The sequence below is a fragment of the Vulpes lagopus genome, chromosome 6, assembly GCF_018345385.1.
Source record: "Vulpes lagopus strain Blue_001 chromosome 6, ASM1834538v1, whole genome shotgun sequence".
NCBI classification, from domain to species: domain Eukaryota; kingdom Metazoa; phylum Chordata; class Mammalia; order Carnivora; family Canidae; genus Vulpes; species Vulpes lagopus.
The window spans coordinates 14,586,086-14,730,264 of NC_054829.1; the positions used below are offsets into that span (position 1 = coordinate 14,586,086).

The 144,179-nt window shown below is 37.5% G+C and overlaps 1 long non-coding RNA gene across 1 annotated transcript; it reads left to right on the forward strand.

The window, feature by feature from the left end:
* Positions 1–26,322: 26,322 nt before the first annotated feature.
* Positions 26,323–82,175, forward strand: LOC121493689. The gene is made up of 3 exons (XR_005988529.1): positions 26,323–26,464; positions 75,308–75,389; positions 81,442–82,175. It is a non-coding gene; the product is annotated as an uncharacterized LOC121493689 (long non-coding RNA).
* The last annotated feature ends 62,004 nt before the right edge of the window (positions 82,176–144,179 follow it).

Sequence of the window (144,179 nt, forward strand, 5' to 3'; positions counted from 1 at the left end):
TTCCATTCCTGACCTGGTTTGACATATTATAGAGAAATGTCAAAAATTCCCCAGCAAAGTCCCTAAAACACCTGCAGCCTGTTTGAGCTTGATTGCACAACAGCTGATGCTGATTGCATTGGGAGCAATGGTGGTTTTTCTCAGGCTTTCTAACTAACTCATTGAAATGAGAGCAGAAGATGACAATTGGGGCATTCTTCAATTGTCTCATGTTGTTCCCACAAATACATTTACAGGTTACACAATTCTAAAGATGAAACATTAATATTTGTGGGACAGGATGCATATCTAATGCAAGAGGTTTCCAAACAAAGGAGATTCTCTTTAATTACACTTTTCCATACCTTAAAAATGTATTCCAGCCATTGAAATGATTTTGTGACTCACTCAAAGCTTGAAATAAGTATTGAGTCAGAAAAATTGGGACTATTTTGAAGCCCTTTAGAAACTGTAGAGTGAAGGCTATATATGGGTGGACAGTTTCATGCCCAAATGACTTTAATTTTTTATCTTCTTTCCTGGGAGGGACCTTCCTCCTGTGTTACATGGCATGGATAATGTAGGAGTATGTGATTCTTCTGACAAAGTCATGACATTAGTCATTTTTCTGTTTGACTATTCCATTGATTTTACACTGATACTTTTCAGATTAATGAGACCTCTGTTATGAATAATGAAACGTTTTGAGGATGCCTTCAAATGTCTGTGAATTATATCTGTGGCTTAATTTTTGTCTTGTCTGAAGTGATCAGGGACTTTTTGGCTTCTCAACAAACTCAGCATGGAAACCTTTCTGAAAGCTCTGTGTGGAGGTGTTAAGCTGCCCTGAAATAGACTTCTTAGAGGAAGAAACCAGAACAGAATGTTCACATAAAAGTGCTAGGTTGGATAATAATCATATTTAGCACTTATACAGTGGTTTTCATTTCCCAAACACTTTACAAACAGCAACTAAATAAACCTTTCAACATCCCCATTAAATAGATAAATAAGGATTATTATCTTAGCATTCTGTTTGGTGGAGAAAAAAAATCTTTACTGGTTTGTAACTGCAGGAGGAGACTATTTCAGAATAATGATTCCAACTCCTGCATCTGGAAGCCAGTCTCCAGCTCTACCTGTTCCAATTTTCTTTTTGAGGGAACTGATTAATCGGTGCTAGAGTTAACCATTGTGAAAGTTCAGTCAATGCCATTTCTCTCCGGTGTTGTAAGTTCAAAGAGATACTAAGAGATGAGTGCCTGGGAAGGTTCCATTATAGTCTCAACTTGATAAAGAAAAAATGAAAAAAAAAATCTGAAATCTGTGAAGGAAGTGAACTGCCTGGGTCTCTCTCAGTTAGCGAGTTCCCCTGGTTAGCATTAATGATGCTTTGCAAGCCACATAATTAAACCCTCACCAAGACCTGGTTGAAGACAGCATACTGCTTATATTTAGCAAGCTTCTGAGATTGCAACTCTTTCAACAGCTGGGAGTACATTTATTTCCTCTCCTATTATTTTCTCAAGGGCACAGAGAGTCATTACCTACCTATTCCAGCCTCAGGGAAGATCTTTCACATATATTTTCTGTTTGTTCCACTTTCTGCTGAAACTTTTTTTTTTCCTCTGAAAAAAGAAATTAATAGCCTCTTTGTGTTTATAGAAGGCATGTGGACATACTTTTCTGCAACTGAAGTACAATTGGTTTACAAATGTCGGTGTGACACAGATAAGCCCTTATGTACCATCTTGTGTCATTTGATGGCTTTGTTCTTAAAAACTTCAAAGTGCAAAATCAATTCTCATTTATGTTCTTCTGTTCCAACTGAAAGACTCCTTAAGATTATGGAACAGTAGTTGATAGTGCAGGTACTGGCATAAGTTTGCCTCATCAACTTATTTAATCACACCAAGACTCAGTTTCTTAATGGTAAAATAGTATCATTGACAATATTTGCCTGAGTAGATTGTTTTGAGGATTAATGATACAATGTATTTAAAGTAAGAGCACAGGGAGGGACCTATGGAAGGGCTCAATAGATGCTAGAAATCACCTTTACCATCATCATCATCACCATCATCCTCACTGTCATCAGACAATGTTATAATTTAAGAACAGAAAAAGATTTGTGCTTAGAGAGCCAGTAACTATAACCTGATATTAACTGGAGTCTATACAATTCATCTTTGTTTTACTTGATCCCTGGAGAACTGATTCAGCCATAGTGACAATAGAATCATGGATTTCTAGAGTTTAGAAGGAACTCAAAGACACAAGGTCAAGTTAAGTAAGCTTATAGCTAGAAAACTCAAAGAAAGCTTAGATTCATTCATATCAATAGTCGAGTAGAAGAAGGGAATGATTTCCTGAATGTCTGGAAAGTTGTAAAGCCCAGAAGCAGGGAGTGAGAAATTTCAAACAGTGGCAGCCGAGAAAACAGATGACTTACGCCCCTTAAATTTCAGAAGGTCAGGAGCCATCTGCAAGTACGAGATACTAGAAACCCAGAGGAAGATGGTCAAGAAGCCAAGGGCACAAGCAGCCTGTGGGTGGGGCATGAGGTAGCAGTATGAAGCCTTCATCTAGATGGCTGCCCAGGAGGGACCCTGGCTCTGTGGAGAAGCCACCACACACAGCATGAACAGGAACAGCCCATAGCTGTGCTGATTAAATGAGTGATGCCCCTCTTCTCCCTTGTGGTCTACCAGAGAGCCACAAATAGGGGAAGTGGTTCACACTCAGTGATACTTAGTGAGGTAACACAAAGCAAAGGAGCTGGGGGCCATTCAGGTTGTCCAAAGTATTCTCTTAGTAATTTTAAGAATTTTGGAATTTGAGGTTATGGATGAAATTTATTAGGATGTAAATTTCTTAGTAAGCTAGTAGACACTTGGAAGTACAGATATTTAGGATTTTTTAAAAATATATTTATTTCTTCATTTGAGAGAAAGAGAGGGTGCACATGCACATGAGCCATGAGCAGGGGTGGGGGCAGAGGGAGAGAGAGAGAGATAGAGAGAAGCAGACTCTCCACTGACCATGGAACCTGATGAGGGGCTTGATTCCACAACCCCAAGATCATGACCTCAGCCAAAACCAAAAGTCAGACACTCAACCGACTGAGCTACCCAGACACCCCAGATATTTAGGTTTTATCCACTTCTTTCTTTATTTGGATGTTCCCTTCAAAAATATCTATTGAATGAAACAAATATGAGCATAACTGAGACATTTACATTACAATTCTATGAACAAAGAGTTATATATTCTGTATTATGTATTCATGGACTCAAATAAACCAAAATACATATAAGAAATGAGATAGAGGAATTTAAAATATTCTTAATATTTTGTTTTCCTTCCTTGTCATATTCCAGAGTGGTGAAACACTTATTTTTAAAATATATTACATATGTAATATAGGCATACTTTCTCATTATACATGATAAAAAATGTAGAGAAGTGATTAGAATGTAGCATAAAAATTCCCTTTGAATTTTCCCATCCTCCTACCCCATGGCTGTCAATGATTCTGTGTACTCTCAATTTTCCAATGTATGCATGCGCACATAAATATATAGCTTAATTAAGATCATATTATGCAATTATTAAGGGACATACTTTGATAACAGTATGTCTTGAAGATTTTTTCATGTCAGTTTTTTTAGGTCTCCAGAGTGTTCCATAAAATGTGTGTGCAATAACTTATTTATTGGTGAGCATGCATTTTCTCCTTTCCTTCTGCTACTGAAACAAATTATACAAAGAGCATTTCCATGCACACATCTTTGGGCACATGTAAAGTAGCATTGCTGGATCATAAGCTAAATATAGTTATAATTTTGATATATATTGCCAAATTAGCTCCTAAAAGACTTCACCAATTTATAATTCCACTCGCAGTGTTTGAGACCAGGGAGGGAGTGAATATTATTGGTATTCTGTGAAAATGTGTTTGTGTACTTGTTACCGAAAGATATTGTAATTGGAATGCCAATTTTCTGAGCTGAAAAAATATTGTAAAGACTTACTAATGATGTTTCCCCAAAGTACTTTCAAGGTTGGTTTAGGATCTGCATTGCTATTGATGAAAGGATTTTTTGTGGAATCAATGTTATATAGGCTCCTACAATGCTTTCCTCTGTCTCTTTTAAATAAAATTTTATTATTTTATAAACATAGTTCGAATATCTTTTCATTTTCATTTTCCACCTCCTTTGAAGGGAAAACTGAGAGGGAATAGGTGAGAGTACCCATGTCATTATGGAAGCCAGAAGTAATCCTACCAAATTCCAGCAAGGGTCCGACAATTTAAAGCCATGCTTGTGATTGAGCATGCCCTTCCTTTTGTGGTTTGAGGATTCTACGTAAAATGTTCAAATCAGGGATGACAACTGAGGCAGAGTGAAAGGGATATTGAAATAAGAATAGGCCATTGAAATATAGCAAATAGAAAGAAGGAGTATAGCTTATCAGTTGGATAAGGGACTCCAAGATATGTGAAATAGACTCAAGAAAATGAAATTAAATATAGTTCTTCAACAATTGAAATGCAGTCTACAAGTACCACATGGCATAATTCACCTTGATATGGACTTAAAACAGTGATGGGGTAGGAGTCATAATGCCAGAATCTGTGCCGGCTCATTAAGATTCCCAAAGCACCAGGAGCAATTCTCTTGTTTCCAAGAAACTGAGAGGACGAATGGAAACTGATAAAGACGATCACCCATGTAAAATCCATAATAAATACAGTAATAAGAAATCCACAATGCTGATAATAACATAAGGTCTGTTACCTACATTTTTTTTTCCCTCTTTAGCATTACAGGAACTCTGTAATGTGCATAAGCAGTAGTTAAAGGTATATTCCGTTGACAGCTGAGAGAGTTGAGATACAGAAGAGATCATCACTTAGACCAATCTTTAATCAGCAGAAGACACAACCACCTAAGTTTAGGAGTTCTGATTTCATATGCTGTGTTCTTTCCAATAGTAATACCCTACCTACTAGCCCAAAGCTAGAGTTTTGAGTCCATCAATCAGTTTAAATATTCCATAACCCTATGGCATGACCCTATTTCTTATAGAGTTGAGTAGAATATAACGTGGGTCATCTATGCTCCTCATCCATCTGGTTATTGAAGTTCAAACAGGACTTTGTCAACGAGTAGTGTGCCTGGGAGATGATCTAACAGTATAGGTCATGGGAGACCTCATGGAGAAAGGGCTCCTGGAGAGAGAAAAGGCCCCATGGTGCCTGAAAACAGATGGCATGTCTCCTTTACCTCAATGGGTCGTGCTGACAGATGTGCTAAATTGTTTGATTCTGTATTTTGTCCTTGAGACTTGCCCAAATATTTTCTTTCCAGAGGCAATGATATATTGGTTTTTCTTCGGGAAGAACGGGTATTTTATGTACCTCATCTTGTTTGTTCTGAGATTTTTAAGGATTTTTTTTATCAGGTTTTTTGAAATTCATGGTGTGTAATCTCTGACCACTTATTCTCAACCTTTTGAGATAGACAATTTCACAGAATCCTCTTGGAAAGGAGGAGTGAATTTCTGCCTTTCTAAGTGTGATTTGTTTTAGAAATGTTGGGAACAAGGGACGCCTGGTTGCTCAGCAGTTGAATGTCTGCCTTTGGCTCAGGGTGTGATCTTGGAGTCCCTGGATTGAGTCCCACATCGGGTTTCCCGCATGGAGCCTGCTTCTCCCTCTGCCTATGTCTCTGCCTCTCTCTCTCTCTCTCTCTCTCTCTCAGGAATAGATAAATACAAAATCTTAAAAAAAAGAAAAGAAAAGAAAAAGAAATGTTGAGGATGCAAAGGGATGCCATCACTCCCTATCTATGAATACACTAATTCCTCTATGCTGTGGAAAGATGCTGAGATGACCCTATAACCTTATAGTGTGTCAGTAGAAAACTAAATCCCTAAGTGCCCTCTGCTATAAAATTGAGATTTCACTGGGTACTGTTTATGGTTCTTTTGATTCCCTTCTTCCATGTGTCCTTTTTAATCATAGTACCAAGCACTGTGTACAGCAAAGAGAACAGCTCAATAACTCTTGATGGATGAGTCTTTGTTAAAAAAATAAAAAAAAAATTAATGTTTTAAAATAGTTTCCTTATTTTCTCCTTCCCTACCTCCTTCCCTCTCTTCCTTCCTTCCTTCCTTCCTTCCTTCCTTCCTTCCTTCCTTCCTTCTTCCCTCCCTCCCTCCCTGCCTCCTTCCCTCCCTCCCTTACTCCCTGCCTCCCTCCTTCGGTCCTTCTCCCTCCCTCTCTCACTTCCCCCTCTCTCTTGCTTCCTTTTTCTTGCATCATTCTTGCTATATGCTTTCAATAAATATTTATCGAGCCCTTGCACTATACCATTTGTTTCTCCAGTTGCTGAAATTCCAGGAACTGGTGAAATATCCTAAAAGATAGCCATAATAATTGCTACTAAAATTTTACAGCTTACAAAACTCCTTTAATCATACTCTTTTATTTAATCCCCATAGGAAATATTTACATAGATATTATTAATTTCATCCAGCAAATTAAAAAAAAAAGTGAAAATTAAGTGACATGCTCAGGGCCTCCAGGGAGTAGGAGCAAAGCCAAAGCCATATTTAGAATGCCGGCAGTCTAAATCCAGGACTCTTCTATGTCACATTGTCTCTTCAAAGATGAAAATAGCCTGAGTTATCATCAAATCAATGTTGCCAGCAATTTTCTAGAGAAGACCACACAAGCTGTGGCTTATCAAGAAATGCATGTTGTGTCTTCTCCGTTAAACTTTTATTGAAAAGAGGACTGTATATTGTTCTCATGTGTAGAGTAGTTTAGTCATTTCAAGATCAAAGTGGTTGGTTTTCACTGTCCTTGCTGGCAGATGCCAGTTTTCCTTTCCTTTCTTGGACCACATTTACCTGGTGATCCCATCCTCTGTCCAACCACATGCCTCAGATTGACCATTTAGCTCAGAGTTCCCCCTCCAAGTTTTTAGTTTTTAATAACTTTCCTACTCATCATGCTACAATTGTTCCTATAAACCACTCTTTAAAGAGTTTTCGTTTCCAGACATGCTATTCCTCTAAACTTAACTCATCCTGCAAGGGCTGCAGAGTGACTCTGGCTTTGTATTGTCTTCACTGCTGAGCACACATGTACACATCCCTGCAGGGGTGAAGACAATCCACACCATCTTCGTGTGTGAAAAGAAGAGGTACTATTGGTACTAATTAATTCTATATCAATAGTATTGCAAAATCAAATGAACTTTTAATCTTTTCCTCTTATTTCCTCAATATTCTAGTAACTAACATCTGTAAAAAAAAAATCTTTCTGGGTTTTCCTTTATAAATCAAAGAAGGCATTCGTTTTAAAATGTGAGGCACTCTTGTTGGAATGATATAACTAGGATAACTCTATGAATTCCCATTAAAATTCAAGGTCAGCTCTTTTATCATATGAATATATCCATCATAACCCTGCATTTTAAAGACCTTTTAGCTGGTCCTCAACCCTAACCACACATTAGGATCACTCAAGGAGTTTTTTTTTCTTGAAACATCAATGCCCAGTTGTCTTTTCCAGAGACTCAGATTTAACTGGTATAAAGGGCCCAGCCATTAATGTATTTTGAATGTCCCATGATTGCTTCCAGCAGGAGGAGGACTGTGGTGAATGAACAGCTCAGTAGGTCTTCTGCTGATGGTCACCTGTCTCTACCATGAGCACCAGAATCCCACAAAACCTCTTATGTGGACCTGGGAATCTGTGTGAGAAATAGCCAGGAGAGCACTTGTTTGAAACTTAAATATACCTTCCAGTTTCTATCAAAGTGGAGGCTAAAGGCACACTGTCTCACTATCAATTCCATCGGTTGTTACTGAATCAGAGTACATCAGAGTGGTGGTGTTCTTAACATGTTATACATTTTACTTATTTGTTTGACTCTTTGTGATGTCAATGAGGGCTAGGATTTTCATCAGTTTGGCTTATAGATTTATTCCTAGAATCTAGAAGAATTCCTGGTACATAGGATCAATAACTATTTGCTGAATGAATGATTGAAGTGAATAGTGATATCCAGAGGGGCTGAATAGCATTACCAGCATTGCCCATCAAATTAATAATGAGAAGGAGAAGCACAGCCTTGACAGCTGTCAGTGGGAACTGGCTTGCATGAGCATCTAGGTCTTGGTGTTCTGTTGCATATAAACAATTTCACAGAACACGATTATCAGGCAAGTTCACTCTGAGACCATGATGGAGTGAGACAAAGACCAGACCCTTCCATAATCACATTTAAGCACAGACAAAACATATACACTATGCAAAGCATAAAAGTGTCCAAACATGTCCTCTCCTAGCTAGCAGTTGTCACTGCTGTGCTGAACTTTGCAGTGTTAGTTATGCTCCTCAAGATACCTGTACCATAAGAGTTCTATGGCTGTGATAACAAATTGCCACAAACTGGGTGGCTGAAACAAAAGAAATTTATTCTTTCACATTTCTCAAGACCAGAAGTTTGAAATCAAGGTGTTGGCAGAGCCATGTTCTGAAGTCCACAAAGAACACTTCCTTGTTTCTTCCAGCTTCTGGGTACTAATGACACTCCCTGTCTTCTGACTGACTTACTCAAGTCTCTGCCTCCATATTCATATTGCCTTCTCCTATTGCATTTGTGGTCAAATCCCCCTCTGCTTTACTCTTTCTAGCATATTCAGGATAGCATTAGGCCTCAGCCGTATAACGCAGAATATTGTTTGGATCTTAAGATCCTTAACTTAATCACATCTGCAAAGATTTTGTTTATTTACTTATTTTTAAATAAAAGGTAACATTCCCAGGCTCCAGGGATTGGTATCTTGTGGCCTTTGGGGAAGGACATTGTTTAACTAATATCTACTAAATGTTCTACTAAACTTCTATGTCTGACCCAAATTGAGCAAAGCACTTCTTCCTTGAACCCTTCACCCCACCCAAAGCTACCTACCCCAAACCAAAATTCTGCAACAAACTCCTCTTAGCTTATCTTTAATGACATATCTCATGGTTTCCCTGGTGATTTGAACTCCCTTGTTATAACAAGTAATAAAACCAGTTTTATGTGACACAGATGGGCTCCTCCTGGTTGTCCCTGGCTCATGGGTATGACCACAACTTGTCTTGCTTATACCTATCTGATACTAGACTTCAGGATTTCAATTGTCCCAAGGTATCCTTTTTCCCTAAAATATCTTGTTATCAGTGAGAGATCTAAATCAGTGATTTCTATAAGGCACAGGAGGTTATCAGTTCTTTAAAAATCTTTGAAATTTATGTACAATTACAAAATATTTTAAGGCATTTTATTCTCTTAAAGAAGTGTAAAGAATCACCCTGATTTTTTGCTATTAGATATAATTTAAGTTGTCACTACACCCTTAGCTCAGAAGTATAAAATATTAAACTATTTTTAAACTTATTCTGGAAGTTAAATATATTTTTAAATGTATTGCGTTGGATAAGGGACAGAGGTTATCATTGTAAATGACACTTTGTATGAAGTTACATATTATTTCTGGTACCTGTGGTTTTTTCTTTCAAAATTTTGTCACCTGAAGTGACCTCTCAGTAAAGGTTTTTGCAAACTAGAAATCTCTGATGTGTGTATGTTAAATTCGATTATAGAAATATACCTTAAAGAAAAGGCACAGGTACAAATATTTAAAAACAGTGCATCAGTATGGAAGTGGAGATAATGGTACATGAAAAGAACAGCTTTGACAAAAATTATGTTCAGTCAACTATACAGTTGTATAGTGTATGAAAATGAGAGCAGCAACAGATTACAGCAGGGACTAGACTCAGAAGTCCCCTTTTCTCAGTCATTACATATTAGAAGTAAACAACAATTTTGGGATAGTGTAGGTAGCTTCTTTGCTTTTCTCCATGATGGAGTGGTGGTGTGCTTTACCAGCTTTCTCTTGCCATATCGTTTGTGGAGTCCTTGCCTTAAAAGTAATTAGAGATAACCAGTGTCATGAATATATGCTGTAGACACCTGAATCTATGCCTTAAGTCATTAGCATTTAGAGAACATTAAACCAAAGTCCGTGCTACCAAGAATGATTAAATTCTTTAAATTTGTTATCAAAATCTACACCAAAGTGTTTGTCCATTAGGACATGAACTATGAAAGATAAGAAGCATGTGTGCTTGTGGTTGGCTAGAAATCGTGCTAGACTCATAGCAGAGATATGAGTGCACACAAAACCTAGCATTCACTGAACTCTTCAAGTATCAAAGTCCTCCATTCAGACTTCCAGGTAGAACTACCTACGGGATTTTTAAACCGTATGAATGGTTAGGCATTTTCCAGAACAGTTTACTCTGAGTCACCAGTGAGGAGGACTAGATATTGAGGTTAGGATATTGCGCTTCTCATCACATCTCTGCCTAAAAGTGTGTGCTGTATAAGAGGAAATATTGAGCTGTTTAAACCCAGATCCATTGTACTTTATGGTAGACAAACTAAAAGAATAATGGGAACCAGCCAGCTGGTCTGACATTTAGGGGGAACTGATCACCTTGACTGCTAAATATACACTTTTGCTTCAATGTGAGATAAAAAGAGTAAAAAGAAAGTGCTGCCATGTTTTCAAATACAGTAAGGGAGGAAAAAAAGGTATGAGGAGAAAAGAGGGTCTCTAAAAATGCTGATGATAAGCAGCTAGAAGGATGATATCCTTTTAATACTCAGCTAGCAGATCCATTGCCCAGGGTTTTTGACAGTGCCAGCTGTCCAAGAGAACACTTCCTATGGAGAATACAGAAATTAGTTGGGAGATGCCACATGATTCAGAGAAGTGAAACTTCAGAGTGGGGAAGAAAAGTCTCAGACCAGACTACAGCACCAAACCACAGGGAAAGAATGCAGTCAGGGGGAAAAGGAAAGGAAACACATTCCTTGTTCAGAATGGACAGTAAAGATGATGGTAAACTAACACATCACCTAGGCTCCACGATGAGAGAGAAGGATGAGAACTGACAACTTAGGGATCCCTGGGTGGCGCAGTGGTTTGGCGCCTGCCTTTGGCCCAGGGTACGATCCTGGAGACCCAGGATCGAATCCCACGTCAGGCTTCCGGTTCATGGAGCCTGCTTCTCCCTCTGCCTGTGTCTCTGCCTCTCTCTCTCTCTGTGTGTGACTATCATAAATAAAAATAAATAAATAAATAAATCTTAAAAAAAAAAAAAAAGAACTGACAACTTATTTATGGAGCTCGCTAGCAAGCTAGAAACCATACTACTGAAGTGGATACTTGTGGTGGACCAAAAGGGCTTTCCCATAGTTAAACCAGTGCTTCAACAGGCAAGTGGTGGGGAAATATTGTAGAAGTCAAGGAAATGTAAAGAAGCAAGTCAGAATTGCAGAGGCATATCAAGGGGTGGAGACTCTTCTTAAAATTTGAATAATGGGACACTATTTGGGAAATCACGTGTGTGTATGTGTGTGTGTGTGTGAGAGAGAGAGAGAGAGAGAGAGAGAGAGAGAAATTAAACTTACATTGCTTCTAGCAGTGTCTCAGTTTGAGATGAGGCCCCAGTGAACATATTAAGGGGCACAGATATAATCCAGGCTGTGATAGAAACCATGTAATTAGATTGCTTGGGGAAATCAGGTTAGCCTGAGCCATCCATAGGGTTGACTCCGTCAGGAAGAATTAGAAAACAAGGTATTGAAAAATACATGAAGAGCAGAAAGTAATCCTAGATTCAGAGAGAAAATTTCTTGAGCAGGATACCTCAGAGATAGCAATATTATACATAAGCCCAGGAACCTCTACCACCCATATATCAAAACCAAGATTAGCACAAGATACCTCAGGACACAAGCTCCTGGAATGTACTGATTTGCTGAATTTTACTTAGGGAGCTGAAGCCCTTTAAATTAGTAAGAACATACCCAGAAAATTGCCCATACAAAATCCAAAAGATGCACTGAGATTCAAAATATAGGCAGTCAGAAATAGCATTTAGTGATACTGGGACCCATGGGATGATTTTTCTGGTAGGTACAAAGTTCTTTAAAGTTGTGTAAAGGAGTGGAAAAATAAAACCAGATATTTTGGTAAAAAAGCAGGGACTAGCATGGTACATGAAACCTAAGAGAACTAAGGTTAAATTGGAAAGAACTAGTAGTTGGTTAGGGATTTTGAAGTGGCATCCCATAAGCTGATTCGTAATCAAGTGAATATTTTTTTGGAGGGGGGATACTTTTTGAATTGGATAAAAACAAATTGATTACCTATATGATCATGCAAGAGGCTAAAGAGAAGGGTTTCTTCAAAGCCTGGAACTAACATCCTGAAGCTCATACACAAAAGAGAAGTGGAAATCTCCAAAAACATAAATAGGAAGTATGTAAGTTTAAGAAAATAGGTGCAAAACTTGTACACTGCAAACTACACAACTTTGCTGTGAGAAATTAAATAATTTTTTTTTTAAGATTCTACTCATTTACTTGACACAGAGATAGAGAGAAAAGAGAACACAATCAGGGGAAACTGCAGGCAAAGGGAGAGGAAGAAGCCGGCTCCCAGCTCAGCGAGGCTTGACTGCAGGACCCTGAGCTCATGACTTGAGCTGAAGGCAGACTCCATACCCACTGCACTGAGAAATTAAAGATCTAAATAAATGGAGATACATACCATGTGCATGATTGGAAGACTATGTTAAGATGTCAGTTTTTCTCTAATTGATCCATAAAAAAGTTGAAATTCCAGGAGTTTTTCTTTTTTTAGTAGAAATTAATGAAGTGATTCTCAATTTGATGTGGAGATGCAAAGAACCTACATTAGCAAAACAAATTTTTTTTAAACTTCTACAAAAATGGAATGGCTTTTTCTATCTAATTTGAAGATCTATCTTAAAGCAACAATTTTTTTAAAAAGCAACAATTTAAAAACCTTTGAGTAAACAGAGATATAAGAATTCCCAACAAGCAGGTGGAAAGATATTTGACATTGTTAATCATCCAGGAAATGCAAATTAAATACCAATTAGCATGACAGAAATTAAAAAAGACTAACAATACCCAGAGTTGGCAGGGATATGGAGCAACTGGAACAACATTGCTTGTAGGAATGTAAAATAAGACAACCTCTTTGGAAAACATTCTGGAAGTTTCTTATAAATTTAAACACACACCTTTCATATAACTCAGCAATTCCATTCCTGAGTATTTACGTAAGAGAAATAAAAACTTAAAATTACACAACTCCATGACCAAGAGTTTTTATAGCATATAAACTATTCCCAGACTAGAAGTGACTTGAGTGTCCATGGTGAATGGATAAACAAATCAGATATATCCATACAATGGATGCCAATTGCTAATAAATTGGAAATGCACTACTGATAACAGCAGCCACATAGATGAATCTGGAAAACATAAAGTTCAGCAAAAGATAAAATAGTATATACTGTTGTATACCATTTGTATGAAATCTTAAAACAGATAAAACGGATCTACATTGGCACAAATCAAATGAGTGAGGAGCGTATGAAGTAATTGCAAAGGGAAGCAAGGTAACTCTTGGAGTTTACAAAAATGTTCTATGTTTTCATTGTGGTGGTGCTTAATTGTCTAAATTCATCAACCTTTGCACCTAAGATGGATGCACTCTGTATAAACTCTGCCTCTGTGGGTTTCATAGAGATAATGTTGAATCTACAGATTAATTTGGGGAGTATTCCCATGTCAATAATATTAAATCTTTCAATTTATGGGGCACTTGACTGGCTCAGTCAGTTAAGGGTCCGCCTTTGGCTCAGGTTATGACCCCTGAGTCCTGGGATGGAGCCTCACATTGGGCTTCCTGCTCAGTGGGCAGCCTGTTTCTCCCTCTCAACTGCTTGTGTTCTCTGGCACATTATCTCTCTCTCTCTTTCTCTCTCTCTCATTTCAATCTTTCTCTCTCTCTCAAATAAACAAATGACCACAATAGCCAAACTGTGGAAGGAGCCTCGGTGTCCATCGAAAGATGAATGGATAAAGAAGATGTGGTTTATGTATACAATGGAATATTACTCAGCAATTAGAAACGACAAATACCCACCATTTGCTTCAACGTGGATGGAACTGGAGGGTATTATGCTGAGTGAAATAAGTCAATCAGAGAAGGACAAACAGTGTATGTTCTCATTCATCTGGGGAATATGAATAATAGTGAAAGGGAATATAAAGGAAGGGAAAAGAAATGTTGGGAAATATCAGGAAGGGAGACAGAACATAAAGACTCCTAACTCGGGGAAACGAACTAGGGGTGGTGGAAGGGGAGGAGGGCGGGTGTTGGAGGGGAATGGGTGACGGGCACTGAGGTGGACACTTGACGGGATGAGCACTGGGTGTTTTTCTGTATGTTGGTAAATTAAACACCAATAAAAGTTAAAAAAAAAAATAAACAAATGAAATATTAAAAAAATATTTCAGTTATGAGCCTGAGATATCTTTCCATTTATTTAGACCTTTAATTTTTTTCAACAAACTTTTACAGTTTTAGATGTACAAGTCTTGGACTTCTATTATTAAATGTATTCCTAAGTATTTTATATTTTTTACAAAAACAACTATAAAAACCCAGTAAAATTGATTTGAAAAGAAAAAAAAAGATGATCTCAATTTATGAGATGAAAATATTTCTAAGATAGACATTAACTAAAGGTGTAGGGGTATAGGAAGATTATATCTGTGTGTGCCTACTTATGAGTGTGTGTGAGTGTATGTGAATATATTTGCAAAGGGGACACACAAATTCTGGCTTACAAAAGGCAGTGTCCTTACTACCAGTCAGGAGTTAATTGGGAGGTCACACTTTTAGCTATAACATTAAAAAGTCCTAAGTAAGAAAAAGACCAGTCAACCAGTACAATATAAATGTTTTATATAATCATAAAATAAACAAAACCCAAGTTGAAGAAAAATCTTCCTCTAAAAATTGAATGCAGAGGAAAAAAAAAAAGAAAAAGGGGAATCTAATTATGTATTCAATTGGTTCTTCAACCAGAAACAAAGAATTCTTTCCATGAACAGATGCAGTTTATTCTAATTTTTAAAATATCACAAATTGGCATTGAGTACCATCCAGCATTTCACTGTTTTAGCAGCTGTAACATTTTTGAAGATTTTTAAAAGAGTCATGAGTTGATTTTTTTAACTGTCATGGCTTGCTGAATCAAGGAAGGTGAATTTGATTTTTTTTTTTTTTTTTTTTTTTGTCCTTCAAGAATTAACTAAATTTTCTGGGACAGGGATAATGAAAAAAGCAACACCTGGCTTTGTTTGAACTCTGTAGATATATTTTCCACATAAGATACTTTGGCTTTTACAGTGTTTCTTTCTCTCCAGAATAGTGATATTAATGGGAAACTGAGAGCACACCTATCTCATCTTGCAATAGAAGCCCTATATAATATCCTTGATCATGTTCTGTACATAACTACAGATCATGCAAACTGTAGATAGTTCTTTTTTATTCCCCTTAACATTTGCCAACCCAGAGCTTCATCTTTTTATTTCCAAAGAGACTTAGCTCTCCATTGAGTGATTGAATTCTCTCCACAGGTTTTCTAGGGACCATCACAATAACTGTATGCCCATTTAGACTTGTTTAAGAATTGTTTTTGTTCTCACAGTAGGTATGGCAGAGAGAGAAGAACCATTATAAGTGACTTTATAGAGAGTTTTATGTATCTAGTGGGATATAGTTTAAGGAAAACAGAGCTGAAAACAAAGCTTAAAATATCCTTGGGAATGATTGTGTTAATAATAATGATTGTGGTGTTGCTTTGAAAATATTATTTATGTAGAATGATGAAAATTATCAACTTAAATATTTTGTATAAAAGGAAATAGATGTGAACATAAGATTCATAATTGGAACCTCATTGTCTTTTTCATCTGTTTCTGTTTGTATTTTCTGCTGTTTCTTTTGTTGTTGTTGCTTTGGTTACATTATTTGATCTCCTTGTATGTCCAGCTATTTTTGATTGACTGTAAAGCATTTAATATAATATAAAATCTTATAGATGTAAGCTAAGCTTCATATGTATGTGTGCATATATATGTGTGTGTGTACTTATATATCATATATATTTACATATTTATAGGTTTTATATTTTATTTTATTTACAGGTTTTCTATTTGTTCTCTGTGGATGGGTTGGTCAAGTTTACATAATCTATTTCCAGAAGACAAATTCCACCTTTGTAATGTTTTTCACTGGAACACTGATAAGGAACTTAGAGATAATCTTCTTTCACTCAGCAAGAAATACAATATACTTTTGCCTGAATACTCTGTGTTACATCCACAGTCTGATTATGTTGATAAGATGAAAGACTCACTATGATCTTCCAGGACATTCATGACATTTTATATTGATGACATTCTGGCTAAAGGGAAGAAGTATGAGAAGGCGTGGTAGCCAGCCTCCAAAATGACCCTTAACGAACTCCTTATGTTGAGGCTCCTGTCTGGTCCCCTTCCATACTGAATCAGTTCTCACCTATGTGACCAATACAATGCAGTAGAAGAACAGTGGTGTGACTTCCAAGAACAAGTCATAAAGGTGTTGATCTCTGGGTTTGTTTGCTTTGAGGGAAGCAGCTGCTGTGTTATGAAGATACTCAAGGAACACTGAGAGGTGTATATGATATGGAACAAACTTGCCGACATTCATATTCCCCCTATGTGAGTGACACTTTGGAAGTCCTCTAGTCCCAGTAAGTCTTAGTGGCTGCAAACCAGAGCTGCCCAACCAAGCCATTCCTGAGTTCCTGATGTACAGAGATGGTAGGAAATAATAAGTGACTATAATTCCTTTTAGTCATTAAGTTTTGCAGTAAGAAGGAGGAAGTGGAGGTAAGGGAAGAAGAAGGGGGGAAAGAAAGCCAAAATAAGTGCCTGGTTTGCAGGAATTTTCAGTTATGGGAAAAAAACACATTCCCCATTTGGGGATATCACTTGTACCAATTTACAAGGTAATATAAAAAAAAGGCAAGTATTTTTTTTTAAGGTGGCCAAATGAGTCCAACTAAATAAGAATAACAATATAACAGACCATACTTTTGGTATCAGTTTCAGCAGAACTTTAATTCACTTTAGAAGTATTAGTCATTAGAGACTTTGCATTGGTTTTATAGGTGGCCTCTACATGATCAAGTATGGCAATCAATGGGATTTAGATACAAATTCCAGGTGAAACAAACCAATTAAACACTCCTAACCAAACAACTGTTTCCAAAATAATTGGGCATCATTGAAACGAAGGCCTAATACAACATGTACCTATGGTCACATGAATAGAACTTCCAATAGCAAAATGGGAATAGCAGAGTTAAAATTCTGAACTATTTAAAGAGGTTGCTCAGACTTTGCCTCAATCAAATGAAATAAAATTGTACCTCCAGAAAGGACACAAACTCAGGATGGGTCAACATTACTCTAACGGACAAACCACGGTTCCTCTCCTGTTTAAGCAGCATAGTTTACAGCATAAAGTAAAGCTTTAAGGAGATCCTCTGGTTAATTCAGACATCCCTGAGATAATTTACAAAAAGAACACAAAAACTCTGGCTTACAGAATGCAGCATTCTTACAACAGTAAGGAGGTGAATTAGGAAGCCCCTGCTTTTAGCCTAATCCTGGAAAATCCTACGTAAAGACAGAACTAGGTCAGTTAGTACAATATCCTTGAATTCCAGGCACTCTGGATGGTAGTAGCAAGCAGAGATATTTAATTTCTCATAAGTTTATAGTTTTCCAGATTTTGCATGATGGCTAATAGATTGTCTATATGGTCAAGTATTTGGAAAACGTTTCTAATTAATAGAAAAAACAGTCTTGGAGAAAGCATTAAGGTGCTAAGTAATTCATCAATATCAATTTAAATATGTGATCTATCAAAATTGTGGAAAAACTTCCAAAAGAACAAATGGAGCAGGTGCATTTGCTGGAGGCATAAAACCTACTTAAAATTGCCTGGGATAATTTGAGATAGTGTCCAATAAGGCCCTTTTTCAGATGTGTGAGGAAGAAAACAGGATATGTCTGGTTTTTCAGGAATTGTTTCAAAGTGAGTGAAGGTCAAGAAAGAGGATGTCACTTGTGAATGTGAAAATTTAAAAATACAGTTGTAAAGAGTCCAGATTGATAATTGAATAAATCTGAAGATTAAGTTCCTAGATGGTTGATTCTTGGGAAACAGTGATGGGTGGCTTATTTAGGATCTTTATCAAAAGCAGGAAAATCTGTTTTCTCACTGTCACTGTCAGCGAGAGAAGGGAGCTGCACTTGTTCCTCAACTGTGGCTGATCAAAATACAATCAGCAGAGCTGGAAAAAATTGTGTACAAGATACAAAACATCTGACATTGGAATTCAGGTATGCAAAATTACTGTAGGGCAAAAATTATGCTGGAATGGGCAAGTGACATGGGTAGTCTGTGGGTTTTTCACATCCCATAAGAAGTAGCCTGGATGTCAGAAAAGTAGAATAACCTATTAAAAAGGAGTTAAAAAAATACCTAGATCCAGAATTTAACAGGAAGTGGGCAACATTCTTCAATTCCATGTTAGAGATTCAAATAAAAAAGCCATCAAAAGGGTACCATCTGCTGCCACAAATAATGATGCCCATAGCAGTGGTCAAAGAACATTAACCACACATGTATAGAATAAAAATTTCACTAAAGGCCAAAAGACCTATAAAGTTGCAAAGAAAAATGATTTTGTCTCCAGCCAATATATCCCAATAGAATTTCTCCAAGCTACAGATAAAGTATTTTGAAGAATTAATCTTCCAACAATAAAATTAACTGGCCCGGGAAAGTAAGACTTTTTGAGATATCTTCAATACTGTCCATTAGAGCAAGAACAACCAGAGGAACTCTCTAACTCTGTTGGCACATGGCGTGCAAACTCAATCTTTTTTCCAAGGAAATTGAAGTTGGAGGTGGAAACAGGACTAATATGTACAACTAGACTAGACAATTTTCACATGATGAAGATTAACAAGCCAAGGATAAATGGATGTTAAGATTGAATGGATGAAATTGACATTGCCTTTTGGAATAATTTGGGTGCTACCTTGGAGCATGGTTGTGATATTAATAGTTACATTAATATATGTTGTATATTAATATAGTGATATTAATTGCTGACAACCTTCATGACCCATTGGGAGATTCTCCTTTATTTGTGATGAATGAGTCTAAGGAAAGAATGACTGTGTGGGCTCTATTCCTGTGTTTGTGGGTACTTCAGGATGGTTGCTTTTCCTGTGGCTGCTTATGTAACAGGTGGTCTTTTTTTTTTTTTTTTAATGTAACAGGTGTTGAAGTTGTGCACAGAAATATCTCCTGTGTGCTATGGTGACCCAGATCCACTTTAATGACATCGGAACCCTATTTCTTCCCATCTTCATCAACAAATAAACCACACACAGCATCAATAACCCAGGTATTTGTATACGTACAAGAGCTAGTTGTCTTTTTATCCCGGACAAAATCCAGTATGTTAGAGAAGTACAGAAGAGGTTGTGTTCTGAAGGGTGTCAAAGACACTCTACTAATTAGTTCCTTATGAAAAACAAGTCTCATCTCATAACACAGTGTAATCATTTGATGCTTTTTTCAGGAAGCAAAATATCATTTGCTTCTGACATTAATTGGTCAGCCAATTTCATACATTTTGCAATCCTAAGGTTTGCTCTGTTTGAGATGTTAGCCCTGTTTCAAAACAATCAAACAATCAAGAGGTCACTTTTTTATTGTAATTGGAATGACCAGGACCTTTAACAATTCAGAAGTGAAAATTACCTCATGATTTAAGAGAAATGCTAAAGAAAACTCACAGCTCCATCACTGTTTTTAAAACTGTCTTTATTATGTAAATAGACAATAAAATGGAAACTACCTTGTGTTTGTATTAAGGGGATTTCAGAAGCAGATATGTTAAAACCCCACCTCATTTTAGTAAAAATGTGATATTACATACTCAGTTTATTTATTCATTTTTATTTATCTAACAAATAATCCCTTCTGAACTAGACTAGCACCCTTCTAGTCACTAGGAATGATGTAAGGCAGAAAAAGACAAGAGTCCTTGACCTCAAGGAAGTTACTTTCTAGTAAGTAGGAAAGACAGACAATACACATATATATAGTCATGTGAAATGCATGATCCTTAAGTGTTAAGTGCTAGAGATGATGAATTGGGGATGGAAATTTGAGATATACTGGCCCCAGAAGGCCTCCTTGAGGAAAAAATTGAACAAAGATAGGAAGAAAATAGTTTTTTTTTATATATATATAGCAGAATCAGATTCAGAAACATGTCCTCTAGGTACTCCTAGTAGAATCCTGAAAGACAATAGTCCCTTTTAACCCCAGTCCCTACTCTGATACTGCCACTTGTAATGAGAATAAATTCAAAAGACAAAAGTAAAACACTACCATTTTGATGTCACTCAACATGGATGTGAAAGTCATTCTGGAAAGTAGAAGGGAATGTTAATCCCTAGGCATACCTGTTTGTTCACCAGACAAAAATTTTACTGGACTACATTAAGGATATATGATCTTGGGGACTGACTCAGCATAAAGGCCTCATTCTGCATTAAAACACATACGTGGATGGGATTGCTTCAGCTAAGATTTGCAGTTATATAATTTTAGTTCAGGAACAAAGTAATGGCTCTTTCATTTCATTTACAGGTCTCTGAGTCTCCTAGCAATCAAAGACACAATCATACATCTAATCCACATTTTATAGGTGGTGTTTAATGGCATCATGACACGTGCATAGTGGGGTGGACTATGATGTTCTCGAGACTTCCTAGAACTCCCAGTGCCCTGGGAAGTTCCATACTTGGTATCCAGGGTACCAGCAATAGAGATTTGTTGACTTATAGAGAATTTGTAATAATTTTCTTACACTCACTTCCGGCCTATCACATCACAGTCTGTCTCAAGCGTTATGTTAGTTTAAGAGGGGGGATCATATTATTTAGGTTTTCAACAACAACAGCAAAATGACAAGAGCCCCCCAAAAAGAGAGAAATTATCAATTTTAGGGCAATTTTATAACAGATCATCCTACAGTTTTATGGGGATTGTTTCTTGGCAGGTATGCTGTATCACTGGTGCTCATACTTTAAGGAATATTGGTGTCTTAATTATTTTTGAGGCCATACAGAAGAGGATGAATTGGTTGGTTCAGATGTTCAGGGAAGACACTATGAGTGATAGAACAAATTGGAGCTGCATATTAGGATTAGACTGTTATAAATATGTGGGAATTAAAAAAATATGTGGGAATTGATCCAATATCCAATAAATGATATAATTGAAAGTTTGAAGACACAGCTTGGGGATACAATTGCAGAAAGGTGGCATTAAATGAGCTGAGTACATTGTTACACTGGGCCATATGGGATTTGGTAAGAAAAGTGACTGGAGAATATAGATATTAGGAGGATTTCAATAACAACATGAGACAAATAAGAGAAGTGATCAAACATAATTGTTTTCTCAGAGAGTTATCACAAAACAGACACAGTAAGGATTTTAAATGAGACAGAGTTGATTAGAGATGTGCAGTCAGACTTTAGGAAACTGAATATTGAAATCTAAGTTTTGAGTTAATTTAAAAAAAATATGAACTGGAAAATTTTCCTGCCTTTCTTATGGGTGCTACATTTTTCGGTAACTGAGTAGCCCTTGTCAAGAAGGGAAGCTCACATTCTGGTTGAAGGGGGGAAACATCATGTTACCATAAAAAAATCAGGCTGCCGTTACTTTTATCCAGCAATCAATCTTACCTCCGGTACTAGTGGGATGATTATATATTTATTCCAGGTATTGTGCAACATAAGATATAGAACGTCACCCTTCACATGTTCATATTAAAATTATTTATCATCTATCTAAGTAAGTTTCTATATTTTTCTATCATTTCTAGGAATAACAGAGGATACAGGAACAAGCTCTCAATATCCCCACTTCCCTGGTATTCATATCTTGTTTCATATCCCTTTGAATGTGGCCTGGGCTTAGTGACTCACTTCTAATGAATAGAAATCAACAGTGGTGATGGGCTGTCACTTCTGAGGCTAGGCTGCAGAAACAGCCTAGCTTCGTTATTTCTTGCCCTTGATTGTTCCTCTTTCACTCTCTCTGATGGAAATAGCTGCTATGTGGTGAAATAGCTTGCCCTGGAAAGAAACCTACACAAGGAATTGAGGGCAATCCCCTGCCAGTAGTCACCCAGGATCTGAGCCCAACATGGGAGTGAACTTGGAAGAAGATCTTTCCTCAGACCAGCCTTGACTTAACTGAAGTCCCTGCTGATAATTTTATTGATTACTCTGATAATGCTGAATCGCAAGCAAAACAACTGCAAGGTAATAAATATTTTTTGTTTGTTTCAGGTGCTAAGTTTTAGGATAATTTGTTACACAGCAACAGATAACTATCACATAAAGCAAATAGCACCATGAGGACGCATTTAGGCCGATTAGGAAGGTGGGTATTCTTCATCAAAGCAGAGTGTTGTCATCACAGGGACTGTTGAATATTGGAAGAAACATGAATTGTAATTTCTATTTGTGTCTTGTTTTGCACACAGTAGAGGCAAAAGACATTCCTGGGACTCTCAGAAAAATCTGACTATTGATTGGGTATTGAAGTATATTAAGGAATCATTAATCATGTTAGGATACTATTATTTTGGCTCTATAAGAAGATATTATTAGAAATACATATAAGTATTTAAAGGTGAAATATTTCTGTATAGGACTTTATACATCAGTATAACAGGTGGAATGCATGTGGTTGCATTTCCGTTTATTTGATTCTCCTTCTTGGAGGTGATCTGTTAGCATTTAAAGCATCCTAATTATGAATCTTCATTTATGTGGGAGCCACAAATATTCTTATAGAATTCTACAGAAGAAGGCTTATATTTAACTAAGGGGGTACTTAAAAATAATTTTATTCATGGAGTATAAGTGATGTGAAAGATGGGGCTTTGACTAGGACATCGTTGCAGTTCACAGTCCCTGCATGAAAATGAAGTACAGGTATGCAAGTGGCTCAGCTGCAATGTATTCTCAGAACAGCACTAGGATCCAGACCCCCATGGTTCGAATGGCCTTCTGTTCAGCTGGACCCAACAACAGAGGGTCTGTTGGTTACTTTTCTAGTGGACACATCATAGCATCTGTCTTGGAGTGCAATTTTCATTCCAGGCGCTTGCTTTTCAGAATGTCTGAAGCTGGAGAACGGGAATTTCTCAAACTTATAATGAAAAGTCTTTTTGACAGTTTTGAGGGCCTGTTTTCTAATAAGTGTCATTTGGCAGAATCTGGTCAAAAACCTCTTTTGACTGAAATATACCCCCTGGTAGCCAGGGTCTGGAAGAGGAGATATGTGATTTTCGCCTTGCTGTAATTGCTAGAAGATAACCAATTGTGAAAAGCAACGTGTGTCACTATCTGCCCCATATTGGGCTCTCTCTTCTGCTGGGAAAAGTCTACTTGCCCAGCTTGCAGAACGTGGCAGGGCCATATCACTTGCTATAGCACATGAAATGAATGGAAATTGAAGTGCCACTTCCATGCAGAAGCTTTCAGAGCCAGTGAGATTCACATGACATCTTTTTCCTCCTCATCTTCAAACTTGGAAGCATGTGATACAGCAGATGTTTCTATCTGTCTTGGGTCAGTACCCAGCATTTGGTACTCAATAAACATGTGATGAATGAATAAATGGATTTAGAAATGCATAGACTTAGTTAACTTCAACTATTTTCCCACCAACAGGTTATGTTTTAGGCCACCCGACCAGAAAGAATAATCAATAATTTAAAATAGGATGAAATAATATGGCACTCTCTAGGAAGGGAAGCAAAGCATAGAGCACCTCTGTGGTCTGTGCTAGCATTTTTCTAGGAAGAATTAAAGGGGCAATTTTAAGCGCCCCACATGATTGAGTTACCTCTGAGATACAAAATGTCACCACTTGCTCTAGTAGTTCCTGGAGAATAGTTTCTAGAAGTAATAGTTTTTGTAGTCATCCTGGAGTTTCAGTTCATGGCCTGTTTCCTACTTGGTAAACTTCTGGTTAGAGGACTTGTTCCCCAATCTTTGTTCCTAGGCCCTTTTTTGCGAGTTACATGAAACCCACCATGACACTCTGGAATGAACCAGCAGTAAACTGGTCTGTGATGCAGCACCTCCTGGCGGTGGTCTGGAGGACAGCTGATCCCACTGACCCGCGGGCAGAAATGGAAAGGCTTCCTCCTGCCTAGTAGACTTCTGTGAGTGCACACAGCAGGTTCTGGCCACCTCCTGCTCCCTCTTTAGCTGACAGTAGAATGAAAGCAGGCCAACTGCATGACCACTTGAAATTTATTTTTGCCCTTACATTCCAAACACATTCCCAGCCTGTGTCAGAAGAAGGTAGCTATCCAATAAAAATTTATGCTCCTTTGCACTGTGTAAAGTTGTTGCCAGACAGAACTCTATATTTTCCAGACTCCTGTTCAGCCAAGGTATGGTTATATGACTGGTCCATGCCAGTAGAGGATGAATGAAAGTGATGTGTATCCCTTCTGGGCTGAAGAGAGTAATAAGGAGTCAATTGATGATTTGCAGATACTGGGATGTTCTAGGAAGCCATGTGTTTGAGATGACAGTGTCTTCTTCAGCCTGGGTCTTTGAACAACTCCTCAACTGCATGGAGTATACAAAGCCAACACTACGCTTATCAATTATGAATATTCATGTTTGCCTGTGACAGCAGAAATTAGCCATCATGCTGGCTAAATGGGATTGGGAGGGGGATTGTCTGTTCTAGCAACTGTTCCCTTTACTTTAATACAGCCCACTCTACCACTTATGTCACCAGCATAAAATACTCAATCTCAAAGAGTCCTTTAAACCAGCGACATGATTGTTCACATAGCCAGCCTTGGGTTGACTAGTAGACAAAATGTTTTGTTGGAGTCATTTGGACTAGTATTTGAATTTGACATTTCCTAATTCTTTACTCTGAAGCTGTGCTAGTTAGGGTAGGTAATTCTAGTTTCTATGATAAATGACCCCCAAATCTCAGTGATTTAACTCCAAAAAAAAAAAAAAAGAAGAGAGGGGAATTTTCTCAGGAAAGTATAACTAACTTTAAGCTAAAGCCAATAACTATCATTTCCCCTAAATCTTTAAAAATGATAAAAACTAATTTTCAAAATCTCTTAAAATTCTAATCTTATTAGATTAATAATAAACTACACAATAGAATGGCATCAGATTGCCCCCATGGATCTTAGCCTGACAGTTTGTTTCCTCTTAGAACGTTTTGGCAAAGGCTGTTTGCAGTTACCATTATCTTGAACATCTGAAACACAGTTTATTTACTTGTTTCTTTGTTTTCTTGCTTATTTTATGACTTCTGCCTGTCTCAGAGGGGCACCTTGTAGTCTTTTCTGTCAATGTGGAAGAAAGGAACAGAGAAGGAGATAGAAGTCTTGAAAAGATTCTACAGTCACATGCGAGACAAGTCCTAAAACGACACATACTAAACATGAGCAGGGCTTTTGCTGGTACTACCTGGGTAGAACAAACTCCAAAAGCAGATATCCAAAAATTACATTAGCCTATTTTACCAATGAGAAGGGACCACACGAAAGGGGTAACGTTAACAACAGTCATCATCGATTGTTTTTGCTACCCATTTTGTGCATTTCCTTACTTACCCCCTCCCCCCACTAACTGTTTCGTATGACTCCAATATCTCATGTAAATGGCAAGCAAACTAAGCAGTTAACTCTTTTGCTTGGATCATATCACTAGTAAGTAGCAAAGGTTGATTGTATCTTCAGTTCTTTCTCCAGAGCCCATGCCCTTGACTGCCAATATTGTTAGAAATTAGCTGATCTGGGCAAGAAGGGTAAAGGACAGTTAATTAGGAATTGCATCTTTTACCCACTATGCCATCTGCAGCTGCATCCTTGGTGTCAAACCTAGGTTAAACTAAGATGGACAAATCCCTAAGCTTCAAACATTCCCTCAACCCTATTTAAAAAATGGCAGATATGGAATGAATGGCAAAGCCTATCTTATCTCAAAAACTCTTCTTTAACATGTATAGCATGAAAATACATAAAATAGCTCTGTTTCTACTTGGAGCAGTTTACACTATGTTTCTTTTCTTTTCTTTCTTTCTTTTTATTTTTAAGATTCTATTTATTTATTCATGAGAGACACAGAGAAAGAGAGAGAGGCAGAGATACAGGCAGAAGGAGAAGCAGGCTCTATGCAGGGAGCCCAACGTGGGACTCGATCCTGGGTCTCCAGGGTCAGGCCCTGGGCTGAAGGCAGCGCTAAACCACCAAGCCACCCGGGGTTCCCCTACACCATGTTTCAAGTATTGTCTGCTCCAGGTAATTTATGGAATCTCCAAAACTGAGCTCATCGGCTCTTGAAGAAATGGTGGGTTTTGAAAGTGTTCATACTTAGGAGTTTTGTTGTTGTTTAGACACTAAGCTAATGGTGCTAGGTAGGGTTAAGTCACACAAAAAATCAACTAAATAAGTTTAAGATCTGATTGGCTTTATTAAATGATTCATGAATCTGACAGTATCCCATCTAGCAAATAGAAAGGAGCTGCATAGAGCTGTGGAAAAGGAAAGGGTTTTTTATAGGCAAAGAGGGAGTGAAAAAAAAAAAGAAAATTATTAGCACAGAATGCATTGTTTTAGGAAAGGCCACCTTTCCAAGGGGAATGGAAGAGGTCTATCAGCAAATTTTCTAGTGCTGACCAGGAAATGCCATGTTGACTGGTTAAATTCCTTGGTGGTGGTGGTGGTGGTGGTGGTGGTGAAGGAGGTTGAAACTGAAGTTAGGTTAGATATTAAGTCTTGGTTTGCTAATGTGGGGCCATAACATTAGTGACTCCATTTTAAGTCTATGGTCTTTTTTTTTTTTTTTTTTAACGGTAGTGTATCATTTTAACGGTAGTGTATCATTTCATTTGCAATATGCTGCACATGTTACTTCTTTTATATTCCAACAACCGACTATTCTTCATTTTAAGGTTAAAAAAAAATCTGCTCATCTGTCTATAATCACATTTAACCCCTTTGCTAGCCTACATAAAAAAATAAGCATTATAATATAGAAATAATATATTGCTTTTAAAAAGGTAGACTTTCATGGACCTATAACTTTTTGTTCCTTTTAAAGCCTATCGTAGTACACATAATCATCTAGTTTAAGAAAGTGAGGAAAATCTCCTCTCATGATGAGGTAACCCTTGGGAACTTGTGAAGTATGTTAAACTAGGAACATACAAATTTTTTCAAAGAACTAGATGGGAATGGATAGAAAACAATTTTATTCTATGAAAAAGTATATAATTGGTTCAAATTTTGTCAGAGAGAAGGAGAATCTTCTGACTTTAGAGCCTTTAGACAAAATTGATAATTCATTGAGAATTCTTGAAAAATAGTTTTCAAGAGTGGCTGTACCATTTCACATTCCCACCAACAGTGTAAGAGGGTTCCCTTTTCTCCACATCCTCTCCAACATTTGTGGTTTCCTGCCTTGTTAATTTTCCCCATTCTCACTGGTGTGAGGTGGTATCTCATTGTGGTTTTGATTTGATTTTTTATAATTGAGGAACCCAAAGTAAGTGGAATTAAGAAATACGTCAAATTGCCTATAAGAAGCAGAATTGGAATTGAACTTTATGTCTCTTTGTCTCCAAGCCCAGCCATTGAAGTGCTGTTCTATACAAAGTAGCTTCATCTTTTAGGTTCAAAGTGTATCTGGAACTGTTTTGGTTTATTTGTTTTTTGTTCTTCGCTTTTTTCTGTATGAGAAATATTTCCAAGGACCTTTCTTTCTTTCTTTTTAAAAACTATTTTATTTATTTATTCATGATAGACACACAGTGAGAGGCAGAAACACAGGCAGAGGGAGAAGCAGGCTCCTCACAGGGAGCCTGATGTGGGACTCGATCTCAGGATCCTGGGATCACGACCTGAGCGAAAGACAGACGATCAGCTGCTGAGCCACCCAGGCTTTCATCTCCTTTCTGCTCTTTGTTTCTCTCCACCCTCCCAAAAATAATTTTCAAAGAGAATGAGAGAGGAAAAGTATAACTTACATTTGATCACGATGAAGTTTCTTTTCATTTATTCAGTTTGATTTCTTGGGTCATGCTGTATCAATCATTTGCATTTTATTTTCAAGTAAGGAAAACCAAGTTTGTAACTACAAGTTTGTATTCATCCGATGACCTGGAAGAGGGCTTGCCCCAGACTGTTGGTGAATTTCTTCTACCAAGGTTTTTCTCACTTTGATGAGAAGAATATTTGTAAATTCAACTCTATGAGTCTCTGCAATTAAGTGGTTGTCTTAATGTCTACACAATACTGCTAAGCCTATAACTGAAAACTAGTCATATAAAATATGGGGAAAAATTTTAAAAGTTCATTGAACACAATTCCTCAGGACATGAAATTATAATTATAAATAAATGGAATTAAAACATTAAAATGTATTTTCCCCTGAGAAAGGAAACTTGATAAATGAGAGTTTTACATATCAGTGGGTTTTGTTAGAAAATTTGAATTGCTGGAATGACATTCAGCTTTTTCTCCCCCCAAATATGAAATGAAAACTGATATATTGAAATTTCTCTATTACTCTAGCCACTGACCTGTCAAAAATATTATGGGTTGGTTTACCTTGGAAATTGGCATTAATAGGAAAATGACATGAAACTTGCTGCCCAAATGCTACTATTTCCAGAATTGTAAAAGTTGCATAGGCGTTTATTTCAATTTCTCATTTAGAGTGGCATGGGAGAGTGGATCGAAATCAAATGCAACCTCTGAAATGGAAATGCACTCATGCTGATTGGTTCTGGGAGAGGTGTGTGAATACGGGAGTGCCCATTTCAAGCCTAAATTATTTCCGTGGCTTAATTCTGGTTTGAGCTTCAGGTCTGATTGGAGATATACTCTTAATAAGGGAATGCTCAGGTGACCTTCAGACTTTCTCAAATAACCATCACAATAAAAGTCAGAATTGCACAATTATTACATCTTCTAGTTTCCTAGCCCTTCTGCAGCCTCATATGCAATTAGTAAAGGCCAGTGGGCACTCAAAAGCGATAGCATTTTTCTTTTAGCAAATGAAAGAACAGAGAAGAAGAAAAAGGAGGAGAAAGAGAAAGAAAGAAAGGAAGGTAGGAAGAAAGGAAGGAAGAAAAAGAAGAAAGAATGATCAAAAGAAAAGAGTATGAAAAAAAGGTCAATTTTCATTTTACAGATAAACAAAGAGCACTTTCCCTTTTATGAAGGACTCTTGTGTCTTTTATTCCAGTTTTCACATGAATTCTCCCAATATCCTCATGAAGTTGATGATAGCATTAATATTTATAGAGGGTCCTTTTTTTTACAACTAAAAATATTATGATGTACATTGTTGTTTGTTTTTTAATGAGAGAAAAAGAGAGAGAGAATGCAAGGGGAGAGGGGCAGAGGGGGAGAGAGAGAAAGAGAGAGAATCGTAAGCTGGTTCCACACTCAGCATGGAAGCCAGTCTCCGGGCTTGATCCCATGACCCTCAGATCATGACCATCGCTGAAACTGAGAGTCAGATGCTCAACAGATTGAGCCACCCAGGTGCCCCAATGTACATTGTTTTTTTCAATGAGTTTTAATGAGTAGTGGTAATAAGCCAATTTTCCAGGAAAGAAAACAGTTCTTCAGAAGAAACAAGACTTACATAAGTAAGTTTCCCCCGTTGTGCAATGGGGAAAAGACAGTGATGGGATTGAATGAAGGTCTTCTGATTCCTCATGTCCTGGGGGATGAGAAGGTGTTTCCGTGTTACATGCAAATCATGCCTCTTGGTGTATAAAATACTCCTGTGGGCACTGCCTGGTGATTTTCATGTCTTCAGGTGTTCTTGAAATACTGCCCTTTAGTCCTCAATTCTGAATGTCCATGCCACCTTCAGTCCACACCTCACAGGTTCTATATCATTATTTGAGATACTTACTCAGATTCATCCTTCCCCAGAATGGCTCCTCTGGCTTTGTCATGTCCCTTCTAGTAGGCTGCATGCTGTCAGACATCCAAAGTGTATCTCACACCTCTGCCTTCTCCCCTAGTAGAGAGGAAAGGGGGAGCAACATAATCCGTACAAAAATATGTGTGCTTTAGTCCACAGGCCAACAATGTGGCATGTTAGCTTACTGAAATCAAGTCACTTTATCTTAGGACAAAAGCTTTAAATATTTTCAAAGGAAGAAAAATTGTGAGGGTTTCCCCACTATTATTCCAGAGGTACTAGTAGGGTTCATAGCATCATGTCCTAATTATTTTAAATGCCATTACTGAAAATACCTACTAAAGGGTAATCCAGGCTAATGAAAATGCAACATAAATGTCTAACAGAAATAGAGGCTGTTCTAAAATGCAAACAATGCCATTTCCAGCACAATTTAATCAGATTATAATTTATATTAGTATTTGCGTGAAATGCTGGATTTTAGTATCTCTTTGTTGTCACTGCTCAATCTCTAGGAGCATAGGAACATGTGTCTACCCATGTGTTTAAATAGCATCTTAATATATTTTAAGTGAAAAAATTAAGATTAAAGAAAATAACATCTTACGTGGATTTCTTTAATCCACCCTGTTTACCTCTGAGCAAACACAGATTGCTGTTGATGTTCATCAGACTCTACCCAGCAGACAGGTTCACTCAAGAGGCACCCCTTTGAAGGCTTCCCATCCATGCCCCCCTTTTCTCTTGAATTTTGGGTTCCTCTTCATCACACAAAGGGTACATTCTTAGAGGGCAACACTCTCATTTCTCACTTCCACATTTTTATTATCTATCTCTTTTTGAACACTACCTTCAGTCATGCCTCTCCCAATAACAAGCAGACAAGATTGCAGATTCCCCTCAGCCCACCTCTATCTCAGGGGTACAGAAAGGAGCAAAGGGTTTATATGTCTTTATGACCTTTATGAACAACACAAATTCAAGGAAAAAAATTGTAAGATCCGCTCATTGAGATGACCCAGCCCTGAGCTGCTAAGTAATACCAGAGACTCTCTAGGTTAAAGTGGGCTGATACACATGCATGTAAGTAGCTGTGCGTGTGGGTGTGCATGTGTGCAAGCATGTAGACGTGCATATATGCATTATATGCATATTTAAATTTTCAGGATTGATAAAACCAAGTAATAGCCTGACCTTTCATGATGTCACAAAATTGATATTAGATCGATGTGTTAATAACAAAACATACTAACACTCTGTACCACAGCTAGAAGGACACAGACAAACATTTTATCTGACATGGGATCAAAGAAACTCCCAAAAGTAACAGATGAAATCACACGTGGCCTATTTGTCAATATAATTTTTTTCAGCACAGAAGGGATATTATAAACAATTACCAACTAGAAACTTGGACAATGATTTGGGCTAAAGAATATGTCTAAAATGAATAAATGGGCCCATTTTTACAAGAAGGGCCATTATAGGAGGCAGGAGTGGGACACAAAAGTTGGACAACCATGATCCTCCCAGGAAGAAGGCAGTGGATTCTGTTCCCAAAATAAAATAGGGAACTATACATATTAGCCGCCTTCTGTTTTTAAAGGTCATTTACAATCTTCCGGCAGGTATGACTTTCATTTGCAGACGAGGAAAACTAAGGATCAGAGAGGCCAGCCGCATCCCCTGAGTAGAAGACCCCACAGCCCTCATTCTTTCTGTCACCTGGTCCTGCCTAGGTCCTGCCATCCATCACTGCCTCAATTGTACCTGTGGCATTTTATTTGTAATAAATCTAACCGTGCTCCAGCAAACATTTTATTGCTTTTAGAAGGTCTGTCTCTTCAGTTATTTTTGTCGATAGAAGTGTAGGCAGGATAGACTCCCAACTGCTATTTTCCATCAACTTTTTGGGTCCTTTTGGTGAACAAATCAGTTCAACAAGCCAGCTGGCAGAATGGAGCCCCTACCAGGTTCATTCCTGTCTGTGAGCATGAGCCGCCCAGATGCATGCATGGAGTTATTTTTAACAGCTCAGATTTGGGGGCAGTAGAAAGAAGGGTCAGAGTGGTCTTCCCTCAGGTGAGGTCACCTCACTGCTGACCCATTCCACAAAACCCAGACTTTCTGCTCCTTCTAGGAAATGTAACCAGGGTTACAAAAGCCCCTGGCCTAAGAGATGAGAAACTCGAGGTTTTTGTATTTCTACAAGACTCTCATTTTACAGATAAGGATCTGAGGCCATGATTACGAGGAAACCACAGGAACAGGATTTATTTGGAGGTAGGACGCTATGCAGCAACTGCCTGGGGGAGTCGAACTTCCCTGACGGCTGGACAGTCTTCTGGGGGCCTCAGAATCTCCTGAAAGCTTGAAAAAGTGCAGATTTCTACAAGTCTTAACTCCTAGAGAGTTTAAGCCCATATGATTGTCTAAGTTTCTGGTTGATATTTGTTTATAATATCCTTTATGTGCTGAAAAAAATATACCAACCAATAGGCCACGTGTGATTTCATCTGTTGCTTTTTGGGGTTTCTTTGATCCCGTGTCAGATAAAATGTTTATCTGTGTCCTCCTAGCTGTGGTTCAGAGCATTAGTTTTCCTTTTTTCTTTTTTTTTTTTTTTAAGATTTTATTTATTTATCCATGAAAGGCACAGAGAGAGAGAGAGAGAGAGGCAGAGACACAGGCAGAGGGAGAAGCAGGCTCCATGCAGGGAGCCCGATGTGGGATTTGATCCCTGGTCTCCAGGATTATGCCCTGGGCTGAAGGTGGCGCTAAACCGCTGAGCCACCCCGGCTGCTCAGTTTTTTGTTTTTGTTTGTTTGTTTGTTTTCATTAACACATCATCTAATATCAATTTTGTGACATCATGAAAGGTCGGGCAATTCCTTTTTTTTTTTTTTAAGATTTAAAAAAAAATTATTCATGAGAGACACAGAGAAAGAGAGGCAGAGACATAGGCAGAGGGAGAAGTGGGTTCTCTGTGGAAGCCTGATGTGGGACTCTACCCCAGGACACTGGGATCATGACCTGAGCCGAAGGCAGATGCTCAAACATTGAGCCACCCAGGTGCCCCATTACTTGGTTTTATCAATCCTGAAAATTTAAATATGCATATAATGCATATATGCACGTTTGCATGCCTGCACACATATGCACACCCACACGCACAGCTACTTACATGCATGTGTATCAGCCCGCTTTAACCTGGAGAGTCTCTGGTATTACTTAGCAGCCCAGAGCTGGGTCATCTCAATGAGCGGATCTTACAATTTTTTCCTTGAATTTGTGTTTTTTATAAAGGTCACAAAGACATATAAACCTTTTGCTTCTTTCTGTACCCCTGAGATAGAGGTGGGCTAAGGGGAATCTTCAGTCTTGTCTGCTTGTTATTGGGAGAGGCATGACTGAAGGTAGTGTTCAGAAAGAAACAGACAATAAAAACGTGGAAGTGAAAAATGAGAATGTTTCCCTCCAGGAATTTACCCTTTGTGTGATGAGGAGGAACCCCAAATTCAAAAGCAAAGTGGGGCACAGACAGGGAGGCTTCAAAAGGGTACCGTTTGAGTAAGGCTGTCTGCTGGGTAGAGTCTGATGAACATCAACAGCAGCCTGTGTTTGCTCAGAGGTGTGAACAGAATGGATTAAAGAAATCCATGTAAAATATTATTTTTTAATTTTAATTTTTTAAATTCAAAACTATTAAGATGTTAAACACTTGGATCTATGCTCCTATGCTCCTAGAGGTTGACTATTTCAAGCACAATTTAATCAGAACATAATTTAGATTAGTATTTGCAGTGAAAAGCTGGATTTTAGCATCTCTTTGTTGGCACTGCTCAATCTCTAGGTGTCTTGGGATCTGTTTTGAAAATATCCTAAACAAAACCAAAACAACCTCCACGTGATTGATTGCTCGCACATGATGAACTGTGTTCTCTGGATAACAGCTCCTTTGCCTAAAAATCGTGACCAGAACCAGCATTTGCCCACTTGGGCCCTTACCTTGAAGTCCTCCAGGAGGAAATGATGCATTGGACTCTGGTCCACCTAAGGCAGCCCAAGGGGTGAGAAACAGGTCTACATCAAGGTTAGGGACCTAGAAGCTGAGAGCTTGGAGCCTCCTGCTGGCTGCATGGCTTTGTGTGCTCAAAAACGTTGCACCCGGGTCTCCTCATCTGTAATATACTGCAGGCAATAATAGTACCTTGATCAGATTATTGTTACGAGGTTTAGCTTTTTTTTTTTTTTATAAACTACAACACTGCTTAGCATATTGTAAGTACTACAGGAGTACAAAGAATTCCAGATTGTTCAAGCCTCAACTGTCCTAATACAAGTCTCCTTTCTCTGCATTTCACTTAAAACATTTTTCTCTGTATCTGACACCAAGAATGTGTAGTGGCTAACTAAAGGCTTCATTCTTTCTCAAAAGGAATAAGACTCTGCTTTCTCCTTCTTTATTTCTGTGGATCTTGGTCCAGACAGGTTTGTGACCTGCTTTGTCTCATCTCCATTAAGCAGATGAACACGGAGGTATAGCAACACTTGCTTCATCCTATTACATTGCATCCATTAAGCCAAGGCCACATTAGTGCCCAGATGTCCTCACTCACCGGTTGGAGACTTTCTGCTGTCTTATTAAGGCCAGCTTCATGATGCACTGGGAGCCTGAATCAACCGAATGCAACCACATCAGAAGTTCTGAACACAGGAGGTCCTTAATACCCTTGTCCCAATTTAATAAGACACTAAGGCTCAGAGAGGATTTGGCTGCATTTTTGAAGAGCCCCAAATGTTTTCTCATTGATTCTCCATCAGTGACACACATAAAGCCTCCCAAAAACGTGAGCTGGTAGGCTGAGCCCACCCCGCGGGCAGACAGCTGTGTGCATCTTGCATTGTACTTCACTGAGCTGTGAGGGTTGTTTGGATGCAATCCACTCACATAGATTCAATGAGAAGAAATTAAAACTCAAAAATAAAATCAATACTTATCTCTTTGTGCCTACTCAGTGACTGTAGACTCTTGCTTTCATGGGTAATAGATTCAGGCACCACTGCTACAGAATGCTAAAATGTATGGACTTCTCCATAGTCACTAATTAATAGTGTGCACACACAGAAAAATAACCAGGCGGAACACTTAGAAATGAAATTATTGCCAAAGCACTGACTACATAGTTTTTAAGTGGTCAGTCAAGTGAATAAAATGAATAATTGAATACGCTTTACAAGCAGGCAGTAAGGACAAGCAACCCAACAGGTTTTTATTTCTCTCTGAAGAACCCACATCTTATAGGGGCGTCTGGATTGATTTCACTCTTCGTTACTCTCCACAGCCTTTTTGCAGTTGTGTTTTCTCTGTGAGGGTTCAGAACAGCCCTTGCATCATTGAGCACAATCTCAAGGATGTTTTGGGGAGTCCTTTGCAATAGCTGAAGACTTCATTTTGGTCTGGGAACCTGCATACAAGGCAAAAAGAATATGGGTTTAACCTTAATCGAGGTTGCAACTTATCTCAGCCCTCCCTCTGCATGATGCCAAATAATATCCATGGAGAAATTTTCTTAGAAAATGCATGTAAGTTGGACCCTTGTTGATGTCGGAGTCTAATTCTTGAGAGTATTTTGCTCCACATCTGCAAATCCGGGAAAAAAATGATTCTGACTGGATGAACGGGAACTGAAATTATATTGCATCTTGACACCAGATTTATCTTTGATTTTCTTTTGTCTTTCTATTTCCTCTCTTGGCAAACTTTTCCTGTAAAGATCTAGGTAATAAGTATTTTAGGCTTTACAAACTATCCAGTCTCAGTTTCAACTACTCAACTGTGCCACTCGGTGGTTGGAAAGGAAGGGAGCCATAGAAGATCCATAAACAAATGGGGGAGACTGTGCTCGAGAAACTTCATTTACAAAAACATGTTGTGGGCTGCATTGGGCCCCTGGACTACAGTGTGCTGACCCCTGACCTACCTGCACCACAGCCTTGGTGGTGCATCAGCAAAGGCTTGGAACAGTTGACATCCCAGGGTTAGCACCTACGTGAGGACCTGGGGAGGAAGATGGAGAGTGAGCCAACTTTCCTTTTTTCCTTGTCGGACTCACTTTTCTTCAATGGCGGGGAATTCAGCTTCAGTGCTGTTGGCCTTGCGGTGCCCAAGGGGAGGCACTAGAGAGTTATTTTGCAAGCCTTTCATCTGAAATGTGAAGTGTTTTCCCAGTTGAAGGTCTAGAGAGGAACCCCCAGGGGAGAGAATTGAGACCAGAGCTCACAAACCCCATTGTTTCAATGGTGTTGTTTCTCTTTTACTTCCCTTAAAGTTCGCAATCATTAGCCTCAAGACCCTACACTTGGGGAGAAAAAGACTTAGTTGGCTAACTGATTTTTGTCCCTACTCAAAGGAGAGAGACGGAAGAGGAGGAGAAGGATTGATATTCCCCAGGCAGAACAAGAACAGAAGAAAATATTTTCTTCAGATGATGATCCAAGGATGTGGTGAGCCCAGATGTGAGGGTAGTTGAGAAAGCGTGCCAGGGGCCTCGGCTGAATGCCTTTGGACTGTGCAGGTTTGCCAGACCCCAGGGCTAATTAGGACCAGGCAGAAAGAAGCTCAGCATTCCACAGCCTGGCTAGGCCCCTTAAGGTAATGCTTCTTTGAAGTCTGAGAATATCTCATTGTTTATTCAAGCTTCAGCTCTCAGCTTTCTCCAAAGGGATTTGAAGGAGCTTAAACATTAATCAAAATACAAACTGAGACTATTAGTAATGAATTTAAAGCCAAACCTATCCAGATAAGTAAAATTGGAGTCGATGTGGCTAGAGGTGGGAGATAAGCTGATTGCTTCATTAAGTACCAAATTTGGCACAAGTGTAAGACTCTTACCTGGGATGTCTCTAGGGAAGGACAGAACGCAGCAATGCATCCACTGCAAGATGCCCAGCCAAATCATAGGCTTGACTACCCCCTCCCTGGGGAGTGTTATTTTAGGGAGGATTTGACTTCAATAATCATCACTTTCAGGGGCTGGTGATGATGGGAAAACCAGACATGACCCCTGATGGTGATTATGGAAGAGGAGGGGCAATCTTAATTCACTTGCATTAATGCTAGCAATTTGGGACAGATGGATATGTGCCTGCGTGAGCCTTAGCACCTCCTTTTTCACCCAGAACCAGCAATTGAAGCAGACTATCTTGTCTCCTGAGGGCTGTCTCCCTTAATCAGTGACTGCCCAAATGGCCACATATCCGTTCTACCTCCTTTCTTCCTCTACTCCACTTTGACCCTGTATAATAGATGAGGCACTTAGCTTTTCCCACTCCATTGCAGGGATAGGTAAGCAGATCCTAGAGCAGCATTATGTAAGACAGAAGAAAAACTGTGCTAAAATTGTGTGTGTGTGTGTGTGTGTGTGTGTGCGTGTGCGCGTGTGAATGAGTGTGTTGTGTTGAATGTCTGCAGATATTTCTAAACTGTGGGGCTAGGTTCGGGTAATTTCTCACAACAGTTTTTCCTGTATTGTAGCCTCCAGTGGAAATTTGATGGGTCTGGCAAATATATTCAAGAATGCTATATCTGAGTTAGGAGGGAGCTCATTCTTCGATGCTGGCCAGATCACAAGAGTGAGCCAGGTTTTTAGATTGTTATAAATGGCAACTCTGACTTGTTTGTTACCAAATCAGAAAAGAAGAGAATAGTCACAGGATCAAGGATACATGTGAGGGATTGAACTCTGAAATGTCTCAGAAGACTTTAGAAAAAGTCAGCTCTGTGGTCTTCTGTGTGGCCACTCCCTCCATCCCTAACTCTCCAACCGGATGGCTTAAATTTAGTTTGACTGGTGTGTCTCTGAGCCCACTGGGGTGTTTGGCTGATGTGGCCTGGGTTCCACCTACCTTGGATTCTAGGCTGCAGATTAAGGTCCGGTTCTCTTGTTCTTTAGTAACTAAGTGGTGACATGGGAAGTTTCTCCCATGGTGAAAGCAAAAGGGCAAGAAAATAAAGCTGATCCAGCACATACATTTCACACCTCTATCCATTTCAGTTTTACTGACTTCTTATTATCGAAAACAGTCACGTGGCCAATCCAAGGTTGGGGCCAGGAGAACACTTTCTGTCATGGCAACAATATGGATGAATTATAAAAGGATGGATAAACAAGGAAGTAAAAGACTGGAACCAATGATTCAGGCCATCACAGAGGCATACCTGCAAGGCTGGGTTCTGTAGCCCAGGTGGTGTGAGCAAACTGCTTGGTCAGAAAAGCCCCAAACTAGAGACCAATAGTTCTCTATAAAGTTTTAGGCCAGTAGATGAAGTAAGGTAAGAAATTGGGTCACCATGTAAGGATCTACCCTACTGTCATATAAAAATGGTCTTATTATAGTACATTTACATCCTTTCACTTAAAAAAAAAGCCTTATTTATCTATTTCAGAGACAGAGAAAGAATGAGTGGGAGGAGCAGAGGGAGAGGGAGAGAGAATCTTAAGTAGACTCAGCACTCAGTGCAGAGCCACACACAAAGCTCTGTCCCATGACCCTGAGATCAGGACCTGAGACAAAAGAATCAGACACTTAACCAACTGCACCATTCAGGTGCCCCCATCCTTCCACGTTGTATTTTTAATTGAGTCTTTGGGGTTACCTGAGGTTTCAGTATAAAAGGGTTTTTTTTAATTTTTTTTTATTTATGATAGTCACACAGAGAGAGAGAGAGGCAGAGACACAGGCAGAGGGAGAAGCAGGCTCCATGCACCGGGAGCCTGATGTGGGATTCGATCCTGGGTCTCCAGGATTGCGCCCTGGGCCAAAGACAGGCGCTAAACCGCTGCGCCACCCAGGGATCCTGAGGTTTCAGTATATTAGTGAGTGCTGAGGTCTTCCACATGCATGTATTTATTCAAAATCTTTATTTCTCTCCAGCATGTTTTGCTCCACAAAGCTAAGGACCAGGGATTTTTTTTCATAATAATGAAATAAACATGTATCTTTTTATATATATATATATTTGCTGTGTCAATATCTTATTCACCTCTTTGTTTGGACTTTCCGGGTGCTCATGGATAGATCTGACACTAATTGCTATAGCCTTTCTCAGCCATGTCTATCTTATTAGAATTCCTCTTTTCTCTTTGTGACGTTTGTGTTGGACCAGATGGTTTTTAGTTTTACTATGATAACTTTCTTGGGAGGCTGCCTTGATCTGTTTTTAAAAGTAAATGAGCAAAGAAGGAAGGAAAAGAAGAAAGGAAAGGAAAATGTATTTTAAAAAAGAAAGAAAAAGAAAGAGGAAGGAAAGAGAAAACGGACTCAAACATAATTCTGATACTACCGAGATGGGGCATATTTTTTGGTTCTTATAATATTAATGCGTACTGACACCAAGCAAGAATAACTCAGTTCCTGGAAGATATTTGTTCTTGGAAGGTAATACTATCAACCAACTAAAACACCTTGCTTATCAAGGCTAATACCTAGCTTGTCAAAACTTGCTTCCAGACTTTCACATTCTTAATCCCACCAATCCAAAGGTATGATGCCATAAATTCTCCCTCACCTTAAAATCACCCAGTCTGAGGCTTTTATAAAATCTTCTTTTCTTTTTCCCCTTTCACTTTATCAAGGTGGTGTTTTTTCTTATTGCAACATATCTCTAGTTTTGATTAGTCAACAGCTCTGAGGTCTTTAAGTAAGTCATTTCTCAACAGAAAAAAAATGTCGTTATTTGTAAAACCAGCCAGTGTATTGAATATTTATATACCCATATAAGCAACAGAACACACTCCAGAAAAACTTAAAATTCTACCAGTTTCAAGTCTGTAAAAAACACTTTAGTCATCTCTGGTTTTTGATAAAAACAGGAAAACAAATATAACTACTAAAATTTAATTAAAATATGTGATCATTAAGAAAAGTTATTCTGGGGCAGCCCAGGTGGCTCAGTGGTTTAGCGCTGCCTTCAGCCCAGGGTGTGGTCCTGAAGACCTGGGATCGAGTCCCACGTCAGGCTCCCTGCATGGAATGAAGCCTGCTTCTCCCTCTGCCTGTCTCTCTCTCTCTCTGTCTCTCATGAATAAATAAATTAAATCTTAAAAAAAGAAGGTACTCTGTTATATCTATATAACTAGCTACTCAGTTTGAAATATTTTGACCTACAAAATTATGATTAATAAATCCTAAGTGAAGGTTTCTTCTTTAACACTTTTAGCCAGAGCAAGGAAACAGCTATATATGTGACTCACTTCCTTCTTCCCTCCAAGGGGGAGGATATTCCATAAGCTTACATCCATAAGCTACACTCTTATCTAATGCCTGTTTACACCCATTTGTCCCCATGCACTGAATTCAGCAGTAGAGCCTGTGGCAGGCTACATGACTAATTATCTGAATTCCCTGACCCTGTTTGGGCTAGAAAGGTTACCAATGTATTGATATCTGCATACCATCACTGTATTTGGGAAGAGGGTGACTTTAGGTAGGACTACAGCCAGGTGAGCTAGTGAGCAAGTGACTAGAATATCCAAGGCCTCTCACCCTCTTTTTTCAACTTTACTTTTCAGAGGCATGGCATGGTTGATTCTAACCTTGGTTTTTGGTTTAAAAATGGCTCTACCTTGCTATTTCCTAAATTAATATTCCACATTTATCATTTCAACACGGTGTGCTGTGAGAGATCCTTCCTGCATATGCTCATTATTAATGATGGTTTTGTATGCAGTTTCCATCTTCCCATCAATCTAATGTCCAACTGTCAAGGGTCTGTCATGGCTTCCAAATGTTTAACCCTATTGTGATGTTTGGAACCAACTGACTTGGAAAAATGTCCCTAAAGAAAATTAAGGTGCTCCAATTTTAAAATGGAGAAAGAATTAAAGTCTACAGACCCAAATATATAATAATTTTTGTCATTAATGCATTTAAAAAAAAAGTAGTAGCAAGCCATCACTACTCAAGATAATGCTTGGATACTGAAAGTTCTCTTTAAAAATTAATAATTAGTGAAGAGTGTGAAGGAGAGTGGGAGATAGAGGCATAATTCACAGGGATGAAAGGCAAAGCATAAGGAATAGAGTCAATGATATTGTAATAGTATTGTGTGGTGACAGATGGTAGCTATACTTGTCTAGAGCATACCATAATGTATAAACTTGTTAAATCATTAAGTGACACACCCAAAACTAATGGACCATTGTGTGTCAACTATACTAAAAAAAAAAATTAAAATTCAGTGGGCAGCAGAGGGAAAGGTTTACCACTTGATCTTAAGGGAAAAACAACACAGATTCCTCTTTTATAATAAAAGCCCATTATTCCATAAGGAGACATTTATGAGGAAGTCTCTGTGCCTAGCACTGGGAAGGTTATTAGGATGTTTCATTCTCTCAATGTTCCTGCCATTTCTATAACAGAAAAAATATCAGAAGCAACTTGATGGAGAACATGGGTTGAATGATTTTATGGTCAAGACAGAGTTCGCCATCCACCCTCCAAACAAATATGAAGAGTGGAAATGGGGGTGCCTCAGTGGTTCAGTTAGTTAAGTGTCTCTTTTTTTTTAAGACTTTATTTGTTAACGAGAGAAATGGAGAGAGAGATAGAGAGAGGCAGAGACATAGGCTGAGAGAGAAACAGGCTCCATGCAGGGAGCCTGATGTGGGACTCGATCCTGGGACCCCAGGATCATGCCCAGAGCCAAAGGCAGAAGCTTAACCCCTGAGTCACCCAGACTTCCCAAGTGTCTGACTCTTGATTTCTGCTCAGGTTGTGACCTCAGGGTCATATGGTTGAGCCCCACATAAGGCTCTGTGCTCAGCGGAGAGTCTCTTGTTCCTCCCCCTCCTCCTCCACTCCTCCTGTCACTTACACACTCCTCCTGCACTCAATCTCTCATTCTCTAAAATAAATAAATAAAATCTTAAAAAAGTAAAAAGAGCAGAGATGAATCTAATTGGTTCTATTTCCACCCTCCGCCCTCTGAATGGTTCATATCATAAACACTACTGGATACTCACTGCAAAGCATGGATGAAATTATACACATTATACAAATTATACAAATATGGATAATACGAAATCCTTGCCCTCAAAGTGTAAAAGAGTTAATAGAGGGGAAAAAGCATGGTCTGCAAGATATTGAATAGTTGGCTGTAAAAAATTCCACTAATTTTTAACAGTATAGTGTGCAGAATTAGGCAATGGCCTCGGGGGGATCATCCAAATGGAATAGGGAAGCTGAGAAGTCAGAGGGGAAAAAAAAAAGATCAAGGACTGGGACATTTTATGGATCATTCAAGAACTATGTGTTCATAGATGACTTTATTATCTCATTTTGGGTGGTATCAATCATCAGAACATCCATGTATTTTATTGGTGGTTATATTTGTGTACTGTGGCTACCAGTGCCTTCACTTTTCTTCCATTAGTTCCCTATATCCACTGGTGTCTGTGCATAGAATATTCTGCCTTTAGTAGACCGTGATCTTTTTCATGGCAACAGTAATGTCAGCAATGAGTCTCAGATGCTTTGTGAAGCTAAAAGGGGAGAGTTGGACCACCAAAGAAGCAGAATGGGGGGATCATTAGGAAGTGATTAAGCCAGCAGGGTGGGAAAGTCTTCAAGGAGGGATCTCTGGCCCAAGAGCCAGCTCTCCCCCATAATGAAGTTCTTTCCTCCGTATCATCTCCATCAGCCCTTCAACATATTTCTATATCAAAGTCTGCACAAACAATACAACTTTAAATGTGCACTGATGTGCTTTCCATTTCCCTGATATGATGTGTTTTGTGTGTTCAATTTTTTGGAGTGAATTTAAGTTGAAGCTTCTATTAGCTATTTTATAGAAATCCTTAGTGGACCTTATAGCTGTTATTTCTGTGCAATAAACAGACGAACACATAGAAGACAGCAGAGCTCACAAGTCATTTCAAGGGGAGAATAAAGCAGGAGGCTGGTTCATTCAACAACATCATTTAACTTGCTTGTATTTAATAAAAGTGTGTGTGTGTGTGTGTGTGTGTGTGTGTGAGAGAGAGAGAGAGAGAGAGAGAGAGAGAGAGAGAGGGAGAGAGAGAGAGAGAGAGAGAGAGAGAGAGAGAGAGAGAGAGAGAGAAAGCATGCATACATTTGACCATGAGAAGTGGAGATTGTCAGTGTGTAGTGCGTTGTGGATACCGGCATACTTGCCGTAGTACTTTGCGAGTACTGCCCTAACAAAGTAGTACAGAATGGGTGCTTTAAAAACAACAGAAATTTATGTCAGCTTCCATACTTCCATGAAAAATTCTTAAAAATGTATTTTAAAAAAATCCAAACCCAGAAATTTATTCTCTCACAGTTGTGAGGTCTATAAGTCAGGCATCTAGATGGCAGGAGATCCATGCTGACAGCTCTACGGGATGATCTTTGCTTACCTTTTCCAGCTTTGGGCACTTGCCAGCAAGCTTTAGCATTCCTTGGATTATTCATGCATCACTCCAGCCACATGGCCCATTTTTTCCCTGCATATCTTCACATTGCCCTCCCCCCTGTGTGACTGTGCCTCTGTCCCAATTTTCCTTTTTGTAACAGCAGTCAAATTAGATTGGAGTCCACTCTAATGACCTCATTTCTACTCAGTTGTGTTTCCTAAAGACCATTATTCCAAATAAGGCCACATTCTGAGGTGTTGTTGGTTGGGATTTTAGCATTTCTTCCTTGAGGGATGCAGTTTACCCCATAATGCTTGCATATTGCCCTTTAAACAGAAGTCTAGTCTAGAGATTAACTCCCACGTTCTGCTGGTTTTACCATTCATAGTCATTTCTTTAAAGCCAAGTGGTCTCTACATTCACATTATTTCTGTTTTATTTCTCTGTTGGCTGGCTATAGCAAGTCACATTTTGAGAAAGGTAATATGTGGTGGGATTATAGCCACATTCTTTTCTTGTTTGAATTTTGTAATTTTTCCACAGAAAAAGACAGATTATTTTGAGGAATAAATTAGGATGTCGGTGTGATATCCACCAAAATCACAGCAGAAGAAATTTTTCCTTCCAAACAGAAAACATCCCTGAGGAAGCAGCAATAGAATTTTCTTTCATGTGATGAAATGATTGATTTTCCATTAGGTTAAGTGACGAGACCAAGGTCACATATTTAAAGTCAGGGACAGAAAGAAAACCCAAATGATCAACATAGATGAAGCAAATGCCATTGCTTGAAGCCTACACATTCAGTTCAATGCTAAGATTCATGCTCACTTTTAGAATCTTGTTTGAATACGACACTCAAAAGTCCTGAGTTTAGAAGTCAAGCCCTCCTCCATCCCCACTCTCATTGATCAAAGACTCTTCCACTGTCCTTGCTGATACTGCGTGCTTTCCATGCTAAAAAAACAAAAACAAAAACAGTACAGTCTTCTTATCAGGTTCAAGAAATTGGAGTATCAAAACAGTTTGAGAATATTGCTGCTCTAACATAAAGAATATTTTTTGGCAGATTTTTGCCTGGGGTTTCCATTAAAACTGGGAGAATTGAGTGAATGCATGTGAATTATATTTGGGTGTGACATGGAGATATCAGAAGCAAAATGGAAACCCCTACATTTGGGTCACCCTCAAGCTATTTATCTGATTTTAGAAATGCCATTGAGTGTCAGTTTCTTACTAGGTAAAATCAAGGAAAAAAATAATCATCCTTAATTAATAGTGTTGGTGTCATGACAATAACTTGACATCCAGCAAGCATTCCATAAATGTTTATGTGTTCATTCATGTTTCTGGAAATACCCCAAGAAATAATTATTTCATCTTCATGCTTCACTATGTAGATGGTTTAATATAGCTCTCAGAGAGAGCTATGTTAGATTTCAGTTCTGATAATTATTACCTCTGTGAGTTTTCCTAATCTTTTGGTTCCTTCCTGCCTGAAAAAAAAAAGAAAGGGAATAATTAATAATAATAATAATAATAATAATAATAATCCCTACCTTGCAAGGATATTGTGAGGGTTACATGCAATAATCCATAGAAGGCGCTTCATGTGCAATCTTAGCCTTTACTGAGTCTTTCATTTGTGACAATTACTAATGTCATTATTATTATTTACTAATAGCACTATACTTAAGACTTGACTACTTACATTTTTATTTTATTTAAGGCATTAGTTCTCAAAACTGTAAATGATTCTAGTCATTTTCTCTTAGAAATTATTTCTCTTGGAATCATTAGCAAAAGATGAAAAGTGGTTTCTCAAGAAGTTTTGTGATTAAAACCCCAAATCCCTTCTGATTAGTTTGAGAAAATCTAAATGTGGTTAAACATGACCTTGCTTTCATTATCCACCTTACTTAATTTATATTATTAGGTGTTGAACAGAAGTTGACTGAAGAATGGATTGTCCAACAAATAAACAATGTGGAAGGTTATATGTCCTGTATATTATTACTCTTGATCTGAGGTATATCTTTTTGGATTTCTATACTCAAAATTCTCATCACCTCTATTTTTCATCTTTAAAATGATGATGATAAAAAATAAAATAAAATGATGATGATAATTACTAATATTATTATAAGATATTTAATGCTATTCATGATAATGAAAATGCTTACAAGCTATAAACATGTAACACCTATTTGCCTATAAACTAACTACCAAAAATAGATATCTCCTGGAGTAGAAGGATATCACAAGGGGGATAGAGAAGTAAAAAAAAAAATTAAGAGAAGAAAAAAGGATGTATATTTATACAGGACATTTTATGTTTCAAACACAGTGCTTATATGGAGCTGTAAAATATGTGCTTATTTAGTCTTCATAACAAATTGAGTGTTTAATTACTAACATCCGTGGCCTGGGAAAAGTGTAGCACAAAGAAGGGAAAACCACTGAAGGTTACATGCTGGTCCATAGAGACTTGAGTTCTGACTACCTTTTTCTTTTCTTTTTTTTTTTTTTTCTGACTACCTTTTTCAAGATGGCAGACTGAATGCAAAAGTACATACTTTTTCACTTTCCTGATGTCCCAAATGCAAATTAAAAATACAATAGTTATTGTGTTATTTTTTTTTAAGATTTTATTTATTTATTGATGAGAGACACAGAGAGAAAGAGGCAGGAAGAGGGAAGAGATGCAGGCTCCATGCAGAGAGCCTGATGTGGGACTCAATCCCAGGACTCAGGGATCATGCCCTGGGCCAAAGGCAGACACTCAACCACTAAGCCACCCAGGTGTCCCTAGATATTGTTTTTTTTTTTTCATATATTGCTTAGCAAATATGTATGTTTAGATGGGCAATTTGGCAATCTTTATTAGAATTAAAATATGTAAGCTGTTTGATCCAATAACCTTATCTTTAAGAATATCTATTTTAAAAATAATATTTATGAGTATACATTAATTTATTTTACCATAACAAATTTCAGTTTGTCTGACTCAGTTGTCTCTACTTTTCCTATAGACTATGTTGTTTATCCTTTTGATTATGGTCTCCCCTGTGTCTCTCCATAAGTCCTATGAATGAACTATTTGAGCTTAGTAGTGAACCAATTATAATATAATTTTCTCCATTTTTTTAAAGATTTATTTATTTATTTGAGAGAGAGAGATTGTGGCTGGGAGGAGCAGAGAGAAAAAAGAGAATCTCAAGTTGATTCCCCACTGAGTGTGGAGCCTCACTCAGGGCTCAATTCTATGACCCTGAGATCATGACCTGAGCCAAAACCAAGAGTCAGACACTTAACCAACTGAGCCACCCAGGTGGCCCATAACTTTCTCCATTTTTATCAAAGAAGGGAAATCTTACTGATTATCCAGGGATCTTGCAAATTTAATTATCCCTTCAGGTCCTTTTGTCTACCTGAGGCAATAATATAGTTTGCTCCTAAGTTAACTGCACTTTCTTTGAATCCTTGGACTTGGACTCATGGACTCTCAAATTATGGCTGACAGATTTAGAAAATAAAAACAGAGGATGCCAGTTGAATTTGAATTTCAGATTAATAATAAGTAATTTTTTAGTGCACCTTTCCTGCACTATTTGTGACATATGTTTTAAACATGTATTTAATTCTTTTTATTTGAAATTCCAATTTAACCAGTCATTCTGTATTTTATATGGAAACTTTATCAAATACATATCAGGGTTGGTAGTGTCAGTGATAATGATTACCTCATTCAGAAATGTCAGCAAAAGCAAACTTAGGTATATCATTTCTCTGAAAATCCCTACCTTTACTTAACCAAAAGGTTGTATTACTTCCTAGTTCTTTTAAGACATCACAAACTACAGAATACATCTCAAGTCTCATTGTGTCCTGTCCTTGAAGCCATCCTTGTGGTGGTTGGGAAGGTTGTCTATATTTATCTATAAAGAGACGGAGTGAGCAGTATTATTATTGGGTGCTTCACTCTTTGTTGCATGTGCACTTGATAGGCTAAAAGTCTAAGTCTTGCTTTGGTCTTCTGCCTTCTACATTAAAACTCTATTTTTAAGGAGGAAATGCAAACCCTTGTGGAAAGAAGGACCTTCACACGTCATAAATAAAAGTGTGTTATGAAGGGTTCTGGCTTGCACTCAACCACAATCTCCATCTTAGATACAAGATGATTTCCTGAAAGGTTACTGGGCATTCATGGAACTGAGAGACCAGATTTGGGAATGGAAAGCATCCAGTGACTCTCGAAATGCAAAGAACTGAGGATCAGAAAGTACTGCAAAGTCTTGTATCTAAAATATCCTGATTGGATTCCACAGCCATTCCTACCTCCACCGGCCCTGTGGATGATGCTGAACACTGTGCCTTGCAAGAGAAAGTCAGGATTCAAATGCTCCCATAGGACTGCCCACTTAGCAGGATTAGATCACATTCCCACTCCCAACCTGTACAAGGAAGAGGAGTGAAAGGTTCTGAACTTGTCAGCTTCCTAAACTGGAATTGTCATCTCTCGTGTTAGTAGAGGATACGGTGAGAGTATTCTGTGATAGAAATCAGACCAGGAAAATGGATGTTCAGTGGCAAAAAACTCAACTTTTGTCCACCAAATATTGAAGCATATAAGTTCCCTCAATTGATTTCCAATTTTCTTATCAATCAGAGGTAACCCCCTGCAGACGGAGGAAGAAATCACAGCCTTGAGAAATAAGCACTATTTCTAGCCTGGAGAAGTCATCCTTAATATTAGAATTTGCTCTCTTTGGTTTATTCGTTGCCTTAAAAAACTTAACCTCCCTTCCATCTCCTCGCTAAAAGCACCGTTTCAATCAATTGGGGGCTGAAACTATTCAAAGCTTGTGTGTGTTATCTCAGTCTGAGCTTTTCTGAGTAACGGCTTTCTGCCTTTTTTTTCTATAAATTTATAATCATGATCACTTAGATGAGGAATTTGTAACTTGGAATGCATGAGTTATAAGGAGTCAGAAAAATCCCTATAATTTATCACATTTTATTTCAACAAGATTGTGGCTGCATATTCCTATAGAAAGGATTCACAGTTCCAAAAATGTATATTCTCAAAGGGGTCTGTCTATTAAGGAAAACAGGGTTCAATGATATAAGTGAAACCAGGAATATTAAATGACTTCACTAGTTTTGAAGAACTTGTTAGTAGAAGTATCAAGGCACCCAGTTCCCAATTATTTCATTTTTGTGCCAGTTATGCATGTGTTTTTAAAGGCAAAAGACAAGCTACATCTTTTACCAAATATGTGCTTCATTCTGGCCATCCCAGAATGACACTTTTAGTTTAACCTCACTCTCCATGTTCTGGTGATCCTGACAGAGAACCACCTGGCCCAGCAGATAACTGGGGCCAACCATTCCCCAAATGCACTCTATATGGCAGAGAATCTCACACATCTCCTTTCTAATGGGTTCATAGCAGGTTGCCTGAAATGCTTCAAGGATTTAATGACTTTTATCTTTTGAAAAACTTCTAGATTTAAAACATTACTCAAAATATACCTTGAAGTATAATTAGCAGTGACTTTAACAGGGATTCTCTACAAAATAAAACCTGAGGCAAGGCCTAATGGGATAATGCTTTATTAAGGAAATGAAAATAGAGGGCAGTGAGGTTTAAAAGGAAAAGAAGGGAGCAAAATAAAGATGTCAGGTAATGCAAAGTGATGGGTTATCAAGTTGGCTACTACTTGGTGACAAGCCATGATGAAACATAGCAGGTCACTTCAGCAGATGCACTTGCTGTCAGATGGAATGTCTCCAACTAGACTGCATGTACAAACCATGGGATAGTCTATGGGAGAGAGGAAATGAGGTACTGTATTTGCCCAGATCTGTCCTATCTCCTGCATCTCATGGATCAAAGGATACCCTAGAGGAGTTACTGCCCCTCACTGCCATCTGGCCCCCTCAGCAGCTGTTCTCAGATGCCATACCTATGCCCTATAATGAAACTTTCTTTTAGGTGTAAAGGTGATAGGAAGGAACCAAATATGTGGTGTTGGCTGAGTCTTGGCCATGCAACAGGCCAATAGGAGGTCAGAGCACTCTTATGGCAAGGCTAGAAGACTCATCCAGGCAGAGAAGTGGCTGAGTAAGTCCAGAAGGTGGTCAGGGCCAAGGGAATCTAAGGAGGCGTACACAGTTTTTTGTTGAATACGAGCAGAGTTTGAAGGTTTGTTTCAGCCGTGAACTGCCTGTAGGATGTTGGGAAAAGTATTTATTCCCTCTGGGTCTCAGAATCTTCTCAGAATGATTGAAGTCTAAATTTTTAAGATTGCATACACCAACAGTGAAACACTTTGAATTTTGGATTTATTCTCCACAATAAACAAGTTCCAGGGTGGCTCTGGGGGCAATATCTACTCAAATCTCTGCCGGATTAGACATTTATCTTTAATCCTGAATATCTTCCAGCTTATTATTAATGGGATGTTTTCACAACTCCAATATATTGTAAAGCAGAGAAAAGCACTAACAGAACTACAACAGTTGAAAACAATATGAATACAGCAATTTCAGTTCATCAAAATATCCTGATTCAGTTAAATAATTAAAATTATTAATTTTTAGAGTACGTACATAGCAATCAGGTACTGTTGGATGGATTTTGATGTGCTAGCAGAAATTGACCTCCCTGTGACTTGACATAATACATTCATACCAAAGAGGATTGGGGCATGACATGGCTGATTTTTACAAATGTGATTGTTCTTACCTTTTGGTTTTGTTAAATACACATATTTATTGCAAATTCAAACTGGGGAAGTCACTTAGAGGAAGGGTCTTCTACGTTAAATTGTCTCCATTCCTCTCATGGAGGAAACAGTTTAAAATGAAACATAGGTGAAAAGGGAGTGCCTCCTTCCTTCCTTCCTTCCTTCCTTCCTTCCTTCCTTCCTTCCTTCCTTCCTTCCTTCTTTCTCTCTTTCTTTCTTTCTTTCTTCTTCTTTTTTTTTTTAAGATTTATTTATTTGAGAGAGAGGGAGAGAGAGAATTCCAAGCAGGCCCTCGCTGAGTGTGGAGCTTGATGTGGGGCCAGATCCCAATATCCTGAGATCATGACCTGAGCCAAAACCAAGAGTCATATGCTTGACCACTGCACAACCCAAGAGCCCCAGGAATGCCTGTTTGCAATAGATTCTTGCACATAACTGATTTCTCATGAGTTTGGGGGAACACAGCCTGCAAAACTGTGTTACTTCTGTTTTTCACTTTCCCATTGCTAGCCTCTTTCACAGACGTATTTCCCTTTAATTGGGCTTTGTCTGTTGCTATATACCTGTCAGGTCTCAAATGTTGTCCCATAATTCTTGGATACCGATTAAATGGTCACCAATTCATCATTATCTCAGGGGCAATTTAAAGCCTTACAAGTTGGATTTTCACTCACATAGATCTGGGGGAAGGGGATTGTTTATAATGAAGGGTCTCCCTCAGAGAGGCTGTACAATATTATGGTAAAGGGCATAGGCTCTGGAGTCAGGGGAAGTCTAATCCATTCATTCACTCATTTATTCAACAAATATTTATTGAGTTGCTACTATATTCTAGGCACTATTCTAGGTACTGGTATGTAGCAAAAAAAATTGCCCTATTTATTTACCTTTGCAATGGAGGAGTTAGCAAAAACAAGGTAAATGAATAAATTATATACTATATTAGATTGTGTTAAGTGCTAAGGAGGAAAAAAGTGTAAAGGAGAGGTAGGTTGAAATTTTAGAGAAGCTTAGGGATATCTCACAGAGAAGATATTTGATCAGGAGGAGACATATATACTATGTTGCCTAAAGTTTATATAGTATTTTTGCAAAATTTACAATTATGTATTTCCATGGGATCTCTTTGCTGAGGCCTCAGCCAACTTTCGTGGGGAGCCTTATTAAAGAGGGGGATCCTAAGCTTTATTGACTTCATGGTAAATGCACACCTGCATCTAACACTTACGCCCTGGATGATTTTTGTCAAGCAGCTTAATCTAGGAGGTTTTCCCAACTGCGAAATGGAGATGATAAAAGAATTGGTCTATTTTATTGGACTATTAAAAGTTCAGACAAGATAACGAACTTAAAACATTTATTATTGTGTTAAGCACATGATCAATGCCAAATTCCTAAAATTTTAAACATACTATTACATGTTCTGTTGGTTTTGCTCACTTGCTTATTTTATTTGCATGTCAAGGTTGAGTTCTCCATCATTTTTTTTTTTTTAAAGCAACATTCTGGTTAGATTAAAACATCTTGGTTTAACTTAACTTTTTAATATGCTCAAAGCTGGGAAGGAAGAAAGAGATGACATCAATTGGACACCTACCTTTCCTAAGTATTTTGTATGTATGTATTTATTTAAACTCCTAACGAGCTGTAAGTCTATACATTATTAGACTCATCTTTTATATAGAGACATAGAAGAAACTTAGAAAGATTAAGCAAATTATCCAGTCACTCAGTTTATAGGGAAAAGTGGGATACAGTCACAGATATGTGTATTCAAAACTTTTTACATCCATGAAGTCTGAATGAATAAAGATCTTCTTCAGAAATGAATTATTCATAAAGTGAAGGTAGCATTCTTATCGCTCAGTCTTGACCTTAAGGAAATTAATTACCAACACAAGGCATGATATTTACATATTTGTACCTGGCCCATTAAGGACTCCAGAGCCAGAGGAAATTGGCAAAGATAAGGCAGGAGCTGAATTTGATTTTCGGCCTGAATTATTGTTAGTAGTTTTAATAAGTACAAATAAGCTAAGAGCACTTGCTGAAGAACACTTAGGAAAGAAAGCCATATAATGCCACCCAGGGCCCTTTACAAAATCACTATGCTTCCTGAGTCAACTCATCAGTCTGACAGATTTCCCCCAAGGGCAGGTGCCTGCAAACCTGGTGACAAGACTCTACTCACAAGATCAGCCTGCCCATTGCAAAAAGAGCCTCCTATAGCAGCTGGTCCAATTCTCTTAATTCCCACTGGGGATCCATCTGTTTTCTAATCACTAATGCCAGCCTTGTCCTGTGGGAGCCACTAGAGCTGGCAGTGACCTTGCTGAATATACCTGGCCCTGATCTTACTAATGTAGTGATTAGGCTTGACGTGGAAAGTTGCTCTACTAGAGTTGAGCTGGAGAGCACAAGTACAAAATAAGCATTTCTGACATGGACACTGTGACCACACTTTTGTCTGTCTGGCAAAGATGTCAGCTCATCTGAATTGGGGCCAAAGTGTAAGAGAGAATTTGGCTGAGTTTTGGGGGGGCACAGGGTGGTAGCTGGCAATTACTAAGATACTGATTTTATAAACTAACAAAAAGATTTTTTTCAAGAAGATTATGAAAAAAAATATTAGCTTTTTAAAACTCAACTCATACCGTAATTTGCCTTTATGACTTCCTATCTCTCAAACCCCCACAGCTAACCTAGAACCTGAAATAAATGAATTAAAACAAATTTAACCGTGTTGGAATATAATTATTAGAAAGATCATGAACTCTATCAATAAATGTCCATGTACTTAAGTAGATGGAAGAGGTCACTTACAAAAACTTGTTTTTAAATACGGGGACAAAATTAGAATCATTCAATACATTGCCAGCAGGGAGAAGTGAAAACTGTGATTTCCCTAGTCAAAAGAGGGAGAAACAAAGAAAATCTAAAAGGCAAACTATAGGCTTTGTAAAGTAGACCTACATATATCAAGTTATCTTGATTTATCATCATATTAAAACATAAAATAATTTATGTTAATAATAATCATCGTGAGTCATTAGTAAGAACTTTGAATATAGATTTAGGTTTGTGGGGATAAGAAAGTGATATATTGCATTATAAAAATACTTCAATTAAAAAACAAAGGGAAATATCATTGGCTAATTAGAAAACATGCTGTGGCTACCCAAAGAACCCATTTTTCCTCCAGAAAGTATGGGTCGACTGGTAATGAGCATAAACTGTGGAGTCAGCATGTAGAGACGTGAATCCCAGCTCACAGAGCTATGGAATATTGAGTAATGGTGGACATTATTATTATTGTTACTACCTTTGAGGGATCCATGTGTTTATATAAATAGGAACTGCCCATTTATAGAGGTGGAGGCGAGAGGAGTTTACCTAGGGAAAGAGATAATCACACTAAAAAAAAAAAAAGGCAAAGCAATTTGTTTTGGTTTTACCAATTATAAAATGAGAACAAAAATGTCCTTACAATATTGTAATAATCAAACAGGTATTATTTCGTGTATAGTGAAGGCACAGCCTGCTAACTCCTATCTTCTCCCCATTTCCTCTAGTGCTCTGGTTATTGGGATTATTTCGTTCAAATCCTGACTCTTTGGTAGACAATGGCAGTGCCCTCTCCCTTTCAGTCTGGTGATCACAAGCTGGCATACCCTGACCTGTTTTCATGATTCTACTGGAACAGCTTTTTTGATTATCTTTTTCAGGGGGAGGAACGAGAGGTTTGTCTTGTTTGTTTGTTTTCATGCAATATCTCACCACTTGTGTTGGTCCACAGCTGTCAGCTAATCAATTCTAGATTCCACTCCTTTGCCCTGATATGTCTTTTGGGTAAATGACATGCTTAGAACATTAATAATGGACACATAAGTATTTGAGTTGGGGAAAATTAGCCTGCCATTTACCATTTAAAGCAAACCCGATCTGGCAGTAGTGCCTGGTGGTTGAGAGGTTGGGATACTGGCCAGTCAACTAAAATTTAATTCAGAAAATGATCAATTTATAAAGTGACCAATTAACCAAATGAGAGATGTTCTCCAATGTTTGATTTCACTGGGGTTTTGCTGCTGCCAAGGCTTTTTTTCAGACTAGCATGGTTGCCTTTTCCAATGTGCATAATTTTATTTAGGAATGGATGAGCTAACTCTTAATGGCTGTCCACCCTCTTGCAGATTTACACCCAGCCCAAAAGCCGTGTCTCCATACTAGTCCTAAACGTACACCTCCTTTGTTTGTGAGTTTTGGCCAATTTATCATACCTTGAATTAATATTTGCCAAACTGGCTTTCAGTGAATTAGGTTTTGATCCAAGAATTGGAATTTGACACTGACTTCTGGGTTCTGTTCTCTTTTCCCCACTTGCCAGCAGGATAACCTTGGCAAGTCAACATTCCTGACCTTCAATCTTCACATCCATAAAATGGAAATTATGAAAGTATCTTTACATAAGGTTGTGTGGGTCAATGAAATAACCCACACCATGGGTTGAACACAGTGAAATATATACTAAGGGCTAAAACAGTATAAATTATTATCTTGTAAGTTTCAGATCACCATGACTCGCTCTTTGGGAACAAAGGAGGGCATGGGAGTTAGACCCATTTTTGGTGTGTGTGCCTGTTGTGTGCAGGGTATTGTGTTTAGAGTTATAAGTACATTACCTCACATAGTTTTTTATTTTTTTTTACCTCACATAGTTTTTTAAAGAATACTTAGCAACAAAGTAAGAAATCTCAGTCTAAGTCTACAAAATTGGTCAAGCTTTCACAGATAATTCATGTAGAAGCTGAGATTAGAACCCATGTTTATCTGACACCAAAGTTCCATTAATACAATATGCTCTGACTACCATGTATCAGCTCTTATTTATTTGTTTGGTTTTAAATATTAAACCTGCCCCCTGCCTCCTACCAATTATCTTTTTTTTTTAAAGAGTTTATTTATTTATTTGACTGAGAGATAGAAAGAGTCAGAGAGCACAAGCAGAAGAGGGGCAGAGGGAGAGGGAGAAGCAGACTCCCTGCTGAGCAGGGAGCCTAACATACTGACACAGAGCTTGATTCCAGGAACCTGGAGTCATGGCCTACACTGAAGACTGACACTTAACTGACTGAGCCACGCAGATGCCCCTATCTTTGATTTTTAAAACACGGCACCTGAACCAGGTGCCTAGGTGGCTTAGTGGGCTAAATGTCTGCTTTTTGGCTCAGTGGATGATCTCAAGGTGGGCGGGGAGGAGGTCCTGGAGTCGAACCTCAGAAGGTGTCCTGGGATGGAGCCCCATGTTCCAAGCTGGGCTCCCTGCTCAGTAGGGAGTCTGCTTCTCCCTCTGCCCCTCCCCCTGCTCATATGCTCTCTCTCTCTCTCTCTCTCTCACACACACACACACCCAAATAAATAAATAAATAAATAAATAAATAATCTTAAATAAATAAAATAAAATAAATAATAAACACTGATGTCTATTAACCACATAAAGATTTCTTAAATCAGGGTAAGTATAACAAGTGATGTGAATATTTAATGCTTTTATTATTCCTTCCTTATGATTTCTGAAAATCTGTTATTAATATGATAGTACTTTGGGGTTAAATAAATACATGCTTGGATAAAAGTATCATTCATGGATTTGTATGTGCATACTGAAAGGAAGGTGCATAGGTAGGGGATGTACTATGATAACAGAGACAACTGGAAAGATGATGATGGTGGCATCATCCCATAGTTGTAGGGGGTGATCATTGATAGTTTGTGGGGCCCTTTCACATACATTCGTCTAATTAAATCATTTGAGGATGAAAGAGGAGACAATATTAGCCTCATTTTAGTGATGAGCAAACTACATCTCCAAGAGGTTAAGTGATTTAACCAAGGTCATATATTTATTTAGTACATCATAGAGCTGAGAACAGAGCTTAGATCTTCTCAGGGCAATTTTGTAACACTGGAAATAAATGAAATTAAGTGCTAAGGAGAAAGATGGCTCTTATAGGTGTCTCCCAATATCAATCCTCTCCTTTTCTCTTAAAGAGAGAACTTCCTTTGCCAAAGCACATGACCTTTTAGAATAGTGAAAATATCATCCTGCCTCCACTCAGCTGTGATCAATTAGCTTCTGAGAGCCTTCCTTATAATGTAGCTGACCCTCACCCAGCCTTGCTCCTCATTTCCTTGTCCTTTTCTATTCTTTCTGAAACAGAAATGTGATGATGACAGTATCTCCATCTTGGGTCATGCCCTTGAAGGTCACATTCTAGGGGTGGTTAAAGAGAACATCTGAGTTCCAGACAATTGGTGAGGCTCCACACCAGACCCAGACTTCCCAATTCTAAATTTCTCTGTGAGGAAAACAAACAACAACAACAAAAAAGCTCCACAAAAATCTTTGATCAAATTTATGCTGCCATTGTATTGGTGACTCAAATGTAACTAACCGTACTCTAGGCAATTTAGCACCTACTGGAGATTTTGTTCCTGACGTAACAAAATTTGAATCTGAAGATCAGAGTGGCTGGCCAAACAGGATCAAGAACAGATGGCTAACTTGACTTCCTTGGTAAAGAAGCACATTCAGATAATTTACCAAATTCAGGGGTGCCTGAGAGCCATCAAACCTGGCCTGTGTGAAGGCACTGTGGTCAAATGTTGGTCAAGTGTGTATGTTTTTCACTCTGGGGAGATACTTGGAGATTCATAAAGACATACCCGTATTAACCATAGGACCCTTTTTCCATAGGGTGCTATGGCTCTACCTATGTTGGGTAAAAAAGCTATAGAGAAAATTAGAGAGGTTTGGGGAAAATTCATTGTCCATTAGTTTTTGTTTCCTTCTTATTCCCAAGTTGCTTATCTCATTTAAAGAGGGCTTTAATACCAGGCATACTGGTCCTGTGGTTCTACAATGATACTGAGCTTTGATTCTGTGTCATCTCTGAAACAACTTTCTGAAGTGACTTAGTCATAGAGTATGTACTCTCTGTCAGGAAATGTCACCTGTCCCCTACTTATACCAGTCACACAGCCATGCAGATACACAGGAAGTATCTTTTTCTTGTACTTGGTAGTGTGCAAAACCATAACATACATGGTATCTCAGTCATTCCACATCTCCAGTCATTAATTTTTTTTATTTTTATAAATGTTTAAATTTTAGAATAGTTTTAGGTTTATAAACAACTTTTGTAGTTCCCATATACCCCAGACGCAGTTTCTCCTATCATTATCACCATAACTGAGAACATTTACTAAACTTCGTCATAATTAACAAACTACTATTGATTAATTTTGCTTACTGTCCTTTATCTGTTCCAGAACCCCATCTAGAATACCACATTATATTTAGTTATTTAATCTCTTTAGGCTTCTCTTGGCTGTAACAATTTCTCAGACTATCTTTGTTTCTTATGTCCTTAACAGTTTTGAGAGATGCTGATAAAGTATTTTATAGAATGTTCTTCGATTGTGATTTGCCTGATTTTTTTTCGTGATTAGACTGGGATGATGGATTTTGAGAAAGATGACCACAGCAAGATGCCATTCTCTTTACATCATAACAAGGGAACAGGATTTATCACTGATGGTATTACCTTAATCACCTGGCTAGCTAGCCCTTGTCATGTTTCTCCATTGTAAAGTTACTCAGACATTGATTTTTAATGATTAATTTTATAAATTCCTCAAATAAACTGAAGTACACTTACATAAATATGTGCAGTATGTGCAGTACAATAGGACAAAAGTAGGCAAGGCAAGTAGGTGGAATGAGAATATGAGGACAAGGAAGTAAGATGAAGCAGAGGCAAAGTAAGTGTACAGAAATGCCCACCAGAACATGCTGTACCATCACTAGAGATAGATTGCAAATTAGCTCTAAATTTCTTTGGAGCCAGAGCACAGAAATGGAAATACGATGTGTTAGGAGACTTGTTTTTGTTCATAAGTTTTGTCTTTGTGCTTGCCTGCCAAAATTTCTTATATTGGTCCTATAAGAAGGATGATACAATGTAGTGGCCCACATTTTAACATATTTCTATCTCTTATCTATCTATCTATCTATCTATCTATCTCTCTCTCTCTCTCTCTCTCTCTATCATCTATCTATATATTATTTATTTAACTTCCCATCTAGGGATCCCTGGGTGGCGCAGCGGTTTGGCGCCTGCCTTTGGCCCAGGGCGCCGATCCTGGAGACCTGGGATCGAATCCCACGTCGGGCTCCCGGTGCATGGCGCCTGCTTCTCCCTCTGCCTCTCTCTCTCTCTCTCTCTCTCTGTGACTATCATAAATAAATAAAAATTTAAAAAAAACTTCCTATCTAAATTCTTTCCTATAATTTAAATGTATAATAACTAAGCAGAATTCAATATATACAATTGAGTTCACTCCTGTAGCTCTTTAAATTTGGCTTATCAAATGTGAAAATTTATGATGCTTTTATTAGAGAGAGGAAAAAAACAAAACAAGACAAAATAAGAGAAGGAGACAAACCATAAGAAACTCTTAATCATAGGAAACAAACCGAGGGTCACTGAAGAGGAGAGGATTGGGGGGTGGGGTAACTGGGTGATGAACAGCAAGGAAGGTGTGTGATGTAAAGAGCACTGGGTATTATGTAACACTGATGAATCACTGACCTTTACCTTTGAAACCAAGAATACATGACATGTTAATTAATCTAATTTAAATACAATCTAAAAATAAAAATAAAATGAAAAATAAAATGAAAAATGTTAATTAATGATGGTTAGAATTTAGAAATCAATAAATGTTAGCTCTTATTACTATATTTCAATGCAAGGAAGTGTTAGCATTTAAATAAAAAATACAGACACTATTATCTATGCTTTTATTTTTAGCTATTAAAGAGTAATATGTATACATTGAATAAATAGACTGCTTAGGGATCCCTGGGTGGCGCAGCGGTTTGGCGCCTGCCTTTGGCCCAGGGCGCGATCCTGGAGACCAGGGATCGAATCCCACATCGGGCTCCCGGTGCATGGAGCCTGCTTTTCCCTCTGCCTGTGTCTCTGCCTCTCTCTCTCTCTCTCTCTGTGACTATCATAAATAAAATAAAAAAAAATTTAAAAAAAATAAATAGACTGCTTATGTTTCAGAAAATGCACATCAATATCATTCCTTATAATGAAATTTGATAATAATTACTGAAGGTTGTATTTTCTTGTGAAACAAAACCAAAAATATAAAGTCAAGATATTTCTATGGTGCTATGGCATTCTCAAAAGGAAGAGAGAGCTTATACTATCTTATGAAAAATAGTGAACCTCACTTAAACACCTGGCCATGGGAGTATTTTACAGAAGGGGATACAATCTTAGAAAGGTACATTAATATACTCAACGTTTGGTAGTCGATAAAAGGCAAGGTTAGGGGCACGTGGGTGGCTCAGTGGTTGAGCATCAGCCTTTGGCACACGTCGTGATCCCAGGGTCCTGGCAGCCTGCAGGAAGCCTGCTTCTCCCTCTGCCTATGTCTCTGCTCTCTCTCTCTGTGTCTTTCATGAATACATAAATAAAATCTTAAAAAAGGCAAGGTAGGACTCAAAAATAGATTGTCTTCAGAATTCTGATTGGGGGATGTTTGTATATCAGATCAGGTCAGCAGATATTATCCTGCTAATTATTTCAGTGGTGAGTGCTCACTTCGGCAGCACATATACTATTTCAGTGGTGAATATCTCAGCCACAGCAGCTATATACCTTCCTTTTAGGTTGCTTCCTAAAGGTAGCATGGCTTCAGAGCCCACATTTTTAGTCAATTCAATACAATTTGAATCTGTGACCCACATTACTAACCATTCTCTCCATAAAACTCAGTATAGTGGTGGGCCTAGAATGAGTACTCATGACATTTATGTTTTATCATTGTCATTATCATTGCTATTTATATTGCAGGTGCTCAAAACAAGTGTTGACTGACTACATTAAGAAACAAATAGTGAATGAATGAATGAACGAATGAATGAATTCAAACTTTAACATTCCCCAGCACTGTGATATTCAGACAAATGAGAAAAATAGTACCTAATGATCCATTTGTGTGGAAGATTGTTGAGATTGGATATGAAGGCATTTGGTACCTCAGTTAACATGTAATAAGGCTTGTAAGGACTAGAACAAACTAACCATCTCATTACATAAGCTTCCTGTAGTTGAGATACTATCTTTCTTTATCTCTGTGATTAATCCATTAGCTTTTTAAACATACATTTGCAAGGGCTAGAAAAGAAAACTGTAAGGGGCATTCCAATTTCAGAATTATTAAAACATGAAAAAAACCACCCTGGTTCAACACAAACCAGTATGGCATTTTTATTTATGAATTATTAAGTTGAATTTTAAGCCTTGTATGAGCTGAGATGCTACAGAGCAATTTTCTCAGGGACAAATTATCCTTGAACAAACAGACCTTGAGGTTTTATCTCTGAGGTGAAAAACTTAATTTCTGCTCTCCAGAGAAGTAGCAGTGCCCTTAAGACCTTGCACAGTTGTCAGCCCTTCCCTGCCTACAGCATCCAGCACAAGAGGCACAGACATGGAGAGCCTCTGAAGCTTCCTATGACAATCACTCCCAAGGGCATATACCCACAACATGGTCTATTTGTGCTAAGCGTATGCAAAAGTCAGAGCCAAATCTGCAGTTTGCTTAATGATGGAATAAAGACCACTTAAATTAATGGATATTTGAAATCCATTCTTCCAATACAATTATTGGAGCAAGAGATGTTAATTATTCCCATTACTTTGCTCCAAACCTCCCAATAGGCTGCTCCTTTGACTCTTGAATGCAACTCTCTGCTTTGTTCCTGAGTGAACTTAATTCATCAGGTGGGTCTGTTTCCAAGCTCTTAGCGCCTCACATATAACACTTCAATTAAATTGAGAAGAGTAATTACTTAAAGTGACAAACAGAAGAATGCTAATTAACTAAAAAGTTCATTTCAGGGCACTTAAACTAGAGTAGTGCAAAGTAAAGAGGTCATGATTTAATGTATTTGCTTGACTTCCTTTTGTAAAATACTGTTCTTCATTATAATAATGCCAAAAGAGCAAAAGTGTGTTGCATTAACAAAGAATTAATGACTCTTGGTTACTGAGGAGATCTGATTTCTGTGCTTTTTATTCACAAAGTATATAAGATTCATGATAGAGGATAAAGTTAATAATCTCAGATTTTCACCTTGTTATACATATTTCAAGTATATCTTAATGTTACTAATGTTCAGGCTTGAAGATCAAGCTGACCACATTGAAAAATTCCCTCAAATCTAACTGGTTAAAACTGAATTATATAACTATTTAGAAAATTTTCATTAAGGTTTGATATTTGGTGTGAATGTATAGCCTTAGGATTAAAGCTGCTATAAACATCTGTATGTGGGTTTTTGCGTGGACATAAATTCTCAAAGCCTTTGAATAAACACTGAGGAGCGCAATAGCAGGTTGATTTTTGTTAAGAGTATGTTTAGCTTTAGAAAAAACAGAGCATTTTGCCTTCCAAAGAGACTATATATCATTTTGCATTTCCACCAGCAATGTATGATAGCTCCTGTTGCCCCGTGTACTTGCAGGCATTTAATGTTGTCTGCATTCTAGATTTTGGTCATTCTAATGGATGTGTAGTGGTACCTTGTTGTTTTAATTTGCATTTTCCTGATGACATATGACATAGAACATTTTTTTCATATGCTTATTTGGCATTTGTATATCTCCTTTGGTAAAGTGTCTGTTAAGGTCTTTGGTCCATTTTTAAATTGTGTTTCTTTTCTTGTTGAGTTTTAAGCAGTTTTGTTTAACAGTTCTTTATCAGATATGTCTTTTGCAAATATCTTCTCTCAGTCTATGCTTTGTCTTCCCAGTATTTTGTCATTCTATTTCACAGAATGAAATATTTTAAAATTTGTATAACTTAACAATGATTTCTGTCATGGAGTGTGCCTTTGGTATTGTATCTAAAAGTCATCACCATACCGAAGGTCATTTAGGGTTTTTTTTCTCATTTTATTTTCTGGTTTTGTAGTTTTGAACTTTCCATTTAGGTCCATGGTCTTCTTTGAGTTAAGTTTTGTGAAAAGTGTAAGGTCTATGTCTTAATTAAGTTCTTTGTTTTGTTTTGTTTGTTTGTTTGTTTGTTTTGTTTGGTTTGGTTTTGGTTTTTGGGTTTGTGTGTGTGTGTGTGTGTGTGTGTGTGTTTTGGTTTGGTTTGGTTTGTTTTTTTTGTATGTGGATGTTCAGTTGTTCTGGCATCATTTGTGGAAAAGATTGTCATTGTTTCTTGTATTGCCTTTGTTCCTTTGTCAAAGATCAGTTGAATATATTTACATGGCTTTGTTTCTGGGCTCTCCATTCTATTCTATTAGTTTTTCTCTCCTTTTGCCTATAACACACTGTCTTGATTACCCCAACTGAGTGTAAGTCTTGAATCAAATAGTGCTAGAAAGGAACTTTCTTTTCCTTTAATATTATTTTGGTTAATCTGCTCTTTTGTTTCTTCATATAAGTTTTAGAATTATTTTATTGATATTCACAAAAGAATTTTCTGGGATTTTGATTGGGATTGCAAAGAATCTATAGATCAAGTTTGGATGAATTGCAATCTTGACAATAGTCAATCTTCCTATCCATGAACATGGAATATCTCTCCATTTATTTGGTTCTTCTTTAATTTTGTTTATCAGAATTTTGTAATTTGCTTTATGTATGTTGTTGGATTTATATCTAAGTATTTAATCTTTTTTGGGTGCTAATGTAAATGATACTGCTTTTAATTACAAATTCCTCTGGTTCATTGCTGATATAATAAGGAACTGATTGACTTTTGTATATTAACCTTGTACCTTGCAACCTTGCCTTAATTACTTATTAGTTCTAGGAGTTTTTTTGTTGATTATTTTGGATTTTCTATGTAGAAAATCAGTCATCTGTGAAGAAAGACAATTTTATTTCTTCCTTTCCAGTATCTATATCTTTTATTTCCTTTCCCTGTCTTATTTCATTAGCTAGAATTTCCAAGATGAAGTTGAAAAGGAGAGGTAAGAGCAGACATCTTTGCCTATACATGATCTCAATAACAAAGCTTCAAGATTATCTCCATTAAGCATGATGTTAGCTGTAGGATTATTTGGAAGGTATTTGTTATCAGGTTGAAAAAAATCCCAGCCATTAGTTCACTGAGAGTTTTTATAATAAATGGGTGTCCAATCATTTTTCTGCATCTATTGATACGGTTGTGTGATTTTTTTATCCTACTGATAAAATGGATTGAATTAATTGACTTTTTAATGTTGAACCAGCCTTATATACCTGGGATAAATCACACTTGGTCATGGTGTATAATTCTTGTTTTTAAAAGATTATTTATTTATTTATTTCAAGAGGGGAGGGTGGGGAGAAGCAGAGGGAAAAGCAGATTCCCCGCTGAATGGGGAGCTTGATGCAGGGTTTGATCCCAGCACCCTGAAATCATGACCTGAACCAAAGATAGACCCTCAACCTATGGAGCCACCCAGGTGCCCCTATAATTTTTATATATAATTTAAATTCAATTAACCAACATATAGTACATCATTAGTTTCAGGTGTAGAGTTCAGTAATTCATAATTCTTTTTATACATTGTTAGTGTCCATTTGCTGATGTTTTAATGAGGGCTTTTGTATTTATATTCATTCTGGTGTGTAGTTTTCTTTTCTTATAATATCTTTGTCTGGTTTTGTTGTTAAGACAATGCTGGTCACATAGAATGAGTTCTCTTTGCTTCTACCCTCCAATACATATTGAAAAAATTGGTGTAATTCCTTAAAGGTTTGGTATAATTCACTAGAGAATTTACCTACGCCTGCTGCTTTTTGTTTGGGGAGATTATTTATTATTGAATCAATTTCTTAAGAAAGATATAGCCCTATTCATATCAACTATTTCTTTTTGTGTGAGTTTTAGCAGCTTGTGTCTTTCAAAGAATTGGTTCATTTCATCTAGCTTTTAAATTTATGGGTATAGACTTGTTTATAGTATTTTAAAATTTTTTATTTAATGTAGAATACAGAATCTGTAGTGATGTTCCCCATTTCATTTTGGATATTAGCAATATACTTTTGGTTTTGTTTTCTCTATTGATTTCCTGGTTTAAATTTCACTGATTTCTGCTCTAATTCTTACTTCTCTTCTTCTTCTTACACTGAGAAGAATTTTTTCAAAGAATTTACTATTCTAAAAAAAAAAAAAAAAAGAATTTACTATTCTTTTTCTAGTTTCCTACAGTGGAAACTCAGATTATTGATTTTAGATATTTCTTCTTTTGTAATATTTCAATGTTATAATTTTCCCTTGAAGTACTTTTGCTGTACTGCACAAATTTTCATAAGTTTTGTTTTCATTTTATTTTATTTCAAACTATTTTAAAATTCCTCTTGAATTCTATTCTTTTTCTCATGTGTTACAGATGTGTTATTTATCATGTATTTAGAGATTTTTCTGTTTTTCTTTCTGTTACTGATTTCTATATTCATTCTATTGTAACATATACTTTATTTTTCATTTATTTCAGTATTTTCACACTAACATATAAGTATCAAGATGATTAAAGTAGAACAACAGAGTAAATTAGAGGTTGCATCAATTAAAGCCAGAAAGTTTAGTTAAATGACATGCTTTTGATATCAAAAAATAAATCGAGATTCTATTTCCATAAAAAGTATGGTGCTTGGCACTAAGATAGTTGCCCAACAATATTTTTTGACTGAAGTAAAGAATAATTTTTATAGAATCATAGCATAGGAGTGAAAAGACTTTAGAATATGTTACAGAATGGAAAAAAAAAACCCTTTTAGATATATATGTTTGCAGTATTAGATGAAGTATGTTCTGTTGGAATGGTAGGAGGTCCAAGTGATTGTTTCTATTATCGTTACCAGCCATCTATTGTTGACAATATAAGAAGCTAAACCTGAACAGTGCCTCCCTTTCCCCACAACTCCATCCTAGCACTCTCTCCATGAGTATTATAGGTTAATTTGTGTGCCCTCCCCTCAATTCATATGTTGAGATCTTAACCTTTAGTACCTCAAAACGTGACTATATTTGGAGATAGAGCCAACAGGTGATTAAATTAAGATGAAGTTTTGTTTTGTTTGTTTTAGGCTGGGTGCTAATCCAGCAGCCCTAGCAAACTAATACAATCAATTACCCTTCTCTCATTTCTGACTATTCTGCTTTCCTGTCCACTTACGGATTTTCCCCAACTTATACATTTGGTTTTTTACTCTACCCTAAAAATAAAACAATTGTGCATAAATATGTACATATAAAACATGACCCGCTCCTTAACTTTGTACCCTTCCCTATCACCCTATCTTTTTCTGACCCTTCTTAATCAAATGTTTGTCTGGCAGACTACACTTGATGTCCTCAGTTACCCAATCCTGATCTGTCTACAATGCTTTGCAGTCATGATTGTGGCTATACCACTTCCTTAAATCACACAAAGTCAAGTAGTGACTCTCTAAATGACAAATTCAATAAACAATTCTTAGTTTTCATCTTACATGACTTTTATACAAACTTTGGTTTGTTTATTGTTCTCTAGATCCTGAAACTCTCTCTCTTTTGGTTTTCATAATACTATTCTTTTCCAGTTCACTTTTACCTCTTGCCACTTTTTCCTGGTTTCCTTTTTCTGGTGGCCTTATGCCACACTTTAAAATGTTGGTATCACCTAAGGTTTTATCTTGAGTTTTCTTCTCTCCAGACCTTACAATATATCTCTGGGTGATCTTGCCCTTTCCTTTAATTTTGCAACTATTTTTACCTTGAAAAGAACAATCTACATAGCTGTAGGCCAAGACTGTTCCTGAAATTCTCACTGTCTTCTACATTTCATCCTTTCTTTCTGGCCATTTAAAAATCTTTAAGAAAAGCACAGATTCCCTTCCCCAAGCCCATTTTTCTTGAATCTTGTCATACTGCAATGGGCTTATGACCCAGCCTGGATATCTGACCTACTTCTTTTTCTTCAGGCAAATGTAAGTAATATTTTTCTGACCACGAGTGATAAAAAAAATGACAAAAGCAATAATTCTAGTCACCTAACATATAAATAAAGGAACACAAAATAATGCTTTACAAAAAATTACCACTGCTTTGACCAGGGTCAAGGAGTGACATCCCAGTAATTCAACCAACCATATGGGTTTAGCAATCTTCTTCTCTCATGCCTGCATAGTGCCTCTTCAGACTGAAAGTATAGCTTGCAGAAGGGATTAGGGGCTGTGGCCTTGCTGGCCAAATAGTGTGAATAGAATTTCCTGCTTTGATGACTTCAAGAGAAAAAAAAAAACATTGGTCAACTTATTTTTCTAGTTTTTATAGAATTTGGAGCTCTTACGCAAAATGATAGTACACATTTGGACAGGGTTTAGGATAGGTGTTTATGGTCGATTCTTCGGCTGTTAGTGAGTGGAAAGAGTTTGTTATTAGCTAAGGAGTAGATTTCAGATGATCCTAGGAAGTGTGTAAAAATCTAAGACTTACTCCTGGGAATGAGAAAAGTGAGAAAAATTTAGAACACATACATATACACACAATCTCACAAAAGAGGCAGTCATGTCAATCAATCATGTCCCCCAATTTTCTGGGATCATACAGCTATGGAAATGTTGGGAAACCAGACTGCATGTTACTCAGGAGAGAGTTTTGGAGAGAAATCACCTATTCTGGTTCTTAATTTTTCCAATTGACAGTTTCTCATAACAAGGTACTTACTATGAGGTGAAATCAATGAATGTGTGCAAATCAGAACAAAAGATGCATGTGTGAAGACAGAGATTGCTTCATTTACTGTCATTACATTTTTCACAATCAACATAGATGGATCCAACACCTGATCTTTCCCATCAAATTTCTTCTTCCAAATGGATTTCCTTCTTGTGGAAATTTACTTCTCTATTACCTCAGGTACCCATGCTGGAAGCCTAGAATTCAAACTCAACAACTTTCTCTCCTTTATCCCCACATGCTGAGTCTAACTTCTAAATATCTCTTGAATTTGTATTCTTTTATTCATTCTCACTACTTGAGTTATGGTTCTCATCATATCTCTCTAGTGAACTATCTTCCTCCAATCTCTCCCCTTTGATCAGCCCTCCAGGAGCCACCAGAATACTGATTTAAATATTTAATTACTATTATGGAGCTTTTGCTTTATTTAAAAGATTTTCATGGCCAATAAAATAAAATAAAATAAAATAAAATAAAATAAAATAAGGCAAATGATAAAATAGTTGACTGGACAATTTTAAATACTCTTCCATTGTAGTGTTTGAAAATCCACATCCTTGTTGGGAACAAGAAAATGACAACATAACCATAATCATGGGTTCCCTACAGTGCCTTACTTCAGCTCATATAATCACACATATATCCTTCTTTTTGGGTTTTTCATACCTCTACAGAAACCTTGTGGGACATTAGAATGTAATGTTATCATCAAGTTATTAAACAAGAATCTGTAATTCTTATGTGGGAGGCATTGTGCTGGACCCTATTGGGTATATGTGCATCTGTCTAAAATGGTTCCAGTCTAAAAGAGCCATATTCTGGTAGAACTTGAGTCATCTCCATCCCTTATTTGCAATAATAACAGTGTTCTTGTGATATTTCAAAGAGGTATCATAGAGCTATGCATTAACAATGCCTCCCCTGTTTTTAGAATATGTCCATAATGCATTCCTCCTACAAGAGTGGGAGGTTTTGATGTGCTTATTATATAACTGAAAGGATTATGCAAGTTTTCTTTGTTAAATGGACTGTTGTTTTTTTTTTTTTTTAAAGTCAAATACTTTTTAATCCCTTGTTGGGTATCTAAGTATCTATGAGCATTTAAATAATATACTAGGCAATCCCTCATATCTAGCATATAATAGATCTAGAATTGTATAATTAGTTAATAAATACCGCACCTAGATCTTTGGGAGTAACTATCTTTTTCTAGATTTCTAAATATATTTTGTGTGAAGGGAGTACATACCTTGAAGCCCAGCGTTCTACAAACCAATGAAGCTGAAAAAAAAATTAGTTGCAATTAATGATATTCAGTTCTATACAGAAAATCACATGTGTGTGGATACATATTGCGTATGTATGTATATACATATACATGTGTTTGTGTGTGTAAATGTATATATATCATCTTTGGGAGAAATTTTGTATCTTAAAATATGTTTTCATCTGCTCTGCATGGAGCAAATTTGTTAGTGAACCTCTTCTGTAGGAGAATCATTCAGCATGGCTGCATTTTGTGCTTTTTCTAGAAAGGCCACCTCTGTGCTTTCAGATAGGCCAGCTAATAGCATGGTAGTTATTATGTCTGTAATTTACTTTAGAACATTTTAACGTGGAAAGTGTTATAAAATGTGTGTGTACTGGTTTCAATCTACACCCTGAGGTTAGTCAGCTGTCCTTATGCAGCATTCATATCCCACGAAAGGCCCTCTCTCCTGTTAATGAGAATGGATGTACTCAGAAGCAGCTACTCTGATGGAGCTTTTTGGAACTCCTTTTCCTGGATCACTAGAGACTTTAATAATCAGTACAATGAATGTTGAAAGAGGCCACATAATTGAAATTAGCTGTATTAAAAATATGTTGATTGTCAAAAATATCTTAGAGAAATTTCTGCTTTGCATTAACAGGGAAGGTATAAAATCTAGTAGACCTTTTGCCCTTTGTCCTTGAAAATGGTCCCTTGGCCTTAACCCCTGAATAGTCCTGTGTCCTACCAAAGGTGTGGAAGAGTCTTAGTTGCCTGACTCTGAGAATGGTTTAGCTTAATCTTGTATTGTGATTCTTGGGCAATTTTGGGAACTATAGACACAAGAGATCTGGGACTCCGTGGAGTTTACAAAAGTAATAGGTACAGGTTATGTAGAGAGGTAACTAACCTGTAATTATTGGCAGCGACTAAAGTCCACCAAATGGGACCTGATAGATGTGTGTGACCAAATTGGCTTAAAGTAGCTCATGATAAGTTCTTTTCAGGGACAGTTATGTGACATTCTTTCAATAGCATGCTTGGCCCAATTAATATTTGTTAAATACTTAATTAAATCAAATAATAGTTCAAACTAAATTAAAATCATATACAGATATACACAGATGTCAACAATTGAAATAGAATCTTCTTAGTTCATTTTAGCTCAAAAAATGTCAGAGAGATATTCTTTTGGTATGACTAAGTGGAAATCGTACCTCAACGGACATTTGTGAAGTTGACCCCTAAGAGGACTCATGTGAAACAGTGAAGGGAAAGAAAATTGAATTTTGAGTCAGGTCTAATTATGCAGGTTGTATCTCTGAAAAGCTGGGTAGCAATGAGAATGTTATTGAAACTTGCTGGCTTTTAATTTACTCTTCTGTAAAACTAGTCTTACTGATTGACTCATTCATTTTTTTCCTCATTTTTGTTAATTTCATCATTGATTTGATAATTCATAATAATATTAATAATGGTAAACACTATTCACCAGGCACTTGTTTTAAATATCTTCTATTCCTTAACATATTTAATCATTAAAGCAATCTATGAAGCACATACTTTTATTATCCCAAGAGGATACTGAGGAATAGAGACAGAAAGTAGATTTTCTAAGGACTGTGAAATGACTGATGCCAGTTTAGACTTACATATCTCTTAGGTTGTTTTTGGTATATCATAGTAGTGGCCAAAAATTTGGAGTACTGAAAATTACCTATTTTTCGAGCCTCTTGCTACTTTGTAATGAAAATAAGTCATTACAGGCTGAGTTATGTTCCTCAAAACTTTATGTTGATGTTCCAACTCCTAGTATGTCAGTATGTGACTGTATTTTGAGATAGGAACTTTAAAGAGGTACTTTAGTTAAAATGGGGTCAATAGGGTGGGGCCCTAATCCAATCTAACCAGTGTCCTTATGAAAAAGGGAAATTTGGACACAGACTTGCACAAAAGGAAAATGATGTAAGAACACAATAAAAGACAGGCATCTACATACAAGCCAAAGAGAGAAGCTTCAGAAGAATCCAAACCTACCAACACGTGATTTCAGATTTCTGAAATTGTGAGAAAATACATTCCTGTAACCCACTCAGTCTGTGAGTATTTTGTTAGGGCAGCCCTGGCCAATGAAGGCACAAGTCTTAGATCAAATGTTGATACACATGTCACGTATTAATTCAACAATTATTCACATGCACTAAAAAAAGTCAATTCATAGGATCTGTTCTGTTGGCTAAAAGATATCCCAACTCTCTGTCCTTCTGCATGATCCAATTCTGACTTTGCAGGAAAGGTTTCCTGAAGCAGATTCCAAGAGCCCACGCATATAGCTCACAATTCCAGAGTTTGTTGCTGGACACCAGACAGTTGAGGGATTCAGCCTAATGTGCTATTTCTAAGTGTGCAAGTTGCACTAGACTTCAGTATCTTGACAATCAAGAGTAAGGAGTATTCCTAAATTACTTTAGACAGTTCAACTATCTTATATGCATTTAATTCTACCAAGGAATTGTTGATTGACATACCTTTATTTTTAATAATTTTAAAAAGTCATATATTTTGACCATCAGTAGAAAAATCAGCAAATCATCAGGTATAGGGATGTTTGTAGTGGTACCAGGAATGTGTCTTTTCTGAAGGATAGCTGGCTGCCTTCTGGACTGTGCATTCACATATTGGCTGATCATTTCTCAAATGCACTTTTTAGGGTAGCACCTGGGCACTGTACTAACTTAAGTGACATGCACGTGCTATCTCAATGTACAGACTGGTGTATTCTAAAGTAAATGGCAAGTATATGTTCTCAAGTCTCTCTCACAAGCAAGAAACAAATTCGGGACTGGAACTCAAGAAGTCAGGCTGTGCTCCAAACTATTGGCACATTAAGCATTTGTTATGGATGATTATTCACAACCGATGCAGCAAGTTACAAACATTATTCGATTTAACCCTACAAGAAAATTGTGAGAGAAGTCTTATAGACGGAGGCACAGGGAGTATTTTCTCCCTGAGAGTAGACAGTATTGAAAGTGAAGAGGCAAGGCTATCTTGTGTGCAATTAGGACAGTCCCACAGGACCTTCTGCTCTGCAGTTGCCATCTTGAACCCCATAATAATTTTCTATTTGAAGTTCTATTTTGTAAATTTAGTCTGATGGGACAATGCAGGGGGCTTGGAACTTGTGTTCATATGTGATTCCCCATCCTGCCTCCTCATCACCTCTCTAGGATTGGATTTCAGCTTTCTGTTTCCCTTCTCCCCAACCCAATAGTCACTGGAGTCTTGGCCCACAAGCAGGGCTCTGGGAATTGGTACTGGGGAGGGTCAGGATTGGGTGTGTGTCAGTAGTGAACTGTGGAGCTGAGATATCTGTAAGATTCTGCACTCACTCGGGGAGTGGCCTCACATCTGAGGTAGTGCAGCATTAAATAGATCTATCCCATAGATCTATTAGAGAATGAAAAACAGAGAGACCACTGAAAAGAAGGAAAAGCTTTTTTCCCCCTGTGTTTTGATCAAAGAATGAAAAAATTTTCATTTTTATTTTGGATTGGATCCTGAAAATTATGTAGCTGGTTCTGTAAAGAGAATGAAATCAGGTGTTCCAAAAGCAAGGTCAATATTTTTCTCTGGTATCTTATGCTGTAAAATTGTCCAACAAAGAAAAAGTACATATAGTGTTTACTCAGGTCCTGTTGCCCCATTTGGAAAAGGAAAAAAAAAAATAGGGTAGACCAGAGCAGGTTGTAAGGTTAATGCTCAAATACAACATCTAAGCAAGAGAATGAGCTGCAGGACAAAGGAAATGCTTGGTTGTTGTTAACAGAACTAATAAACTTTGAAAGGTTTTAAAATGTGAAAACATAAAATATTTTGAAAGTAGGAGCAGAATAAATTTTTTTTAGAAATTAAATTAAATTGGGAAAGAAAGAAGGTCAGTTGTTTAGAGCCATTTTTATTCATTAATTTATATATAATCATGGAAAATCTATGATACGGAGTTTTTTTTAAGATTTTATTTATTTATTCATGAGAGACACACAGAGAGAGAGGCAGAGACACAGGCAGAGCGAGAAGCAGGCTCCATGCCGGGAGCCCGACGTGGGACTCAATTCCGGGACTTCAGGACCCCGCCCTGGGCCAAAGGCAGGCGCTAAACCACTGAGCCACCCAGGGATCCCCTGATATGGAGTTTTAAAAAGACTTATTTGAGTCTTACTTTGACTTTGAGCATCCAGTGAGAAAAGAGCATGACTGGAATTAAGGTATCATCTTATCTATAGTAACTTCTGGGCACTGTAAGCAGCAGAAGCTAATGGTGGATGGCAGGTCCATTCATTCAACAAACACTAATTATTTTGTGCCAGTCCTTTTCAAACTAATCACACTGACAGAGGGGGGAAATTTTGCCCTGTGACTTTGCATGGAGGGCAGTCTCAGAGATAAAGAATTAAAATTCAAGTGCTGAGATGGAGACACATTGCCTTCTAGAGAAATAAAGGAGACAATGGCTAACTGCTTGAGGGTTATGAGTTAACAGGTTAAGAAGCAACCAGATCTTTAAGCAGCTGGAAGCTGCAGGTGTCTGAGGGGGAAAAATGAGCACAAGATAGAAAAGCAGCTGAGGGCTTTGCTAGGGTTGTCTGGTGCCCAGTGATTAGTTCCTGATCTGTGAGCATGTCATTTACTCCTGATTGATGGAATTTTCATGCTCTCTCTTAGTGTGGGTTCTAAGGTAAGCAGCTGGACCTGGCAATGGGGAATCTTCAGAAGTGTTTTAAGAAAAAGAGTGATGTGACTATAATATCCAGTGACTATAATTTAGAAAGACTTAAATTATTAGAGGATCAGAGAGAGAGAGAACCCAGGAGGGACTATCACAAGAGTCAGTACAAAGGATAATGAGGTCTAATGCTGGTGGTGGCTTTCTACTCAAAGAAGGACTTTATGTGAAAGATCCTTAGCCATCATGGCAACTTTGCTCCTCAATAAAATATTAACTTCATCAATAGTGGCTTTACTCCATAATTGTATAGCACATTATTCTTTCCTAAGTTTCTTAAGTTGACCATTATCATTGTTATTGAATCCAGGGGATGAGTCTGAGGTCACGTAGTCTGTTGTGGGTCAGAACCCTAGACCTCTTGATTGTTATGAGGCTTTCCAACCTAACACTTCACATTTTCTGGATACTCTAACAATCTGTGCACTCTGTACTCTTTCGCATTCTGTGTATATTAAAAGCTTAATATATGTCCATACAACCTTCCCCAATTTCTCCAAAGCCCATGTCTAAGGAAGCATTTGGCAATTCCAGCTTTTAGTTTCAGTAATAAAAGTTCAGAGATACGAAGATGCATTCCAAAGGTCATGGACTGGACACTTAACTGGATTTTAAATCAAGGTTGGAATTTGTCCTCATTGTAGCTGTGGTAACTTTTCCATAGGTGAAACTTTTATTTTATTTCCTTTCTGGCTGAATGGAATTTCTCAAGACCCTATTTTAACTTGATCAGTATTTTGAGCACTCTTAGTCTGTATGAACTCAGAAATAGTGCAAGCCTACAAAGGGAAAATAACATTGCCCAAAGTAGTTCTGTTTGTGAGCAAAACTCAGAGCTGTGTGGAAAGAAGATTGAGATTGAGCCACAAATACTTGTTCAGAATCTAAATTGTCTTCCCTAAAACATCAGCTTAAATGCATTTGGACAAGTTAAATGGTTCTCCATTTTTTTCTTCCTTAAGGAAGTTCATTTCTTTATGTAGTTATCAGAAGGCACTGCACACTGAATTACTGCACTCCTCACTCTGCCAATTGTTGGTGTGTATAATGATGCACCTGTTAGTCAAGAAATCCCCAAGAAAGAAACTGTTCAGCAAAGCAGACATCCTCAGGCAGACGGAGGGCCTTCAGAATACTCTCGCTGAATTATGCAAGATTTTCTGGTTTATGGTCATTAAAGGCAGTGATAAAGCAGCTGTTGCCGAGAAGGATGTTGTCAAATATCAGTGCAAAGAATAGTGATGATTACCCAAAGCCATTCACCCATTGCAGGGAGCTTTGTGCTAGTATTTCTCTTATAAATCCTTCTTTTGATAAGATTACCATTTGCCTGGCTAAATATTTGCTCCAGGCATCACCTTGACGTTCAGGGTCTAAAACAAGATAAATGTGCAATATGTGTCTATGCTACTCTGTTTTTTTTTTTTTTTCTTTTTTTTCCCATGGAGTTTCAGAAGGAAAGGCTGGAAAGAAATGCTGCAATAGCAGGGTTGACTTTTCAATTTGAAAAAAAAAAAATGGAATTGAGCTGCTTCACGGATAGGACTCTATTCCCTTTTTATTTACTCAACTTAACAAACTTAAATGGTTTTGAACTGGTTCACATGAGATGGGAGAAAAAAATGGGAAAAAAAGATTATTGAAAAGATGTCCATCTTTTCTATTTCAATAATGACACTAGCCTCGGATTTCAAAGATTATTTGTGTTGTCCAATGTATGAGTATTGAAAGAAGGAAACAAATAGGATTGCATTGAGAGATACATTGCCCAGCTGTGAGGCATGCCTGGAACTAGGGGACACTGCAGGGACAGGGTGATGTGCTCAATAAATAATGACTAAGGGCGATAATGATGGAGCAAATATTTGAACACCTCTGAGGTGAGAGTCATACAGAGAGGTAAATGTTTATTGATGCAAAAAAAGAAAAATCAAATCCAAAGAATAGGTTTTAGCACCATAGAAAACTTGGTGGAGAGATGGAGAGGAGACTAAATATGATAGCCTCAGAGAGTGGTCATCACCTCTAACAGATGCCAAGTAATGGATTTGACTAATCTTTTTTAGGGGGTCAAATGGAGTTTTAATTTTGCCTTTAAGAACATTCATGAAATATGTCATATAATGAGATAATGCAAAAATATTCTAGAGAGAAATTTGACCATGAACAATTTGTCTTTTCAGATATAAAGGATTTTCCATTGTCAACAGAATCTAACTTCAGATTCATGCTTAGAGAAACACAGATTTTCATGGCAATTGAAAAGTAAGTTTTAGCAAGTAATTTAATAGGTAATATTTTTTATTTGTTAAAATGTAGAACCCTAGAGACATTTTAAAAGGAACCTTGCTTGAATATTTATAGCATTTTAAAAGAAGGAACTGTCTGCAGTTTTGTGACAATTATTTAGTGCCTATTTATAAGTAAGACCATCCCATTTCTCAAATGGCTTAGTCTAATTATATGAGAGTAGAGAAGACATATAAAACACCTACCTATTGGTATCAGAGGATCTCTATAGAATATCTGGATTCTTTCAACATTTTTATATGTTTCTGCTTCCTAGACAATAAACTAGGTCTTATGAAATGATGTTCCTCTTTTGGTTATCATCTACCTGGTATAGGTACTTCATAAATATTTTTATATGGACAAGATGAAGAATATGAGTTAAGAAAATGGGGAATTTCTTGGTGGAGCAGTAGTGCAAATACAGGGCCAGAATCCTACCTCTGGAGCATGATGGGAAATACAGGAAGGAAAGAAAGGGCTTTGGATGAAAATCATGTCCTTCAAAGGTGCTTGTGTCTTGGTGACCATTGAAAATTCAGTTTTGCACTGCCATTTTATGCAATTCAGAAAAACAAAGGGACTGTAAACATATGTCAGGCTTGTTTAGTGGTAAAACCTGATCTGATTCCACTGTTTTTTTAGGTTTTTAGATTTACTCCATCTCCTATACATTTTTCTAAGTTTTTCGGTAAAAATGTTAATGTGTTTGATTACTAGTGCTGTACCAATCTCCAGCAGGGGGTGTTATTAAAATACACTGTAGGTACCTTATTACATTTCTAAAATATGACAGATTTTTAGTGTGTGAACATATCCTAATTCTGAGGGCTTAAGAGAAGGAATTATGGACATAAGGAAGTTCACAAAGGGACTAAGACAACAAGTAGACTTGCAGAGTTAGCCAAGTGACTTACTCAGGTCAAGCAACTCTTCCATTGTAAACCCAAGATTTAAATTCAAGTCTTTCTGACTTTAACTTTGTGATTCTTCCATCCCTCCAAAGAATTACAGTAGCAGAAGAAAAAGAAGTAAACAAATTTATGGTTATATGCTTAATATTTGCCAGGCATTGCTCAAATTAAATTTATTCATTTAATCTTTTGTATAATCTTATGATGTAGGTATTATTTTTATCCTAATTTTATATATGAGCAAAAGTCCAGGTAAATCAAGCAACTTGCAGATGTCCACAAAGTTCCTAAGTCACAGAGCTGGAATTATGAGCCCAGATAGTCTGTCTTTATGCCCATAGCCATAACCACCATATATACCCTTAAGATAAGAATTATGTCCAGGATACCTGAGTATAAAAACAGGTAATGTCAAGCTCCTTGACACAAATGCAGAGAAGAGAACATACGAAAACAACAGGATGAGGAATGGACGGAAATTCTTGTTTAATCACAAGTTGGATGAGACCTCAATTAAATCCCTAAAAAATAAAGTCTTAGTGATTAAAGCCCAGTGAAAACTGTCTGGATTAGAGACATAAAGATATAGCTTTGAAAAGTTTGAAGTTATCTGTTTTGCATAATTGGTTCATACTTTATCAAGAGAATGAATTAGTTATTCTCATTTTCTTTGTTTCCAAAAGCTCATATTAAAAGTTTCGATGAGATATTATTCTGAAAGTGCTTTGGTGAACCATCAAACACTACATAAGCAGAGATAACTATACTAAGATATTCATGGAAATGTCTCTTTTAGTCTAGATTCTCCAGAAAGCAGAGCCTGAGGGCAAGTGTTTTTTTTCTACTGCTTGACTAAGGAGCATAATCTTAGGAAACAATAGTGAGGGACATAGAGAGTGAGGCAAGGAAGAAGAGAGGAGCAATTAGAGAATGTGGATGGTTGCTGATTCTTAAGGATCATTGTCTAAAAAGTCTCTTCTCAGTTTAATGGAACAGGTGAAGCAAAGGCGTAACCTCTTGTTCCTATCTTCCACTGGTCAAAGTTTCATCCCACTGGACATAGTCTGTACCACTTTCAAGTTGAGGTGGTGCGGGTGTCAATAGGGTCTAGCTTGCTGGTACCCACTCTTTGGCATCAGTAGGGAGGTTAGAGGGGTTGGGGTTATTTATGTAGCCTGAACAGGAGGTGATGTGAGGTCAAGTTGTACTTTCCTGACAAGAGTTGGAACTCATATAGAATAGGGCCCATGGCAGTAGTTGGAACAACATGAACAAGAGGGACAAAATCTGAAGTGGTTGGTGCATAAGAAGAGTCTGATTCATGGTCTAATTGGTTACCATTACATTTTAAGTGATGCATTCTAGACTATGACCTACAGAATTACACAGTATAAACTGTTAGGCCATGTGTCTGTATATAATAGAAGAGGAATTTTGAGTAGGAGAATATTATCTGTTCTCTTTCAAATGAGTATCTTTTTATTTAATATGATTGTTGACTTTAGGTAATATTATTTTTTTCTCCTAAAGTAACATGAACTAATAATGCTTTTATTTATAAACTCTATAGATAAATTATTTTCAAAAATGGGTTGCATTGGATAATCTTTTATTCTTTATCTTCGTTTTTTTCTCATAATTTGTCCATTTCCTTGTAATTTATGAAATGACTATAATAAACAAAGAAAAATGTACTTTGAGAGGTAAACAACATGGATGGCTACTTATTGGTACCTTTATATTTTAGTGCCCTGGCATATCAGATGATATCTTAGAGCAGGGATTATTTATTTCCCTTGGGTTTTAATTTCTCTTACTCTGATTTGGCTATTTGTCACCCTACCAAGGGCATTGGATTTGAAGAATGAGGGTCATTGGAGTGCCTGAAAATAAATCTTTAAAATATACTTTCGTTTTCTTCCAACAGAAATCAAGAAGTGTGATGAGCCCTACAGTGTCACATAGAGCATTAACCATGTTGGGAAGCCTCCGTGGGCTCATGTTGCTTGGCTTTCCCCAGAAGTAGTAGTAAATAGACCGATTCATCTAGATAGAATGGACAGAAGCTCATAGGGGAAACCGAATTATGCTTGCAAAGGCCCACGTGACATGCTTGCTACTAGAAAGAGCCAACTAAATTGAATGTTAGAAGGGTGGTAAACCCAGGAGGTGTGTTGTGACCTAATGCATTTCCTCAATGGCTGTTGTGAATTGCTCTGGAAGATTCCAGAGATGAGGTTTGTTTGTTTATTTTCCTTAACTCTGGACAACATGATATACAGCGCAGCATGCCAGGGCAGCAATTGAAAGGCAATTCTTTTTTTTTTTTTTTTAAGATTTTATTTATTTATTTGACGGAGAGAGATAGCAGAAGCAGAGGGAGCAGCAGAAAGAGAGGGAAAAGCAGGTTTCTTACTGAGTAGGGAGCTTGATGTGGGGCTGGATCCCTGGGATCATGGCCTGATCCAAAGGCAGATGCTTCATTAACTGAGCCACCCAGGGACCCGAGAACTCTGATTCTATAACATGAGCCAAAAGCAGACCCTTAACCATCACCCAGGTACCCTCTACTAAAGGTTTTTTTTAAACTAACCAATCCGAAATCTACTTACCTTGCTTCCCCTATTCTAGTTCCTTCCCAGAGAAACCATAATAAAGTCTCTCATGCAATTTTCTTTCTACTCCCTCTGTGTCCCAGCAGACCTCTATGCCTCCCCTCGGGGCCCTGCATGACACAGTATGCCCCTTCTCTTGGGAATCTGTGAGTATAACCAACTATGTTTTCAAGGGCAATTGTCTCTTGATCTGTTGGTCTTTCCATACTTACATAATAATAAAACATATTTTAACATGATAGAGACTGAACCCCTTACTTATTTTGAGTTTCTAGCCCTTACTCTCGTAGAAAATGCCACATATATATATGAAATATGAATCTTGATGGTAATTTAGTAGTATGTTACTGGAATCTGCTTCATTTCTATTAGTTATTAAAGAACAGTGCATAAGATATCAGGTTTGACAATAAAATTTTTGCATTTTTCCCTAAACTATAGTTTTCCAACATTGTATTTTGTAATAATACTTATTCTCTAGGTAAAAACATATTCTCTAGTAAAGAACTAATTTTTCTTAGTTTGAATGCTATTAAGAGCTCCATGCTTTGACAAGAAATGTGGTTGTGAACAAAATGTACTTTATCGCTGACACGTCTTTCTAAATACTGTTCATCATGGTTGTACCTAAATATAATTAAATGTAATTTCAACTGTCTTGGGATCTGACATAGTTATGGGTGATTTACATGTAGAAATATTTTAAGAGACGAGAAGAAGCAAGGACACTCTATTTTGGACTTTTGGATTGGCAACACTCACATCTCTGTTGGTCACACCTGCCATATGTTGGCTTCTCTTTTCTTCCAACTGTTTTCCTCCTGAAGAATGACTTTGAGGCAGGAAACTTCACTTCCCACTTCTGGATCTGAGAAATGCTTGTGTTTGCATATCAAGTAGTTTGCTTTTTCCTGAAGCATCTCAATTCTGTGTTTTGGCCTCACTGTGTTTTCTTAGGGTAGTTGAAATATTCATCATCTGACCCGTTCTCCTAAGTACCAAAAAGCAGGTCTCTTCGTTTGTTCCTGAGGAAGGTTCACATGGGTGAGGAGGAGGATTCAGGTTGCTTTGGAAAGCAAAATGGAACTCCTACGATCATACTGTTGGCAAAACGTGAGCTCTACAGCTCATACCCAACAAAATGAACCTTATTTCTCTAGGGCCAGACTTAGAGTAGAGTTAAGTATTGGGTAAGGCAGCTAGAAATAAGGAAGAGACAGTCATAGTGGAGTTGCTCTTCTTTTGCTTATTTTTTGAGCCCAAACATTGTAGATGACCTAATTTTCCCCAAAGTTAAAGACTAAACTTTAATTACAGATTAAGCTACTGTTTTCTGAGCTCCTCAAAAGGATTCTCCTTGACCTTTTCCATCTTCAGTACACTTCTCATGTTCCCATGCTTCTGGCTTCTTTTTGGACTCTTTCTGCTTCATACTTGTCAACAAGTATAAAGTAATTCCCCTAAAATTTTAGCTACTCTTAGTAAAGATGAAAATTTTGGGGGCCAAAAGCAGTAATAAAAATGCAAGTCATAACTTTTATGTATAATGTTGAAATAATGCATAAAGTTCATAGGAACAAGAGCCTGCAAATGAATTACGGTGTTTTGAGTCTTCCTACCCAAGGGTTCTGTTAGGGGTACTGAATAGTTAATGCTGCCCCTATTTGGGCCTCAGTATACCATCTCTAGATAATATGCATTTGTTGGCTTAGGTAACTACATGTAGTAGGGTTCATTTAATCTAGATCTTAACCAAAATACCTACCAGAGTCCAGGTGGGTGTATTATGGCACAGTGTCCAATCAGATCACTATGTGGAAAGAAAGCAGGAAAACTAGCCAAGAAAAGAAGTTCAAAATAGGAGAAAAAAAGTTTGGTTGAAGACACAAAATGCCCTGGGATATTGAAATTTGGAGTTAGATATTTTTTTTTTTTTTTTAAGAGAGAGAGAGAGAGAGAGAGAGAGACTCTTAAGCAGGCTCCACGCCAAAGCATGGAGCTGGATCTCACAACCCTGAGACCATGACCTGAGTGGAAATCAAGAGTAGGGTGCTTCACTGACTGACCCAGCCAGGTGCCCCTGGAGGCAGAGATTTTTATTTTTTAAAAAAGTTAATTCATCCTCATCATGGGCCAGTATTGACTTATTTGGAACATTTGTCTATCTCATACTGAGTTATTTGTTGTTAGTGGTAGGAAAAGGCAGATAATTAAATCCATAAGAGCAAATATAAACTATATATTAGAAGCTTGAAAACAACCACATTTAAAAAATATGTGGTTAAGAATGAGTCCTGAACCCAAGACAGGCTTGCCAACTGGACTGTCCTGCCTTCTTCTCATTTGCTTCAGTGAGATTCACATTGTTTGGACTTTGCCCTGCTGGCTGAAAACTGTTTTTCATTTTTTTCTTTTTCTCCACCCAGGCCTGGCTTATGACAGAGATTGCTAAACGCTAATAATATTAATTTTCCTCCTTTTACTCTTTTTTCCCTGCAGGCAACCCTCCAGTTTCTTTAAAGGGACAGTGAGCCCAGCTAAAAGAATACATTTCTCAGATTCTCTTTCAACAATTTTGTCCATGTGACTAAGAGTCTTGTTGATGAAATCTAAGTGGAAGCCTCTTGATCCTTCTTGGAAGGCCACCAGACCTAGAAAGAGTACTCCTTTATACTCTCTACCTTCTATTTTCCTGCTGACTGGATTGCAAACGCAATGGCTGGAGTCTCTGCAGCCATTGTGGACTATGAGGTAATTTGGATAACAGAAAGCATGGGTGTAGAAGTGGAAAACTGTAAGAAGTCTAAGCCCTTAAGGGACTCTGTGGAGCCACCAAAACAGCCTTGGACTTCCTCTCTCAGAATGCTCTGACATGAGAGACTAAAGTCTTGCCTGTTTAAAGTATTTCAAAAAGGTATCTTTTGCTACAGGCTGAAAGCGGCATCTAGCTAATATAAACCCTGCCTTCTAATTCCTTTGTCTTTGTTGCCTAGTAGTGTACATTGACTTCAAAAAATAGCCTTAAAGTCATAGCTCCTTTCTTCTCCCTATTATCCATTTCCCACAGGGACTGACCTGTCCCAAACATCTTCTCTGAAGTGACACAAATAGGGTATATAGTTGATGAGGGGATCCCTGGGTGGTTCAGCGGTTTAGCGCCTGCCTTTGACCCAGGGTGTGATCCTGGAGTCCTGGGACCGAGTCCCACGTTTGGCTCCCTGCATGGAGCCTGCTTCTCCCTCTGCCTGTGTCTCTGCCTCTCTCTCTCTCTCTCTGTGTCTCTTATGAATAAATAAATAAAATCTTTAAAAAATGAAAAGGATACATAGTTGATGACTTTTCTTTTTTTTTTTTTTAATTTTTATTTATTTATGATAGTCACACAGAGAGAGAGAGAGGGAGAGGCAGAGGGAGAAGCAGGCTCCATGCACCGGGAGCCCGACGTGGGATTTGATCCTGGGTCTCCAGGATCGCGCCCTGGGCCAAAGGCAGGCGCAAACCACTGCGCCACCCAGGGATCCCAGTTGATGACTTTTCTAGTGCTTGGAAATGCATGCTGTGCCCTCCTTAGAATCTTTGCTTTCTCCCCTATGTGGCAGTATTTTCATATGCTCTTCATACAACTTTCTTTAATCATGCTTCATATTCTAATTGAACTGACAATCTGAAAAAACAAAAGAAAAAAAAAAGAAACAAAAAACCCCAAACAAAACAAAAAGCAATTTTTAAGACTAATCATGAGAAGCAACTAAAAGTACAGTCCTTAAAAGCACAGCTTTTATTCAGATAGACCTGGATTTGATTTTGAGTTTTTCAGGCAGTGTGAAGGAATTATGCTCCATAAATTTTCCAAGTCTCAGATCTTCACCTCTACAATGTGGGCCTCTCTTGTTCCACTTGGAGAGTGGTGATGAAAACTTGACTAAGTTAATGATTGTAGAGCTCCAAGAGAGTACCTGGCACTTCAATGCACTCAGTACATCAGGACTGTTTATTATTATTATTATTATTATTGTTATTATTATGTGTACTGGTGATAATATTGCCAATAAAGAAGTCTGATTAGTGATCCAGCTAAGATCGTCCATTAAATGATGATTCATGGGTAGAAAAGTCTTAAGAAATGGAGCAAACAGAATGTGAACATTTTCTTACAAGCATACCTTTTGAAAAGTTAGAGAAATTGAAATTCAAGTTCAAGTTAGAACCTAAGAGTCATAGACATTCCTCCATTTTGCTTTCCCGATATGCACATTTTCAGATTGATTTATATAAGGTGAGGAGAGAAATGGTCTTGAAAAACTTTTAAAAGGCAACAAAGCAACAAATAGATCAATAGACTTAGAGAGATCGAGGATGATTAAAAGGGCATAGAAATGTAGCTGAAATGATGTGAACCTGAATTACTGAGGAGAAAAGAGAACATTATGGTTTTCTTTGACTTATTAAAATGAAATGAAGCTAGAGGGAGGGGCTCAGCTGCACCACCTCAACCTCCAGCGGATATAACAAAAATCTTAACTCTATCAAAAAGGATGAGTAAATCAAATAGAGATAGGTGGTCTAAGATGGCTTTAAAATCAAATAGCCAACATTCCAAAGGAAAGAAATAGAAAAGATTTCTCAAAATTCCTTTTAAAACCTGCTGAAGTTCAACAAAACTAAAAGACAACCTACAGAATGGGAGAAGATATTTGCAAATGACATATCAGATAAAGGGCTAGTTTCCAAAATCTATAAAGAACTTATTAAACTCAACACCAAAGAAACAAACAATCCAATCATGAAATGGGCAAAAGACATGAAGAGAAATCTCACAGAGGAAGACATGGACATGGCCAACAAGCACATGAGAAAATGCTCTGCATCACTTGCCATCAGGGAAATACAAATCAAAACCACAATGAGATACCACCTCACACCAGTGAGAATGGGGAAAAATTAACAAGGCAGGAAACAACAAATGTTGGAGAGGATGCGGAGAAAAGGGAACCCTCCTACACTGTTGGTGGGAATGTGAACTGGTGCAGCCACTCTGGAAAACTGTGGAGGTTCCTCAAAGAGTTAAAAATAGACCTGCCCTACGACCAGCAATTGCACTGTTGGGGATTTACCCCAAAGATTCAGATGCAGTGAAACGCCGGGACACCTGCACCCCAATGTTTCTAGCAGCACTGTCCACAATAGCCAAACTGTGGAAGGAGCCTCGGTGTCCATCGAAAGATGAATGGATAAAGAAGATGTGGTCTATGTATACAATGGACTATTACTCAGCAATTAGAAACGGCAAATACCCACCATTTGCTTCAACGTGGATGGAACTGGAGGGTATTATGCTGAGTGAAGTAAGTCAATCGGAGAAGGACAAACAGTGTATGTTCTCATTCATTTGGGGAATATAAATAATAGTGAAAGGGAATATAAAGGAAGGGAAAAGAAATGTTGGGAAATATCAGAAAGGGAGACAGAACATAAAGACTCCTAACTCTGGGAAATGAACTAGGGGTGGTGGAAGGGGAGGAGGGCGGGGGGGTGGGGGTGAATGGGTGACGGGCACTGAGGTGGACACTTGACGGGATGAGCACTGGGTGTTTTTCTGTATGTTGGTAAATTGAACATTAATAAAAATTAATTTTAAAAAAATAAAACCTGCTGAAGGGCACTAGGTGGCTCAGTGGGTTAAGTGTCTACTTTCAGCTCAGGTCATGATCATTGTGGAGGGGGGCGGTCCCTGCTCAGTGGGGAGCCTGCTTCTCCTTCTCCCTCTGCTCCTCCCCCTATTTGTGCTCTCTCTCTCTCTCTCAAATAAATAAATAAATAAATAATCTTTAATTAAAAAAGAAACCTATTAAAGATACACTTAAATGAGTACATCTTAAGTATTATAAGCAGAGTAATTTCAGAAAGGAAGGCTTCTATTTCCAAAACTGCTGGGCATTTTGGGTTCCCGGGTCTATCCTGATTTGGGATGTCATTATCATGACATGTCCAATGCTCAACTCATTTCCATCCCTTCTTTATTTTCTCGTGATAATGGATCTGGTGATTCCCAGAGAAAAGGATCACAGTTTGAACATCCGAGATAATAAGGATCTGAGAAGTGCTTTCCAGGGAGGTGTGGCTTCTGTTCAAGCCATTCCAGGTTCTTCTACACTAGTAACCACTGTGATTATGACTGGCAAATACCTTGGCAGAGTTTGGCAGAGAGGTATTTGTTTTGCTTTGCTTTTGTTTTGGAAAGAACATTTCATTGGTAGCATTGTATACTTCTGTTTGAAGACATAGGTTGTCTCATTTCTTTTTTTGTTATGTTAAGATTCCCTGATGCTGGGCAGCTCTGGTGGCTCAGCGGTTTAGCGCCGCCTTAGGCCTGGGGCGTGATCCTGGAGTGCCTGGATCGAGTCCCGCCTGGGGCTCCCTGCATGGAGCCTGCTTCTCCCTCTGCCTGTATCTCTGCCTCTCTCTCTCTGTATGTGTCTCGTTAATAAATAAATAAAATTAAAAAAAAAAAAAGATTACCTGATGCTTAGTGCCTAAATTCATTAGCCCATGACGGTGTACAAAATAGCAATATTCAAAACAAGGCTCCCCCCCCCACCATTGTATCATTTGCCCATTTTTTATTGGCGTACTATCTTTTTCTTCCTGATTTTTAGAAATTTTTGTATATTAAGATATCATCCCTTTGATGTAAGTTGCAAATAATTTTTACTTGCTTTGTCACTTATCTTTCATCATGCACTTAAAAAATATAGTAAAAAGCGTTTATTTTTTCTTTTATTTCTTCTGGAACTGAAGTCATAGTTAGGAAACCTTCCCTCTTCCCAGAGCATAAAGAAATTCACTCACATTTTATTTTAGTGTTTGCATAGCTTTTTTTTTCTTCTTTCTCAATTTAAATCTCTGAGCCATTTGAAATTTATTTGGATATACTTTGTGAGGGAGTATCAAATTTTTTCCTATTTAAATAACAATGTCTCAAGCACATTTATTTTTAAAGTCTATGTGATGGCATTTTACAAAGTCTCAGCAATATTTCGCTAATTATATAAATTGATGAACTGAATCATCCCTATGTTTGCTACCTCAAATTCCCCTCTTATCCTGCTTAAATTGAATTCATATAAATAAAGGATAAATTGGACAAATCAGTTGGAAGAGCATTATCTTGAATCGTTAGCTAAACAAGCTTTCTCTAAAAAAGAATTTAAAAAATTTAAATGCTAGGAAACATCGAACTACACTGTCTTATTTCTTTTTCATAGGATCTCTGTAATTGTTTTTATTTGCTTCACTTTATATATATGAAGAAGCTGGGTCTCATTGAAACTTCCCCAATGTCACACTGCATTAGAGCTGGGCCATTTGAACTCCAATAATGGTACCTTGACAGTTGTTGGGGCAGTGTTTATTTATTCACCATTTTTTGATCTAACATCAACAAGAAACATTGTTCTGAGGATTCTATCCCAATTTTGGATGTCATTAGCGTGAGAAAATAAAGAAGGGATGGAGATAAGTTTAGCATTAGACACTTTGAATTTGAGGTTCTTGTGGAACAACCATGCAAAGGAAACCCACCGGGGCCTAGCACAAAGCTTATGGAACATATGGTTGGCATGGTTTACTTTTCTGAATTTCCATCACGCCACTTACAGTTTTAAAATGTGTCTTTAGATAATGAACATTAGATGAATCGTGGTAACTAAATGTACACAATACTCCAAAAAAGTAATTTTTAGCATTGTCTGTATTATATGCTTCTTATAGTCTAGACTCCCATCAATTGGCAAAGGTTGCCAATGCTTATGAGAGAGGAGGAGGGAGGGAGACACCAATTAAGGGCAAGAGTAATGTTTCAGGTTTAAGTTACTTTTGAGTGAATAGATTAATTGGGTTGTTTATACAACCAGTTTAAAGATTATATTTTCTCTTAAGATTTCTTTAGACTTATAGTTGTGTGCAGAAAGAAATTTCCATTCCTCATTACATAGGTAGTTAGGAGGAACCCCCACTTTACATGCATTCTTTGGGGGTCCCTCTGGTTTCTAGTGTCATGGAGTTGTTCAGGCTTGATTTCTAGTTTTTCTGTACTTTGCCCATTCTGGTACTATTGGTAAAATATTATCATTTGGAGTATCCCCTTGGACAGTAGTGAAATCTTTGGTTTCAACCTTATTTTTAACTTTGGGATGTTCCTGGATATGGCGGTCATGACTGCACATCTCTTAAGGTTACTGGTTCTTTTAGGATCTCTGTGGAGGCCTGGTGAATCTTAGCTGCTTTCTCTGCACCACTGGAGAATATCTAAGACTCTGGGAGGCTTTCCTCTGGGACAGTCATGGGTTCATCTTCTTCAAATAGTTCAGTCTCTTACAGAACCATGCTGAAAAATTCCCAGAGATATAACTGAAAATTACCCTCATCATGTGGATTCCCTCTCAACTTACTTGAGGTTTTTAATCTTCCCAAAGATACCCCCAGTTCCTCACCCACCATACACTCACACCATCTTCCAACCACATCCAGTCTAGAACAGGGCTCAAAGAGATGAGGGAACTAGAGACCAGAAAAACCCTTACAACATCTTGAAACTATTATCTTTCCTCAAGACTCTGGCCTCCACCCCCACCAAAAAAAGCTACTTTCCCTTCCTGAACAGTGAGAACCACTGGTTTGCAGCTTTCTCCCTTCTTCACTGACTCGCTTTGTTTTGGGAGATACAATCCTCCCCTTCCTCATGTTACTAACTTATTACTAAACTCATGGTTTCATAATAGTGATGCCTGCATGCATAAAATAAAACAAAGGAGGAGTGCCTGGCTGGCTCAGTCAGTTAAGCGTCTGATTCCACTTCAAGTCATGATCCCAGGGTCCTAGGATCAAGCCTTGCATTGGGCTCCCTTGTAATGGGGAGTCTATTTCTCCCACTTCCCTGCATATAGTGTCTGTGTCTTGCTCACTCACTCTTTCTCATAAATAAATAAATAAATAAATAAATAAATAAATAAATAAATAAAATCTTTAAAAAATAAAACGCAAAAGAAAGTGATAAATAGGTAATAGCATGAGATATATAATAATTGATAGATACATAGATAAAGATGGATAAATCACAAGATAGATAAATAGGTAAAGATGGATAAATCACTAAGTATTTTAAAGGGTATTATCCCCGCTATATAGCTGAAGTCCTCAAATATTTAGAATAAGGTCAGAAAAAAATCGAAAAACAAATCTAAAGGTCAGGAAGAAAAAGAGGGAGTAATAAAGTAGACAAATAATTGGAGACCAGAGAAATGAGAGGGAAACCAGAAAGCAATGGTGTCCTAGAATACAAGGAATTAAGTATTGGAGAAGAGGGAAATGACAAATACCATTAAATGTTTCAGAAGGACTAGCTCCCTTGCAGCCTTCCGCTTGTGTAGGAAAGTAAAGTGGATTAAATGTGTCTGCTTCCTGGAACATCTGGGCTTAGAAGCCTAATTAAGAGGTATGTTCCAAAAAAATCCCAACTAGACCTCAGGAGATAAGGTTTTAGTTCAAACTTTTTACACTAACTGTGTGGACTTGGGAAACCCCTTGGTCTATTGGTGCTTCCTTTGTCCAAAGAGAGGATTGGTTTGATGGTCTCTCAATGTCTTTTTGGTTCTGAAAACCTGCAAATCTAAAGTGACACATTTCTCAGGGCTCCTGGAAGAAAAATGCTGTTGTCGCAGTACCAGATTGTTTGCTCATCCTTTTCTTCTTTATTTCCTAAATTAAGGACACTTCTATTGCTAGTAAAAGCCAAATGACAAAAGTATTTATAGAATGCCAACTATACACTTGGAAGCACACTAGTTGTTTTATAAAGTCGATTCCATTTGTAGGTCTATGAGTCCTGATATTTTTGCACACAGATTTAATTTAAGAGCAAGAAAATTAATTAGAAAACTCATTGTGACCAAGTTCTCATATGTATGCTCAGGCATACATCAGGTCCAAACACAGGAAGGTAGCGTTTTCTAACAGTTTCTTGTTTGTTTTGTTCCTTTTGGATCTTTTTTTCTCATCTATCTATCACCATCAATATGATGATTTGGACATTTTTTTCTTTAGCCTGGTGGGGTTTATATCCAAATATTTCATTTTGAAAGGAAATCTTCCTTCATGATATTAATATACACCCATCCTACTTTCCATAAGAGCAACAGAGCTGAAACAGGTGAAATACACATATTAACATACAAAATATGCTAGAAATATTATCAAAGTATAGTAATGTAATTAAACTCCAGCTAGATTCTACTCACCTGCCCTCTTTTCATTTGCAAAAAGGTTGAGTGCTGAGCCTAGTTTTAAGGAGAATCCTGGTAAGTCAGTTTAGAGGCAATCCCTCTGACCTTGGTAGCCAGTCAAGCTTCTCTTTCCCCACATCAACTGAGTTCCTCTTAATGATTTTCTACTCTTTCCTTTCACCCTGCCATTGGCTACAAATCCCCAGCTGTCTCAACTATATTCCAATGTGAGTTCAATCTTTTTCCCCTATTGCAATAATCTTGAATAAAATTGTTCTTGCTTGTTTTTTTTTAAAGGTAAGTGTTGGAGAAGTGTTTTAGAATAGCACCAGCTGAGATTTTCTTCCTAATGTAGTGGGAAGGATTACAAAGGTAAAATACACTATGTTGCATGTTACCTGACACCTGGTTCACAGACCACTGAGTACCACCTGTTCTAACAGTGGGACATATCCCACCCGTGTTGGGCTGTTTATGCACCACCCCCTGTCTACTCCTGTGGTGGTGAATTCCCAGCCCCTCCTGACTTGTCTTCAGAGGCTACCAATGGCATAAACCTTGTCTGAGGCTGAAGGCTGAACTAGCTGGACCTGCAGTAGCTGTGCTTTCCTAGTGCCTGCCACGAGGGAGTGGGTCATACTGCTAGGAACTCTGAGAGTTAACACCCATTGGGAAGACTTCGAACATTGAGAGGTAGCTGCCAAGAAAGGCGGAGGAGGAAGGAAGGAAGGAGAGAGAGGAAGAGAGAAGAAGAAGAAGAAGAAGAAGAAGAAGAAGAAGAAGAAGAGAAGAAGAAAAGAAGAAGAAGAAGAAGAAGAAGAAGAAGAAGAAGAAGAAGAAGAGAGGAGAAGAAAGAGGAAGGAAAGAAAGAAGGAAGAAAGGAAGGAAGGAAAAAAGAAAGGAAAGTCACCAGATATATAGAGGAAGTTCTGAGGCACCTCTCTGGAGTCATCTTACAGAACCAAATAACCAGTCATAGTTGTTTTCTATTGGAAGGCTGGGGCCACTTTGATAAGGGGCCACCTGTACTTGCTTTTCCTCTTTCCTGATCTCATCTTACTCTCCTTTCTCTCCACTCTGGCTGTCTTGGGTTTGCATCTCTCAATAAAGGGTTTACTCATTGGCTTTATCTCAGCATTATTTTTCTGGATTATTTCCCATTCTTAGGGGCCCAAAGAGCCATCACATGGTTATGGGAAAATTAATGTACAATTTGTGTTACCAGGATTTCACAAGTCAGTATCACTTGGTCAATACAGTGAAGAGGAAAGTAGTGCAACTTCCACTGCAGGTCATTTATGATCACTATATGCTCCTGCTTCTCTATGTTCCCCAGTGAGTTCTATAAAAGAAAAGGATCTCTCTGTCTTCACATCCATATGACCAAAGGTTGGCACAGCTCCTGGTACACAGAGATATTTGTTGCATGAATGAACCGTCAGAGTTGTCTATCTGCAGGGGTAGATCACTCCATTCTACTCGTACTACCTGTTGATGGGTTCTCTTTACCATGGTGTTGTTTGTCTCTAGGAGGTGATTCCTAGACCACCAGGATGGCTCATGCGCACTTCCCCAGCAGGGCTTTGATTTACTCTCCTCTGTTTTCAATTGGGTTGTTCTTGGAGCTGGAGGATGAGGTTGGAGAGATCTACCCATTTGTGTTTCTCTCTAAGAGACATTGATCTTTTCCTTTTAATCTGAGTCCTGCCCAACTACATCCCTTTAAATTTCTACAAGCAGACTTGGTTCAAGAATCACGTTTGCCTTCCCTACACTTCAAATTTCAGTGTTGAACTTGTTGTAGGACACCAGCCTTACACAACATTTTTACAATATTTCAAATGCAAAACCAAGTTTTCAGATGATTTATAATGCTATTTGTTTGTCAAGGTAATAGAATTCCAAATGCTTAGATAATTTTAACGTTTTAGCAATTTACAGGAACTGTGGCCAGAATTTATATCTTTGTATAGAAATAAAAATTGCAGACATTATAAACCATTATGAAGCTCTGCCAGATTACTTTTTTCTAAAAATATTGTTTGTCCAATGTATGGTCCCAAATGATTTTCCTCCTTGTAAAAGATAACATTCATTCCAAGATATAAAAATGGAGACCTTTTAACTTGCCAGGCATTTTGCTAGAAGCTAGGAATACAAAGGTAGATGAATAAGTCCTTGCCTTCATCTAGCTTTTATTCTAGTAAGGGAAGTAGACTTGAAAGGATACGTTTGATATAATGAAAGCAAGCTTTCTGTCATCAGTTGGGCCTGGGTGTTCTGGGAGTGCATGAATTAAAAAGTTAAATGGTAGAGGAAGATAGAAGTTCCTGGAGGGGGACAAGATTATGAGGTAGCCAGGTGGAAAACAGGATAGGTTGAACATACACAGGGAGAACATGAACAAAGTCCCAGAGGAATGAAATAGCATGGTGATGGAAAAACAGCTCTTATTTGCTATGGCTAAAGTGTAAAGACCAAAGAATGAAAAAAAAAAAAAAAAAAAAAAGACCAAAGAATGGAGAGGTATGAGAAATGCGGAAGTTTGTTTACTATGGAAGAACTTGCATTTGAGGATAAGCAATGTAGGTATTATCTTGAAAGATATGGCTGAGATTGTCTAAGTGTAGGTTATGGTAAAAGATAAAGTAGAAGGGTGAGCAGAGACTATACCATGGGCCTCTTTTTTGGGCCCTAAATATTGAACTTAGTCCTCTCAGAAGTAGTCATCCATTGAAAGTTTTGAAGTACACAAACATGGCAGATGTTTATGTTTTTGGACAGATGACTCTGGCCACCCAAAAGAGGATTGGTTGGAGGAAAAAAAAGAGCCAAAACATAATACCAGTTAGAAGGCTATTTTTAAAAGTCATGTGAAATAATTTGATTATGGTAAGGATTTGAAAAATAAAACATTGTTACATGAAAATCTTCGCATTTATTCTTTATTTGGGAGGTAGAAAAGTGTACTTGTACATAATTCACATTATTCAGTCTTCTGCTTATAAAATAGATCATCATTCCACATTCCTCTGTTCCGATATACCCCATCCCTGATTGTTCCAAAAAATTCTGCAATAAACTATTTGTTTTTTATTAAATAAAATTTAAGATTAGGGTTCTTTTGCATGAGATTAAATTTATGTGTATTTGGGGGATATTTTTGGAGAGAACATTATTTACAGTGTCACTGTTTATACTGATTGTTTTAAGCCATAGCTCCAATCTGTGATTTCTCAGAGTATTTTGGAACCCAACCAGTTTTCTGGTATTATAGAATTTGCAGTGTAATCTATTTTCCAAATATTAAAATTCTCTCTCTTGTTTTGTAATTAAGAACATTTCAGATAGTGTCAAAAATTAACAATCCCTTTTCATAGAATTCAACAAAACATTTCAAATTTTAAATTGCTAAATTTATTTCAGTTTCTATGACTCCTGCCATTTAGAAACAGATACAAGGAAAAGAAAAGGGTTTGTCATTTGAGCTTTGTCCTTGAGATGATTACTTCAATTCCTCATAGTGCTTGCAAGACAAAATCTAACATTCCTGAAATAGCATTGTTTTCAAGTATTACCTTGCCTTCCTGTATAGTTTGTGACCTCAGTATTTGGGGATTGTGTGGCCTCCTTGCAGAGACTAACTTACTGCCCAGCTCAAAACTGTGTATAGCAAGAGTGCCAGGCTTGCCAATACTAATACTTTGGCATCAATGATATTTGGTAAGAAAAGAAAAATCATCTTCTGTGCCTGTTATTGCATTTTCTGGAAAGATCTCTTGCAATTTATATTAAGTCAGAAGTAAAGGTTTCTGAAAATATCCTATTGACCTACTTTGAGTAAAGGGATCTAAAAATATGACAAAATCTTTGTCAGCCAGATGTATGTTCACAGTTGAAATCATGGAGCTTTTGTAAACAATCTAAATTGCTGAAGAATAGATTTTCTCAAGATTTTCCAAGGCATATCATTGCAATTATAACCAGGAAAAAATTGTAAAACTTCTGTATTTAGAAGTTGGCTTTTATTTTTAATTGTTGTAATAGCCAAAATTCTTTTTAAGATAAGGGGCAGTAATTATTGTTTACTTCTTATAGGAATGTCCCAACTCTTTCAAAAGATGGCACATATTTTTATCATGGTGGAGAAACCAGGAACCAAACATGGCAAGTGAAAGGAAATATACTAGAGGAACAGCTCCCCAAATTTGTACATTATGGGAAGGAAAATGAATTTTGTTGTTTAAATTTTCCTTGTTCATAATGAGAATTCCTATGTCAAAAGGAATTGCTAAGCACAAACAAACAAAACAAAACAAAACATAACCTTTCCAAGGGAAATTTTTGCATTAAGTCACAAATCAATGTCTATGATGTTTAATTTGGAATGTTTGCTTTGTTCAGCCAGTATGGCTGATCACTGAAGCATGAGCATAAGATTGATGCCTCATTCGACTTGTGATTCCCATTGCATCCTAGGAGATACTGGTTATGCTATTCTAATTCTGATGAGAGAGCAGATGCTATGTCATGGATATTTCTACAAGTCTGCATAGCTTTATTCTAAATTTGGGAAAGACCATTCCAAGTCATAGATAACAAGTATAATGAAATGAATACAAAAAAAGAATAAATGGGCATTTATTATATTTACAAGTCCAGAAACCATTGTTTCAACATTTTTCTCCACCATGGCATATGTTAAAATTATTTCATGTGATATATTCCTAAGTTTTCATAATTATAAATCTAATTCATAAACTATAAGAGTTCTAGAACATTTCTGACAGTTACCCATGTTCAACCCACTACTATGAAAGCCAGTATTTCCTGACTCATCCGAAAACTGTTTATGCATAAAGCATAGAAAAACAAGACCATCAAAACAGATGCTGAGTCCCTGCTGAGATTCTCCATGGTTGGGCAGTGAGTAGGAAAAATGCAAGGTTTATTATTAGTAATTTGTCACTGAGAATGGTTGCAACAACAACTCACATAATTAGTACATAATTTACCTGAAATGTAACTCTCTTGCTTTTCCATAATGGAGAGAGAGGGAATTGCATACTACCAGGGAAAGGTCAGGGGCAGTTGGGGAATAATTATGAAACAAAAGTCATGAATTTACCTTTATGTAGTGATACCAGAACCCAGACCTTTTCAAGAGAGAAAATAGGGGCATCATGGTGGGACAGTTGGTTAAGCATCCAACTCTTGGTTTCAGGTCAAGTCGGGATTTTAGGGTCATGGGGTCATGCCCCACATCAAGTCCTTATTGGGATTCATGCTCAGTCTGGATTCTACTGTGTATTTTCTCTCCCTCTCTTTCTGCCCCTCCTGTTCAGTCTCTCTCTCTATCTCTATCTATCTCTATCTCTATCTCTATCTCTATCTCTATCTCTATCTCTACCTCTATCTCTATCTATCTCTATCTCTATCTATCTCTCTCTCTCTCTTTCAAATATATAATATATATATATATATATATTTTTTTTTTTTAGAGAGAGAGAGAGAGAGAGAGCAAATAAAGCCCTACCATTACCCTGTGCAGGTCATTGATGAGCCACGTCACCCACAATCATGTGGATATAACTTGAGAATACATTAGATTAAGGTTTTCTTTTTAATCTGCTCATAACTGAACACCTCATATGAGACTAGGCCCTGTGTGAGCTGAATAGCACCTTGAAAAGCTATTCTGTTGCAGCTTTTAAGAAGAGACTAACAAATACAGTAAAATTAAGAGAAAGTATAGTGTGCTTAAAGTATCAAGTGCATCGTCCTGCCAGTAGCAAAAGGCCATCGGAAGTGTGGAAGGATAAATGTAGGTCCAAAGAATTGTAGGCACTGGAATTGTAGTTTTCCTTATTAAGATTTAGAAGGAGGAGTAGGATTTGGTGGATTGAGAGGTTATGATGGAGAACATCACAAGAAAATCTAGAAGTAGCTTTTATAAAAGCAGAGAGGTTGGAATGACACAGAATTTGGGGAATAGTGAGGAACCTGATTACCTGAAGCAATGGCTTTGGGTGGAAGATGGGCCTCCAAACCAGTGCAGCAGATTTAAAAAAATAGTCTTATTTTAGAAAAAAGTATCTTAGAAGCATTCTATCTCTGTATCTCTGTCTTGCTGTCTTCTATCTATCATCTATCTATCTATCCATCTATCATCTACCTATCATCACCCCATCTATCATCTATCTTCTATCTCTCATCTATCTGTATTACCTGTCCTCTATCCATCTATTCCTCTACCTATCATATAACTGACTTTATTAATATTTTAAGTTTAATCACAGAAAGAAAAAATTCAAGATATAAATAAGATAAAAAGGCAACAACCTATGACGTGTCCCCAAGAACAAACATTTGTAATTTTTTCACTTACAAATGCAAAGTCACTCACTTCTGAGATTATGCAGTTAGCCATTCCCAGCCACAGATGTAAAAGCCCAGGAGGAAGCTGGGTGAAAATAAAAGCCCCAATGACATACATGCGTTCCAGTGAGAACCACAGGGTAAAAACCTGCAGAAAAGAAGCCCAAATACAAATCCCATGAGGTTGAAAGGCTTGCAGTCTAAGTTGTGTTCTAAGAAACATCCCAGGAGGGCATACCATGTGAAAACCAATCCCAGGAAATAATCACCAGACATGGAAATTCCTGCAGATTAATTGGGCAAAATCATGACAATGAGTGAAGTTATTGCCTTTGCCAACTTTGAAGCAAATGATTAATGAGGAGTTTCATGTATATTCTTTAAAAGTTCCCATTCTACCATTAACAAGGAAAGAGAAACCGATTGAAGGGCTTTTAACTACAAGCCCAGTAAGAAGAATTCCAGGTGTTAATATGATGTAGAATCTTAACATTGCTTAATTCAGTCCACCAAATCAAAGCCAGAAATAAAGTCCCAAAGAAATATTGACTATGAAGCCTTCATGAGTAAAAGGTGGCATTTCAGAGAGGTTGGGTTTTCAAATAGTGCTCTCTGGCAGATCTGTTGGCACACCAAAATGGTAAAGTGAGGGTCCATGGGAGTAGGGGCTAAAACTCTCCCTTAGTGAATCAGAGAAATAAGCTCTCTGACTCAGGCATCAGGAGGAAAACATTTACCTGCAATATTATCCTTCTCAAGGAGTTCCAACTCGTCAGCAACTCTGAATCAGAACTGGGAGGGGAGGGAACCCCACATTGCGGTCAAATTACCCCATGGGGTAATTTCAGCTCCTCCTGAGGTTGGTATTGATTAGAGAGTTAGGTCACCCCATTCTGTTTATGTTTCCTTTTTTCACCATCCTTTTTTGGTTTAGACAAAAAAAAATATTTCAAACCTTGAATATAACGGCTTGATAAATGAAACATCCTAATCTGTGTGCATGCATGTGTGTGTGTGTGTGTGTGTGTGTGTGTGTGTGTGTGTGTATAATATTAAAAATCATCATGAAAGTCACCATTAGATTTTTTTTCTTTAGTTTCATCTGGTCGTTTTCTGCTGGAGATAAGTGAAGCTATAGAAAGCCTCGTGTTTGAAAGATCACTATCAAGCTGTGAGTCTGGGAGCTCTCTGTCCAGAATCATTTATTCTCTGTAGGCCTTAATGACAAACACAGTCCCCTGAGCATTCTCTGAAGCTACTGCTGTACTGCTGTGCATGATGGTTAATTTTATGTGTCAGCTTGACAGCACCACAGTGCCTAGATTTTTGCTCACAATATAATTTTTGGTCCCTGTGAAGATATTTTTTGGATGAGATTACTGTTTTCATCCGTAGACTTTGAGTAAAGCAGGTTTTCTTCCATGACATAGGTGGACCTCATCTAATCAGTTGAAGGCTCCAAGAGAAAGACTGACTGTCCCTGAGAACAAGGGAATTCTGTCTACAGATGGCCTCTAGATTCAAGCTACAATGTCAATTCTTTCCTGGCTCTCTAGGCTGCTGGCCTGCCCTGCAGATTTCAGACTTGCCAGACTCCACAACTGCATGAGCCAATTTCTTAAAATAAATCTGTTTCTGTCTTTCTCTTTCTTTCTATTTACACACATCCTATTGGTTCCATTTCTCTGGAGAAGCCTGACTTGTGCACTGAGGAAGAACAGACAATAGTATATGCTTGCGGTTGGGGGAGGGAGGGCTGGAGGCCGGGTCAGGTTTTGTTCTTGTCTCTCAATAGTCTAAGTATACCAATTTTCAAACTGTAGTGGGATCATTTCAAACACGTAGAAGCAGGGTAAAAAGTGATTTCCTGGGCCCTACAACTGAAGGTTCTGCTAAATAGGTCTGACATGGGGCCTTGGGAAACCTGTCTTCTGTACCAAACACACTGAAGTCTTTCCAATGCTCTTGTTTCATACAATTTAGTTAGAAACAGTGGCCATGGGAGTTTCACTTAAGAGTGGTGTTATAGTTGGAATGTTTGTATCCTCCCCAGATTCATATATTGAAATCTTAATCCCCAAGATGATGCATTAGGAGATGGGGAGTTTTGGAGGCCATTTGGTTGTGAGGATGGGGCCTTCACGAATGGAATGGGATTAGTGTCTTGTAAAAGAGGCCCTGCCATGCTCCCTATTACCGTCCACTACATGTGAACACAGTGAGAAGTGGGTAATCTGTAATCCAGAACCTGACCCCTCCTGCATTTGGACTTCTAGTGTCTGGAACTGTAAGAAATAAATTTCTGATGTTATAAGCCACCTAGTCTGCCCATGGTATTATGTTATAGCAGCTCAAATGGACTGAGACGATAGTGTAAGAAATTATATATTATTGGAGAAAGGCTTTTGGAACAATAAAGGATTTTTCTGAAGTTTGAGGGTAGTGATGGGACAATAGCATGGATCTTTTTTTCTCTCCTAGATTCTAATTCATACATTTTTAAGGCAAGAAAAAATTTACTGAAGGATACATAAATAAGATTGTGACCTCCTTGGCATTTGTAGAAACAAGTTGCACATTTAATTTGCATGGATTATTTACATCATCATCCAGGACAATTTCTCCCACAATTTAGAAATGCTTTCTAAATCATCCATGGAAGGTGAACCACACAGCTTCAGCCTGAGCACTTCTAATAGGAAAATACTTTTTTTTTTTTAACTCTTTGAGGGACCTCCACACAGTTTTCCAGAGTGGCTGCACCAGTTCACATTCCCACCAACAGTGTAAGAGGGTTCCCTTTTCTCCGCATCCTCTCCAACATTTGTGGGTTCCTGCCTTGTTAATTTTCCCCATTCTCACTGGTGTGAGGTGGTATCTCATTGTGGTTTTGATTTGTATTTCCCTGATGGCAAGTGATGCAGAGCATTTTCTCATGTGCATGTTGGCCATGTCTATGTCTTCCTCTGTGAGATTTCTGTTCATGTCTTTTGCCCATTTCATGATTGGATTGTTTGTTTCTTTGGTGTTGAGTTTAAGAAGTTCTTTATAGGATCCGTGGGTGGCGCAGCGGTTTGGCGCCTGCCGTTGGCCCGGGGCGCGATCCTGGAGACCCGGGATCGAATCCCACGTCGGGCTCCCGGTGCATGGAGCCTGCTTCTCCCTCTGCCTATGTCTCTGCTTCTCTCTCTCTCACTGTGTGCCTATCATAAATAAATAAAATTTTAAAAAAAAAAGAAGTTCTTTATAGATCTTGGAAACTAGCCCTTTATCTGATGCGTCATTTGCAAATATCTTCTCCCATTCTGTAGGTTGTCTTTTAGTTTTGTTGACTGTATCCTTTGCTGTGCAAAAGCTTCTTATCTTGATGAAGTCCCAATAGTTCATTTTTGCTTTTGTTTCTTTTGCCTTCGTGGATGTCTGTCCTACGACCCAGCAATTGCACTGTTGGGGATTTACCCCAAAGATTCAGATGCAATGAAATTCCGGGACACCTGCACCCCGATGTTTCTATCAGCAATGTCCACAATAGCCAATCTGTGGAAGGAGCCTCGGTGTCCATCGAAAGATGAATGGATAAAGAAGATGTGGTTTATGTATACAATGGAATATTACTCAGCAATTAGAAACGACAAATACCCACCATTTGCTTCAACGTGGATGGAACTGGAGGGTATTATGCTGAGTGAAGTAAGTCAATCGGAGAAGGACAAACATTATATGTTCTCATTCATTTGGGGAATATAAATAATAGTGAAAGGGAATATAAGGGAAGGGAGAAGAAATGTGTGGGAAATATCAGAAAGGGAGACAGAACATAAAGACTCCTAACTCTGGGAAACGAACTGGGGGTGGTGGAAGGGGAGGAGTGCGGGGGGGTGGGGGTGAGTGGGTGACGGGCACTGAGGGGGACACGACGGGATGAGCACTGGGTGTTATTCTGTTTGTTGGTAAATTGAACACCAATAAAAATTAATTTATTAATAAATAAATAAATAAACAAAATCTTTAAAAAAAACAACTGATAGTGATGGTTGCACAACTCAGACTATATGAAAAGTCTGCACAACTCAGACTATATGAAAAACTATTAAATTGTACATTTTAAACAGGTGAATTTATGAAATGTGAATTAAATCTCGATAAAGTTGTTATAAAACAAACAAACAAAAAAAAAGGAAAATACTGATCACCCCACAAGCAGAGTTCATGTTATATATTTTCTCTGGAATTATTCACTCACTAACTTGCCATGGAATATATATATATATATATATGTATTTGAAATGTATATATGTATTTGAAATATATATATATTTATATACATATATTTGAAATCTCAGGCATTGTAGAAGACATGAGGAAATAAAAATAAAACAGTTCTCATTTTTATGGAGTTCATCACTAATTAAAAATATAAAGCATTTTACACAAACACGTATGAATCACAATAGAATTCTTAAAAGTAAGGCTTTAAATGTGCCAATTCTTTTGAAGTGGCAAACATATTTAATTAAGGGGTAAGATATCTACTAGCATACATTTTGAGATAAGACAGGCCAGGATTATTTGTTGTGATTGACTTGGTTGAGTGACTTACTTCTTTAACCTGGAAAATGGGGATAATCATAGTCTCTTCCTCACAGAGAGATTAAGGATTAATCAAGGTAATAATGTCTGAAAAGCACTCATGCAATGTCTAAAATATATTGAATGCTTCATAAATAACTATCAAAAATTCATGAACACATTGTAATTTCCAAGTGTTATGGAAAGAAAAGAAATTAACATTTATTGAGAGTTTACTACATTCCATGCACCATATACAAGGCATTTCACATACATTCTATAATCAAAATAGAGGTACAATTTATACTGCCCTTTAAAACCTTTGAAATAGTTGACTTTTTTTCTAGATTGAGAAGGAAGTCAAACACAATAGGTTTGCTAACAGATTTTCACAAATACACTGAAACATACTGAAGGGTTTTTAACCTACCACAATTATTTTATCATACAGAATAAAATGGTGATGCCCTTCAATCCATTCTTAAAGCCTTGATTTCTTGAGTGTCAGTATAGCAAGAAATAGTGAACTGCCCCCAGGCTATTATGAAGCATTGTGAGTTGTCTTTCCCAGAAACAGGCTAACTTTGCCCTGGACCATCTGCCCCTCCAAGTACTACTAGTAGCCAAAATATCACAAATCTGTGCGCACAATGCAAGTAGAGTACAGAGCCATGGAACTGAGTAATGTGATGCTAACCGAGCTAAAAAATTCCAACCTACACTTGCTACATTAGAGAAACCATCTGTTTGTTAATTTAAATTCCCAGCCAGAGACACGATTCCTTACCTAATAAATATTAATTGGAGCCTGCCAGATTCAAAGCAAGAATCGTCCCTGTGTTTGCATTTTGGTTATTTGATTCATAGCCCAAAGAAAATCTCTTGATTCTGTGCATTATTATATCACTCTAATTCTACATTCATTCATGTAATCATCTAATCATTTAAATATCTATGCAATAAATAATACCAATCACTCACTCTGTCTAAAGCAGAGTGCGGTGTAATAGTGAAAAATGGTGCTGCTCCTCGGAGAGCAGCACTCACTGTTACATAAACAGCAATAAACCTCTGATATTCATTTGCATGTGGAATGAGATTCTATTTTCTTAAAAACTGGAACAAAACCAGATTAAGTAGCTCAAGGTCAAATCTCTAAGGTACCTTTGGACCCACTTTTCCTTGCGTGCACAAAATCTACTAACATCTGTTTTGATGCCTAGTGAGTGATACAGAAGAAAACTTGAGGAAATGTTCTGATTCTGCATTCATTTACTTATTCATCAAATAATTACTGTTTTCTAAGGGCCACTTTGCCGGGCACCAAATATGTGGGAGTGAATACAAGACCCAATCACTGGACTTTTAAAGTTAACAGCCTATTAGGACAGATGGAAAATAAGCAAGGAGAGAAGTAAATGCATGTAAGTATTTAATGGGTATTTTGAGGAAATAAGATGCTATGATAGAGAAGAAATAACCTACATTAGCTAGAGACAGGTCAGAGGATTCCTGTCTCGGGAGGTGACATGTAAGCTTAACCTTTAAAAGTAGAAAGAAGTTGGTGTGAGGGGGTGGCCGAGGGAGTTGTGTAAGGGGAGGGATGAAAACTGTGAGTATCTAGGGGTGCAGGGCAGGGGCAGGGGGTGGATATGAGATACAGCAAGAGTGAAGAGCAGGTGTGAAGCCAGGATGGAAATTAACAAGCTCTGAAATGTTTTGCTGTTTATCTTCCTTTCAACATGGTCACATTTGTCTGTGACTGTGCAACTTCCAATAAATGAGTATATTTTATGTTAACTACAAAGTGATGAAGGCTTTCTGGGCAACCATGTCTTAAGTACTCCTGTCAGTATCATTGGTCTCCGTAGAGACTTCCTTTTCCAGGTCACCTGCTCTAAAAAAGGAGTGAATGGTACATCTGTAGGATGCGGCTTTGGCTTAGAGTTTGCTTTATAATTCTTTACTGAAGCATTATTCTTGGCTTCACTTCAGAAGGGAGCATTATTCTTTTTTGCTCCAAGGCCACTGACAATGTTCTCGTAAGGTCAAAGCCAGCGTAATGGAATTCTATCCTGAAGCAACAAAACACAAAGTTTGCATTTGTATTTCAGGCCTCTCACAACTGACTTTGGCCCAAAGCTGTCCATGCTCTTTATTAGCCAGCAACCTGCTCTCTGGGTCTCTAACCTCCTGGAGAGCACATCTTAGCTGTGCTGACTGCTCTTTCTTCCCATTTGTGCCATGCCTGTTTGCTAATCACTGCAGGCCTGGTGTTCAGTACTCTGCCCTTTTCTCCAGAAAATGGATTCCTTCAAACAGGGAGAACTGGCGGTTGCTTCTTGACACCCCACAATCCCGCCCATTATTCTGATGGCTGGAATTTGGTTCATGGTTTCCAGTGGCTATGATGATCAACATTTTTGTTTCCTTAATGACATCATGGACTTAACCCAGAAAGTTCCAGACTACAGTCTGATAGATTCATGCCTACATATATTGTTGCATAAGCAAATCTTCCCTTTCCCGAAACATCATCCCCTGCATAGAGAAATTCTGGCCACCTCTCCTATAAAGTTTTCTGGAATGTCTCAGCTCACAGTGTTTTCTCCTAACATTGAACGCCCATAGCTCTTTTCAGAGCTGACATTCACTTGGTGTGAATAGATATTTTTAAAAAAATGACCCCCAGTTAGACCATAAATGCTAAGAATATAAGACTATCTATCCCCACTCTGTCTTGCACAGCATCCTCTTGCGTAGAGTAGATGCTAAATGGGAGACCTAGCCTCACTACGCTGATGTAAAAATCACGCCACTTTCTAAAACTAAACTTATCTGCAGTATTTATTGCAACTGAATCAGTTGTGTGAAAAGATCATGGTGTTTTTGGTTCCGACAGACCTGACTGGAAAATACTAGCTCTGCTTATTAGCTAGGTCATTTTGAGAAAGGCGTCTGTGTGAATGCCCCTGGGCATCTGGAATCCTTTCTAATTTGGGAAGAATATTCAATTCTGAGAGCCCATGTGAGAATCAGGGAACTGCTTTCTATTGGAAAGCTGAAGGAAAGCAAATACTTTCTTCCTCTCTCCTCCTGTCCAACAGGCAAGACATGGATTATCAGACACTCTCATCTACAACTTTGAGCTTCCTATGAGTGCCACCAAGATGAAGGAAAAGTCAACGATGAATTCATTGCATAATGTCAAATAGCAGCTGTGGTGATTGTCCAGAGCTAAGGGACACAAGAGCTGAGCAAAGTGTTGAGCAGAGGGGAACTCTGTTCTGTGGGAACTCTGGGACCTCTGTCTAGACTCTCTTGAGTTTTGTCCATTTTCTAGTGTAACTTCTCCAACTTTCTTGCCAACTACTTTGCTAGTTAAGTTAATCACAGCTGGCTTCCTGCACTGGCAATTGACAAATATAATCAAGATATCTACTTAGAAAAATGAGATGATATTCTCTACCTACCTCCTTTCTATATAAATTAAAGTTTTTTTTTTTAATAAAATATATAGCAGGCACCTGTAAATAGGAACAAATCAATACTAAATAAATATTTTTAAAAAATACCTTTGGTTTTGTTATTATTTGCCAGTTTCTACGTCCTTACTCAAAATAACTACTCTCCATGCACCAAACTGCTATTTTAGGAGTTCGCAGATCATTTTTTAAATCTGTTGAATCATTTCTTTAAAATGCTTCAATCAGTCTTGCCCACAGTTGGTGGGAGCCAGCTTGATTTATGGGAGCTGCTTGGCTGCACCTGCTGCTGGACCATCTCCACGTACCTCCCCAGCCCTGAGGGGCCAGGGAGCTCCACTTCCATGCCATTGTTGTCACTGTCCTGTCCCTGATTATCCATCATAGCCAAGAAGTGACGCTAATGAAACCATTAAACCTGCACGAGGTGACAATGGCAGGAAATCCATATCCAAAGATTCTCGATGTCTTCCCAACTCCCTCATCTGACAGTAATCCATCTTTCCTCTCAGTGCCCACACTGCTATCTCTATGCCATTCAGGGTTCACGGAGAACCTCCTCTTTTGGATTTTAGTCATTTTAGGTTCGTTTCTTATCTTTTTTTTTCTTTCCAACGGAGCTGTAATCTCCTTAATGTTGGGTATATGGCTGCATCATATTGTAAAGTATACAATACATAATCACAGTGACTAGTAGACATCATTGGCTGAATACGCTAATGACTGCTTATGAATTAATATGATTAGAAATTATAGAGGATTATGCTGAAATATTGCTGAAGTGCTCAGCATATTTTCCATTTTATTCCCCTTAATAATGGATTGTCTAGAAATCTAGATATGTCTTTCCATAAACCAATAAATTAGAAAATTAAATGAAAATTTCAAATCCTTACAAAAATGTAACATGAAAATTGAATTAAGAAGAAAAGAAATATCCGAATATTTCTATAACCGAGAAATATTGATGAATAATCTAATCCTATCCATGAAGAAAACATCATGCCCAGATTAGTTTTAGCAAGAATTCTGATGTCATTGTTTATAGATGATAATATTGTCTATGTAGAAAAATGCCCTATAAAGATGAAAAATAAGACATAGTTTAGAATAATGCCTGAGTACTAGGTCAGTATGAAAAATAAAATGCATCTCTATACACCAGCAACAAATATGTAGAAAATCTTTGAGGAATAGTCTGTCTAATAACAAAAACAATTAAAATATCTAATGAAACTTTTAATAGAAGATGTCTCATTGCAGATAATTAACTGAAAAAGCTTAAAGATGACCTAAACAATTGAGATAAAACCATGATCATGCATAAACATGAACTCACAAAATTCCACTTGTCATCTCCCCCAATTGTTTTATGAATTTCATGAAATCCCAATGACAATACAATGATAGCTTTTGAGGACAAACTGACCCTAAAAGTTATATAAAAAGGCAAACCCCAAGAATAGTCAGGACTCTCTAAAGAATAAGATCACTCAATGTTTAGATAAATGGATTTCCTATGGCTGCATTCATGGGTATAATCCCAAATAAGTAAGTGTGACTTATTCCCTGGGTATGTTGCAGGGAATAAGTGAAGGCACATATAAGAATATAAAAGTAACAATAATAATTAAAAAGCACATAATAATATTTGGTAATGGGAGTGAATCCATAGAGGCTGATTGAATACAGTGAATCAACTAAAACTGTGGTTTCTGTAATAATTTTGGGATTTGGAAGAAAAGAGACTTCTCCTGGGACTCTTGGTGGGACTCTTGGGTGGCTCAGTCTATTGAGCATCTGACTCAGCTCAGGTCACAATCCCGGGGTCTTGGGATGGATCCCCGCATCAGGCTCTGTGCTCAGTGGGGAGTCTGTTGGAGGACTCTCTCCCTCCCCCTGTTTGCATATTTGCACTCTCTCATCTCAAATTAATTAATTAATTAATTAAAAAAAAAAAGAAAGAAGGCTTTTTCTGCAGGCCCTTTCCCATGTTCTGTCTCTCAGTGGTCAAAGATTTCTCTATACAACATTAACTCTACACATATTCGTTGTATTTCCTGGTTCTTCTGGGCAACTTCTGGGGACTCCAGATCCCACAACAACAGTGATAGAAACCACATCATGAGCCACAGTTTGGGATGAAATAACAAGCTAGCATTCATCCCCACCTGTTTGATTAGTGGTCATCACCCAGGCTTGATGAGGCAAGCCAGTGTGTAAGCACGGTTGCAAAGATATCCTGAAGTACTAAGAACTGGCAAAGATGGCAACTTCTACACAATGATGGAGGGATTAAGATATGGTGTAATTACCTTGCAAAATAATTTTTCACTATCTTGCAAAGTTGAACATTTGTATATCTGTTTGTATATCCCTTGACCCCGTATAAGTGTAGAAACATTTGTTCTTGAGCATCTAGAATCATGTCAAAGATTGTGCATAGAAGGGTTTTTTTCATGAAAGGCAAATAATGTAAATAATTCCTGAGGAATGGGGAGAAAGTTCAATATATTAACACAAAAGAAAGAGAGAACAAATGATTTATAGGTTTGTACAGCTTCATAGATAAAAATTATAATTATAATGAAGGAAATTGGCAGTTCTTAGAAGATTGCATATAATATGATAACGATTTGCTAAATCCCAAAGCTTGTCATGGGATGTATATGGAAACACTGTGAATATAGAATAAGTGAATGACAGGTTCTGGATAGTCTTCACTTCTCAAGAAGATAAAAAGAGAAGAGGTGTGGAAATAGCACTTAGGTAGCTACACATGAAGGTGATTGGTAACATTTTAATCCTACAGAAGAGTGTGCTTCTATGGTGTTCAGTTAATCACTGTACCTTAACACTGACAAATATATGTATTTACTTTTCTGGAAGACACTGAAGAGGACCTCTTATGGACAGGCAAATGGGCTGGGTCTCTCCATTCCTCTCTGCCCCCTTCCCAGTGTAGATTGCTAAGGCAGTCTATTAATCTGGGAACCACACTTTGAAAAGCACTGCTGTGATAATAGGTCTCACATAATTTGAGATGGTAACTTAGTCTATGCAATAATGTGATTCCATGCCTTCAGTGTTTCCTATTCCAGGAAAGAGTGCAAACATCATTCAAATTGCATAAGTGAAGAACATGGATCCCATTCATGACTCTAGTCTCACCCTCCCCACCTCTCCTCTAATTTAGAGCTACTTACTATCTATGGAATCTATTTTTCTCCATCCTCAGTCTTACTATTCCAGACAAAATAACCAGTGTATTTAATCCTTTGGATTATTGAAAGATAATTGCTCTCCATCTTTTTCGGGCCCCTAAATACTTTCTCCAAAACAATGTAGCAGGTGTCATTTTCCCAAAACACAAATCTAATCATGTTGCTCTTACTGACAGAGTTCCTCATTGGCCTAAGGATAAAGTGCAAATTCCTCAGAGTGTACCATCCATCCCTGCTCATTTATCTGGCCCTTATGCACTCTCAGGACTCGCTTGGCAATACTACTGTTTTATTACTGCCAGATATCTTAAACTTTGACCATCCCCATGTTTTTTGTTTGCCAGTGCTGCACTTCCTAGAATGCCCTTCTATAATTTCTTGACTGGTTTATCCCTGCTTCTTAGAACAATACAACTTATGTTCACATCATAATGGGGGTCTGTTTAGAATGATGACATATATCTCCTGCTGGTCCCATGCGACTTGCACTTAGTCTTATCATGTACTTACTGCTGGATTTGGATCTTAGAAGCCCCAAACACTAAAAAAATATACATCCACTCACACCCATCACATGTAATTCAAAAACTGAAAATGATGCTGAATCATACGATAAGTGTATGAAAATCAAATAGACTGTTGATACTTCCAGGTATGACTATGTGCTGCTTATGTTCAAACACCAGCTACACAACTTAAAAAAATAATGTGCCTATATTTCTATGACTTTATGAAAACTGGTCTTTTACTGACCAGTTTTTATTCACTGCTATATGTATTTATTTTGATGTTTTGAAATTGCTTTGTTAACTAGACCTTTAGTGTCTGTCCCAGAAAAGCTGACAAATAACACATATTTGTTAATGGGAGGGAGGAATAAATGAGTCAACGAATGGCCAAAAACTGTCATTCTTTTTGCTCTACTGCTAATTATAAAGTGGCCTCTCACATTTTTCGATTTGGCCTTACCCTTCTCAACTATTTACTTTGTTTATCAGAACCCAGCCATTTTATCAGAACACAGACATCAAACTAAATGAGTAGACAATTCTTCCATGACTACTTTTTAAATAGTCTTTTTTTTTTTTTTTTTTTTACTTTTTAAATAGTCTTGTAAGAAGCCTCCTAAGTGGTGTTTATTTCAGCCATTAATTCAAAAGTGACTTCTAGTTCTCCAAAATTAACAAAAAGCCATCAGAGATTAAAACATCAGATGACACAGACACCTCATCTTTTCATTTTATTTTCCAAATAGACAATCTAAAGGTATTATTTTTCAATTTACTATAGAAATTATTTATCTGCTGATGTATAAGATTTTTTTTTGCAAATGTAGCATCTTAAAAAGCTTAAAGGAACATTTTTTAAAAAATCTCACAGTTTCTGTGAGTCAGGAATCAGGGCACCTAATGGTTTCGGATTAAGGTCTGTCATGGGAAAGCAATCAAGGTGTCAACTAAGTTTTTGGTCATCTGGGACCTAACTGGGTTTGGAGGATCCATTTATGAGCCCACTTATATGATTATCAAAAGAAGGCTTTTGGTTCCTTGACATGTGAGCCTCTCCATAAGACTTCTCATGAAATGGCTTCCCCCAGATGAGTAACGTGAAAGAAAATAAGAGGGAAAGGTGAGAAAGAGAGAGAAAGAAGAGACAGGAGTCATAGTGTTCTATAACCTCATTTTAGAAGTGGCATGCCATCAGCCATATTCCATTGGTCACACAGACCTGGCTCCGACACAAAGTGGGAGGAAACCATGAAAAGGTGTGAAGACCAGTATGTGGGGTTGTTGAGGATGATTGTGGAGATGGCACAAGAAGAATTTTGAGCAAGGATTTAGCATGATGTGACTTATGTCCAAAGAGATCATTCTGGTTTCGTTTAGAAAAATAAGATGTAGAAGATCAAGATTGGAAACATGTAGATCAGAAATAGGTAATAAATTGTTGCTTGAACCAGGGTTGTAAAAGTGATAGTATTAATAAATCATCAAGCTTCATGTATATTTTGAAAGTGTGACCTGAAAACTTTGCTGATGACTTCGCATTGACATGTGAAGTGAATAGAGAATTTGGCTGAAGAAGTTAAATAACATTTATTCAACATTTATTAAGAAAGGAAAGACCAGTAGAGGGACCAATCTGGAGCAGGAGGAGGAAAAGAAGAATTCTGGTTGAAATACATTAAGTTTAATATGCCTATTAAATATCCAAGTAGAGACGACAGGCTGTTGACTTTACAAGTTCAGTTTTCAGAGAAGAGGTTGAGGCTATAAATATAAAAATGGGAGTCATTGGACAAAAAAATGGGAGTCATAATATTATAAACACGATCATCACAGTAAACATGGTATGTAAGAACATGAAGTAGATGAGATAATCTAGACAATGATTGTAGAGAGAAAAAAGACAAAGTTTAGATAACTGAGTTCTTGGAAATACCTATATTTGGAGATGAGAAAGAAGAGAAGGATATGATGATGTAGAAGACTATCAGGGGACAGTGATGTCCTGGAATTCGAGAGAAGATACAGTCCCTGGAAGCAGGATGGTAAGTCATTTGCAGCTGATGGGCCATGTAAGATACGAATGAGAATTGACCACTAGATTTGGCAATGTAGAGGCCATTGCTGACAGTGTAGAGCAGTGGGGCACAATCCAAACTGTATGCTTTTCGGAGAGATTGGTAAGAAAGGAAGAGGAAGAAGGCACTTAGTGAAAATAATAAGGAAGAAAAGCATTGGGGTTGTAGCTGAAGAATGATGGGTAGGCAGGGAAGACTATTTAAAGGCTGAAGACAATTGTAGCATATTTGGACCCCAGTTATAACCAACCAGCTAAGGCTGGAGCCAATGAGGATAAGGTACAGTAAAATGTACCTGTAGGGAAAAACAAAATCCAGTCACAAATGTAAAATGAGAGCAGTTAGCAATGTTATCTGTTTTTCCACAACCAAATCCAAATGTTGTTTTTTGACTCCACAAGCTATATACAGGTTTCTATTTCTGTTCCTTTACTGACAACATTCCTTGTATTTGGAATGAATTTCTTCTCTTTTTTTACCTGAAAAAGCATCTGTTCTTCAAGACCCAACTCAAAACATATCCCTTCTGAAAAATGAGCCTTATATGAGGCTGAGTAGTGGCTCCCCAAATAGATTTACATCTTAATCTCCAGAACCCAGAAATGTTATCTGATGTGGCAAAACAAATTTTGCAGAAGTGATTGACTTAGGATCCTACCTTAATCCTTAAATAAAGAATCTGGAGATGGGCAGGTTATTCAAGTGGGCCAAATGTAATCAAAATGGTTCCGGTGAGAGAGTTGCAGAGGGAATCATAGAGAAGAAGGGGATGGAATAATGGAAACAGAGATTGGAGTCACATGATTTGAAGAGTGAGAAAGAGGCCACACACCAAAGAATTTGGGCCAACTTGAGGAGCTGAAAGGCAGGAAAACAGTCCTCTTTTAGAGCCCCTGGAAGGAACCAGCCTGCCAATATCTTGGCTGTAGGTGGTGAAATGGACATCAGATTTCTGAGCATCAGAACCATAAAATAATAAATCTGGGTTGACTTTACTAAATCTGTGGTAATTTGTCCCATCAGCAACAGGAAAATAACGACGACCTCCTCTCAATAGCTCTTCCTTCATCTGGCTTCTTCATCTTCCTCCCTCATGTGGAATTTATGTCACAACAGCTTTACTGACTTGCAATTGATATACCATAAAATTAAGTGTTTAAGTGTAGGATCAATGATTTTTAGTAAATTTACCAAGTTGTGCAGCGATCACTATATATCAGTTTTAGACTGTTCCTGTCACCCCAGCATGATCCTTCATGGCTCTGTTCAAGTAATCCTAACTCTTGGCCTCAGCAACACACAACCATCAATCAACTTTTTGCCTTCATTGGCCTTTTCTGGACATTTCACGTACAAGCAATCATAGAGTATGTGGTCTTTTGTGTCTGGCTTTTTTCAACTACCACGATATTTTTAAGGTTCTTTCATGTGGTAGTACCTATCATGACTTTATTCCTTTTTATCTTTGAATATTATCCCACTGGGTGGATATTCCACATTTAAAGACTGGTAGACATTTGGTTTGCTCATATAATACTTGAATATCCATTCCTTCCTACAATATTTTGTACCTGCCGCTTTGTGACAAATTATACTTGAGAACAGGGAAGGAAGTCTGTCTGATTCACTTTTCTATGCCACAGCCTATACCTACATCTGGAAAATTGTAGGTGTTCAATGAGCATCTCTTGCCACTGTGTATCGTTTCCATGACTCATTCTGCTAGTTCTGTTAGAGCATCATAATGACAGTCCATCTAACTTCTAAATAGGCAGCATTTCTATCTCTAGCTTTCCATTTTTCTAATGCCGCAGGGCAAAGGACAAGAGGCTTTACAGAGTTAAGGTGTAGATAGGAGCTTTGGATAAGAAGCAGTTACTTGAACAAAAAAGTTACCATTGCCATGTCCTTTTGCCAGTCTACATTATGGATCTATGTAAAGAAGAATAACAACGAACACATAAAATAAAGGGAAACCCCTCAACCTCAAGAGCCCCAAGCATCTAAGAAAAGAAAAAGAAAAATCCTCATGAGATAAATTAAATTCCTTTGGATGTTTCCAACATTCAGCTTTGAGTCCCAATGATCATCAGAGAATATTGGCCTTCAGTGAATACATTTTATTTTTTTTAAGATTTTATTTATTTATTTATTCATAAGACACACACACACACACACACACACACACACAGAGGCAGAGACACAGGCAGAGGGAGAAGCAAGCTCCATGCAAGGAGCCTGACGTGGGATTCGATCCTGGGTCTCCAGGATCACACCCTGGGCTGAAGGCGGCGCTAAACTGCTGAGCCACTCGGGCTGCCTGAATACCTCGTTTTAAGGATTTCTCTTTCACAGCATTTTAGCAATCACTCATGCTGCTATGAAAATCGGATAATGGCCTACAATACATTCCGAAATGAAAAAGAATGCAAGGGGAAATAAAGCCAGAAAACCCACAACATGCAGGCATCATCAATTCAGGCTCACTCAGGCTTCGCAGGTGGAATCAGTCTTAATTCAAAGGGCCCTCTCCTCGGAGATTGAGGCAAGTGATACTTTTCTTTGTGGCCTTTCAGGGCTTTTCATTCCACACAATCATAGCATATACCAAGTTTGAAAGCTGAGCTTTCGGAAATATGTAACAGGACATTGAAATGAGAAAAGGGAAAGAGGCCGAAAGACATTTTATTGAAAAGCATTTTGTAGAGCTTAGCTTAAAATTGGACACTTGCCTTTGATGGGTTTGCTTTTAAAATAGGAAATTGATTTTCAGTTAACCAACTGAAAGAAAAATGCACTCCCCACACTCTTGCGCTTAATTCTGCAGGCAGACCTTCCTTCCTTCCTTCCTAGTAAAGGAATTTGAATACTTTGCAAATAGAAAGTGCATAGGGTTTAGGCATGTTGCGTCCTGAACAGTTCAGTCTAAATTTATGTTGCTGAACCTTCTGTTTTCCCCAGGACTAGAAAAAGAAGACTTCCATAGAGGTGGGATGCAGTTCAGAAAAAAAAAAAAAAATTGCAAGGCAGCTCTTTGAAATGTGACAATGTGTAATAAGTGAATTACATTCTAGTATATAAAATATGACACGAGTGAATTAATTACTGATACTAACTTGATTTACATTAAATTGCTAGTGATTTGTCATTTTAAATTATCTATGGAAAAATTATATTGGTTTATGATCCATTTCAAATGAGGAACTTTAAGTAGACGATAGTGTTGTGGAGTAGAATTACCCCAGGGATGTTTGGTTGTTTTCCTTGTTCTGCCACTATCAGCTCTATGATCACAAGGACAGTGTCTTTCTTTTTAATTTTCTCAGTGTTCTAGCATACTGCATAATACACACTAGGCCCTCAAAGAATACTTGCTGGGTGAGTGATGGAATGAACAGTACATGTTAGTGGATATTTTATTTCATAAGGCTTTTGCTTATGAATCAGTAAAATTAAAAAAAAAAATTAAAACAATGTAGGTTCTATGCACTTGAAAGTGCCATCTAACTCCCAAAATCGTAAAATGTAGAAGGGATGTCAATTCATTTAGTGAGCTTCTAATGACATTCAAATAAAGGATCATCTTGTCTCTACTTAAATATCACAAGTTACAGAAGACTCCTAACCCCCTGAGGAAGCCAAAACCATATTTGATTGGCTTTCATTCTTAAAAATACTTCACCTTATATTCAGCTCAAGTTTAGTTGTCTATCATACACAGCTACTGGGGTAATATAGGTGGTAAGGGCATTGAATGCAACTCTTTCTGTTGTGTTGGGATTTTAGCAAAGACTCTAAGAGCCAGGAATGGAAGAGTTGGTGCAAGATAAACCCATATCCTAACATAAGGTTATCTGGACCATGTATTCGGGACTTGCTATGGAGCTGGCCCCAAACAGTTCTTTCCACTCTAGACCACCATCCATAACCTGGCAATATAAGCAAATGCTAGTAATATAAGGGATGAAAAGACTGGATAATTCTTCACTAGCAATTAATGATATATCTCAAAAGTGATTCAAGTAACTTTCTTTTAAAAAAATATTTTGTTTATTTATTCATGAGAGACAGAGAGAGAGAGGCAGAGACACAGGCAGAGGAAGAAGGAGGTTGCATGCAGGAAGCCCAATGTGAGACTCGACCTCGGGATCTCGGGACCACACCCTGAGCCAAAGGCAGATGCTCAACTGCTGAGCCACCTAGGCATCCCTAAGTTACTTTCTTTAACAACCCATTTTCTCAACAAGGCACATGCTCCAGTCAACTGGGGGTTACTAAGACCTATGTGTTTAGACTAGAATTTCTTGAAATAATCCTCAGATCTCTAGGCAGGAAGTGCTGTTTATCTCCAGATGGCATTCAAGGAGCTCAAGAGAGGGTCCTACAAAATGTGTGATCAAGTTTTGAGGGGGCTGCACTATCTGTTTTTTTTTTTCCTGGTATGAGTGAGAAGCACCACAAAGCTGTTTATAACAGCACCGAAAGACACTGGTGGTTAGAGCCAACAGTTACTGGTGACACAACAATAATAGGAACAGTAAAACAAACAAGTAAATGAAAGAAGGAAATCCTATTGTTTCCCCTTTGTCCTAGCTTTTATTTTTCCTCTAATGATTTCACCTTGCAGAATGTAAAAGTCAGCCAATTAGCAAGGATGTCTGGCTTACACAGTTTACAGAAATTTGGCCTTAGTTTTACAAAGGAGAGTCAAGAAAGGTGAATTTGGTCATGAGAGAAGGTAATAAATATGTAAACCAGCACCATCTACTCTTTTGGCTGTTCAGCAAACTTCCACATCATCCCATACGTATTTGACTCTTCTCATGACAAACTAAAAAGTACTTCCTCTGCCTGAGAAGATGCAACTCTCTTTGGACAATTGGAGATGCTCTTGCCTTCTCTCTAAATAGGGTAGGAACAAAAATCACAAAGTGAGGTCCATTTCGCTTTTAATTCAGCTACAAAAATCACTTGAGTGCTCTTTAACCTAAACATTAAATTATATAGATGATTACCACCAACCAATTGTATATAAAATAATAAGCAAAAAAGCTAAAAAAGGGAAAATTAGTGTATTATGTATGTTAATCAACAAGAGCCATCCTCCTCATTTTCTGTGACAATTATAGTGAGCATATGTGTATAGTTAATATAATCTTAATATTTGTATTCTTTTTGTAGCTAATCATGAAACTGTAATTTCCTTTTTTTTTTCATAAGAAAATTCTACTAAACACCCCCACTAACTGCTGACATAAATTACAAGCCCAAATTGTTCCCTGTGCTTCTGATCAACTAGCTGTAGATCGGAAGTTTCCAGGAGCCCCTCTATGTATTTGAATTAATTTGATAAAGCGCCTCACAGAACTCAGAGAAACACTTTATTTACTAGATTACTGGTTATTACTGATTCTTTATAAAGGATGTAATTTAGGAGCAGCCAGATGGAAGACATGCAGAGGACGAAGATGCAGATGGGAAGGGACAAGGAGCTTCATGCCCTCTCTGGGTGAGCCACTCTCACTGCATCTGCACATGTCCAACCACCCAGAAGCTTTCCAAATCTTGTCCTAAGGAATTTTATGGAGGCTTCATTACACAGGCATGACTGATTGAAGAGCTGGCCGTTGGCAACTGATTCAACCTCCAGCCCCTCTTCCATTCCTAGAGGTTAAGGAGATGGGACTGCAAATTCCAACCTTCTAATCACATGGTTAGTTCTCCTGGCAACCAGCCCCATCTTTAAGTGTTTCCAAAAATCACCTCACTTACATAAACTCAGGTGTGGTTGAAAATGATTTTTAATTCATATCAAGACATCTTAGGGGCACCTGGGAAGTTCAGTCAGTTAAGTGTTGGCCCTCTGCTCAGGTCATGATCCCACTGCTGGAATCAAGCCCCAAATCAGGCTCCCTGTTCAGCAGGAGTCTGCTTCTCCCTCTCCTTCTGCCCCCCAACATTCCATCCCACCATGTGCACATGCCCCCCCTTGCTCTCTATCTCAAATAAATCAATAAAATCTTTTTTTTAAAAGACCTTGATAGCTTTTGTCATTTAGGCAATTCCAAGGATTTTAGCCAGGAATAGGGTCCAAGAACAAATATATATTTCTTATTATAAATCTCAAAATCACAATTATTGAGTATGAGAAGGAGAAGCAACTTCTACTTCCACCCTTTGGTTCCTCTACTTACGTACTGAGGCTATGAGAAAAAACCCCACCATTATATCAATAGCTTATTTAGCCTATAACTCACCCTCTAAAATATAATACAAACATTTCAGGGTCTTTTATTTGAGTCTGTTTGTACTGCATTTGAGTCTTCCGTAGGCCATTTTACCATGTGTCAGGTCAGCTGCTTCTGAGTGATGAGGTCTGTACATGATAATATAAGTAAATTCTGTGGGGGTGAGCCCACTGCCATGCTTCCTTATTGATTTGAGTTCCTTTGTCAAAAGTAATATTGTAGGAGATTTTGTGATGATGAGTAAAATGTTCTACAAGTCTACAGGATGGCAGAAAGATTGTGGGCAAGGCAGGCAATGAAAATCCAGAATACATGTCTACTATAGTAAAGGGAAGTTGTTGTGGTCTCCATGATGAAAGAAGCCCGCAGTTAGTTTGCCATATGGGGGCTGGCTTGTCCCACATGAGGAATGACATCATTTGGGAGCCTTCAGTATTGGTGTCGGTTGTGGTCAAGATAGGCATTCACTGCAGCCAGTTGTAAAATTAACCTCTATAAGGAAAAGTCAGAGTTTTGGATCCTGTTACATCCTTATTCATTTACTGGAATATCGTGGGCATGTTTCCCTATGTCTTTCTATGAAAACTAACTCATTGAAAATATTTTTTATGAACATTTAATTTGTTTTCTATGACATGTTTTCTTTGTAACTAAAGTGTGACATCCATTTGATTAAGCTACAAGCTTGAGTCCCCGTCGAATGACTTTTATCTTTGAATTAAATATAAAACAGTCTCTTTTAGAGTCTGGGTTTCTAGAAAAACAATAGTATTGGTAGTTTTAATTATCTGCTGCAGTGTGCCTTTACCTCTGACAATTTTATTCACTTATATTGAATTGGGTTTGCAATTTTTATTCTGTTTTGCCCCTTTCATTAGAAACAACATGACTGAGGTTTAACTAAAGTAGCTTCGGGCTGTACAAGGCAAAGTTGAATTGACTTTGCACAGCTTGGCTTCTTCAAGTCTTTGGATAATTAGCTATGAACAGCTAGTCCCTGGGGCTTGTGGTCCATCAGGCTATTTTTAAAGGTACTCCTGTGTCAAAGGAAAACACCATGGGGCATACCCCATGCATTGCCTTCCACCATTTTGTGTTTCCTCAGGCTTTTAATAACCTCTAAACTCATCTTCTATAGAAATACTTCCTAAAGAAACTTCCATCCACTACCTATGTCGTTGTGTGTTCCTTACATGTAACTAATTTAGGATCTTTGTACAATATTTACTGGATGTATTTTTTCCTCCATTGTTGCTATTTTTATGTTTATTATGCTTCTCTTGCCACTCCTCCTGATGCTGGATTTTTTTTTACCCATTTGGTTTTCACTGTTAGGTGAGCTCTCAAGTTCAGCATTTTGACTAGATAAAAATGATATGAAGCGAAGACCTCTAGCTTCAAAATCAGTCACTTCACAATGTAGGTCCTCGTTTACATTATATCAGATGGTTAAAAACTTGTCAAAAGAAATAATCTTTTAATGATAAAGTGTCATATGTTAGCCTTTTTAATATGGGATGGTATAGTTTTTGAAGTGGGGCCCATCGGGAATTTGTCACAGCCATCTTATAACTATTCATATAATTCATAAGCTTCACTGTTATCACTAATGTTGGACTTTTATATTTCTCTTCTTATCCATTGTCCTCCTCAATGCCTTGCACATTTTTTTCATAATTGGTATTCATTCAACACTTGTCAAATATACAGTAAATTAAACACATTTTTTAAACTCCCACTTAACTAAAAGAAAATAGATTAGTAGACTTTACCTTCTTCTCAACAGATTTTCCAAACTTGCAAAGCAAGCAAGCCAACAAACACAATGTCCTTTGAATGCATACTTCCTACATAAGAACAACAGAACAAGACATTGTCAGGACAATTCCTAGGAGAAATTTTATCTGGAAACAAAGAGGGCATGCTATCTGGTGCTAATTTAGTAGCACAAAAGAAAATCCAAATGGAAGGGAAGAGTCTGCCCAGATTTTGAAATCTTTAGGATATTTGCCTATGAGATATTGATATGATTTAGTGAGAGGATCTCACCTAGGCAGGCTTTGAGGAGCTTTGTCTTCCTGACACAATATGGGAAATAGATATTGGGCTGATGTGGTCTGATAAAGATGTCAAGGAGAAGACTTAGAAGACAACTGACATAAGTTTCCATCTTAGAACTTATGACTGTAATCAAAACTACTTTTGCAATCTAATCCCCACTTCCACTGCCAGCAGCTGGCAGGTGGACTGGGAGTCAGATGAAAGTTTTTCTGATAACAAAAAAATATAAGGCTATACCACGCATTTTCATATTGATTTTATTTAATTGAGCATTTTATCATACCCTGCTGTATTTTCTTTTGCTGTCTTATTTTATCAATAAAACTACAAGTTGATTGAATACACTGAACTTAGTTTATACATCTTTTGATTGCTTCTTCTCTCTCCACTTCCAACTTCTAAATTATTAGGAACTGGTCTGAATTGTTAATAAGGTATAAAAATGCATTTCAGTTCATTTTCTCCCATCTAAGAGCTCCTTAAGGGGAGATGTTATGTTTTATTCATTTTTGTATCTCTAGGGTCTATCATAAGCCTAGTGTACATAAGGTACTCAACACATATTCTTTGAATGAAAGGGAAAATTAAAAAGTGGATAGATGCGTATACACATGGATGAACAAATACATCTAAAATTAGTACTATTTTGGATTGTCAAAGACAGTAACAAAAATACTTTTATGGTAGAGGGCCTGGCCTTCCAGGACCCTGCAATGTCAAATTTGAATCTGGGTCCCCTTTGCTGTCTGCCTTGAATGAAGATGATTGATGATGGGATGTGTCTCTATAAACACATGCTTATACAATTGGCCTTGGTCTGTTGGGATTAGAGAAGAGTAGGAAGGATTCAGGATTTTTTTCTTTAAACAAAAGAGAGACTGGATTTAGATAAATAGAGAAAGACATGTCCATGCATAAATAGAAAGTGTGGGATAAGCTAAGAGCTATCTTTTCTGTGACAGCTGAAATTTGGGCAGCTGAAAAAGTAGTGGGGGGCTTTATAATCAGCATCGGCTGCCATAGCATTGATCTCTGTAGCTTTGTTGCTGTCGTTTGGAATTTTTGTGCTAAATCACAGAGATCCCTTCAACGTATAAGACTGTCTGTAAGACTGGCTACCAATGAATGTCCTGGTCACACCAATGACAGTAACCAAATTCACTGATTTCTATGCCATATTTTAAGACATTGTGCTCATCTTTTCAAGGCTTAAAAAAATTCTGATATTTTGTTACTCCTGGCCAGGTGGCCATGTTAATAAGACCAGAACATCAGCAGGGTTTTGGCTGCTTAGCCATACTAGGTGGAATGCTCAGAGCTGCCCAAGATTTTGGAAAATCTACAACTTCCATTCTAACTTTGGTAGGCCGATATGTAGTGTTCAATGGATACATCCAGAAAAATTTACGCCAGTGGGCAGTGCTATAAAATGCCTGTGACAATAATTTTAGTGCATACCACCTATTTTCAGTTTTTCCTCATTTATTTTCCTTCTATTTATATAGAGTTGTAATCTCCAACATGCAGCACTGGCCTCCCACATTATTTATTGTTTTAATATAGGGGACAATTACATATAATTAGCTGGATGACACTACTTGTTTGTTGGTGAAATTTGCTATGAATGCATTTGCTTCTTTGGGGAGTTGCTTTCTATTTCCTGCACTACTGCTCCTGTGCTGTTTAGAGAGACCTATCTTTTTTTTTCTTCCTTATTTATTGCTTCATTGGTCCGAGGCAGGAAGAAAGCATATGAAAATCAGGACACAGCCTGTGAATAACTATCACAGGAGGCAGAGAAAGAATTGCATACCAATTAGAAAACACGCAAATAGGCACAGGGTAAGCTTTCAACAGCATGTTCATTTGTGGGTGAAGAAATTCAGGTACATTTGTGGGCTCCTTATGACATTTTATGGAAACCATTGTTTCATGCCATGGAAGAGGTGATTGGTTTCGTATCTTATGTCTCCACCTTGGTGTGTTCTGCATAATTTGATTTTCCAGATGGCTAGAGGTCACCACCTTGTTATGAAACCTTAAAATAATTAGCATTTTCCAAAAAGTTGACTTTCTAAATGATATTAGTCTTTCTTCTACCTTTTAAAATAGTTCACAAAACATAACTTAACCTACTGTGAGTTTCCCTGAAGCATGATTTTAAACCAGGTTGTATGCCCATAGGGTAGATTCTTGGACCCATTGGAGCTTGATTAATTGGGATAAATGATCCAATATTTCTGAAGTCCTGTCCAAGTGGCAGGCTCTGCCTATAAGGAAATCTCTTTTAAAAAGTCGGATAGAGTGTGCCTTGGGTTATCTTAAGCCAGTAGACTGTGTTGGGCTATAGCTGTCCATCTCATCATTCTACCTATGCAAGTGTGCGATCTCATTTATGATAATCTCTCTCAAGGGCTTATCTTGGTCCCCTACCTCATTTCCTTCCATCCCATAATTCTACCTCTTTGGCCTCCTTTAACCTATAGCTCCTTTAGATTGTGGTTATATTTATCCTTGGCCTCTTGGACTGACTTCCTGACCAGTATACTTTAGATGAGATTATCCCAATTGCTTATACCAATTGTTCATAATTAGGATATGATGGCTTACTCTTCATTCCATTTAACATTGGAAACCACATAGTTTTTATTTTTTTAAGTTTTTAAAATTTTTAAAAAGATTTATTCATTACTCATGAGAGACACACAGAGAGAGGGAGAGAGAGAGAGAGAGACCGAGACAGAGACATAGGCAGAAGAAGAAGCAGGCTCCTCACAGGAACTGCATGTAGGACTCGATCCCAGATCCCAGAATCACAACCTGAGCCAAAGGCGGACACTCCACTGCTGAGCCATCCAGGTGTCCCGGCAACCACATAGTTTTTAAAAAGATCACAAAGGCTTTCTGTCTAATTAAATTGACTATGCTACTTTCTCCTTTTCCCCTTTAGTGCAAATTGAGTGCTATTGACTGTTGCCACTCTTAGGATCATAGAATATCATATATGAAACGGTTAGAAGAAGTCAAGGAAATGATATAATCTAACACTTTCATTTTAGTCAGAGAAAATGGAGCTCAGGAAAGCAGGGTGGTTGATCCAGAGATTCAACTAGCAACCGGGATAAGATCCCATAGTTCCTAATTCACGTCAATATTCTTTTCACATTCTATTATTTTTAAAGCTTTTGTCCCCTAGTTTCTGTATCCTACTTCTTACTTTTATACCTCTGCTTTGTTTCCTTGTAACTTCTCTTCTGAGACCCACCATTCTTAGTCACTGTTGTCCTCCAAGAATCCAAATAGATAGTCACAATATACTCATGTATCTGAGAACCACTCACAAGCAGAGAATCTACTATGCAGGCTTTGATGTTAACAAATCCCAAATCTGATTTTCCACTTAGCATCATCACAAAATCACTTCTCATAAGCATCTTTTAATTTATTTTTATTTTGTGATCACAGATGGTGCACCTTTCCTTTGGCCAGAAGTCTTAACTCTATGTCTAGGAAGGTACATGGGTGGCAGAGGACATGCCTTCAGTTCTCATGAGAAAACAACTCAAATTTCCTGTACTATTAGTGGGAATCCACACTGTTTCTTAGCACCAGTTATTAAGAACAGCTCTTTTCTCAAAGCTAGGGCATAGAAAAATATTCAATAATGCATTTTCTGTGCCTCTGAATATCAGTCTGAAAACAGAAAGAAGTTAAACACTTTGTTCAATCATTTATTAAAATGAAAGTAGCATCCTGGGGCTATGGGAACATGGGGAGCCATTGCCATGTTCGATTTATTTTTAGCTGTTGTCAATTGTACATGAAAAAGACCCTAGTGTGCAGTCCCTTCCTGCTGACATTTCCACTAGGTAATTTACCTTTTGCTCCACTCTTTCTGGAAAACCCTCCAGTTATTTTGTGAGATAAACAATAGGTGCCTTTGCTTCAGTGAACTTTTGCTTGAGCTTAATGACCTGCTCTGGCTAGATGCAGTCTCTTCACTCCTGTAAAAAAGAAAATGTTATCACTAACACCCCTTTGCTTAGCAATTGCTTCTTAGTGCTCAGTTTATTTTAGCTCTGGGGTAATACTCTACATTGGCTTCTCCAATTTTTCCCTTTCGGTGGATCACAGATTTCCACATCTGAAAGGTTGTAGTAGAAGTCAGCATAGCATCATGGATGAGCTCAAGGGGTACTGAGCAAAACACTCTACATTTCAGTTGAAGCTTCACCTTATGCTAGATTTATGATCATGAACCAGTAACTTATCTGACCTAGCACTCATTTTTCTCTACCTGAAAATCAGGAAAATAATTAATTATTCAACTTATGTTATGTGAATTAGAATGGAAAATTCAATGAGATAATCCAAGTAAAAGAGTTGGTATAGTACTAATATCTAGTAAATACTGAATCTGTTAAAGATATTATTAATAAATATTATTGATTTTAATCATTATTATAAGTAGTACAATGCTCTGGTTTGTGGATTCTGCAGAAATAAGGCTAGCAACCTCAGTCATTTTACAAAGCCTTTACTGTGTGAAATTGAAGAAGAAAAGAGCTGGAATTTGGGCTGGTGTGCATGGATGAATATATAGTGTGTATTTAATTTTTTTCACTTATGTATAATACACACCTGAATATCAAACAAGTCATGAGTATATAGGTCAATTGATTATCACAAAGTAAACATACCTGTATGACAACTATCCATATCAAGGACTAGAATGTTATCAGCATTCGGGAGGTCCTTCATGTCCCCACCTAACAATTAACTACTCTGTCTTCCCTAAAAGTCATCTTTGTCCCAAATTCTCACAGCATGTATTATATTTGTGTTCCTTTGAACTGTATACAAACTGGAACTGTGCATAATACACAATATATTGTTCTAACTTTACTCATAATTGTGAGATTCATCAATGCTGTTGTGTGAGGCAGTAGCTTAATTTCATTGCTTTACGGTATTCCTTTGTGTCATTTATTCAATATAATGCTGATGGACATTTGGGCTTTTCCCAGGATTCAGCTATTTCATATAGCTAGCATCCTTTAACTCACAAGCTAACAAACTAACACCACAGTTTTATGGGAGCAGAGAGAAGACACAAGAATTCTGGGTCAGAGACAAAGGATTTAATGGCCCACAGCACAGCAAGCAGCAAGAACTTCATGCTTGTGTCAGTTTCTCATGTGCCCAGTCTGATGGGGCAACAGAGAGGAACACTAGTGAATGGTGGTCAGCAATGGATTTATCAGAAAATGGAGGAATCTCAAGCTCAGGAAACTCAATTTGTTTGTTTGTTTGTTTGTTTGTTTGTTTATTGTTTATTCATTTATTTATTTATTTAATGAAGCCCAACATGGGGCTTGAACTCATGACCCTGAAGTCAAGACCTGAGATTAGATCAAGAGTTGGGTGCTCAACTGACTGAGCCACCCAGGTGCCCAAGGAAATTCAAAATCTTTTAAAATGGGCTACAAGAAAATCTACTCCTTGTACTAAAGGGAGACATAATACTTATTATATTGGACAGTAAATGAATATTCCCCCTTAATCTTGAGCGAGACAGTGTCTTTCTTTTCCAAGGTTGTTTCCAATATAATCATCCTTAAAAAGATCATCCACAACAAAGGGCTGTTTAGGCTCCTTCTGAAAAACTTACAGAGCTGCAAGACACACATGGAAATTTGTCTCCCCAAAATATCCACACCTCTTCTCTTGACTGCTTTTGCATCCAGCAAACCTTTTCATGAGTATATTACTGTCAACCACTCTAATTATAACCTGGCCAACAGAGGTTGGCAACAAATCCATTCAATTTGTCTCATACAGTGTTTAATTAAGGCTACCATCAACAGCGTTCCAAGCAGCAGGATGAGGCCAATCTACAGTATCCACCTCAACCATGCCACCTGGGGTCTGGGACTGACCCGGGCCGCTAAACAAAGCCCCAAACCCATCAGTCCACCTTATAAAGTCAGAAGACCTCTCCCTTAGATTTTTGTCTTGACTCTTCTGCTTGATCCAAGGCATTAATTAAGGTACAATAGGACGTATTAGCAATTACAATGACTACACCTTGACCTGCAAAGAGGAAGTCTAGGACCATTCTGTCAACTATAGCAACCTTGGCCAGTGACATCAAGCTCATCTAAATACCTTCAAGGGCTGGGGTGGTTTCATGAATGACTTCATATAAAATTAAGAACAGATTCTATACCATCTTTTCTAACTGGAAGGCTCTCATTATAGAAAAAATTACCCAGAGAGTACTTATAAATAAAAAGTCTATTGAAAATTAGATATAGAGCATGTTTTAAAAATCAATTTGTTGAAAGTTATTCCTCCAGCCTTTGTGCATGAACATGATTTTGCTTCTGTCTAACATGAAAAGTACACATTTGTGTAAATGCATTCATATTGATATCATTTTATGTGTATATAATTAACCTGGATAGGTTGAGCTCCTTTTTTGATTTTTCTAGCTCTACTCACATTGTGGGCTTGATGAATAGGACAGCTCTCACAATAATGTGGAGTAAATTAAAAACATGAAAAATGCCAAACATACTCACTTATTTCTAGCTTTCTCATTTTGCAGAGCAAGCAAGCTAATTGTTGGCATTGCCTAGAGGCAGCTTGGGAAGCCCCAAAGATAGGTTGAATGTAAAAGCTATTTTATCACTGTGATTTAGGGGCTTGAGTTTGAAAAAGGCAATATTTAAAATAATTGGCAAAGCAGAAAAGACATAAGCATAAGTCATAGGTATATAAAGACAAAATCTGAGGTAATATTTAAAATAAACATACTTAAGATAAACATCTGAGGGATGCCTGGGTGGCTCCCTTCAGCCCAGAGTGTGATCCTAGAGACCCAGGATTGAGTCCTGCATCGGACTCCCTGATGGGAGCCTGCTTTTCCCTCTGCCTGTGTCTCTGCCTCTCTCTCTGTGTCTCTCATGAATAAATAAATAAAATCTTAAAAAAAAAAAGATAAACATTTGGTTACTTTGCACCAAGTAACAAAGAATTTTAGGGTCTGTGGCATTTTTTCAGAAGTGATTTATTAAAAAATATACAGAGATATGCAAAAAAATCACTAAAATTAAACAGGCTCTCCTGATGTAAAGAATGCTTGTTATCCAGGCAAACTATACTGAAGACACACATTTTTTTTTTAAACAACTGTTTTAACAGAAAGTAAACCAAGTTCCAGTTTTACTCCTTTTTATACAACTGATATAAAACTTTTTTCTGTTTCAGCAAGCCAGTTCTACATCTCATGAATAAAGCCATAAACACTGAGCTAACTTTATAAAATTTTACACATTTTAGTGCTTTTTTCAAACTCATTATTTGCAAGTATTTTAAATCAAGGCAAATAAACATCACTACTCTTCGAGTCTTCTACAATTTAACTATGCTGTTCATTATCTTTTTTTTTTCACCTACTGCCACAAAGAAGCAATTTTACTTTAAGACACAATTATACTCTTTTCCTCAATAAGATATCCGCTTTATGTTCATTCATATATTTTTGGCAACTACTGTACAGAGCAGAGTTCTATTCAGATGGAATAGCTGCAACTTCTAACCAAAATAATTAGCTTCTGTTCCCTCGCAGCACAGAAAAAGCTGGGAGGCAGGTCAATGACCACTCTGTCATATTTGAGCACTGGCTGGAGCAGCAGAGCTCCAGGAGAGACTATTTGTGATTCATGAACACACGTATTTCCATTCAGTCGTGCACATTTGTTTTACATTTCTTAAAATGGCAAATATGAACATGCATACCATTCTGCCCCAGTGTTGTCCATCCACTCTTCCCGAACTTACCTGACAGCCGCTTTAGAGTGTACAAAAACAGGAGGTAACGGTGTATATGGATTAAAACTGCACCAGCAACAAAGTGTTTTTGTCAAAGCTGAGATAATGCAAGGGATTGACTCAATCATTCTAATCTATAGCATTATAAGAATTAATCCACATTATATATATATATATTAAAGATTGTATTTATTCATGTGAGACACAGAGAGAGATGCAGAGACACAGGCAGAGGGAGAAGCAGGCTCCCTGCAGGGAGCCCGATGATGGACTTGATCCCAGGACCCCAGGATTGCGACCTGAGCCAAAGGCAGATGCTCAACCACTGAGTCACCCAGGTGTCCCTAGATTTTATCTATTTATTTGAGAGAGAGAGAGAGAGAGAGAGCATTCATGAACAGGGGGAAGGGAGAGGAGGAGAGGCAGGGGGAGAGGGAGAAGCAGACTCTCCACCAGGCAGTGAGCCTGATTACAGACTCCATCCCAGGACCCTAGGATTATCACCTGAGCAGAAGGCAGGTGCTTAACTGACTGAGCCACCTGGGTGCCCTCTAATCCACTTTTATAAACTATCACTTGTAATTTAATTATTGGAAAATGTAATCATCACATATGATTTTAAAACATCTATTGGAAGCAATGCAACTTAATCTGAACGAAAAATTAACTTACAGTGCATTTAGTTAGTGAAAATGGATTTTCAATTAGAAAAGGAACCCGTCTTAAAAATGTCACGTTACTACATTTTCAAATATTATAAGATATATATATATTAAACATAGTTTAAAAAATAATAAGTATTCAAAAATTTACCTCAGCTAGAAATATCGCATGATTTCTCCCTGAAAAGTCAGGGAGAATACAAAAGATGTCAAAAAATAATTTTTCTTAAAATACTGAAAGTTTTTCCATTCTCACTTCTGTTTCGCTAATCTGATATACCAACTCTATTCCATTGCTTCTTTTTTTTGCTTTATTTTATTTATTTATTTATTTATTTATTTATTTATTTAATCTGGAAATCTGTATTTATTTATTTTTAATAATAAATTTATTTTTTATTGGTGGTCAATTTGCCAACATACAGAATAACACCCAGTGCTCATTCCGTAAAGTGCCCCCCTCAGTGCCCGCCACACATTCACCCCCACCCCCCGCCCTCCTCCCCTTCCACTACCCCTAGTTCGTTTCCCAGAGTTAGGAGTCTTCATGTTCTGTCTCCCTTTCTGATATTTCCCACACATTTCTTCTCCCTTCCCTTATATTCCCTTTCACTATTATTTATATTCCCCAAATGAATGAGAACATATAATGTTTGTCCTTCTCCGATTGACTTATTTCACTCAGCATAATACCCTCCAGTTCCATCCATGTCGAAGAAAATGGTGGGTATTTGTCGTTTCTAATTGCTGAGTAATATTCCATTGTATACATAAACCACATCTTCTTTATCCATTCATCTTTCGAGGGACACCGAGGCTCCTTCCACAGTTTGGCTATTGTGGACATTGCTGCTAGAAACATCGGGGTGCAGGTGTCCATGCGTTTCATTTCATCTGTATCTTTGGGGTAAATCCCCAACAGTGCAATTGCTGGGTCGTAGGGCAGGTCTATTTTTAACTCTTTGAGGAACCTCCACACAGTTTTCCAGAGTGGCTGCACCAGTTCACATTCCCACCAACAGTGTAAGAGGGTTCCCTTTTCTCCGCATCCTCTCCAACATTTGTTGTTCCTGCCTTGTTAATTTTCCCCATTCTCACTGGTGTGAGGTGGTATCTCATTGTGGTTTTGATTTGTATTTTCCTGATGGCAAGTGATGCAGAACATTTTCTCACGTACGTGTTGGCCATGTCTATGTCTTCCTCTGTGAGATTTCTCTTCATGTCTTTTGCCCATTTCATGATTGGATTGTTTGTTTCTTTGGTGTTGAGTTTAATAAGTTCTTTGTAGATCTCGGAAACTAGCCCTTTATCTGATAGGTCATTTGCAAACTTAATTTGGGTCAAAGAAAATCAACACTATACTTGTAAAAAAATGATAGTACAAATAAATCCAATGGTTAGTTTTTAAAACTAAATGAGATAAACTAATAAATCACTTACTAATTTATTCAAGAAACTAAATTACTCTCATTAAAAATAAACAACGATGACAGCTGATTTCACAGGTGGATTCCCCCAAACTGTTAAGGTCAAGAGAACCCCAGTGCCCTTTGCCCTTTTTAACAAAAGAGCTTACTCGAAATATAATGGACATACAACAAACTGCATGCATTTTAAGGCTACAGTTTGGTCATTTTTATATATTTATATAAACTCATTATTTGCAAGTATTTTAATATATATTTTTATATATCTCATATATATATATACACACAAATCACCATGTGATACGTATGATACATATGGTGCATATGCATATATATTCCACTAAACCATCACCAAAATCAAGATAACCATTACTACCAAAAGTGTTCTTGTATCTCTCTATGATCCAGCTTTCCTGGCCCTCCTCCCATCCATGTGTAACCACTCATCTGCTGTCTGGCACTAGAGATTAGTTTGCATTTTCTAAAATTTTATATAAATGGAATCATGTAATGCATATTTTTTTGTTTGGTATCTTTTACATGGGATAATTATTTTCAGATGTCTCCATATTGTTGTATCAATAGCTCATTTACTCATAGTGATGACTAGTATTTCATTGAATGAATACACCATAATTCATTTGTCCATCCTGTTGGTGAACATTAGGGCTGTTTCCAGTTTTAGGCTACTATAGATAAAGCTGCTCTCAAAAGACAGCTTTTATGGGCTTTGGCTTTCATTTCTCTTGGGTAAATAGTTAAGGTTGAATGGGTGAGGAATATGCTTGTTTAACATTGTAAGGAGTTCTCAAGCTGTTTTCCAGAATCATAGTACCATTTTACATTCCCACCAGCAGTGGATGAGGGCTCTAGATTCTCTTCAACCTTATCAACATCCTTGGTCAACATCCAACTCAGCCTTGATGGTGGTCAGACTTCTCAATTTTACTCATTTTAATAAGTTTCCTAGAGTGATAACTCATGGTGTTTTTTCTCCCAGAAGACTGCATAATATTTTATTACTTATTTCTGTGACATACTATTTTAAGGTGTACAATGTGATGGTTTTAATATATGCACATGTTGTGAAATACAATCAAGTTAATGAACATGTCATCTCACGTAATCATCATTTTTTTATGGTGAGAAAAGTTAAGGTCTGCACTTTTAGCAAATTTCAAGTGTATGATACAGTATTAATAACTACAGTCACCATGCTATAACTCCTGGTGCTTTTAATTCATATTTCCCATAGTGTTGAGAATCTTTTCATGTGCTTATTTGTCATTTGCCATTTTTTTCCGAAGAAATATCTGTCCAACTCTTTTGCCTACTTTTAAAGTTGGGTTGTTTCCTTATTATTGAGTTTTGAGAGTTATCATTTTTCAAAATATATTTGAAAGCAAGTCTTAATCAGATATAGGATCTGCAAACATTCTTCTGGTTTATCTTGTCTTTTCATTCTCTAAACAATATCTTTCAGGGGATCCCTGGGTGGCTCAGCAGTTTGGCACCTGTCTTTGGCCCAGCGCGTGATCTTGGGGACCCAAGATCGAGTCCCACATCGGGCTCCCTGCATGGAGCCTGCATCTTCCTCTGCCTCTCTCTCTGTGCCTTTCATGAATAAATAAATAAAATCTTTAAAAAAAAAAACTATCTTTCAGAGACAGAAATTTGTAATTTGGAGGGAGTGTAATTTATCTTTTTTTTCTTTAATAGGTTGTGCTTTTGTTGTAATTAAGAAATCTATCCCAAAATAAAAAAAAAAAGGATTTCTTTCATTTCTTTTGAGAAATTTTATGTATTTAGGATTTTAACGTAGGTCTAGGATAAATTTTGAGTTAATTTTCATGTGGTGTGATTTATAGATCGATTATTTTCCTTTTTCTTTCCTCCTCCTCCTCCTCTTCCTCCTCCTCCTCCTCCTTCTTAGCATAAGGATGTCTGATTGTACAAGCCCCATTTTTTTTTTGCAAAGTATTGTTTTTCCACTGAATTGTTTTTGAATATTTGTGAACATCAAATGACTATAGTTGTGTAAGTCAATTTCTAGACTCTATTCTGTTACATTGTTCTATTTCTCTATGTTGATGCTGGTACCATAATATCCTTGTTACTGCAGCTTTAGAGTAAGACTCAAAATCAAGCAGAGTAAGTTCTCCAATTTAGGTCTTCTTTTACCAGATTGGCTGTATTCTATGTATGCTTTAGACCTGTAGGATGAGCAGGAGGGGGTCTGAGTGAGCACTTACGTGTTTTCTGAAGTGGAATCTATGAAAATCACCAGTCCTAAAGGGTGACAAATTGTTTTATACTTTCAAAACTTCTAATAATGGAATAAAAGACAAGATTATATTATTTATTATAGATACAAACCATCAAGAGTAATTTCATATTTTAAAGAATACTAGTATAGGGATCCCTGGGTGGCGCAGCGGTTTAGCGCCTGCCTTTGGCCCAGGGTGCGATCCTGGAGACCCAGGATCGAATCCTACGTCGTCGGGCTCCCGGTGCATGGAGCCTGCTTCTCCCTCTGCCTGTGTCTCTGCCTCTCTCTCTCTCTCTCTCTCTCTCTCTGTGACTATCATAAATTAAAAAAAAAATTAAAAAAAAGAATACTAGTATAATTATTAGGTTTTGGAAGCTATAAACTTATAGGTGACAGAATCAAGGATTCCACACAAGCTGAGAATCTTTTATTTATTTTTAAATTCTTTTTACACATTTTTTAATTAATTTTTTTTTTTAGAGAGAGAGAGAATGCATGCATATGCTTGCCATTGGGGCTGTTGGGTGGTGGTAAGGGCAGGGAAGGGCAGAGGGAGAGGAAGAAGGAGAGAGAGAATCTTAAGCAGGCTCCCAGCTCAGTGTGTAGCCCCAAGGAGAAGGGTGGAGAAGGGTGCTCCACCTCTCGACCCAGAAACCATGACCTGAGATGAAATTAAGAGTCAGACCATAGGTTTAAGTAACTAAGACCTCCAGGTGCTCCAAGCTGAAAATCTTTAATGTACCATCCCAAGCCCTGCCTCATCAGTTTATAGGTGAGAAAAGTAAGATTCAAAGAACCTCAATTATTTCTCCATGTCCCCTCAGAGTATTAGCGTAATTGGTGATATTTGGGTTTAAACAGGTATGGTTTTAAATTTCAGCCCTGACATTTACTAGCAGTATAATTTTGGACATTTTTTTTTCTTTTAAACTCTTGGAGGCTAAGTTCCCTTATTTTTAAATTAAAATAATAGGTTTCTTTCAGGACCGATTTATAGTTCCTGGCATGATTTAAGAGTTCAATGTATTGTGGCTGTTAACACAAAATGGAAAAAGTAACCTAGGTTTTTTGCCTCAAAGTTCAGGGCTCTTTCTGGAATGCTATTGCTTTTTAGTGGCATGTGTTGATGAAAGCAAAGGGAGAAAGAAAGAAAGAAGAGAGAAATATAATTATTTTAAGTCAATTGCTTCTAGTAATGCCCCATAATTAAACAAACAAATGACGTAGAATATAATGTGAGAGAAGCACAACTAAAACACCTGAAGTGACTAGCAAAATGATGCAACCTGAAGCTTCTTAATCTCACAGCCTCTAGGCTTAAATGGGAATGAAGTGTGATGTCCATCAACCCGATACAGTGTAAAATCAAAATAACACTGCATCCAACAGACCCTTTTGGGATCAGGGTCCATCTCAGAGAAAATGATTGCTCCTCAAATATATTGCTCCCCTGAAGGCCATTGCAAGCTTTCTTTCTTTTCTTCCCCATCAAGCCACAGGCTAATCCTATCCTTGACTCTTCCTTCTTTTTCTACCTTGCAATAAAATTCTCACCTGGGCATCGTTGACCTAGTTCAAGGAATTTGTGGAGTACAGTGACCCAGTTCTTTTCAAATTTTAATGTGCACGAAAAAAAGCTGAACAATTTTTTTTTTTTAACGCAGATTCTGATTTGGCAATCTCTGGGCCAGGCCTGAGATTCTGCATTCTTAACAAGCTGGTGATGCTAATGATGCTGGCCCACAGACCAAACAAGCAAAGGGTAAGACAAGCTGTTATTTACAGGTAGTTATTGATGGATGTCAATACTTTATTAACTAGTTTAACCAGCTTTGTTCTTCCTGGCATATTCTCAATTTCAGGGTTGGGACATTTCAAAAGGAAGCAAATCCAAACTTTTGTTGCATCCTCTTGTCCTAAGGAGCTTGTGTAAAAGGTGGATATTCATAGTCCAGCCCTTAAGATTCCAGTTCAGCTGAGGTGGAGGAGGGTGCAGGAATCTGCACTTTGAATAAACCCCTTAAATGATTATGCTCCATATTGTGCATGACTTAAAACCTTAGGATCCCAAGCATGAACACTGAAGCAGGTTCTTTAGGAAAACAAAAAAAAACTATAGTCAAGTATCTCATGACTGACTTATTTTAGTTTAGTTGGTAAATGTAAAATAATTGAAATCAGTTGAAAAATAATTTCGTGGTGGGGCATCTGGGTGATCAGTTGCTTAAGTATCTGCCTTTGGCTCAGGTCATGCTCACTGGGTTCTAGCATCGAGCTCTGCATCATGCTTCCCAATCAGTGAGGAGTCTGCTTCTCCCTCCGAACCTCATCCTGTTTGTGCTCTCAACTGCTCTCTCTCTCAAATGAATACAGAAAAAAAAATCATAAAAAAATAATAATTTCATGCTCTTTTCTTGTATAATTCCTTACCAGTATCAGTCATCAAGTAACATAACAGAGTGTTTTCCACTATATACAACCCAGGTAAATGGTCCTTTTCCATGTTTGCTTCTCAGCTTCTGTCTTAACACGTGATGGTCTACTTAAGTATTACTTTTGCATTAGGAAGCAAGAAAGACTCCTAATAATCACAATGTTTGAAATGAGCCATAGATAACAACTTTAATTTCTGGAGTGCATTTTTAAAAAATACGAATCTGTCTGGAGCCTTTCAGTAAATCAGTAAATTACTGAATCTCTCTTGCAATCCCTATAGCTGGTACCAGCCAGACCTGGTGGTGTCATTCTAGCTCTTCAACATCCTACTCACCAAACACTCCTGACAAGCATGAAGACAATAGCTATTTAATTAATTAATTAATTAATTAATTTAGCTTTGCTTTTTAAATTTGTATATTATCAAGTTGAAATTGGAGGGGACATTCATAAAATAACTCACTCTACCTCCCACTCCCAAGGAAGTCTTTTTGAAGTAAGTATAACATGAATGGTAGATCTTCCCAAATGCTGAAAAAGACTTGGAATTTATTTCCTTTAAATTGAGCTTAGCACTCCTATAGCTTTATCACTAAACTGGTTCTCTTACCTCAGGCTGGGTCTGCCTTCTGGAATCTCACCAAACAATCACAGGCATTCCTTATGATTGTGCCCTGCCTTGGGAGCTCAGGAAGTAGAGAAGATATTATTTTCCTATGGCCTTCTTGTCATCATTGTCTTCCTCTCTTGAGGTTCCAAACACAAGTTTGACACTACAAATGAAATCTTATTTCCTTAAAGGAAAATATCCCCAACTCTCTCGCCATCCCTGGGCCTACCTGACTTGGTCATGACCTCTTCCTTTGGCTTGATGCATCATGTGTCACCATTCTGTAGCCTCTTATTTTTCTTATTAGTTGTCTGCATCCTGCAGATGATAGCCTATATCTTATGAAGCCCACATCCCAACAAATTTTAATTATTTTAAGCTTTTTTTAATATGAAGTTCTCTGAAATACTATTTTGAAATTGTATTGGCACCACATACCAATCTTGTATTTTTCAGCTTTGCTTTTGTTCCCTTGTATCACTTCCTAATTCCTCTGACTTTCTGGTATCTTGCTTGCCTTGAGCACATTCTACAAAGGAATCAATGGCTTTATGATTAAAATGAAAATGGTTTCAGAACGCCCCAGAATATTCTAAATGTACGCATTTCATCTTACTGCAAGATCTGAGATTTTATCAAATGCTCGTTTACTTATTTAAAGGTCTTTGTGATTTCTTGATGTAGGCTTGTGTTATTTTCACTCCTTATGCTTCCCATTTTCATATCCATAGCCAAGAACAAAGAGACATACTTATTCCCTACCTAAGAGAAGAGGAGGCAGCTTTTATCAGGCTGAGAATTAATTACTCCTGAGTATGACCTGGACCTAGCAAAAGATTCAGAAGTAAATGGTTGTCATAAATTGTTATAATTAAATGATGTTTCCACAAGTTGTTCTGAGACGTGTGACTATAACAACTAAATATTAAGTCTTGGTAAAATCTATATGAAGCCTGGTACAGCAGTTCGTACTTGAAGAAGAGATTTCTGCCTACAAGTCTGTGGATAAACTTAACTTCCCAGAAAATCATTCCTGAAGACCTTTTTTGACATGTAGCAAGAAAAAAAAAATCTACTCTATCCTTGTCCCTGAAAAGCCAAAGAAGTCTGAAGACTAATTCTTGGAAGCTGCCCACAAACAACAAAATGATAACACTGATCTAATCAGCAAACAAAAATGATCTATGATATGGTTTTCCTGTCCTTCTAACTAGAAAGGCAAAAATCTAAATAGTTTTCAGGTAAACTGACCAGTTCTAAAATATAATTTTTCCTCAGGGGGTGGGAGTAGGAGTAGAGGTAGAGAAGCAGAGAATAGTACTTGCTTGCTTTTCTATTTATGTTAAGGTATTTTTAATCATGTGGTGCAGGGTTTATGACATAATATCTTTTCACTTTTTCTTATCTAAAACATACCTAACTGTACTCTGAAAGGGCAGTGTAAGAAATCTTGGAAACAGTTAAATTCCCAGACTGCATTGCCTTTTACTTTTATTTTGAAGGATGAAGAGATCTCAGCTAGGAGGTACCTGGAGACTTCTCGAAGATCCCTCAAGCAGAACAGTGTTTAATATATTACTCCTTTTACACACGAGGTATGCATTAGTGGCATAAGAAAATATTACCTTAGAGAGGTCACCTGAGCCCACTGCTCACCCACAGAACTTTTCAACTGAGCAGTAGCATTTCATGATGTTTGGAACTTACAACCTGCTTCCACATGGTAAAGGGTAGGTTTTGAATATTTAGTGCCAGGCCCAAAGAAGAGAGCAAAGAATAAAGAATGTGCAGGAAGAGGATAGTGGCCACACACAGGCCATTGCTACTCATGGACCTGAGTGCCTTGTTCCCTGCCTGTGCTCTGTCTACCCACATATCTGTCTCCCTACCTTCTCTTTGTTTCCACAGCCACCACCTTTATTAAATTCTGCTCGTATAGTCCACTTAAACTTCCCAGTGTGTCATAATGAAGCCCAGCTTGGATCATGGCACACTTGCCTCTAAAAGCTTTGCAAGTCTTCCATTTACTTGCAATCTGAAACTAAGCCTCAGCTGATTTCCATGCAAAGAAATCCTCCCTGCCTTGCTCTTCTTACACTCACTATTCTTTGGTAAGACTAAATGACTCCATGCGACTGGTAGACCCATGCCATGAGCTGGCTGCCTTTGGGCTTGACCAATTCTGCAATGAGAAATAGAACCCCTCTAATTCTAAATGTGCCCCAATTTGAAAAACAAATCATATGGTCACTATGTATGTATCATCCATACATCATACTATTTTCTTCACGAACTATTTTTTAGAAATAGTCTCTCACCTAAACATCCACAGCAATTTATTTTTTTCTCATATATACATATATATACACACATATAATATATATATAAATATATTATGTATAATGTATATAAGAGTGAGAGCATGCACATGCAAGTGGGGTGGAAAGGGGCAGAGGGAGAGAATCTTAAGCAGGCCCCACACTCAGTGTAGAACCACATGTGAAGCTTAATTTCACGACCCTGAGATTATGACCTGAGCCCAAATCAAGAGTCATATGCTCAACCAACCGAACCACACAGATGTCCCATTTCTTTCTCATATTATTTTTTGGTATTCTTTCATTTTCCCTCTTTTATCCTTATGTGTTTTTTTTCCTAATTGTTTTAGAGAGAATTGACTGCGTTCTCCCCAAATTCATATATTAAACCCTCAACCCCAAAAAAGACTGTATTTGGAAATAGAGTCATTACAGAATTAGTTAAGGTTAAATGAGGTCACAAGGAGAAAGCCCTGATTTTATAGGATTAATGTCCTTATAGAAATACCAGAAAGCATTCTCTCTCTATCACATGAAGATACAAGAAATTCATTTGCAAGCCAGAAAAAGGGCTCTTACCAGAACCTGACCATACTGGCATCCTGATCTAGATACCAGAATCATGAGAAAATAAGTGAATGTTGTTTAAGTTACCCAGTCTATGGTATTTTGTTATGGTAGCCCAAGTTGTCTAACATAGAAGTCTAGATTAAGTTCTTTGTGGGCAATGATTTTTTTTTATAAACATATCTACATACTTAAAATATCAAGGACAATGGCTTGTAGCACATAGTAGGTCTACTATTACACACTTATGTTGATCAGATTACAAATCTTTAGTTAGATTTATTAGAGTTCGTACTTTAATAATCCACTTGGATTCATTGGATTTGTCCACTTTATTTGCGGTCCTGATAAAGGGATGTCCTCCTTTGAAGGCAGTACCAGCTGAAATGTATATCCTTTTAGAAGTATGATCCAAGATACTGAATGAATTATAGTTTCTTAAGATATAAGTGTGAATAGTATGTATCTCTCAGGATCAATTACGTGTATAGAAGGGAAAAATTATTTTTTTCTCCCCAATTACTTTTTTATCTCAACGTTGTAAGCCTTTGAGCAAGAACACCACTAGAGGATGAGGCATGCCCACCTCTTCATTAAATCTCCAATAATTTCTCTTATAAGTGTATTTCAAGGTTGGGACACCTGAGTGGCTCAATAGTTGAACGTCTGCCTTCAGCCCAAGGCATGATCCTGGCGTCCCAGGATCGAGACCCGCATTGGGCTCCCTGCATGGAGCCTGCTTCTCCCTCTGCCTGTGTCTTTGCCCTCTCTCTGTGTGTCTCTCATGAATAAATAAATAAAATAGTTTTTAAAAAGTATATCTCAAAAGTATATCTATAGCCTAGGAGGTTCAAGTCAGAGTCACAGCTTTTGCTGTCTCTGAAATGGCGTATGATTTACCTGCTGCTATATCATATGAATATTCTGTCAAAATCTTACTGTCCCAACGACCACCAGAGAGTTAGTCAACATCAGTGAACATTTCTGGCACATCTTGGAGATGTTAACACCTCGTTTAAAAAACAAAAACAAAACAAAACAAGACACTCAGATGCTCCAGAAACTAATTATTTAGTACCCTGGATTCCCCCATCAAATTCTTTACTGATAGTGATATTCTCAATTCATGGTTTCTTATTCCACAATGAGAAGGTTCAGCGTGTCAAATAATGGCTTTGTGTGTGTTTATGTTTACACTCCAATTTCCAAACTTGTAGTACATTATAATGACTGATCTATTAATAGAAAATAAAAGATATAATTCTAACAATGTTTTAATACAGATCATCTATCAATTACAAATTAGCAATAGATTAATGCTCTGTGAACCTACTGCTAAAACTACAGATTACAATTTTTAAATGTTTTTTGATGATTTGGAAGGCACTTGGGTGGCTTCATTTAGTCTCCAGGTCAGTCTTTTGAGCTTATTTCTTCCTGTGCTATTCACATGAAGCTAAGTTTTTCCCTTAATAAGGAGTTTCTCCTAATGTAGCCTATAGAACTTTATAGACATTAATCAAGATTATGCTAAAGTGGCAGTGCTTTCAAATGTCTACCACTAATGCCAATATATTATCTAATTAATGAGGAGAGGAAAGCTAGTTTCAGTAGAATAAGGACATACCCTCCCCCATCCCCGCAAGTAATTTTATCTAAATCTGGCATAAAATGAACTATATGTCTTTAGGATTACTGCAAAGGACTATAATAACCTTTTCTTTAAAACTGTTCTTTGCGTTTTCATTTGTTTTCACATTGCCAGTTCCTTGAGCCAGATTCAAAATGTCAAACTCTCCCTGCGTTTCCATCCCAGACTCAAAATAAATTTTTTCTTACAGAAACTTTTCTTATAGATCCTAAAATTTTTGTCTAAGCTTCTGAAAAAAAAGTGTGATTTTAAGTGAAATATAAAAACCAAAGCTTATTGACATAAATTCTCCTTTCTTAATGAATCAGGCTGTGGTTAGGATGAGGTTAAATTTAACTGTTTAAATTGTAACACACTAGGATTACTCCAGAAATATATAGGTATTAAAATTGTACTATTGCGAAAGAAAATACTTTTGGAGTTTTTTGGCACACCCTGTTATTTTGGGTAAAATTTTATGATTCCCCAAGAATTCTTAAAATACTCATGTGAATATGAAAAAAAGAAAGGTCAGTGATATTTTAAATTATTCTATTCAGGGAAATAGATGAAACCTCTCTAGAAGAATGGATTGGCCATTTATGAATGGATAGCATGAATGTGGCTCTAGCCATTAGAAACAGCCAAGAAGAAAAGCAAATTTCTTGCATTTAAGGACATTACCACAGATACTCTGAATTGACAAGACTAGACATTTCTAAGGTTGCTGGAGGAGTCCCTTCCCCACAATTGGAGTTGAGAACATGTTTCTCAGGAGACTGCAAAGACTCTCTTCATCCTCATATTTTGAAAGTAAAACAATAATTTATTGAAAAACTGCTAGAGATTTCTTAGATAAATGTAGTATGGCATCAAGAGAAATTATTTCTTTAAATGTCTTAAAGGCAATATGTAAAACATTGGTTACATTATTTTTTTTCAATTTGTGGCAAGTAATTTGTTTCCACAATAAAATTTACATTTTGTGAATATCTCATCGAGATATTTAGGCCAGTCCATTCCTCCAACTCAGTAGTAAGAGAGGAACTACTACAGTATGAACAATTGAATTTAATCTCTTTTGTCAAACCATGCTTCACATTGAAATAATAGCCCCTGAGATTCTTTTCTCTCAATTCTGTAGAGAGATTTCTATTTTCCTAGGTAGTGGTGAGTCTGAAATAATGTTCTCCAGGTAGTCATCTTTTTTTCCCCCCAATAAATGTCTGTTCTCATAGGCTAACTGAGGAAACGCACTTGCAGCAAAACAAGCAACATAGATTACACATTGATTGCTGAGGAATTTGAAAAAAAAATGATGCAGAGAATTCAAGTACCAGAAACACTCCCTTCAAAGGTTTCCATTTACTCTGTCTGTAAAATCAGGTAAGAAGGAAGAAGGGGGGAAATGCCTCAGCACCCAAAAGTAGTGAAAATAATTTAGTATATGCTAGAAACCATTACATTTGTCTGCAAGTTTCTAGAGCAATGGCCCATGATTAAGAGATAAGACTTTATAAGAAATATGAATACTACCTGAAAGAACACCATTTGATCAAGGCTCAGTTAAAAGAAAACAAAGAGGGACACCTGGGTGGCTCAGCGGTTGAGCATCTGCCTTTGGCCCAGGGCGTGATCCCTGAGTCCCGGGATCAAGTCCTGCATCGGGTTCCTTGCATGGAGCCTGCTTCTCCCATGGCCTATGTCTCTCTCTCTCTCTCTCTTTCTCTCTCTCTCTCTCTCTCTCACTATGTCTCTCATGAATAAATAAATAAAAATTTAAAAAAAGAAAGAAAACAAAGAATACCCCAAGTGACACCTCCTGAACTTGACACTGGGAAGATTACAAACTCAGCCCTTCCATGCACTTCAAATGCGTCCAAATGCACTTTCAGTATCTGGACTTATCTGGAGAGGAAACATATGTGTTCAAGAATTGAAGTGACATATTCTGAGGCATTTTGCTATTGACTCTTTTTTTGCTAACCCAAGGCTTTTGGAAAAAGGTCCAGTAGATCTTTCTTCTTTCATCAGGAGTTAATAAAGCATATATTTCTACATTTTGCACATTCAGTTTGCAGTTGAGAATTGTTGATGCCAAAGTTTTCTAGTTCCAAAGCCACTGAAGTGGGAAGAATCTACCTCTGTGGAAATTTGACTTTGGCCAAACCTTTGTATTCTTGAAATGTAAATGAAAGAGAGTTAGAAAATCTCTATATGTTTCAGTCAGGCCCTCCCAGGTTAAGTTGGGCCATAAATGATAACAAATAATGCTTAGTAGCAGGAAGAGACTGTATTTTGAAATCCCAAAGATTTTCTATTTTGAAGTAAATGGCTCTCATTCAAACCCAACATTGACCACTTATAAGCTGTATGAGATTTCGACAACTTAGTCAATTTCTTTGAACTTTAGTTTAATATTATTAGTAATGTTGCCAATCTATTAAGATTATGGTCAAAAGCAAAGCAAATACATTTATAAAGCATCTAGTCTGATGCCTGGCACATAGTAGGCACTCAATCATTGTTCTTCTTAACATCTGTATGAACATTTTCATATATCTAATTGGTATTCACTTAAACCCTCTCATAAATTTGTTACATATTTTCTATATTCCCCAAATGAATGGGACCATATAATGTTTGTCCTTCTCTGAATGACTTATTTCACTCAGCATAATACCCTCCAGTGAAAGGGAATAAAGGGGAAAGGAGAAAAAATGAGAGGGAAATATCAGAAAAGGATACAGAACGTGAGAGACTCCTAACTCTAGGAAACAAACTAGGGGGGGTGGAAGGGGAGGTGGGTGGGGGGTGAGGATGACGGGGTGATGGGCACTGTGGGGGGCACTTGATGGGATGAGCACTGGGTGTTATTCTATATGTTGGCAAATTGAACACCAATAAAAAATAAATTTATTTTAAAAAATTTGTTACATATGTGTTTAGTATAAGCTGTATTTAGACTGGTTTTATAATTATTAAAGGCAGATATAAATCTTCAAATCTCATATACCACAGGAACTTTGGATGAGGAATGAGAAGTGCATTTTCTTAGTTATAATAAATAGATTTCCTCTCTATTTTAAATTCTTACCACCCTGGCCCCACCCACCCAATCCAGGATGACAAAAGCCACCTCAGTGTTTTCTCTTGATTTAGGAAAAAAACTCAAGCAATGTAGGTTACATCATTTCTCATTGGAGGAGCATTAAATTGGAGTTTGGGAGGGATTCATAGCATCCTGTCCTCAGGGGTTGCAACTAATCATTACCTTGACCTATTTTATGACAGTATCTGCAGAGATATTTACTTTGTCATTTGGTATCTGGCATATGGTCTTTACTTTGTTCACTACTAAAGACCCCTCTGACTCTGCTGGCCCTCTGTGCCCTGTTTATAACAATCTGACTACATGATATGACATGCATGACAATTTATGCTCCTACAACATGTGTGAGAACTTGACTTTGGGCTATTCCAAGCCACCTTCCTGGGATCACCATGCTGTCATCTATATTCTACACATCAAAGATATGGTAGGTTGAAGAACTCTGAGACCCTTACGAATTCCCAAGGCAGTCAGAGAGGAAGGGGGCACATTCTCTTACATTCTTAGTGCCTAAATTTCTCTGGGATTCTATTCCTCCTCCTAAGAATGGGAACTAACTGTGACTTAACCAAGAGTGAATAACCTCGATTCCTCTCTAATTCTTCTCTCTCTCTCTCTCTCTCTCTCTCTCTCTCTCTCTCTCTCTGTAGCTTAAAAGATCTTTTCTAGCCTGGGTAGTGGTGATAGAATTGTATCATGTATTCTTTAAGTTGTACTTATACTTGAATGTAGCCCAAATAAAAATAAAAATTTGATGGTTGTGATACTTTTTTTAGGATAAGAATTCCTTGGAACAAACCAAAGCCTTGTGTCTTTTGGACCAAGATAGAACAGAAATTATGACCACGTAAAAAGACATTGGGGACATGAAGTATGAGATGCATAGACTAATAGTTCAAATTATTAGCCTTTTCCATTTATCTTGTTAGAAAATAATTGAAATATATCTTGAGTTGAGGCAGTTTTATTTTATCCATCAGTACCTGGAAAGAGACCAGCCAACTGACATTCAGACAAAGCCAGATACCTTTCTTCTATTTTTCTCTAATGGACAGATAACCAAATTGGGGAATAAATGCCCTAATGAGGAACAATTAATTCCTAAAGGGTTAATTTGGCAAACCAAAGGCTATAAGCAAAATAAACTGCATGTTGCCATCCATGCAAGAACATAAGGCCCAAATAGCATGAATTCAGGTTAAAAACTTAATTGCCTGGAGTGATTATGAATTTTGGATATATGAATAGCCAAATATTTGTACATGGGAAATTATAGCAGATTTTGATTCATAAAATAAGTCTTTTATATTTACGTAGGGGTGATAATGTTAGTATTTTATTAAGAGCTAACAATAATTGAACACTTCCTTTGTATTGGACACAGTTCTAAGTGCTTAATATGTATTAATTCTTTTAATCTTCACAACTCATTATTATCCATATTTTGTTTGACGGATTTAGCAAATAAAAATAAATTTCTTATCTGAAATTTGAATTTCAGATAAGCAATGACTAAATTTTATTATAAGCATGTTCCAGATATTGAATGGGACATATGAATAAAAATATTCATTGTTTATCAGAAATTCAAATTTAACTGGGCATCCTCAATTTTATCTGGCAATACCATCCTCATTTCACAGGTGAGAAATCTGAGGCACAAAAGAAATATGTGGATTATTCCAGATATACTCATCAAATAAGAGCCCTGATCAATACCAAAAGCACTTAGTGTTCTTTCTATTGTCTTTGAGGAAAGTGCTAAGTCTCAATTCATATTTCCTGGGAATCTCTTAACATCGTTGCTCAACCCCAGTTGCTCTGCCTTATGCACAATGAAGAGCACACCTTAAAGGACTTTCGCACTCTAGATTTGTCTTGTATTAGTTGTAATCAGTCAATTTGCAATTTTCAGACATCTTTTCCACTTCATTAGTTCATTAAAATACCCCTTATTTGGTGTCTTTCTTTCAAATCTTCACCAAAATATTTCAAGAAAAGTCGGAAACTAATGTACTAATACAAATGCTGATTATCACTTAGCCTATTTTTTAGTAGGGTAGATATTACTCTGATGGTAAAAACAGCACTAAGATAACACCCTGAAACCAACTTGGTCTATCTCTCTCTGAAAGCTTGAGCTCTTAAAACTAATTTTCAGCCACACTGTTTCCTAGTTTCCTTTGTACTGCTGCAGCTTCTTTGAAGCAGGGCTGTGACTGTGGACACCTCACTTTCAATAAGTCATGATTGCATTCGTTTTTTTTTTTTTTTTAAGGTGCAGTTTGGGATCAAATTTCTGGTTCTTTCTAAACGTTACTTATTGTACATGGTTTAGGAATTTCCAGTTCAAGAACTTTGCACCTGACATACTTTATATGAGAATTTGTGAGAACTCAGGGGTTATAACCAGAAACCTTCCAGAATCAGACATATTTACAGCAGACAAATAAGTGGACTCCCTCTGCAAATATATTACCATATTTTTATAGTATATTTTAGATGAACGTATTTCCTGCACATATATTATTAAACACTCCGATTATGTGTAATAGTCTTTATCAATAATAGTTTATTGCTATATCAATATATAGTATTTATAATGTACCTGTCACTGCACTAAGTAACTTCTATACATAATATCATTGAAGGCTCACAATAATCCTCTTGGATTGATTGCAGTTATTCTATTGTATGTACAAAAAAACTGAGTCTTAGCTAAAAATCATATAGGTAGGAAGGGGTGGGGATAGGGGATTAGGAATCTTAACTGAGCCAGAGATCTTAACCATGATGTAACACTATGTTCTTTAGTTATACAAAATCCCATTCCATTTGTGGATGGCATGTATGTCAGCATGTAGGATCTCCTCACAAACCTTTCTCTGGAAGCTGTGGGTAAGAAGATAGGGTAGGTTGCTATCCATGACATTCTTCTCTGGCCTGCGGCTAGTTCATGCAGCACACCTGACAGGGTCAGTTTCCTCATGTTAGTCCTTTAAAGGTGGTGTACTATGCTGACTGAATCCACGTGAAAACCCATCAGATATAGCACAGTTAACCTGCCTTGAATAGAGAGGAAGAAGTCAATCATTCCCAAAACTATTTTCAAAAAACTTCTTGAACTTTACACTCATCTCTCTTGAAAAAGACTTCTGGCTTCCTATTGGACCTCTGAGGCCAAGGAGTTTCTATTCACCTTAAATTGTCCCAACTAATTCGGTCTTCTCCATAATAAACATTTCTGCTTTTTGAAAAATAATCAGCTATTATATATTGACCTATTTTGCTTAGCACTCTGAAATGTGGATAATAACATTATCATTTTACTTTGGATTTTTTTTATGTGATCTTCATAAGTAGATCCATTTCTAGAATGCCTAGAAGGACCTTGTTATTGTATAGTTTAGGCTCTAACATTGTCTTTTTGGTAAAACGCCCGTGAACAATGAAAAAAGCATCATAATGAAACAGCAAAATATTTAATGAACTTTCAGTACTTGGTAATTCTTCAATACTGATAATGGCCAGTCTTCTTAGA